General features: G+C 23.2%; 39 protein-coding genes across 39 annotated transcripts; 19 read left to right on the top strand and 20 right to left on the bottom strand. All coding sequences in view use genetic code 6, as the record gives it.

Annotated features, from left to right (window-relative positions):
- Positions 1-995: 995 nt before the first annotated feature.
- Positions 996-5,094, top strand: TTHERM_00217232 (DNA double-strand break repair rad50 ATPase, putative; the record flags this gene model as incomplete). The annotated part of the gene is made up of 4 exons (XM_001470851.2): positions 996-1,208; positions 1,367-3,142; positions 3,203-4,861; positions 4,912-5,094. Exons 1-4 carry the CDS (start codon positions 1,035-1,037, stop codon positions 5,092-5,094), a joined length of 3,792 nt encoding a protein of 1,263 aa, XP_001470901.2. The 5' UTR covers positions 996-1,034.
- A 312-nt stretch (positions 5,095-5,406) lies between these two features.
- TTHERM_00217210 (hypothetical protein) lies at positions 5,407-9,562 on the top strand (the record flags this gene model as incomplete). Its single annotated transcript, XM_001020492.2, has 3 exons — positions 5,407-6,298; positions 6,444-9,069; positions 9,121-9,562. Exons 1-3 carry the CDS (start codon positions 5,578-5,580, stop codon positions 9,560-9,562), a joined length of 3,789 nt encoding a protein of 1,262 aa, XP_001020492.2. The 5' UTR covers positions 5,407-5,577.
- A 1,733-nt stretch (positions 9,563-11,295) lies between these two features.
- On the bottom strand, positions 11,296-13,653 carry TTHERM_00217200 (zinc finger, C2H2 type family protein; the record flags this gene model as incomplete). The annotated part of the gene is made up of 5 exons (XM_001020491.3): positions 11,296-11,466; positions 11,538-11,645; positions 12,411-12,509; positions 12,964-13,103; positions 13,371-13,653. The coding sequence occupies 5 exons, from the start codon at positions 13,651-13,653 to the stop codon at positions 11,296-11,298; spliced, it is 801 nt and encodes a 266-aa protein (XP_001020491.1).
- Positions 13,654-15,974: 2,321 nt separating this feature from the next.
- TTHERM_00217190 (hypothetical protein) lies at positions 15,975-16,991 on the bottom strand (the record flags this gene model as incomplete). Its single annotated transcript, XM_001020490.2, has 1 exon — positions 15,975-16,991. The coding sequence occupies one exon, from the start codon at positions 16,989-16,991 to the stop codon at positions 15,975-15,977; it is 1,017 nt and encodes a 338-aa protein (XP_001020490.2).
- A 782-nt stretch (positions 16,992-17,773) lies between these two features.
- Positions 17,774-21,257, bottom strand: TTHERM_00217180 (kinase domain protein; the record flags this gene model as incomplete). Its single annotated transcript, XM_001020489.2, has 12 exons — positions 20,982-21,257; positions 20,782-20,873; positions 20,656-20,724; positions 20,310-20,562; positions 19,651-19,944; positions 19,419-19,598; positions 19,023-19,359; positions 18,880-18,967; positions 18,701-18,827; positions 18,493-18,633; positions 18,303-18,442; positions 17,774-18,233 (listed from the first exon to the last, which is right to left on the bottom strand). The coding sequence occupies exons 1-12, from the start codon at positions 21,066-21,068 to the stop codon at positions 17,774-17,776; spliced, it is 2,268 nt and encodes a 755-aa protein (XP_001020489.2). The 5' UTR covers positions 21,069-21,257.
- A 989-nt stretch (positions 21,258-22,246) lies between these two features.
- TTHERM_00217170 (hypothetical protein) lies at positions 22,247-25,354 on the top strand. The gene is made up of 5 exons (XM_001020488.2): positions 22,247-22,413; positions 22,468-22,643; positions 22,723-23,155; positions 23,404-24,104; positions 24,153-25,354. The coding sequence occupies exons 1-5, from the start codon at positions 22,279-22,281 to the stop codon at positions 25,327-25,329; spliced, it is 2,622 nt and encodes an 873-aa protein (XP_001020488.2). The 5' UTR covers positions 22,247-22,278; the 3' UTR covers positions 25,330-25,354.
- A 497-nt stretch (positions 25,355-25,851) lies between these two features.
- TTHERM_00216171 (plant dual-specificity MAP kinase kinase family domain protein) lies at positions 25,852-29,643 on the bottom strand (the record flags this gene model as incomplete). Its single annotated transcript, XM_001470848.2, has 8 exons — positions 25,852-25,950; positions 26,003-26,086; positions 26,141-27,459; positions 27,522-27,561; positions 27,615-27,767; positions 27,829-28,568; positions 28,642-28,782; positions 28,848-29,643. 8 exons carry the CDS (start codon positions 29,641-29,643, stop codon positions 25,852-25,854), a joined length of 3,372 nt encoding a protein of 1,123 aa, XP_001470898.2.
- Positions 29,644-31,163: 1,520 nt separating this feature from the next.
- On the bottom strand, positions 31,164-31,631 carry TTHERM_000216170 (transmembrane protein, putative; the record flags this gene model as incomplete). Its single annotated transcript, XM_012798721.1, has 1 exon — positions 31,164-31,631. The coding sequence occupies one exon, from the start codon at positions 31,629-31,631 to the stop codon at positions 31,164-31,166; it is 468 nt and encodes a 155-aa protein (XP_012654175.1).
- Positions 31,632-33,233: 1,602 nt separating this feature from the next.
- TTHERM_000216169 (transmembrane protein, putative) lies at positions 33,234-33,896 on the top strand (the record flags this gene model as incomplete). Its single annotated transcript, XM_012798720.1, has 1 exon — positions 33,234-33,896. The coding sequence occupies one exon, from the start codon at positions 33,234-33,236 to the stop codon at positions 33,894-33,896; it is 663 nt and encodes a 220-aa protein (XP_012654174.1).
- Positions 33,897-35,107: 1,211 nt separating this feature from the next.
- TTHERM_000216168 (hypothetical protein) lies at positions 35,108-35,671 on the bottom strand (the record flags this gene model as incomplete). The annotated part of the gene is made up of 1 exon (XM_012798719.1): positions 35,108-35,671. The coding sequence occupies one exon, from the start codon at positions 35,669-35,671 to the stop codon at positions 35,108-35,110; it is 564 nt and encodes a 187-aa protein (XP_012654173.1).
- A 702-nt stretch (positions 35,672-36,373) lies between these two features.
- TTHERM_00216150 (telomere stability/silencing protein) lies at positions 36,374-37,495 on the bottom strand (the record flags this gene model as incomplete). Its single annotated transcript, XM_001020485.3, has 1 exon — positions 36,374-37,495. One exon carries the CDS (start codon positions 37,493-37,495, stop codon positions 36,374-36,376), a length of 1,122 nt encoding a protein of 373 aa, XP_001020485.1.
- A 417-nt stretch (positions 37,496-37,912) lies between these two features.
- On the bottom strand, positions 37,913-41,601 carry TTHERM_00216140 (DNA topoisomerase; the record flags this gene model as incomplete). Its single annotated transcript, XM_001020484.2, has 8 exons — positions 41,119-41,601; positions 40,826-41,070; positions 40,651-40,758; positions 40,378-40,586; positions 39,888-40,319; positions 38,818-39,836; positions 38,159-38,768; positions 37,913-38,097 (listed from the first exon to the last, which is right to left on the bottom strand). Exons 1-8 carry the CDS (start codon positions 41,503-41,505, stop codon positions 37,913-37,915), a joined length of 3,195 nt encoding a protein of 1,064 aa, XP_001020484.2. The 5' UTR covers positions 41,506-41,601.
- Positions 41,602-42,735: 1,134 nt separating this feature from the next.
- On the top strand, positions 42,736-43,704 carry TTHERM_00216130 (oxidoreductase, short chain dehydrogenase/reductase family protein; the record flags this gene model as incomplete). Its single annotated transcript, XM_001020483.2, has 1 exon — positions 42,736-43,704. One exon carries the CDS (start codon positions 42,736-42,738, stop codon positions 43,702-43,704), a length of 969 nt encoding a protein of 322 aa, XP_001020483.2.
- Positions 43,705-44,034: 330 nt separating this feature from the next.
- TTHERM_00216120 (hypothetical protein) lies at positions 44,035-46,140 on the top strand. Its single transcript, XM_001020482.2, has 11 exons — positions 44,035-44,256; positions 44,321-44,392; positions 44,473-44,565; positions 44,624-44,821; positions 44,876-44,974; positions 45,026-45,136; positions 45,195-45,296; positions 45,353-45,472; positions 45,527-45,631; positions 45,686-45,799; positions 45,859-46,140. The coding sequence occupies exons 1-11, from the start codon at positions 44,078-44,080 to the stop codon at positions 46,037-46,039; spliced, it is 1,374 nt and encodes a 457-aa protein (XP_001020482.2). The 5' UTR covers positions 44,035-44,077; the 3' UTR covers positions 46,040-46,140.
- A 1,114-nt stretch (positions 46,141-47,254) lies between these two features.
- Positions 47,255-50,994, top strand: TTHERM_00216110 (ATPase, histidine kinase-, DNA gyrase B; the record flags this gene model as incomplete). Its single annotated transcript, XM_001020481.3, has 3 exons — positions 47,255-47,742; positions 47,970-49,267; positions 49,397-50,994. 3 exons carry the CDS (start codon positions 47,255-47,257, stop codon positions 50,992-50,994), a joined length of 3,384 nt encoding a protein of 1,127 aa, XP_001020481.2.
- Positions 50,995-52,004: 1,010 nt separating this feature from the next.
- Positions 52,005-54,178, bottom strand: TTHERM_00216100 (dual-specificity kinase domain protein; the record flags this gene model as incomplete). The annotated part of the gene is made up of 5 exons (XM_001020480.1): positions 52,005-52,259; positions 52,315-52,480; positions 52,616-53,103; positions 53,453-53,575; positions 53,732-54,178. 5 exons carry the CDS (start codon positions 54,176-54,178, stop codon positions 52,005-52,007), a joined length of 1,479 nt encoding a protein of 492 aa, XP_001020480.1.
- Positions 54,179-56,539: 2,361 nt separating this feature from the next.
- Positions 56,540-58,816, top strand: TTHERM_00216090 (hypothetical protein; the record flags this gene model as incomplete). Its single annotated transcript, XM_001020479.2, has 2 exons — positions 56,540-57,496; positions 57,593-58,816. Exons 1-2 carry the CDS (start codon positions 56,588-56,590, stop codon positions 58,814-58,816), a joined length of 2,133 nt encoding a protein of 710 aa, XP_001020479.2. The 5' UTR covers positions 56,540-56,587.
- A 2,188-nt stretch (positions 58,817-61,004) lies between these two features.
- TTHERM_00216080 (hypothetical protein) lies at positions 61,005-62,141 on the top strand (the record flags this gene model as incomplete). The annotated part of the gene is made up of 1 exon (XM_001020478.3): positions 61,005-62,141. The coding sequence occupies one exon, from the start codon at positions 61,005-61,007 to the stop codon at positions 62,139-62,141; it is 1,137 nt and encodes a 378-aa protein (XP_001020478.2).
- Positions 62,142-65,340: 3,199 nt separating this feature from the next.
- Positions 65,341-72,795, bottom strand: TTHERM_00216060 (BP28CT domain protein; the record flags this gene model as incomplete). The annotated part of the gene is made up of 2 exons (XM_001020476.1): positions 65,341-65,580; positions 65,818-72,795. The coding sequence occupies 2 exons, from the start codon at positions 72,793-72,795 to the stop codon at positions 65,341-65,343; spliced, it is 7,218 nt and encodes a 2,405-aa protein (XP_001020476.1).
- A 654-nt stretch (positions 72,796-73,449) lies between these two features.
- On the top strand, positions 73,450-73,815 carry TTHERM_000216059 (transmembrane protein, putative; the record flags this gene model as incomplete). The annotated part of the gene is made up of 1 exon (XM_012798718.1): positions 73,450-73,815. The coding sequence occupies one exon, from the start codon at positions 73,450-73,452 to the stop codon at positions 73,813-73,815; it is 366 nt and encodes a 121-aa protein (XP_012654172.1).
- Positions 73,816-75,422: 1,607 nt separating this feature from the next.
- On the bottom strand, positions 75,423-76,220 carry TTHERM_00216040 (high mobility group (HMG) box protein; the record flags this gene model as incomplete). Its single annotated transcript, XM_001020474.3, has 1 exon — positions 75,423-76,220. The coding sequence occupies one exon, from the start codon at positions 76,218-76,220 to the stop codon at positions 75,423-75,425; it is 798 nt and encodes a 265-aa protein (XP_001020474.3).
- Positions 76,221-76,523: 303 nt separating this feature from the next.
- Positions 76,524-81,435, top strand: TTHERM_00216030 (hypothetical protein; the record flags this gene model as incomplete). Its single annotated transcript, XM_001020473.3, has 15 exons — positions 76,524-76,677; positions 76,895-77,076; positions 77,279-77,423; positions 77,512-77,747; positions 77,847-77,988; positions 78,045-78,162; positions 78,213-78,329; positions 78,391-78,709; positions 78,767-79,220; positions 79,277-79,377; positions 79,432-79,692; positions 79,750-80,209; positions 80,480-80,650; positions 80,805-81,295; positions 81,379-81,435. 15 exons carry the CDS (start codon positions 76,524-76,526, stop codon positions 81,433-81,435), a joined length of 3,408 nt encoding a protein of 1,135 aa, XP_001020473.2.
- A 977-nt stretch (positions 81,436-82,412) lies between these two features.
- TTHERM_000216011 (hypothetical protein) lies at positions 82,413-82,663 on the bottom strand (the record flags this gene model as incomplete). Its single annotated transcript, XM_012798717.1, has 2 exons — positions 82,413-82,477; positions 82,525-82,663. 2 exons carry the CDS (start codon positions 82,661-82,663, stop codon positions 82,413-82,415), a joined length of 204 nt encoding a protein of 67 aa, XP_012654171.1.
- Positions 82,664-83,570: 907 nt separating this feature from the next.
- Positions 83,571-85,290, top strand: TTHERM_00216010 (Bmh1 14-3-3 family protein; the record flags this gene model as incomplete). The annotated part of the gene is made up of 2 exons (XM_001020471.3): positions 83,571-83,909; positions 84,895-85,290. 2 exons carry the CDS (start codon positions 83,571-83,573, stop codon positions 85,288-85,290), a joined length of 735 nt encoding a protein of 244 aa, XP_001020471.1.
- A 1,873-nt stretch (positions 85,291-87,163) lies between these two features.
- TTHERM_00216000 (amine-terminal domain guanylate-binding protein) lies at positions 87,164-91,957 on the bottom strand (the record flags this gene model as incomplete). The annotated part of the gene is made up of 6 exons (XM_001020470.2): positions 87,164-87,791; positions 87,859-89,389; positions 89,485-90,475; positions 90,668-90,873; positions 90,936-91,668; positions 91,727-91,957. The coding sequence occupies 6 exons, from the start codon at positions 91,955-91,957 to the stop codon at positions 87,164-87,166; spliced, it is 4,320 nt and encodes a 1,439-aa protein (XP_001020470.2).
- Positions 91,958-92,868: 911 nt separating this feature from the next.
- Positions 92,869-97,104, top strand: TTHERM_00215990 (transmembrane protein, putative; the record flags this gene model as incomplete). Its single annotated transcript, XM_001020469.3, has 15 exons — positions 92,869-93,141; positions 93,280-93,301; positions 93,361-93,505; positions 93,594-93,636; positions 93,720-93,832; positions 93,901-94,180; positions 94,231-94,482; positions 94,545-95,137; positions 95,202-95,307; positions 95,373-95,629; positions 95,690-95,843; positions 95,896-96,030; positions 96,093-96,340; positions 96,490-96,555; positions 96,618-97,104. The coding sequence occupies exons 1-15, from the start codon at positions 92,974-92,976 to the stop codon at positions 97,102-97,104; spliced, it is 3,069 nt and encodes a 1,022-aa protein (XP_001020469.3). The 5' UTR covers positions 92,869-92,973.
- Positions 97,105-97,535: 431 nt separating this feature from the next.
- Positions 97,536-98,379, top strand: TTHERM_00215980 (transmembrane protein, putative; the record flags this gene model as incomplete). The annotated part of the gene is made up of 3 exons (XM_001020468.2): positions 97,536-97,791; positions 97,843-98,193; positions 98,261-98,379. Exons 1-3 carry the CDS (start codon positions 97,596-97,598, stop codon positions 98,377-98,379), a joined length of 666 nt encoding a protein of 221 aa, XP_001020468.1. The 5' UTR covers positions 97,536-97,595.
- A 985-nt stretch (positions 98,380-99,364) lies between these two features.
- Positions 99,365-100,372, top strand: TTHERM_00215970 (nuclear elongation and deformation protein; the record flags this gene model as incomplete). The annotated part of the gene is made up of 1 exon (XM_001020467.1): positions 99,365-100,372. One exon carries the CDS (start codon positions 99,365-99,367, stop codon positions 100,370-100,372), a length of 1,008 nt encoding a protein of 335 aa, XP_001020467.1.
- Positions 100,373-101,384: 1,012 nt separating this feature from the next.
- On the bottom strand, positions 101,385-102,944 carry TTHERM_00215960 (ThiF family protein; the record flags this gene model as incomplete). The annotated part of the gene is made up of 1 exon (XM_001020466.3): positions 101,385-102,944. One exon carries the CDS (start codon positions 102,942-102,944, stop codon positions 101,385-101,387), a length of 1,560 nt encoding a protein of 519 aa, XP_001020466.1.
- Positions 102,945-103,702: 758 nt separating this feature from the next.
- Positions 103,703-105,128, top strand: TTHERM_00215950 (Serine/Threonine kinase domain protein; the record flags this gene model as incomplete). The annotated part of the gene is made up of 8 exons (XM_001020465.3): positions 103,703-103,769; positions 103,821-103,888; positions 103,965-104,065; positions 104,117-104,246; positions 104,306-104,442; positions 104,498-104,629; positions 104,689-104,815; positions 104,877-105,128. The coding sequence occupies 8 exons, from the start codon at positions 103,703-103,705 to the stop codon at positions 105,126-105,128; spliced, it is 1,014 nt and encodes a 337-aa protein (XP_001020465.2).
- Positions 105,129-105,541: 413 nt separating this feature from the next.
- On the bottom strand, positions 105,542-106,486 carry TTHERM_00215940 (hypothetical protein; the record flags this gene model as incomplete). Its single annotated transcript, XM_001020464.3, has 1 exon — positions 105,542-106,486. One exon carries the CDS (start codon positions 106,484-106,486, stop codon positions 105,542-105,544), a length of 945 nt encoding a protein of 314 aa, XP_001020464.1.
- Positions 106,487-108,146: 1,660 nt separating this feature from the next.
- Positions 108,147-111,436, top strand: TTHERM_00215930 (hypothetical protein; the record flags this gene model as incomplete). The annotated part of the gene is made up of 10 exons (XM_001020463.2): positions 108,147-108,556; positions 108,626-108,754; positions 108,811-109,027; positions 109,083-109,160; positions 109,224-109,619; positions 109,671-109,844; positions 109,901-110,029; positions 110,102-110,423; positions 110,496-110,578; positions 110,642-111,436. The coding sequence occupies exons 1-10, from the start codon at positions 108,246-108,248 to the stop codon at positions 111,434-111,436; spliced, it is 2,634 nt and encodes an 877-aa protein (XP_001020463.2). The 5' UTR covers positions 108,147-108,245.
- Positions 111,437-112,821: 1,385 nt separating this feature from the next.
- On the bottom strand, positions 112,822-118,044 carry TTHERM_00215920 (hypothetical protein; the record flags this gene model as incomplete). The annotated part of the gene is made up of 1 exon (XM_001020462.1): positions 112,822-118,044. One exon carries the CDS (start codon positions 118,042-118,044, stop codon positions 112,822-112,824), a length of 5,223 nt encoding a protein of 1,740 aa, XP_001020462.1.
- Positions 118,045-118,465: 421 nt separating this feature from the next.
- Positions 118,466-122,729, top strand: TTHERM_00215910 (hypothetical protein; the record flags this gene model as incomplete). The annotated part of the gene is made up of 6 exons (XM_001020461.2): positions 118,466-118,732; positions 118,792-118,879; positions 118,947-119,124; positions 119,188-119,456; positions 119,541-119,936; positions 119,989-122,729. Exons 1-6 carry the CDS (start codon positions 118,523-118,525, stop codon positions 122,727-122,729), a joined length of 3,882 nt encoding a protein of 1,293 aa, XP_001020461.1. The 5' UTR covers positions 118,466-118,522.
- A 2,389-nt stretch (positions 122,730-125,118) lies between these two features.
- TTHERM_000215893 (transmembrane protein, putative) lies at positions 125,119-125,475 on the bottom strand (the record flags this gene model as incomplete). Its single annotated transcript, XM_012798716.1, has 1 exon — positions 125,119-125,475. The coding sequence occupies one exon, from the start codon at positions 125,473-125,475 to the stop codon at positions 125,119-125,121; it is 357 nt and encodes a 118-aa protein (XP_012654170.1).
- Positions 125,476-126,233: 758 nt separating this feature from the next.
- On the top strand, positions 126,234-127,296 carry TTHERM_00215890 (hypothetical protein; the record flags this gene model as incomplete). Its single annotated transcript, XM_001020459.2, has 3 exons — positions 126,234-126,536; positions 126,602-126,760; positions 126,826-127,296. The coding sequence occupies 3 exons, from the start codon at positions 126,234-126,236 to the stop codon at positions 127,294-127,296; spliced, it is 933 nt and encodes a 310-aa protein (XP_001020459.2).
- A 186-nt stretch (positions 127,297-127,482) lies between these two features.
- TTHERM_00215884 (myosin-10 protein, putative) lies at positions 127,483-132,443 on the bottom strand (the record flags this gene model as incomplete). Its single annotated transcript, XM_001470847.2, has 7 exons — positions 127,483-127,772; positions 127,882-127,963; positions 128,035-129,929; positions 130,121-130,741; positions 130,798-131,155; positions 131,222-132,215; positions 132,358-132,443. 7 exons carry the CDS (start codon positions 132,441-132,443, stop codon positions 127,483-127,485), a joined length of 4,326 nt encoding a protein of 1,441 aa, XP_001470897.2.
- Positions 132,444-132,966: 523 nt separating this feature from the next.
- TTHERM_00215880 (transmembrane protein, putative) lies at positions 132,967-140,210 on the bottom strand (the record flags this gene model as incomplete). Its single annotated transcript, XM_001020458.3, has 22 exons — positions 132,967-133,662; positions 133,713-134,387; positions 134,450-134,671; positions 134,724-135,235; positions 135,293-135,445; positions 135,501-135,630; positions 135,721-135,961; positions 136,020-136,191; positions 136,254-136,558; positions 136,744-136,952; positions 137,004-137,187; positions 137,245-137,496; positions 137,551-137,931; positions 138,259-138,477; positions 138,536-138,768; positions 138,824-138,888; positions 138,999-139,299; positions 139,359-139,441; positions 139,500-139,688; positions 139,754-139,874; positions 139,927-140,051; positions 140,129-140,210. The coding sequence occupies 22 exons, from the start codon at positions 140,208-140,210 to the stop codon at positions 132,967-132,969; spliced, it is 5,550 nt and encodes a 1,849-aa protein (XP_001020458.3).
- A 939-nt stretch (positions 140,211-141,149) lies between these two features.
- TTHERM_000215879 (transmembrane protein, putative) lies at positions 141,150-142,214 on the bottom strand (the record flags this gene model as incomplete). The annotated part of the gene is made up of 1 exon (XM_012798715.1): positions 141,150-142,214. The coding sequence occupies one exon, from the start codon at positions 142,212-142,214 to the stop codon at positions 141,150-141,152; it is 1,065 nt and encodes a 354-aa protein (XP_012654169.1).
- Between the last annotated feature and the right edge of the window lie 603 nt (positions 142,215-142,817).

Below are 142,817 nucleotides of genomic sequence, written 5' to 3'. Positions count from 1 at the left end.
TTTGTTGCCTATTTTTTTAATTAAAGAAAATTAATTTATTTGACATTTTTATCATTTGAAGTTCCATTTTAATTTATATTTGCCATTTTTTTTGATTAAAAATTTATAATAATACATTTAACACATATTTTTAAATGATAAATGAAAAAAAGACATACTTTATTTATTTTTCTTAGATATCGAAGTTTAATTTCTTCTAATTCGAAATAAACTTTTGATCACTGTTTAAATTTCACTAAAAAGTATCCTATCTGCTTATTATCAATAAAAGTTCATTAGTTCATTTTTTCTTAATTTAATAAAATTTTATAACATTTATGTATATTGTTCGTTACTTTATCCAAAAGAAAAATTAAGAATTGCAAAACAATCAAAAAATATTTTTATCATGATTTTTTTAATAAAACAATGATATATTTTTTAAATATTTATGTTTTTGGAGTGACATTTATATAATTAAAGTTTTATTTTTTAAACTCATCATATTAAATGAAGAGATTTAATTAATTAGGTTGTTATCGTTTTTTATTTTTAAAAGCATTATATTCATAATTATTTTTCAATATAAAATGTATTAGATTATTTTTATCTTTAATCACTTTTAAGAAAAAATTTTATCTTTTACATAGATTATTGATTTTAGAGGAGAATTTAAAAATAATTAAATAATTGAAAAAAATATATTTACAAGTATTCTCATTTAAATTGAAAGTTAACAGAATAAATATTTTAATAAAATAAAATAATTTTATAATTTAACTTATTTTTTAAAAAACATCACTCAATTCTTTATGTATTAGTCTTACACCTACTTACAATTAATAATCATCAAATTATTTTGATATTTGCATTAATATAAAAATTTCTATAAAAATTAAATTATATTCTTGATTGTTTGTAGTTTTAGACTTAGTTCTTAAGTTAGTAAATATTTATAATTTTTGTTGGTGATTATTAATCATTAATTTTGCAAATTATATTTTATAAAAAATTACTAAATAAAAAATTAAATTTGTTAGCTCTAATTTATAGATATGAAGTAAAATAATATATAAATGTAGCAAAATTCTCAAAACAAAGAGCAAAATAAAACAGAGGAAAAATAAGGTAAAATGTAGAATTAATAGAATCAATAAGACTCAACTATTAATTAACAGACTCATTTAGATAGTAATAGTTAGGCTTAGTAGCAGTTTTCAAATTCATAGGTATAGATTATTGATCATTAGTACTAACTTTTTATGTGAAAATCATATTTATAAAATGATTGAATCAAAATAAAACACAAAACATAATCAGATTTATTTTAGACAAAGTATTTCTTGTATTTACTCAGTTTTATAGGCTTTTATTTTTTTAAAAATAGGAAAATTAGCAAATTATAAAGCCTTTAGATAATAGTTCCACTATTTAAAATACAAATGGTTCACCTTAGAAATAATTATAAAATATTTCAAAAGATGATAAAATAAAAATGAAAATGGAGTTAATGGAAAAACTAAAAGATTTAGAAGGAGAAATAGAATAAATGGAGTAGGAAGAAGAAAATATTTTGCAGAGTGATTAAAAAAAAGGAAAAAATAGCTAATAATCAAAAAGGAAAACCAACCCACTCTAGAGTAATGCTTCTAGTGAAGAGTATGTAAAAAGGATTAAAGAGCTTGAAAAAGAAAGAAAAACATTAAAATAAAGGAGAGAAGAGAGAATAAACTAATATGAAGCAGCCTTATAAGAATAGCTTTAGAAGCAAAAGGAAGAAGAAATTTTAAATAAACAAAGAATGAAGTAATTGAAAAAGTTGGAATCTGAAAAAAAGCTAGCTGAAATAGAATAAAGAAAAAAAGAAAGAGAGGAGAAGTAAAAGGAAGAAAAGTAAAAAATACATGATATTAAATAATAAAAGCCTTTATATGTTGATTTAGCAGAAAAATTTTCTGTATAGCAAAGCTAAGAGCTTCAAGAAAAGAAAAAATTATTAGTAAATTTGAGGGAGATTTCAAAACCCATAGATTTTAAAATAATAAAATAGCACTAAGAAGAATATGATAAGAAGAAAAAATAAAAAGAATCATCCCTTCCTCGCAATAATAACAATAATAATGAATGGTCTTATGAAAAACCTTCATATAAAGGTAAAATCTTCGAAATGTACAACAATGATGTAGAGCATAGTAAAAATAATAACGAGTTTAAACAAAAGAATGCATAACAAATCGTGGAAAGACGCAAATTGTTTAGTTTGATTATAAAAGAAAATTTTTAGCCTAAGCATGATCCTAAAAAAGAGTAAGAATTTAAAGAAATATAATCGAGAATACACACTTAACCAAGGAGTTAAAAAAATTTGGATTTAGTGAAAGCAGAAGGTAATGAATATTTAAGAAACTCAATTGAAAAAGTAAAAACTTTAAATAAGAGTAATTCTTAAACTGATAGGCTATCACTAAAAGAAATTAAAGATAAATATCTATTAAATTAAAATTAATAGTAGTCTAATATCAAGCTAAAATCAATTTAGAGTTCTATTTAACTTGAGAATCCCTCCCTATCTAACCTAAACATTTCTTAGATATCATAAAACAAATAAAGATAATTATCTTATCATAATAATAATAATTCAGGTTCTTCAAATAAATAAAATAATAATAGAGGGAATGAAGAAATAAATTATGGAAGCAATGTATTTATAAAGATACAAGAAGATGTGAATGCCAACAAGAGGAGCTTTGAAACAGTTGATGAAAAAAAAAAGTTTTTTGATTATGTTCAAAGGGAATATAGAAAAAAGCTTGGATCTAAGTACATGGAGTCTGCTCGTTACTAAAACTCTCATCCTTAAAACTTAGAAGATCATATAAAAGAAGAGGTTGATAAAAAACTTTACAAGCAGTAATATCCAATTGAGTAAAAAATATAAATAGTACAGAATATCCTTAAACCCTATGAGGAAAAAGCAGAACGTGATCACAGACTATTAGGTATTCAATAAAATGATCAATAAGCTAGAATTAGTGTTGCTGATACTTATCTTTCTTCTATAAAAGCAAAGTTAGCTTTAATCAATAAAATTCAAACCGAATCATATGAAGCCTTATAATAATAAAAGGCAAATTAAATTATCTTAAAAGTTGATAACAAGAGTGTAATTTATTTAATTATTTTATTCTATTATTATTTTTAATTATTTTTGATTTTTAAATAGAAAAGGGTAAGCAGGAAAAAAAAGAAGACCTAATATTTTGATGCTGAAAAAATTAATAACATATACGCTCCTTCTCCTAAAAGAAACGGGTCAATCAGTCCAACTTTAAGGACTAAAGTTAATTAAAACTAATAGTACGAACAGTTTTCTGAATTCTCACCATTAAAACATACACCGTAACAAACAAATAGGCAAATATCACAGAATTTATCTCCATAAAAAGTAGTTATAAATTAATAATAGATAAATAAAGATGAAAAGCAATCAGAAAAAAAAATAGAAAATTAATAGGAAGCAAATTATAATTAAAAAAATAACAATAATAATAAATAATCCCAAAATAATTCTTATAACAGCTAAAACTAAATTTCTAGTAAACAAAATTTAAATAATAATGAAAAATTTTCAAGTTAAGGTGAAATAAACAATAATATAAATAACTAAAATGTTTAAAAGTAAGAAAAATTAGAATCAAATACATTCAATAATAAAGGTCAGGAAGGATAATCACCCTTAAAAAATTAATAAAATCAGAATACTAAAAGCAACGAATTAACATTTAGCAACTAAGCCACACAGTAAAACTAAGTAGTGCTAAGTAATTAGTCATAATAACATATATAAATAGTACCTAACAATTAAGAAAAATAACAAGAACTTTAAAAATCTAAAAACTCTTAATCTTATTTATCAAAAGCAGATAGAGAATATTTGAGTAAATAACAAATGCAAAGTAATATTTAAAATAATATTTAGATTTTAGAAAAAATCTAATCTGGTTAGAGTTTAAATTCTTAATAATAAAAATAAACAAATGTTATTTAAAAATTACCAAATAATACATAGAATACTGTAGATAATGCTTAACTACAAAACCAAAATAAAATTTAAACTGACAATAATAATAATAATAATAACTAGAATATGACTTCATAGAAAGTAGTTAGCAATTAAGTTAGTTAAGATTCTAATAAAAAAGAATCTTAAAATAATATTTTAAATGAGATACCAAACAAACAAAATAATGCATATTAGACAAATAATATTTAACAACAAAATCCAAACAAATTTTAGATTAATAATAATAGTAACTAGAATATTACTCCATAAAAAGTAGTTACCAATTCAGATGTTAAAGATTCTGATAAAAAAGAATTTTAAAATACTTAACATGGTACTGGTAGTTCTAATTAAAAAAATCAATAAAATATTTAGCAAAATTAATCTAAAGTAATTCATATTTAAAAAAATAATGATTTTAATGAGTAATCAGATAATTCAAATAATAAAAAATCAATAGATATTAATGAATTTGAATAGTAAAAATAACAACAAAATTAAAATAGATAAAATGTAGATTAAAATATCTTGAAGAAATAATTCTTTTCAGTTTAAATACAACAAGTTACCAACATAAAAGAAAAAAATCCTATAACTTACCATATCTAAATTGTAGATAAAAACACAGTGATTAAAGATCTTGATGGTCTTAATATTGACATCGAGCCTTTAGATTTAATAGTACCTGAAGATGACAAAGATGTTGCCTTTATTAATGATACATTAGAAGTTAATTATGATCCTAAAAAAATGCTAAAACATTATGCAAACAGGCTGTAGGATATTTATATTGTTTTCAGAATTATACAAGAAAAGAACGTAATTTATTTTTTTTTAATATTAATTTCATCTATTTATTTATTAATAAGTAAATTGAAGAACTTATTGGATGGACAGCAAGTCCCTTATTTAAAGAAAACTAATTTAATTATGGTATTTTCAAATAGCAGTTGTACTTGCCTCCAGATATTTTCTAATTACCATTAGAAAAGTCTAAATACAAATAGTCATATATGGGTATTTAGTTCAAAATATTTGAAGGAAAATTATGAACATCTTAAAATAAAATTATTAGATTATACTTTGCTAATAGGATTTACTTTTGTTAATATATGAAGTTAGCATAGATATTTGTGTGGTTTTTGTTTATCCTAAATTTATTTTTTTACTTTTGCGAAATTTGATTTATGAAATATTTTTGTTTTACAAGAAATGAGATTGATTTTCATATTGAAGGATTTCAATTTATGGATTTATTATTTCTTTAGATGAAAAGTAAATAGATTATTACTTTATAACTTAACTTACATTTTATATCACGAAATAATTTAGAAATTTTTTTTTCATAAATAAATTTCTTGAAGTTTTGTAATAATATTAGGTAAAAAATTAAATCTGTATAATTTGTAGACTCGCATATAATTTATAAAACAAATTCAATTCAAAGTATAAACAATATATAAAATAATCAACAAAATATTTTTGGAAAAAGTTGTTAGAGCAAAAGTTTAGATTAGTTATTGAAAAATAGAAGAATGCGCAAGGATAAATTGTTAAATTTATTTTATATATTAAACATTTTGTTTAATTATGCTCAATCTTAAGGATAGTTTAGTATTAGCTATTGCTAAAGCTTAGGAATATAAAATTGTTTGATGTGTAGTCCTTCTTCTACTTAATCTGGATAGAATACATGCTATTAATGTACAGATAACTATGCATTAAATGTAAGTTAAACAGAATGTGTTTTAAATTTAGGCTAATGTGCTTAGTTAGATTAAAATAATTAATGTGTTTTATGTAAATGCTCTTATGTGTTATTTGAATATACTGACCCTAATTAAGTAGGAAATATAGTAATGAAGAAATGCGTTTCTGTAACAACACCAGGTGTATCTCATGGTTGTGCAGTCTATCTGATTTAAAATTAATAAATGAATTGTATATAGGCAAATATAAATTATGTCTTAAAAAAAAGTGTATAACCATATGTAGTAGTTCCTCATAATGGAAGTTTTTGTGCAGAAATAGCATCAGATGGAGTGACTTGTGTAAAATGCTAGCCTGGTTACTAAAATATCAAGGGTTAAAACACATGCTTTAAAGGAACAAGCCCTATTTACAATAGTTAAATGGCATACTATGATACAACTTCATAAACTATAAAACCTTTAGATCCAACTTGGTATGCTGATCCTAATGGTGTTATTCCTCCAATTGCAAATTGTCAATTTTATTCACCAATAACAAAGAATGGTAATGTCTTAATCTAATTTGTTGATTATAAATACATAAAGAAATTTTTTAAAATGTTAATAATATTACCTTATTAAATTTATTCATTATTAAGAAAATTTTTTTTACAATTAAAATTTTATTTTTTTTATTTTTATTTTAAAAGGGCCTGGTACATGCGAAAGTTGCTTTGATGGGTATACACCCTCAAAAGATAAATCATAGTGTCTTTTATATAAAGATTCTCTTTGTGCATATGCATAAATTGATTCCAGCAATAAGGTCACTTGTTCTGTTTGCTTTAATCCTTAACTTTACTATGTTGATGGTAAAACTGGTAATTGTGTTATGAGATAAAATTTTAAATCTTAAAATTGTGCTACTCTCGATCCTTATAGTGACGGATGCTTAATTTGTGCAAGCAATTAATATCAACTATTAGATGGAATATGCTTCTTATCAAATGATTAATAATTATTAGCGCATTAATAAAACGCTTGCTTACTCCAATAACAAACAATATGCTAAATTTGTAAAAATAATTATATTTTTGCATTAAAGTATAACTAATGTGTAAATTAAATTAGCAACTGCTTATTAGCAACTGATGAATATAATTGCAGTGTTTGTTTTAATCTTTACCATCTATTTTAAGATTCTAACGGCTTTTAAAAATGCACTATTAATACTACTACTTCTAATTGTATTTATTCAGATGGAAAAACAGATTCCTGCTAATTATGTGCAAATCTTTATTTTTTATAAACAAATACTTAAGGTTTATAATAGTGTAACAAAATAACAAATTATAGTAATTGTTATTCTAATGATGGAAAAACTGACAATTGTACCTTATGTCAAGTTCAATACAATTTAAAAGGTAGCCCTTAATGTGTTTTTGACTCTACAAATTGGTGCAGTAACCTACCATCTAGTAATACATGCAGTAATCCAAATACTTAATCTTATAATTAATGTTGTTATTCCAAGCCAGCCATTCCAAATTGTGCAAATCAATAAGCTGATAATAAATGTATTGAATGCAATATCGATTATTATTTAAATAGCGATTAAACTGCGTGTATTCCTGTTAATCTATTTATTAACTGTGTTCAATAAAATGGTATGATAAATCAATGTAGTTAATGTAACCCGCCTGTTTCTTCAAACTAAAATTGCATTTCTTTAACTATTTCTTAAACTGAATGTAAAATATGTTATTTACCAACATGTAAAACTATTTCATCAGCTGGATTATGCCAAAGTTGTTAATCTGGTTATTATATTGATACCAATGTTTGTAAAAAAATTTAAAACTGTTAAGATTCGGATGGTATAAACAATACTTGTACAAAATGCAATAATCTTTATTATCTCAAAAGTAACATTTGCTACTAAATTACAAATTTTACTAATTGCTAAACTTCAGATTAATAAACAGATATATGTAGTCAATGCAATAATTTATATTATATTAATAGTAACATTTGTACCTAAAATAATATTCCTAATTGTAGCACTTCAAGTGGTAAAACCTAAGACTGTATATAATGCAATCCAAGTTATTTTTATAAAGACAATACTTGCCAAATAACAATACCAAACTGTTTATTTTACTAAAGTAGCTCATTGTGCTCTCAATGTTAAAATATGTACTAATTAGCATCAGATAAAAAAAGTTGCCAAAAAATAACGAATATACCTGCAAATTGCTTTTAAACAGATGGAGTGTATTCTGCTTGCAAATAATGTGTGAATTTATATTTTTAATATAGTAATGCTTGTAAACCAGTTAATTTAAATTAATGTTCTTAATCAGATGGATTATTACAATCCTGCTTGAAATGTGGATAATCATTTTATGAAAAGTAGATTGTCCCTTCAAGTAACTAGCAAAGCTTTTTCCCTAACCCTTACATAACATGCTTACAAAAATCTCAAATAAAAAATTATATAGAGGGCTGTAAAAGATATGTAGATACTTAGACTGTTGAAAGTTGTATACTTTGTGAAGATGCATACTTTCTTACTTTTGATTAAAATAAAAATTAAATCTGTTAACTTAGAACATTTATTATAAGCTAAAATTGCAAAGTATTTAGTAATTCACTTACTAGTAATTAATCTAGTAATAATTAAGATGTATGCGATTAATGTAATAATGGTTACATTCCTTAAGGGAATTCATGCTAAGCAATAGCACCAAATAATTAAGTAGCTAATTGTTCAGTTTATTAAATTAACACTAGCTAATGTCAATAATGTGTCTAGGACAATTCTGGAATATAAAAGTTTTATCTTAATGGAAATTAATGCCAAGATATTTCATCTTTGAATTGTAAAACTTACTAAAATTAAACATGCAAAGAATGTGCTATTAACTATTAATTAATGCAAAATGGTTAATGTGTTTAAATACCTATCATAAATTGTTTGAATTTTGTATAAAATTCATAAGTCTAATGTACATTATGCAGAAATCAATACTATCTGTCAGGAAATAAACTTTCTTGCTTACCTCATGATGTGACCAGTAATCCAAATTGTGCTTAATTTTCCTAAACTGTTTAGAATTAATGTTTATAGTGCCAAAACCTTTATTATTTAAATTCTAATGGAATTTGTGTTGGTGTAACTATTCCTAACTGCCAAAATAATACGTCTAATATGAATACTTGTGATATTTGCATGAATAATTATATCTTAACTGGAAGTAAATAAAATTGTATATAGGATACAACAAATTCATACTGTCTGTAGATCTAACAAGAGAATTTAAATAGCCCTTATTGGTAAATCTTTTTTTACTTTAAAAATTAATTTATATTTTATTTATCAAACAGCATAAAATGTTAGAAAGGATATTCTATGCAACCTAGTCAATTATAGTGCCTAAATAATATAAATATGTCGATAAATTGTGCTTAAGTTGATTCTAATTTAGCATGTACAAAATGTGAAGAAGGCTATTTTTTAAATAGCCTTTAATAATGCTTGAGCTTTTAATCAATTTGCTCTATTGTTGGGTGCGATTAGTATTCATTAACATCTTACTATGATAGTTACTTTTGTTAGTAATGTAGCACCTAATAGTAATATTTTAGTAGAGGAGATGGAAAATGTTAATATAACCCTAATTCGAATGTTCCTAGGGATAAAGGAGATGGAACCTTTTTAGGTGATGGAGAAATTTATAAGATACCAAGTTAAGTTAGTGACTAAAAGTCGTAATAAGCAATAATTTTTATAAATTTATTATAAATTATTGCTATTGCTTTTTTATGAAATTAATTTATCATTTTTTGTAGTAAATTAAATGATTATTTAAAACTTAAAAATTTGACAATCAACATGTTTTTATTTTTCAAAATAATTTATTTTAATTTACTTGTATTAAAATTAAAAATTTTTGTAATACTAAATCTTATAAATTAATTTTATTAAAATAAAAATAAGGAATTTATTGCAATATGCTGATAACTTTTAATTACAGATAATAAATTAAATTTATAAATTATTTAAACAATCCTCCAATTATTATTGAAATAAATAAGTTAAATAAGATTCAATCATTAAAAATTATTTTTTATCAAAAATGTTGAGATTTTTAAATTAAAAATGTAATTACTGTTTATGATAAATGTTTATTTATAAGAAATATCATTTTAAGAAATTTAAAACTATAATTTTAAGTTCTGTTAAATTCCAAAAATAAGTTTAGAAAATAGGATGAAATATATGTTAAAAAAAGAGTTTGGTATTTTCTATGAATTTACCTAATAACTGCATAATCTATAAAATAAGCTATAAAATAGTATTGAGTACAAGACTGCTTATAAAAAACTGATTGCTGAGGATATCTAATATTATACCTAATAATATTGGTATTTATTTATATTATATATTTTTTTTCTTATAATTCTTTCCTAAAAATAAATTTTCTTTAAAAATGTCCAATACAAAAAGTAAATGAGTATGCTCACTTTTTTCTTAATTATTGAGAATTTTTGTCTTAAACTCAATTTTTTATTATTAACCTCTCAATTTAATAAATATTTTAATCTTTAAATAAGTTCAAATTTAAACTAAAATATTTTTTTACTAATTTTAATAAGAAAAGTTAAAAATCTTTAACTTAGAAAAATATATTTTTTATTGAAAAATAAAATTTTAGATTCTAAAAAAAAATTAAAATTAAAGATAAGTAATATGATCAAAATAAATAAGCTTAGAAAAGTATTAAGTTGAATAATCTTAATCCAAGAGTTACTAATTTACAAATAATGTATATATATATATACTAATTATACTTTATATTAATTGGTAGTAGTAGAAAATTCTTAGTTAAGATTATTTTTATATAAGTTAATAAATTGGTTATTTATTTATAGGGTATATAAATGGTTTAATTCTTTTATCAAATCTGGTTGTTAATATTATTTATATTAGTTATAATTGTAAGTAAAAGATTATCATTTAATTAATATTTTATATTATCTTAAATATAAGATCAATGAGTGAGTGAGTAGCAGGTAGTTGTTAACTTTATCTATAGATTAAAGTAAGGTTGATCCGATTTTAAAGCAATATAGAGTATTTAGTTTACATAAGTATCTTTCTGTCCTAACGCTTGAAGAGTAAGAAAAGTCTGGAGAAGTAGCTTTTAAACAAATAGAACTTTTCTTTTCTCTAAGCTTTAGGAAGAAGAGAGAAAGACCTAAAAGATCGAGTTTTAGTAATAAGTCGTGATTTATCTACAATAAATTTATATAATTATATAGGTATTTATTTAATTATTTATAGTTTGGTAGTATTTATGAAAGGCAGGGAGAAGGATAGATGAGTCATTGGTTAGTATATTTATATAGGATAGCACATGAGCACTATTAATTTTATATGTTAGTTAATTATTATGTTATGGAATGTTTTTTTATTTTATTAATTAATATTTTCTCTGCCTTCCTTAACAGCATCGAATCACCTCTTCGTGCATATCATGAGTTCTTGCCTATGAAAATTCATAGAGATTACTCTGCAGTAGATGTGTAGGAAATTTCACTAAATTTTCTTGATTTAAATTGCTATTCTTTAATCATTTGTTCTTCGAAGCTGGCAAGGAAACCAGGAGGAAATGCTATGTCTAGATCTGGGAGTACTTGATTACTCATCTTTGCTTCCCATACTTTTTTCTATTTCAATATTATGATGGAGATGATATTTAACTTTACTAATGTAATTGGGATTGTTAAATTTGGTTTACGGCTAGCTGTTCTCTTTCAGTTTTACTTCCACCATTGTGCTTTAACTTAATGTGGAGATTCATTGAAATATCAGAACCGTAGCTTTTTGAGCAGTTTTCATATGGGCACTATTTTAAATTAAACATTAATCAAAAATTGTTTTGTTTTTTATTACAAATTATTTTTATTAATTAGCTTTAAAACAAAAAATTAACTTATAAATTACTTTAAAATATTTATTAAAAATATTAAAATTTATTTTTTAAATATTTTTAGCACTGATTATAAGCAATTAAAATGAAAAATTGAAACTGTTTTTATTTATTAGATAGAGAAGCGATTCTAATTTTTTGTAAGCAAGACAAATTTTTCTATTGAGTATTTTTCAATTTTATAATTTTGAGTAATTAATTTATAATCAATCGATTCAAAAAATTTAAATATTCTTATATTATTTTTGAATAATCCACAACTTAAAAGGAAAAACTAATTTATTTAAATTAAACAAATTCAAAATATTGCTTGTGAAATTCTAAAAAATATAAATTAATAATTAGATCAATTTACTAATTTCATAAAATTGAATTGAATTGAATTGTAAAAATTTATTTTAAATTATTCAAATCAAATTACTATTTAATTAATGTAGGATTGATTGATTATCATTTTGATCTAATTTTTTTTTTGGTGATAAATAATTTGAAAATTATAGTAGCTCCTTTTAAAATGAAATTGTGTAGTAAAATATTCAAATAAATTAATTCTAAAGTTATATTGGCTATAAATTTAGATATTTGTTAATTAATTTGTTTGGTAAATAATAAATTTTTTTTATTTTAAAGCTATTTGAAATAGATTATTTTGGGTAAATAAATAATAAAAATAAATTATACTCTGAATTCTTTGTTAATTTCTTGTGCGCATCTTCTATTTTTTTTCTTTTGCTCCTTAGGAGACTCTTATCTTGATTTGAGCTTGTCATTCACGAGTTTCTATATAAATTTAAAGATGAGTTAATCAAAACCAACTTATTAAAATCAAAATTATACAATTTAGTTAAAAAGATTTAAATAATTAATGGATAATATGTAATAATATTTAATCAAATGACTCCGCGAAACTCTGCCAAAAAATCAAAAAATAATATATTAAGATAATTAAAAGTAAAAATTAATTAATAATGGATGTATTTGATTTTATTATAATTATTCTTTGTTATTTTTTTCAAATGAAATTGGATTGTTTATTCAGATTACAAGGTCGTTTTTCCTTCTAAAAATTTAGGGAGAAAAGGATTGAAAATGATAAAATAAGCAACAGAGCATATATGAGTTTTTACTTTTTCATAAAACTCGCTCTTAGAATCATATTTTTAGATTAATTTTAAGGGACATAGGAGACAAGGTTTATCTTTATGAAAAAAAATCGATGGTAAAAAGAAATTACCTCAAGCTCGTCGACTTTGCTTTTAAGCTCTTCTTTGTCTTGTATAAATTCGTCAATTGTTTATATGAGGAAATCGTGTTAGTTTGATATTTCTTCAAGTATTTTTTTCTGGTTTCTCTTTTACTCTTCTGCTGCTTTCTCTATCAAAATTTAGAAAAATAATGAATTAAGAATAATATTTGTAATTGATTAGAATATATCTGATGAAAATTTTCAAAGAAATTTCTTTGTTATTTAAACATTCATTTTTCAGTGGGTCAATCGAACTGCTTTTCCCGCTCTCGATACCTCTCATTGAGTCAATTAAAATTAATTATAAAATGATCTCTTGCTATGATCAGCAAGCGGTATGAGGAAGATGTTATTTATGACTTTTATAATTTTAAATAATGATGAAGTCTTTTTACCAAGATTGTAAATTAGGTTATCAATAGGTAGTTCTTATGCAAAGGTTGATTTGTAAGGATTTGGATCCACTATATAATTGGTAGAAGAGTTAGATACTTAAGAAGAAGTGGAAGAATATAATCCTTCATTGTTCAGAGAATCCATTTTAACATTTGGCTTAAGTATACTAGGCACTTGTATTTAATTGTTATTAATCTTCTACTTTAGCAATTAACTTTACTTGGCAATCATAATCGCATCGCCAAGATTCTTAAGGTTGAGAAGGAAACTTAGAGAATCCATTATTGAAAATTATTTGGAAGAAAACAGTTGACTTTATAAAATAGATTTTATTTGTTGCTCTGTATATATGCAAGTATATCTATCAATTAAGAATTTAAGGAGAGAGAGTTAATGTACCTCTTTTTAGTTTTTGTATTTGTTTTATGTTTTTGTTTTTTTTGTTAGTTTGTTTGTTTGTTTTTGATTATTTGATTTTTAGTAATTTAATTTTTGTTTGATTTTTGACTGATATTTCAGAAAAAAGAATTTTGGTTATGGAGCTAATTGGTGCGAGCAAACATATACTTTCTTTCATTATTTTTATATGTATATTTTTTGCTACTATCAAACATAAAATCAATCATTATAATATTTTTTTTATAAGCAAAACAACAAAATCATGTATGAATAAAGCAGGGCATATAATATAAAAACACAAAAGCAAGCAATTAAAAGCAAACTGTTGATAGAAGTAAAAATAGAAGAATCTATCTTTATAAGATAATTAAATAAATCAATCAATAGATTAATTAATCTATAGGTGGGGAAGAAATGAAATGTAAAATTTGCTTTATATCAAATGAAATTCTTTATATTCAAAAATAGAAGATGAATACATGAAATTAATTATTCATTCATTCATTCATACATACATACATACATACTTATTTAGTTTAGATTTCAAATAACAAACAAAAAAATTCATCTTTTAAAGAATCAGAAAATAACACTCTATTTTTTTTGAAATATTGCAATTAAAAAAAGCAAATATATTTTTTTTTTATGAAGTAGTAATTTTAAGTCATAGCCATATTTTTATCTATATTATAATTCATTTCCTATCATCTTATTATGCCCAATAGCAGTTTCAACTTACTGTCTATATGAATAAAATTTCTAATTAAATGAGTTAAATTACTGATTTATGTTTTTATTAATTAATTTTTTACATATTATTTGCTATTCTTATTTACATTCGATCTATAAGAAAATTGATGATCTCATCCAATCAATATATATATATGTAAATATACTTTTTAGATCTAGTTCATAAAATATTAACACTAAATTTTCTCTCATTCTGTCTGAAATTTTATTTTCCTTTTATTTTATGTGATATTCATTCGTATTTAATTTGATAATTGCAAATTCTCACATTCATATTTTCTTTTCATTATTTGTTCTCTTTTGAATAAGATAATATAAAAAATAAATAATTTTTACTTTAAAGCATTAGCTATCTCATCATTGAATAATGACCGACAAGATTTGTCAAAAAACTGAACTTAAAAAATAGTATTTAAATTCGTAATTAGAAATTTGTATAAAAAATATATGAAGTATCATGAATTTGAAAATTAAATAACAATTTGTAAGTGAATATTATCAAATTTATAAAAAGTAACTCATATATATATTTTGAATTATGAATTAGAATAGAAAAGCCTAAATTATAAATTTAATCATTAGTAAAAGTTTATATAAAAATTTCTCTTTTAAATGCATTAATTATTTCAGCGATCTCTCTTCTATTTCCTTCCATATTATTGATTTATTTATTATTGAATATTTTAGTACATATAAATAATTTTTAGCTTGTCTCATATTAATTTTGTTAGAAGTGATAGAGATTCAATTATTTATTAGTTAGTATTTTATTAAAAATAAAATAAAGCTGTTTTACTTTTTAGAAAATAGACAAATGTTATCAGCTTGATTGGCTGTCTTACGTTAATCAAAAGTATGTAAAGCGTAACTTATTTTTCTATTTAAAAGTATACATGAATACATTTACTTTATTTCATTTTAAAATAATTATTTCAATTTATTCCTTTTTAAAAATATGAAGTTTTATAAAATAGATCGAATTAATTTAATAAATTCTGCTGCAAATAGCAATTATGACAGCTTTTTAATCTTTTTTTTTACTAGTAATGATTTATTATTTTGAGATTCAAAAAAAATTTAGATGTTGATTTGATAAAGTAAGTTTTTATAAAATTATAGAAATCTTAATTTTCTGAGTAAAATTAAATGAGCAGCTAATTAATTTCAAAATTTTGAGATTTCTACCAAATTTTATAATAAATAAACTTTTTTGATATAAAAAATCATTTATTTTTTAAAAGATACAAAATAAATTGCAAACGTTTAACTGAATATTTCTTGTTAAACTTAAATTAAATCACTAAAAATTATATTTTTTTGTCTTACATTTAATTTTTTGACTCAAATAATATATATTTGTTGATTACATGCTTTTAAAATAAATTAAATTATTTAAAATCTAATTTAAAAATTAGACTTTAGCTAGAATATTTCCCCTATTCATTATTTTATTATCAATACTGCCTGAGATGAACATGCTAAATACTATCCTTTACTTCAAATACTTACTTTTAGTGCTTCAGTAACATTTTATTTCTTTTTACTAGCTCTATATAATCTTCTCGTAGTTTTTAATGTAAATCTATAAGCCTGGCAGTCCCATTTTCTATTTTTTTAATTTCTTTTTTATTTATTTTAAATTACTTTTGTATGGCTTTAACATCTTTCTTAAGAATAATATATTCTTTTTTTGTATCTTTCAGTTTTATACTAAATTATGTTTATATTTTAAGATGATTTTTCATTTAATCATCTTCTTCATCGTCGTCTTCTTCCTCATCATCGTCATCATCATCCTCTGAACTCAACTCTTCCTCTTCGTCTTAGTATTCACCAGGTTCTTTATTCATATTTTTTTCTTAACCTTTATCATTATTGTCAGTAAACATGTAATTCCATTACCAAAATTAAAAATATTTTGCTCTATCATTCTATCTCTCTAAAACTTCTTAATCATCTTCATCATCTGATTCTTCATCATTTTCAGTTTTTTTATTAAAACCTTCTTTTATGTCCATTCTTTCAAATTTATAAATATATTCATCAAGACACATCTCTACATCATCTAATGGAAAAAATTTCATAGAATACTATCTTCTTTTATACTCTCCTTTCAAACTTTTACTGTAAATCTTTTTCGTTACTGAATCAAAATAGCTTTTTATAGTTATTTGCACATACAAAAAAAGCAATTTTAATTTTTGCATAATGCCTAATTTAACTTCTGTTAATGGTTAGCCATTTGAAGGAACTGGCTTTATAATTTATTCATTTATCTACCTTATTGCTGTTTATTACATTTTTGAAGTTTTTTTTTTCTTGTGACTTTTTCTAATTCCCTACTTGTCATCATGAGTTTTAGAATGCTTTTTTTCTTAATTTTAAATATCTTTATCATCATTTTCATTTCTATTAATATCAATGTTTTTGCTTTCATTTTCAATCACCTAATCAGAATTTTATAGTAGCATATTTATTTAATTTAAAAATCATTTACTAGTTTAAAAATTTTTATTTTCTCTCTTAGAAAACTTTAGCTTTTTAGAATTATATTTTATAATAGTTTGTTTATTTGGATATTAATCTTACAAAAATAAATAACTTTTTAATTTAAAAATTTTAGAATTCCTTTGAAATCAATTGATTTTCATTAATTAAAAAATAACAATTTAAATTATTTATCTCAATAAATAGAATTATTTATTATGGAAATGTAAATTAAATTTTTTTACTGTTTCAAACATTTTTTATTCAAAAAAAAATGATTTTAATTTATTATCATTAAAAATATTATTTTTTTTCTTAAAAATAAACGAAATAAATCTCATAGAACTTTTCTTGAAAGCTTAAAGATTTTTTAAAAAATTTTAAAAGCACTTAAGCTTTTCAGACAAATAAGTTAATTAGTTAGTAAGGAACAAAAAGATACTGCAATTAAATATACCTCTAATTAATGTCATAAGATAAATTTGTTTAATTTATTTATAAAATAGAATTGGTTGGTTATTTTGTTGTATAAATAAATAGAATATTAATGGGAATTCTAAAAACCTATATACTGCAGACAAGTAATTTTATCCATAGCTTATTAACAAAATCAGAAAGTCTCTTCAATATTTACAATCAATTTAATGCTCGCTTTAGCGTTATCTATGTTTTATCTTTATTAATTTTTAAAAAATTGCTTGAGAGCGATATATAAGGTAAAGAGAATTATATTTTTTAATTATTTTTCTTTTATCCCTAATTCATGTCAATCTTTGAGATTCATAAACTACCAATTTGGATCTTAGTCGAGCTCATCTAGTTTAATGCCATCTCCGAATCCTATATAGCCTAAGTTAGTAAAAGATCTATCTATGAGATTTTAATCGATTTGAGGAGTGTATTTTCCAAAGAATTTATCATCCTAAAATTCGCTTTTATCATCGCTATCTATGCTAATATCGTTTTCTGATAGGTCACCGTCAAAATTATCAGAATCTTCTGCTTCATGTGACTACAAATTTAAATCTTCTTACTGAAGCAATTTCTTTTTATCTTAATATCTTATAAATTCTTAATCAGTATATTTAAATAAATAATTGGGTTTTGTATGAATCCATTTTGTTTGCAAGCATTCATGAGCACTTGCTCTGTCTAAAGGATTAGTTTTTAACATTACCTGCATAAATTCATCAAATAATTTGGCTTCTTCTTCTTTAAAGTGATATCTAAACAATTTTATTTTTTGATATTTATTACATTTTTATCACAATTACTCAAATTTATATTTTAATTACTTTTCAATTAACACGTTCAAAAGAGGCCAATAATGAAGTGAAGGAATTCTTCTAAGATTGCCTTACTTATCAAAATATTTTTTTGATTTAAAACCAGAAAGAGCAAATTTCTTAGTAAATTTATTGCAGAGTTCTTAAATCTTTTAAAAAAAAACTTAAATAAGCTAATTTAATGTCTAAAAATATTTACTTGTGCAATATGATCATCATTTTTACTAAAATTTGGACCTTTACGTGGCTCAAAAAGAAAATCTCCTGTTAGCATTTCAAATATCATACAAGCAAAAGACCACACATCAGCTGTAGTGTCATAATGGACTCCAATAATTGTCTGATATTTATGATAAATAAATTTATTTAAAATAAAAATTCTGTTGATTTGAGTAAATTTAATATACTTCAGGAGATCTGTATTATCTAGTTTAAATTTCTGTGGCGAAATGATGATGTGTCCAGCATGCATTACCTAAATCAGCTATTTTTACCCTTACATTAGTTTAGAGTCTGTCACCTCTACCATTCCAGCTTTAATTACATTTTTGTCAATTCAATTTTTTTAAAAATATATGAATTTTACTTGTCAAATTTGTAGCGAATCTCTTCAGGAATATCTTCTTCCTTAACTTCTTCTTCTATTTATTGCTTTTAACCTTCAGCTTGCTTATCTGTGTACATATAAAAAAATATAAATATAAATAGCTTTAAAGTAACACTACTTACCATTTAAATTATTTTGTTGTTTATTGCTATCTTGATCATTTGTCTATTTATTCTTTTCTTCTTTTTCTCTTTGTTTCTTTCTTTTATGAGCAGCTTTTCTTCTTTAATTCTTTTTCTACTTTTTAGTTAAATTTTTTTTGTCTCCTTAGTTATTCTGATTAGAGGCAGCTGTGGATGTTGCACCTTCTTCTTATTCGTCATCATTGTCATTATCATTATCATCCTCATCTTCATTTTACTGATCCTATTCTTATTTTGATGCTAAGTTATTTTTATCATTCTATTCTTATTTTTAAGGATTTGGATTTTAAGCTGACTAATTCTAGGAATCCGTTTTCTTTAAGTTAAAAAGAATAGGTTTAGATATCAATTTAGTTTTAATTGTATTGATTTTACTTATTGCCCATTACAATTGCTATGATTTTCTTTTTATGAATGACCATTTTGCTTTTACTCTTCTTATGGATCTAGGATAGGTACTTCATCTATCTTAATTCCATGTGCTTTCTGATAAAATTTAATTCTTTCTTAAAACTTTTTTGAATTTTCTAATTGCCCTTTCTCCACTATTTATCTCTAACAATTTAAATTATTGTTTATTATTTTACTAAGTTAAATAATTTTTTACAATCTCTTCTTAAGTGAGACAAAGTAGCACATTTTCTGGCTTTAAATCAGTGTGTATAACTCCACAATATCTATGAAGAAAATCAAGACCAATTAACACTTATTTAGCTATAATTCTAGCTAAGTGCATTGGAATACCTTTATAATTATATCTTTTAATGATTTCTAAAAGATTAACACCAAGGATTTCGAAAACCATGCAGAAGTGATTACCATAAGGACCTCTGAATACAAAAGAATTAAGCAGTTAAACTACTTAGCAATCATCCCTTGTAAACGTCTTTTTCTGCTTATCCTTAAATATAAATAAAGCAAATCAATTTTAGTTAATGTAATGTCTTAAAAATTCATCTTAAAATAACTTTTTTTCACTAAAAATCTAAATTTTCAATCAGTTTTTAACCTAATTTTAAGCAAGTTTCATGATTTTAATGAAATTAGCAACATTTGTTTTTCACATTTAAAGGTTTATTTAATTATTTAGTAATTTTTAATTTCAAATTGTAAATAATTTGCTTTTTTTATTTTTTTGTTATTAATGCAGTTGCTGCTTATTTGTAAAAACGCTTGCTTATAGCTCTATCTGAATTTTCATTTTATTTTGCTGATCGAGTTTACTTTATAAAAATATTTTTGTTTTAAAAGATATAAATGGATTACATCTTTGTAATATTCTTTTAGCTGATGAATCCATTGAGGGTTACTGGCTTATTTTGCAACTTTTTGAAGAATTTCAACTTCATCATATGCAGCTTCAAGATAGTGTGGAGCACTCTTTTGGATCTTTAGAGCAACATAGGTATCATATTTAAAATCCTTAGATAGCCAAACGGTGGAGAAATGACCCCATCCTAATTTTTGGATGATCACATAACGCTTGTTAATAACTTCACCTATATGCACTGGATGATATCTAATTTGATATAAATAATTGTGCTTTAATTACTTTTTGAAAATAACAATCGTTTAATAAATGATAAATGTATCTAAAATATTCATTTTTTACCCTCCAATTTTATAATCTTCAATGCCTTCATCTTCGCTGTCATTTTCTTCATCTATATTGTAAACTTATCTATTTTATTTGTTTAATTTTTTAAAAAGTTGGTTTTAATTATTTCATAATAAATACTTATCAGATTTTGTAGTCAGTCCTTCCATTTCAGGAACCCCTAAAAAATCATTATTTTCAAACTAGATAGGAGGAGGTTTCTAGGGATTCTCCTTTGGAAATAATTAGAATAAAAAATTATTAATTTGAGTTCAAAAAATGGTAAATAAAAAGAGAAAATTTTATTTTTGGATATATCTATTTGGCATTTTTTAAATTACATGTTGTTCTTAATGGTTTTATTAATGAGGTTTATCATTAACCAATGCCTCATCTTCGGCAAATTTTTTAGCTAAATTTGGTTTCATTAATACTTTAAAGTTGCAAATCTTGCTTATAATTGATATAAAAGTGAGTTTTAATGTAGCCTAAGTCTAAAGTACACGCTAAAATTGTATTATTAATCTATATTATTTTTTCTCTAACACAATGCTTTCTTTTGTTTTTGCTTTCAGCTTTACAAAATTTTATTATTATTAAACAGGATTTTATTTTTTCAAGATATTTTTAAAAATATATTTCATGAAGAAAAGCAAGCCACACTCATCAGATATTATTTAATTTAAATTAAAACAGTTTGATTGATTTAGAGAGTTTTCAAATATTGTTTATTCATTTATTTAACATTTTTTGATTATTTATAAAGTTAAATACTTTTTCAAACCTATTATGCAGTTAATAAAGCTAAGCAATTTTTAAAATTTAATTTTTATAAAATATTTCATCTTCTTAATATTAATAAATAGATAAATAAGTGAGTACAAATATTACTATAAAAAGTACAACAATATCTTTTTTTTAATTTATTTTTTATTTTTATTTTATAAACTAATTTAAAGTTTTTTGAATTAGAAATGTTTTAAAAAGCTTTTTTGGATATAAATCTGCTTAAAGAAAGAAATTTTTTTTTTTAAATTTATTTCATCATATTTTAATCTCTAAAAATATAATTTATAATTTTATTTATATTGTAGATTATATTACTATTTTTCAGCATAGATAATATGTAACATAAATTTATAAATACTGAATACACCATTACTATGTTTCCAATTTTTTAATATTACCATCTTGTAAGATTTTAATTCTTCAATTATGTTTATGATTTTATAATTTTATTTATATTTTATTGTTAAATGTAAATCAGTTAAAGAGAAATTGAATTTAAAAAGATCAGTAAGATATTAAATGATTTTAACATAGATTTATTCATAAATAAATTAACTAAAAAGTTATAGCAATAAAATTATAAAATTTTAATTTACAATATTTATTTTTAGTATTTATCAAAAACATTTGATTTTTACCAAAAAAAAAATAAAGTTACTCAGCAGATTTACGTACTTAAATTGAATATCTTTAGATCATTTATTTTTTTTACTTTTAGATTAAAAATCAATGCGAATTATTGAAAAATAATATTTGGTTATTAATTAATAAGAAAATTAATATTAAAATTCTTAATAAATTTATTAATCGTTAAACATAAATTAATTTCAACTAAAAATTAGAAAAAATATGGAATAATAATAAATAAGCAGCAATGATATCTAGCAAATTATAAATTACTTGAAATCAAATTTATGTGATTTTATTTTCAATTAATTGGGTCCTGACTAAAATAGTATAGTAAATTTACAAAGTTAGCTAATAGTAAAAATGCCTTTTATAAATGCTATCAATTAATGATATTTATTAAACTATTAGGAATAGAGATTATTAAATTTCAGGGAAGGCTAAAAGCAGCTGCTTAACACATTTATTAAAAAATATATCGCTCTTACAAATTGTTATACTATATCTAGGAGTCGATTCAAATAGATATTATTTTTAAATGGCAGCAGCAATCAAAACAATTTAGGTTTCGATCTACTTAAATTTGAGTAAAAAATTATATAGTTTCTTTTAAAATTTAATATTAATAGTTTATTGTTTATTTATGCTTACATTTAAATTAAATAGTCCTTAGTTAAAGCAAATTATATCCAAAATACCAAATAAGTATGGATAAATTGATAGAGAAGTTTTAGATAAGATTGATTATTATCAAACAGAATATAGTAAATAAAATCTAATGGCATTTGAAGATGATATTTAATAATCCAATTAGCAAAAGTTTAAAAAAAATATTTTTAAAAGTTAATAAGAAGATGATATGCATTAAAAACTGAATAGAAGTAGCTCTTTTATAGATTATAGAAACTCAAATAGCTTTTAAAAAGATTTCAAAAACTATGTTAAAAGTAGAAGCAAGAAAAATTCTTCTGTTTTCGAAGATTAAATATATTAAAAAGATAAAACTCCTTCCAATCAGCAGTAAAGTTAAAGATATACTCGCTCTTATAGTCAAATCAATTTACAACGCAAGAAATAAAATTCAAGTATATAACAATCGGTAATTGATTTAATTTTTAAGAATAAATTGATTTAATTTATCAAAAAAATAAATTCCAAACCAAATTTATTTTATACTAATTCAATATTTATTTTAAAAATAAAAATCTATCAAATAAATAATAAAATTTAAAGCAATCAAATCTATAAAAATTTAATAAATAATTTACTTTAGAAATTTCAAAAAAAATTCGTTGAAAAATGTATTTTATTTAAAATTATTATAAAAATTTTTGTTTAATAAATTAGGAAGAAAGTGGAAGTTAATTTAAGCATAAATTTAGCTTAATTAGTGGGGATGATTAATAAAAAAGCCCTTATTTAAAAAAACATGGTAAGTAGAATGAAGATATACAAAATCACAATATTCGCAATAACTTAAAATAAAACCATCTTCTTGAAGTTAAAACTCCTTATTTAAATCCTAAAAATAATTCATAATAAAACGATGAAAATGAAATAGTTAATTAATTACTTAGTGATTCTAGTTTTGATTTGAATGCTTAAAAAATTTTAACAGAATCTAGCTCGTAAAATCATAAGTATTTTATTTCAAAAAAAAATTAGGAAAACTAAACCAACCCATAAATGGCTCTAAGCAAAAGCAAATCTTAAAATTTATTGAATGATAATAAATAAGTAAGATTATAACAGGATAATCCAAATAAGAAAATTTACTAAAAAAATAATTTGATTAGCGAAAATGACTATGATTCATAAGAAGATATTTTAAGAAGTGTCTAAATAAGCTATAATAATTATGCAAAATATAAGGGAGATCCTTAATTATAAAAAATAAACTTGTAATCATCACCTTTAAAAGAGAGAAAATCACTTTATAATGAGAAAAAATCTAATTAGTTATCATAAAAAAACACAGAGAATTCAAATCTATAAAAATAAGCCATTAAATAAAGTTAAATAACTCCTATAGATACTTCAATTAAACAGTAAAATTTTTAAAACTAAAAATTAATTTTAAAATTATATTATTAAAGTTAAATAATTTAGCCATAAACCTATAGATATCTTGCATAAAGCAGATCTAAAGAAAAGTTAACGAAAAGTAATACACAAAACAGATATATTGATGATGATGAGCTTTATACAGATTCATCTCCAATTTACATAGTTAATTAAAATTATGAAAAAAGATAAAATTTGTAACCCTATTTCAATGAAATAATCATGACTCATTCTAGAAGACAAAATAGTACTGGTAAAAACTATGAAATATAAGTTAAGTATAGAGTTAAAAAAGATTTTATAGATTAGTGTTAATAGTAAAATGTACCCATAAAAGAAGCTTTGTAAAGAAGAATCGATTATATTTAAAAAGATGGAAGTTTAGCAGTATTTGAGAAGCCTACAGACGAAACCTGTATTTAATCTTTCAAGCATACGTAACTTAATAAAAGTTTGTCACCAAAGAAAAAGTAAGATCTAGAAAATATTTTATAAAATATAGAAAATTATGAAGAGTCCAAGAGATCATCAATAAATAATAATACATATAATAATTTTAACAAAATTGATAATAGATCTCAATATAATTTTGAAAAAAACCTCACTTTATCTCCTTTACCTGATAAAAATCTTTAGGCTCAAACAATCCAAATGAATGACTTTTTTACTATTAATTAATGTCTAAGTAACTAAGATTTAACTGAAAATAAATCATTTAGCTAATAAAGCAGTGTAACCAATAGAAGCAGTGCTTTAAATTAAATCGATAAAAATTGTTTAAGTGAGCCATAAATTGATACAAATAAAAGTAGTCCAGAACCTAAAAAGAAATCTTCTCACAAATATTTTTAAAAACATTAATCTAGGAAGAATTAGTCTTCTTCGTCTCTAAATATTCCTACTGATTTAAACATCACACAATCTCCTTAATAATCTGCCTTTGATAAATCTATTAAAAAGCTTAGCATATAAAGTAAAAGCTAATTAAATTAATATGATAAGTAAATAAAAATACAATCTTAAGAGCAGTTAATTGAAGAATTATTTTAAAAAGAAGATTTTATTGGATTAAGTGCATAAAATTCAGAAAGAAAATAACATTAAATACCCCAAATTTAAATTACAGATAATTCTTAGAATTCATTTAGAAATCCGATTTTCTATAAGCCAAGTGAGTTTTATATAAAATAATTAAATTAGTTGAAATGATTAGGTTTTAGAAGTAAATAATAAAGTAAAAATGCAAAAGTTGTATAAAATATAATTATTATATGTAAATTTATAAAAAAATAACAATTTGATTTTAAAATTTATTAAATTATTATATATTTATTATATTTTATATACGTAATAAATCATTTTTTAAAACATTTTAATAAAAAAAATTTCAATTAATTTTTGAAATTCTTAATGAAAAATTTTTAAGATTTCCATTAAAAAATAAATGAATGATATAAATTATCAAGCTTCGTAGTATATTTAAATTGAATAAATATTTATATATAAATCAATTGATAGTTTTTAACAAAACTTAAATGATAAAAATTAATATTTTAAAAATAATTTACAAAATAAATAATTTTTTTAAACGAAAAACATTTTGATTAAATAAAGATAATTAATTAATTTATTTATTCATTAATTGATTAATTACTTCTTAATTTAAATTATTTAATAATTAGCTAAAATCATGCTGGCAATAGATATATATATCTAAATAAATATATTATATCAAAGTTATTGTATATTTTCTTAAATACTTCTAACATCGGTTTTACATTTTTCTAACTCAATATCTAAATGCAAAATTTTGTAGAAATTTTGAATTACCTAATATATTTGGTAATTATAAAATTTAAATATTTAATTTAAAGTAAATTACTTGATTATTAGTAATATTTTTCATATTTTCTTGCATCATTTAATCTATTTCGTCTTGATCTTCGTCTGTTAATTCTTTTTCACACTTTTATAAATAAATATAATTAAATATAATCTAATATTTGATTGAAATTCTTACATTTAATTTATCTTTAAAGAACTGCAAAATCACATTAAACTTTTATTCACCAAGAACTTTATGGCATTCTGAAACTTTTATATCTAAAAGAGTCTAAAGTTCATTTTGTCTTTTTAGTCTTGCTTAAAGCTTTTACTAAATTTTCTGCTTAATATCTCTTTTATTTTATGAGGAAACATCTGTTGAAGTAGATTATTCGTAAGATTATTCTTCATATTCATCCTATTCATACTTGTTTTTACTATATTACTCTGCAGCTTACTATTCATATTCGTTTTCTTAGTCATCTTCATACTCATCATCTTCCTCATCTTTTTACCAATCATTTTAATCTGGAATAGATTAAATATCTTAATCGTCATCTTAGTTATTTTCACTTTAATCTTAGTCATCCTCATCATCTTCTTCTTAATAATATTAATCATCTTCTTCCTCCTTTTATTCTTCTTCTTCTTCCTCATCATAATCTTAATTATTATCATCTTCTTCATCAGCTCCACCCATATCATCAGGTAAATCCAACTAGCCACGATTAATAGTTTGGCTTTTAAAATATTCATCTCCAAGCTTATTATCATCTTCTTCTTCTTCAGAGCATTATTATTATTGTTCACTATTATCTAATTAAATTTTATTATTCCAATCTTTTAATTCTTTAGCTTTAGGGACAGGAATAAATTCGAATTATGTGTTTTCCAAATTTTATTTTTTATCTGATTTTTTAATATTTTATTTACTCTTTTTATCATCGTCTGAAGAGGAACAAAACTCCTTATCAATAAAGCTATCATTTACAATTTATTAGATATTTTATTTATTTTGTTTTTGTAACTCTTTTTCATATTTTTCCGTAATTTCTTTATCCACAAAAGGTTTATTATAGTGCAGCTTTTCTTTTAACTAACCTGTGTGAGGTCTATTTAAATCTTAATTTAAAACAGCATTTTACATATCCTTATCTTCTTATGTTTATTTTTGAAGACTGCTAGCGCTCTGTACGCTAATATGCTTATTAGGACTATCTTCAAAAGAACTATCAAAGCTTTCAACTGATGGTAATTTTCCTTATTCTGGTCTATTAAGTCTCTTTTGCTCAACGATTCTTTAGTCATTTTATGATTTTGATGTCTAGTTAGACATAACTGATCCTCTTTGAGAAGAAATTTTAGAGGTATTTTCTTCAAATCCTGAGTTTGCAATATTTCTAAGATCATTTACAGTTGGCTTGTATGGTTGTGCTGATTTAGGTGCATTTCTTTACTTGTGGACATTATCAGGTAAGTTATAAACTTCTTGTCTGTCTTAATCTTATTCATAACCTTTTAATTAATTAATTACTAAATTAGTATTTGATTTTTAGCAAAATTTTATTGTTTTATACTGAAATCTGAAGGTCTTCCATCCTTTGATTGTCTGACATCCTATTTAAAAATAATTATTTTTTTTTAAATTGTTCTTTCATAGTATATCTTACTTTATACCCATAGCTTAAAGGGTTTTTGGCAATATTTCCAAGACCAGTAGGAGCTCCTTTTCTAATTCTTTAAATATTCTTTCTATCGTCTTCTTTTGGTTTGATAGACTCTTTTCTTTCAGAAATGATTTCTTTTTTCTTTTCAACTTATTGCTATTTAATTTAAAATAGCATATAAAAAAATTATTTATTTTTACAATTTTAAAATACATACTTTTTGGTAACCAAATTGAGAAGGAAGCTGTTGTTGAACTTATTATACCTATTTATTGAAATTGTTAGGCATTTAATTTCCAAACAGCTACTTTTTGCTATCTGATTGCTTTGGTGAAGTTCTTTCAACCTTACTTACTTGCTACTATTAAGAAACTTGATTTACTCTAGGATCAAATCCATTTTATCTAATTTTAAATTCGTTTTTGATTTAGTCTTCCTTTTCTTTTACTAATTATTATTGCTGAGACAAAGCTGCTGCAGCTGCCTTTTCCTATTTCTACTTTTCGAGTTCTTTTTTTTTTCTTAACTCTTCTTCCTCTTTTTTCTTTTCAGCCTCTTTTTTCTTTTTTTCTAATAATTTTCTTTCTTCATCTTTTTTCATTTACTCTTCTCTCTTTTTTTACATCTAGAGAACTTACTCTGTATTTTTTTATCTTTCTAGTTCTTATTTTTGTAACAGTTTGAATTATTCCTCCTTTTTATATAATTCTTAGATTCTGTCTTTATACTTCTTATCATTGTTTTATATTTGTTATAAATTCTATTAAATTAGTTTTTGTTCTACTTTTTTATTTAAATCCCTTTCATCTTATTGCATTTTTTTTATTAAATCATCTTTGGCTTTTTATTATGCAGCAGCTTAAACATTATGAGAGGAAGGGCTGTGGCTTATTGGTTTATTTTGATTATTTGGATTGAGGAGAGCATTATTTTTTTCTCTTTATTTATCTATAAGATCTAAAAATAAAATTAAACATTATATAATAGCTTAATGAGAACATAAAAAGTAATCAAAATTTTTATTTCTTACTTTTATTTGATGAAGGAGTTGAAGGTACTGTAGTAGGCACGCTTACTGATCCTTCTTTTTTCTATTAATAATTTAATTCTTTTTATTTCACTTTTGTGTAGTCTAGCTCAATCCCTAATTAGCTTGCTTTTCCTAATACAACTGGTTTAATTTTTATAATACAGATATATAATTTATGCTTTTAACAAATAAAATGGAATAATTACTTTAAGTTTACAAAATATCTCTTGCGTTTGGTCTTTTCTTATAATCTTTACATAAACACATATCAACCATGCTTACTAAATCTTTCGAATAACTTGTAGGTATTGGATTATATTTGCCTCTTATGATTCTTAAAACTAAAGCTCCTTAATTCTGTGCTTCAAAAGGGTGACGATAAGTGCACAATTCATACAAAACGCATCCTAAACTCCAAATATCAGATTTTTCATTGTATGGTTTTTCTTCACACATTTCTGGTGATAAATAAAAAGGTGTTCCTACCATAGTACTGGCAAAATTTCCTTGATCAGACAATACTTTTGCAACTCCCAAATCACCAATACGTAAACTATCATCTTTATTCAAAAAAATATTCATTGCCTTTATATCACGGTGCAATATTTTTTTCCTATGAATATAATCTAGCCCCATACAAGACATAATGAAATACTTCCATATTTTCATTTCTTATAATGGCCTTCCTAGTTAGCTTTTAATAAAAGAAGATAGATCACCGCTATCGCAATATTCCATTACAATGCATAACAAATTTTTATCAACGAAGGAATCATAATATTTAACTACATATGGGTTATTCAACTTTGAGAGAATGTGAACCTCATTAATTGCATCCTGTTTCATTCTGCTATTCATTTTACTGATGTTTATTTACTTCATGACATACACATTTCCATCTACAACTCTTTTTACTTTATACACTACACCAAAACTACCCTATCCTAATTTTCCTAATGTATCAAAATCTTTTAGGGTAGAAGAAGATCCATTATTAAGCATCTTATTTGTTAAGTGAGTTTCTCAAATTAATCTGTTTATTAATATCTTCTAAGAACTTAGCAAGTTCTATGCTTAAATTGAAGAATCTCTCTATCTATCTATTTTTTTACCTATACTTGAAATATCTACAACCAATAAGTGTAAATATAATCTAAATGAATTTTTTAATTAATTAAAATTTTTTTGAATTAATAAATATTCTTTTAAACTATTACACAAATTAATTATTAAAAATAATGATGATTATATTAATAACAATAATCTTTGAATTTCATTTATTTATTTATTTTTTAAATTAAAAAATGTTTTCAAGTTACCTCAAATTAAATTTTAGAAATGATTTTCTTGCACAAAAGCTAACTAAACTAAATAAAGTTTTTATTTATTTATATTAACATTTATATGTTTTTAAGAATATTAGTTTTTTAATTGTAAACTGTAATTTCTCATTTTTAAAGACCTAAAAACTTAAGATTAATGAATGAAATTTTAAAAAATTATCATTCATATTGATCATTTTTTATCACTGGGGTCTCGTTTGGCTACATGTTATAGAGCTATATATAAAAATAATATTTAAAAATAAAGAAAATATAATATTAAAAATCTTCTTAAAATATCATAAATTATCATTATGAATTAAATTGTAAAATATTAGTTAAATTGTTGATGTAAGTTAAATAATTAAAATTTATTAGATTAAAATATGTTTTAAATTGTAAAAATAATAGATAAATTGTTGATATAAATTAAATAGTCAATATTACTTTAAATTAAAATATAAATTAAATTGTTGATATAAATTTAAATAGTTAATAATGTTTTAAATTAAAATATAAATTAAATTGTTAATAGTAATTAAGTTAAAATGTAAATTAAATTGAAATAATATTAAAATTTTAAACTCTTCCCGAAAAGAGGCTATTAAGTAAATTGTTAATAGTAATTTAAATTAAAAATATTAATTAAATTAAAATATAAATTAAATGATTGATCTACTTTATTTTAAAGATTTTACTATTATTACATAAAACCATTTACAGTTTTTATATTTTTGATATTATATATAATGCTTTAGAATATTAATACCCTTGAAAACTAAGAGCTACTTTAATAATATATGTTAGAAAATAAATAATATATAAAAAAGCTTTAAATATCTGAGAATTAAATATAAAATACTAATTATGATATTAAAGGTATGTTTAACGTTGAGTTTGTAGATAACTTTTGAAATAAAATTTTTAATATTAATTATACATTTTTAATGATTGATTATTTAAAAGAAGCTATTTATATTTATTGAACTAATGTTTTAATAAAATATTTTGTCTATTAACATAATTATATGATAACAATGAAATATATTGGAAAAAAAAGTTATAAGCGAATATTTTTAAATCATAAATTAATTAATGTGTTAATACTTGTAAATACACTAAATACAAATAATTATGACTTAAATCTAGAATGAATATATATTTGTATTTTTCTTTGAGCAAAATGAATGTTATATATCCTCACATTTTCTTCCACATGTATTGTATTATCGATGCCACAACAAACAAACAAAATATTTTCAATATGATCTTTAATCTACTCAAGAAAATATTCACTTTTGAATTTTTTCTCTATAATTCCTCACGTTCTTTTAGTATTTCTTTTGAATCCTTTATATAGTTTTATAATTCTTTAAGTCTCCATTAATATTCAATCTTAATTTCTTCATTAACCTTTATTTATTTTAATTTTTCTAAATTTTATTCATCTTTTTCAATGCTTTCCTTCATTATTTTAATATTTTCACTTGATTCAAATGGAAATATAATCTTAGGTATATTTAAATAAGGAATTTGATTCAATAAATTTTATTCTTCATTCATTTTTATTTGTCTTTTTTTCACCTTTCTTTATCTTATATTTAAATTTTATCTCTAATATAAAATTTATTTTTATATTGATTTTAGTATGGGTTATACTGATTTCATTTGAAATTTACACGACAAGTATAAATGAATTCATAGAATCTGTGATGAATTTATTTAGAGAAGAATAAATTAATTGAAGATAAAATATCATTATTTTGAAATTGTGAAGATATATAACATTCATTTTGCTCAAAGAAAAATGCAAATATATATTCATTCTAGATTTAAGTCATAATTATTTGTATTTAGTGTATTTACAAGTATTAACACATTAAATTAATGGTTGATAGTTTTTATATATATTAAATAAAATATTTTGTCATCTTTACAATTAAAATTAAATCCATGTATTTAAAGTAATATTTTATTTTACAATATTTTTTTTACCAGACTTTTAGTCTACCAATAAACATTTACAATTAAATTAAATAAATGTATTAAATAAATCAAATAAATAAATAAATTTTAGTAATATATTAAATTAAAATAATTTACTATCTTTACAATTAAGATAATATTTAGATTTAAATTAATTTATATGTTTTATTAAATTTAAGTGTTTAATTAAATAGAAAGAATTAAATAAATGTTAGTAATACATTAAATTAAAATAATTTGCTATCTTTACAATTAAGATAATATTTAGATTTAAGTTAATTTATATGTTTAATTAAATAGAAAGAATTAAATAAATAACTTAATATAAAATCATTAATTCTTTTACATTAACTTTAAAATTAATTAATTTACCTTATCATCATCATTTTATTTATATTTTAATTATAAATCTTTTACTTTTTAATCATAATTTGGTAATTTTAAATTATGATTATAATCTTTCATAGATTATTAAATCAAATCATCTAAAAATTAACTAAAACCTTATCTTTTTTATTATTCTAAATATAACATTACTTCGTTTTAAATTTATATCTTTTCTGTTAAAATATTAATTTATCTATTTAATGTTTAATCATAATCAATTTATTTATCACTCAAACTTTAATTAGAATAATATATTATAATTCAATTTAATATTTACAAAATATTTTTAGTGAGGAGACTTAAATAGCATTAAAAACTATTTGAAGGTCAAATTTTTTCTAAAATGATATTTGAAATAAGAATGGATAAATATTCCAAAAAAATTAGTTTAATTAGATTTAAAACAACAAAAAAATATTCAAATTATATTATTTTTACTTTTCTCTCAATACTCAATTAATTTATTTATTTTTTATATCTCTTAATAATCATAAGAATTTAGATCAAGATAATTTTAATCGGCTATTTATTTAAGCATGTTCAAATTAATAGTTGAATAAGGTTAAATACTTCTTCTTCTAAATCAAGGATATTATATTCTTTAGCAATTTTTTGAAGATCTAAGAGATAAGCTATTGCTTTAGCATTTTCTTAATTTAAAATACATACTTTAACCAAATTATTATATGTTTTAATTAATTATTCCAAATTAAGTTAATTGGAATAAATTAAATTTATATATATAATCTATTGATTATATAAATCAAATTATTCAATTTAATCCTAAGTTAAATTTTAATACTAATAATTACTATCTTATTCTTAATTATGTTGATAATTATTTTGAATTGAGTCTTCTTTTTAATCTTCAACTTCCATTTATTCATCTACTTTTTGATGATAATAAGCCTATTATTAATTATAAATATTTTATTAATTTTAAACATCTATTTAATTGCTTTCATGAACTTAATAATTATTATCTATTTATTATACTTAAGTTCCATTGCTCTAATATTAAATTAATTAATTATTATTAGAAATAATATCACTATTTTGTTATTATTATTAGTTTAATTAAAAAAATTAATTATAATTCTCCTTTGTTTATTATTAATTTGTCTAATTATTATTTAACATATTTTAATCTATGTTTTGATAATTATAACCTTGTTATTAATTATAATTATTTTATTAATTTTAAACATCCATTTAATTGTTTTCATGAACTTAATAATTTTAATTGACTATTTTTTAATCTTAAGTTCCATTGGTGTGTTATTAAATAAATTAATTATTATTAGAAAGAATATCATTGTTATGCTATTATTAGTGTTATTAATTCTCATATTAAAAAATGGCATTCGCTTATTATTAATTTGGCTAATTATTATTGAATACATTTTAATTATTTTAATGTTCTAATTATAAATTAGGATTCATTTGTTTGTTTTCGATTTGCTATTAAAAGTATTAATTAGGTTACTAATAATTTGCTTAATTTACAAGAAAATTATTTTATTCTTATTATTTTGGCTGTTAAAAATTGAGATTGAATGAGTTATGTCCAACCTGATTTTTCTTTGGAGAGTTTTAATTTTCTTATTAATCGAAATTATTAAATGAATTCTAAGATTAAATTTGTTATATTGTATTATTATTGTTGAATTATTTAAAATCATTATTTAAATGTATATTCACTAAGGGATCTGCTTAAATTATTTGATTTTATTGTTTTTCAGGTGAATGTTAATTCATATTGTCAAGCTATTAGTGGTTGTTAGTGTACATTTAATTTTATTGCTCTCTATTTTAAATTTAATAACTAAATGTATTTTAAGGATTCTATTCAATAGATTCTTTCTGATTTTAAGATTTTTACTCTTGATCTTAATTTGAGAGGTTTCCCTATCTAAAATTTTAGTTACTAATTTAAACCTTTTCAATATGTTTAATAGAGCTTTAGTTTTAATTAAAATTTTATTATCCTTCTTAATTTTAATTTGTATCATTATTGTTATTATTGTTGAATGTTTACTAGAAAGAATTTTATTAATTAAAAGTATTTTGTTATTAAAAATTTGGTTATTGGCATTAATTTTCTTATTATTTTGTAATTATTTATTTGTTATTCATTAATTTTTAGTTTCTTTCAGAATAATTATGTGAATTAATTTTATTTTATTATTCAAAATCCTTATTTAAAGGTATTTACACTTAGGGATTTGCTTAAATTATGTGATTTTAGTGTTTTTCAGGTGAATATTAATTCATATTGTCAAACTATTTGTTGTTGTTAGAATATATTTAATTTTATTGCTCTCTATTAAATTTATTTTAAAGTTGCTATTCAATAGATTCTTTTTGATTTTAAGATTTTTACTCTTGATCTTAATTTGAGAGGTTTCCCTATCTAAAATTTTGGTTACTAATTTAAACATTTTCAATGTGTTTAATAGAGCTTTAGTTTTAATTAAAATTTTATTATCCTTCTTAATTTTAATTTGTATCATTATTGTTATTATTGTTGAATGTTTACTAGAAAGAATTTTATTAATTAAAAGTATTTTGTTATTAAAAATTTGGTTATTGGCATTAATTTTCTTATTATTTTGTAATTATTTATTTGTTATTCATTAATTTTTAGTTTCTTTCAGAATAATTATGTGAATTAATTTTATTTTATTATTCAAAATCCTTATTTAAAGGTATTTACACTTAGGGATTTGCTTAAATTATGTGATTTTAGTGTTTTTCAGGTGAATATTAATTCATATTGTCAAACTATTTGTTGTTGTTAGAATATATTTAATTTTATTGCTCTCTATTAAATTTATTTTAAAGTTGCTATTCAATAGATTCTTTTTGATTTTAAGATTTTTACTCTTGATCTTAATTTGAGAGGTTTCCCTATCTAAAATTTTGGTTACTAATTTAAACATTTTCAATGTGTTTAATAGAGCTTTAGTTTTAATTAAAATTTTATTATCCATCTTAATTTTAGTTTACTGCTTAATCATTTTTGTAACTTTTATTTTAAAATTAGTTTGCACTATTTTATTGAATTAAATTATTAGGCAATCTAGATTCTTATTCATTTTAGCTGAATTTCTGTTCATCATTTTTATTTTCGAAGATTAAATTTTGTTATCTTATGTTTTAATTTTATTACTTTTAAATAAAATCTACAATTTAATGCTTTATCTATTCAGTATTAGATATTGTTTCAATATCATTCTTTTGTGAAAAAGAATTATATATTTTGCTTTTAACTATATCCTTTTCATATAATTAACAAAATTAATTATTAAATGCTATATGGCTATTATTATCATAATATGATAGAATATTTTAATTATTTGATTAATTTATATTTTTCAATCCGCTATACTATTATGAAGATATGTTTATTTATTAGATATTCATATTATTTTATTAGTTATTATTTTGAAATAAATTTTGATTGATGAAATTGCTGGAAGGCTATTCTTATGAATTGAGTGAGTTTTCTTCATTTAATTAAGAATTTTCCGAATTTAGGTTTTACTATTTTTAAAAATAAGGTTTTTGCTTTTCATTAATCTAACTGCTAATCCCTATTTATGAGTTAAACTTAGAATTAGCATCTTAGAGATTAGATTGTTAAATATTACTTTAATGTATTCCCATTTAATGAGAATTAAATTCAAATGTGCCAATCTTTTTGCTTTAATCATTTAAAATGTTTTATTGCTAAAATTGCTAAGCTCCTTAACTATTGTTATACATTTTTGATATATCTTATTAATTACTTCCGCTTAAATTTTAATCTATCTTTATAAACTATTTACTTTTTTTTGAAGAAATTTGTTTTATTTGTTTGTTTTTAAAATAAATTATAAATTTATTAATCTAAAAGTGAGTTATTAGAATATGTAAAAATTCTTATTTTTTATACTAATTATTTGATAGATAGGTACTTAAGTAGTAAAGAAATAAATAAATAACAAATAATATCAATTATATATATATATAATGTATTTATCTTTTAATTAAACTCATTTCTTCTTTGCAAGATATTTCGGATTAAATAAGTTTGAAGGATCTTATTTTATTGCCCATAACCTTTATGCCTTCTCTTCAAGTTTACCACCTGCTTTTATTCCTAATCTGGTTAATTCGTGCTTTAAGTGTGCATCTCCTAATTTAATTAAATCATCTGTAGATTTAATTTAATCTAATTCAATAATATCGAATTCCTTTATTTCACCAATAGCAATTAATTTATTTTTATCGATATTTGATTATTTTTATTAACTATTTTATGAATCACTTAATTTATTTTCATCTACAGAATCTAAATTCTGTGTACTGATTTCTTCTTATTTTAAATCACTCTTTGTAAATGGCAATTAATAAACTTTTTCTTCTTATTTTTCGCTTTTATTGTCTGACTCTTCAGAGTTAATAGAGTTAATGAACTCTTATTTTATTTCGCCTTCTATGGGACTTTCAGGGTTTTAATCGCTTTTCTTCAGTTTTTTTGGTATCTTAAATCCGTCTTCATCTTTTTCATATTCTTCTTATTATTCTTATGAAGGTTTATTCTTATTCTATTTTTACTTTTTTATCCCAAGTAAAACAGAACTCGATATAGATTCCTCTACTTTTTCAATTCTGTCTTTGTAATCATTGTTCATTATTTGATATCCAAAATTTTGATTTCCTTACTCTTTTTGCATATCTTTAAACTCTTTTAACTCTTTGTCAACTTATTCTTATTCTTATTTTTGCTTTTTGAAAAATTCAACTAGCTTTTTTTCATTGTTAACATCTCTCATTCTTCTTCCCTAAAGATCTCTCGATAAATCCCAATCAGTAATCTTTTTTTATGCCCTTGCATCTTTTTTCAATTACGAACCAAAACCTCCCTTACCACCTCTAATTCTCATTAGAACTCTGAGGATAGAGTTATGTTCTAAACTGCATGCTAACTAAATATTACTCTATACTTGTTTACCATTTAAAATAAATCTAAAATCATTAACAAATTAATGATTAAGTTTAAGACTCTAGGTAATAAATAGTAATATTGATTAGATGCTAACTTCTTATGAATCTTAATATCTAAATATTTGAGTTTTTTCTGTAAAAGGGTTTTCAACTAATAGTTATTTCATTTTGTGTTTTCCTATAATATAAATTTTGTTTGATATCAATAATTATATTTATAATAACAATAATCAATTATTTTTCAAATATAAATTAATTAATTAACTCTATTGTCTATTAAAAAAGTTAATGTATTGATTTATATAAATAAATATATGTGAGTTAACTTTAACACATAAATAAGGGAGTGGAAAAAAAAAGAGAGCAAAATTATTAATAACTTTTTTAAATTCAAAATGATTTTATATTAAAGAAATAAAGATTTCATTAAATAAATAATAAATATTTTATTTGAGATATTATATTAAACCCTTAAAAATAAATATAAAAATTAGTCATAAAGTGTTACTGAATTTATAAGAATACTTAATAAATATTATTTATTTTTCAATATTTTTCGTAAGACAAATTATTTATATTTTAATTCATTAGTTATTTTAATTATTTTTATTATTTTGACAGTTGCTATTCTTAGTATGGCGGAAAGCACCACACAACTCACACTATTTTTATTGTCTTTTTTATTTTTCTGCTCCTTATTAATCCTATTCTTATTTACCTAGATTATTATTAGGGATATTCTTTTATGGGCATTAGCTAGCCAAATGTCCTATTATTATATTTTTAAAAAATATTTATTTCAATAAAGATTAAGAATACCAAAATTTTACCTTATTAATCACATTTAGTGCAAGTGTAGTTATTTAAATTTTGTAATTAGCTTGTTCCTTAATTGTTTGATTACCAATTATTATTACTATTTTGGGTTGCATTAGAATTAAAGTTTTTATAATTACTGTTAAAAGTGTTGCTAGTGTTTTACTTATTAAAAGAAGTATATTACTAATTTCCACTTTTAAAGCTTGCATTTTTAGTTGGACAGTTATTGCTTGTATGACCAGGTTATTTACATGTGTAACATGTAAAATTTTATTAATAATTACTCTTGTTATTGTTATTGTTATTGTTGTTGTTTTGAAATGCAGCATTTTTAGGTGAATACTATCTATTATTATTTCGTTAATTCTAGAAATTATTTTTGTTATAGTTATTCTAGAAGCTTGTGTTGGAATTTTAGTTCTTATTAGCTTTTGACTAATTAGCTTCTTTGAAAGTAAATCCTACTTCCTTCAAACTACTATTGCATCCTGGATACACACAAATATTATCTTATCTGCAAAAAGTGTCATATTAACCCCCTTCTTCGAATTTTACCTCTACTAATAGACTTTTTCTGTTATTTTCTTTGCAAGATTAGCATTCTTAACTTGTTGGGAAAATCTATTAAAAATGAAAATTATTACAAATAAAGTTTAAAAGGGAAGTTTACTTATAAAATATCTTTTGGTAAAAATACAGACCAGTCGCAATCTGGGTATTTAGTACATCCTATAAATTGTTTTTTATCTTTTTTGGTCTCTCTTATTTAAATAGGAGAGTTGCAACATGGGCAATTGTAAAGAGAAATATTTTTGAGACCTCCAGAAAGGCTACAATTTTTATTGATGCACTTATAGCAAGGCATAGAAGTTTTTTTAAAATTAGAATCTTCAGAATTTGCATTTGAGTTCTCTATATCTTATTCATATGGAGGGTTATTGTAGCAAGAAGGGCATATATTATAACTAATTCCTTTATCAGTGGTAACTTCTAATACCTAAAAATTACATAACGGGCATCTTTCATTTCTAAAGTTTAGATTTCCATTTTTTGGTATGGAGTAGCTTTTGTTACATGGATTGCAGACCAATTATCTTTAGTAATCATTAGTTTGTAGTTCCATTATTTTTTAGCACTTTCCACATTCACTTCCAGGCTAAATATTACTATTATTGAGAGTGGAAGCACTGTTTTCTTGTTCTTTTAGCTGCTCGCCTACAGATTTGATGAAAAGTTATTTATTTTGCTCAACTGTTTTATAAATTGATTTCATCTCTTCCATAATTTATGTTATGATAGCTTCTCTTGTAGTCTTTCCTTCAGCTACATCTGACATTAATCTTTCCATCTTTGCTCTTAAGTCTGGCTTACTTAAAGTTAAGCCTAATTGATCATAGGCGTGGCATAGAGCTAATCCAAGTGGTGTGGGAGTAAACATAAGATGTTAATTCTTAACTGCATATCCTCTTTTTTAAATAGTAAGGATATGGTCGTGCATGGTAGCATCAGTTCCAATACCATTTTTATTCATCATATCAATAAGTTCTGATTCAGTAAGGGGTTTTGGAGGAGTTGTTTTTCCCTCTTATAGCAGAATCTTTTAGGGAATAATCACTTATCCAGGTTAAAGTGGAGGCACAATAGAGTCGTTCCATTTTTCATAAGTCCAAATTTCTAAATAATTTTTCTCTATAAAAAAAATAAAATTAAAACTGATTCAATAAATTAAATAAACTTTACCTTTAACAACTAAACCATCAATATTAAAACTTTCATCATTGAATTTAACTTCAACTTCTGTTTTAGCACCAACTGCGTCTTTACCGCAAGATGCTAAGAAATGTCTTGTTATAAATTCATAAACCTTCCACTCTTCAGGTTTTAATTAATTTTTATTTGCAAGCTTAATAGGATGAATAGGAGGATGTGCCTTATCATCTTATTTACCAGCACGAGGTCTCTAAAAATTTCCTTAATCTATCAGATTCGATGAATAGAATCCCCATTCGTCTGATTGTTTTTGGTTTCTAACTAAATCCATTAACTAACCATTTTAAAATGTGTCAGGATATTTATTTGTTTCAGTTCTTGGATAACTGATATAACCACTCTAATAGAGCTGTTCTGCAGTATGCATTATTTTTTCTGAAGCCATTCTCAGTATCCTACAGCCTTATAACAAAATAATTATTAAAAAAAATTAGCAATCATGAAAATAAAAAATTAAAACCCTATTTTGTTAAATCAACTGTAGTCAAAGGATAAGGTCTTATTTTAGTTGTATCTCTTTCATTTTTCTTGACAACAATACCTTTAGGATCATACTCACCATCTTCATTCTAAGTGCAATTCAAATAGAAAACAGATGCAATAGCTTAGTCAAATAATCTCCCTCTACTCCACTTTAAATCAACAGTCAAAGTTTTGTTATTATCTTTCCTTTTATAATAAATGTATAACTAGAACTATAAATTTTCAACCAAAATTAAATTTATATTTTTACCATTAATATGAAGGCTGAATATACCAAAACTTCTCATCTTAAAATTTCAAAATTTAATTGTAGCGATCTACAACAAAACCTAAAGTAGGAAATTAGCAAGGTCCATAACTTTTTTATAAAATAATTCTCTTTAGTTATTATTAATATTACAAAGTTTATAAATTATTTTTATTACCTGATAACTTCCTTTTTGTCTTTTAAGCTTTAAAAATTATTTTTTAAATTGAGTGTTTAGAACACCGTAAATGCAGAACCAATTCTTAAATCTATTTCCATTCTCGATTCTACTGCCTCTGAAAGTTCCTTTCTAGGATCTCTTAAATTATTAATTGCATTTGTAACATTTAACCTATCTAAAGAAGAAAACCATGCCCTCTTAATTAATAAATTTTTATTGATTTCTCTGCAAATATCTATGACCTATCATTTTTGAAGATTAAAAAGTGTCTTCCTTTATATTAATTTTACTTCATAAGCTATAGCTTCTCCTTCACGATCACAATCCAACCAAAGAATAAGAGTGTCAACTTATCGTGCCCATTTTATTAAATTTCTTTATATGCTGATTTTATCACTTTCCACAAATTTTAAAATTTCAGATGATTAATCCAATAGTACTGAAGGGTTAAAAGATTTCCAATTTTTGAATTTATCATCGAATTTTTATGAAATTAAGTGCCCTGTTACTGAAGTGAATAACATATTAACTTATTCTTATTTCAGTTTATATTCAAACTAAAATACAGGATTATACTTTGATTCACTATCTAAAGTTTTTTAAGATCCATTTCCTAATACTCTTGATATTTCCTTAGCTACAGAAGGCTTTTCAGCTACGTTTAAAATTTATTTCATTGATGCTTTTCTTAAATATTTTTGATATATAAATTGGTATTTATTTTCTAATCTAATTAATTGTTAGTTTCTAGTTTTTTTAAAATTATTTAGTTTAATTAGTATATTGATATATTCGTTTTGTTTGAAATATTAACCTTTTCGCGTACTTTCTTTTAAATAAAACACTGATCTTTAGTAGAATTATAATAGTAATTATATGAACATTTATTAAAAAACAACAAAAATTCTTTTTATTTATAAAAAAAAAAAAATCAATTTTTATGAAAAATATTTTATATTTATGTATATGTCAAATCAAATAAATAAATAAATTTATGTAATATGTAGCATTTTATTTTTAGTAAATTTAACAAAGCTGTCCAAAAATTTCAAAACTTTAAATATTTTGTTAAAACTAAATCTAATTTATTGAGAATTATTAAACAAAATAACCTGAAGCTTTTAATTCAGATATTATTTAATTTTCAAGAATTTAAAATAAAATAAATATAATCTCATAAATTAGTTTATTAAACAATAACTATTAAAAATTATGAAAATATTCTGAAATTTATTGAACTTCCAAAATATTTAAAATTCCACATTAAAAATACTTTTAAAGTTTATGTATAATTTTAAATAAAGAGGTATATTTGTATAATAATCATTTTAAAAAATAATTCAAACTTATATTTTGTCCAAAAAAAAATTCTAGAAATTATTTGTAATAATTTAAAATTTACAGTTTTAGAAAGAAAAAATTTATTTTGTTTATTTTAGAATGTAAATACTGAAAAAATCCACTCGCTTTTAGGAAAATTTTAATTTAAATATTAAAATTAAAGATATTTCATAATAGGGAATGTAATTATAAATATGTGATATGATGATAATAAGAATGTTTTTTAAAAATAGGATTAATATAAATAGGCTTTAACTAATTTTAAGCTTACACTTTTAAAAAAGGAATTTAATTATTTTAAAAAGTTATTTCTTACACTTAATTTTTACAATTTTTATGTGGATAATATTATTAATTATTCAAAATATAAAACTTGACTGAAATTATCTTAAATACTTTTATCAACTTGAAAATTTACATGGTTTTATCAAATTGAAATTTGTGTAATCAGATTAATATTTTTTTGTTTTAATATTAAAAATATATTTGATATAAATATTAAAGATAAATAATTCCCAAATAATTTCAATCAATTAAAAATAAGTAAAAAATTAATATTTTTAAAAATGAGTTATTTGATGCTAACATTTACACTAATAATTGCTGTCTTGCTAATTATAAGAAAGAAAATGAAAGGTGTATCTTGTTCAGTAGACAGAGATATGACTGGTGAGGTCGTAGTAATTACAGGGTCAAACACAGGAATAGGGCTAGAAACTGCAAAACATCTAGCTAAAAGAAATGCTACTATAATAATGGGATGTAGAGATATGCAAAAAGCTAAATAAGCTGTAGCTTAAATAATGTAAGAAACCTAAAATAAAGCAAAGATAGAGCTATTTTAGTTGGATTTATCAGATTTAGATAGCATAAGAACATTTGTCAAATCTGTTAAATCTAAATTTGATCAAATAACAATTTTGATTAACAATGCAGGTTTGTTTGGTTTGATTGAAAAAAGGGTTACTAAGTAGAACTTTGAGATGATTTTTGGTACAAATTATATTGGAACATTCTATCTGACAGAATAATTGTTGTCTTTATTTAAAAAAGAAAACTAGAATAGAATCTTAAATGTTGTAAGCTACATTTAAAAATTTGATAGCCCTGATTATTCTTTTTTTGATTCTAATAAAAAGTATGAACACATTAAAGCTTATTTTTAATCTAAATATTATTTAACTTTATATTCTCTTTACTTGAATGAGCAATATCAAGACAGTCTAAACCTAAAATCTGTTTCGATACATCCAGGAGTAATAGACACTGAAATAACTAGAAATCTTTGTAGTTCTATAAAAATAATAAATATATTTTTGAATTCATTTTTAAGATATATTTACACTTTCTTCATTAAAACACCAATTGAAGGTGCGCAAACTACTCTGCACACAGCTTTAATTAATTTTAACTAATTAGCAGGTGGAAAATACTATAAAGAATGTAAAGTTGAGGAATTAAAGTAAATCACTATTAAATATGCAAAAGAGACTTACAATTTCACTAATGACTTTCTTTCAAAATTGAAATATTGAATTGGCCTTTGAATATATAATATTTTAAAGCTATTTATTAGTTCAGTCTTATAGTTCATTGCTTATAAATAATCTTTAATAAAATAATTTTATAAATTAGTCCTATTAAAAAAATATTTGTTATTTTTTTTAAATTTAAATTTAGAAATAAGTAAAAAAAAAAAAATTAATAAACTTTAAATACTAAAACAAATTTGAATAGAAATATTTATTGTTGGTTTTTAGAATTTATTTCTTGAATAGTTTTATAAATATTTAAAACTTTTTTTAGAAATAAAATTTTGTTTATCTGTAAAACTGATTAAGTATGATATAACTTTTCTATACAAACAGAATTAAATATATTAAAAATTTGATAAATATCCAAATATTAATGCAATAATTAAAAATCAAATTTCAATAATAAATCAATTATATATAGTGTAAAAGCATAATAAAAATGGAAATAGAAAAGCAGCTAATTTAGTAAGATCAAGAACATAAGTTTTTAAATTTGCCACCAAATTTTGATATTTATCTCGATGATTGCTTTTTTTTGAATTTTAATAACGAGTATCATTCTACTTTAGTTATAAAGTTATTCATCTTTTTTATAATTTATATGATACTAAAATAGAAATATACTACCTGAAAATATAGATTCTGATGTCTCAAGCTACAAGAATATAATCATAAATTTTACAGAAAAGTAATAAAAATATTATCAGAATTATTTTTTATGCTTTAATTATTAATGGATCGATTTTTTAAGTTCTAAATTTTGAAAAGATCAAATCTCCTAATTGATGGGCTAGAAAAATTCATTGAAAAAATCGTGTATAAGAATAGAAAGATAGAATACTTTGAATTAAATCTAAAGAAGTAATTAATAGCTTATTACAATAAAATAAAGGGAGAGAATAATATGTCTTTTAAATAGGTTAGGAAAATGGCATAAATTAGATACATCTGAAGTTATTAGATTATGCAAAATAATACAGCAAGTTAATAAAGTTAAATATCTTTATCTCTACTTTGATAGCGTCTCTGAGGAATATAGTGATGATATTATTTGCTCAATTATCGATATCGCTTTTGTCTAAACGAATTTAGAAATGCTTCATATTGAATTATCTTCGTAATATTATATTGTTAATGTTTTAATTATTAAAATTGAATTTCAAATATTAAGTCTTGCATAAAAAGGAGCTGGCTAATTGGGATCTATAAAGTTAGCTTAAACTATTGAAGCATAAAATAAACTAAAACATCTTTCACTAAATTTGCATGGGTAAAATATTTTAAATCATACAATTAATTATAAGAGATTTGTTTCGTTTAGTTGGGGAACAGAGAATGATTAATAACATCCGAACTAATAAGACCTTTTACAGATAATACAAAAAATACCTATTAATTTAAATTTAGAGTCATTATACCTATGTTGTGGTGGGTAAAATATTTTCAAATACTTAAAACTCTGAATTTTATATGCCTATATCTTTAATTAGCTGGAAGTCTTGGGGAAATATTAGAGATATTGATATGTAGCAGTACATGAATGAATTGAAAAAACTTTAGAATTTAAAATATCTCATGTTAGATTTAAGAGGGTAATTAAATATCAATAATATTTAAATATATTTCTTAATAATAATTTTTATTATAGATGGGCCTGCACTATCTCTAATCCATGGGAGACAATATTCACAAATGAAGGAGCTACTTACCTTTAAGAGTTCCTTTCTTCATAAATAAATCTTGAGTGGTTAAATTTAAAACTACTAGGGTAAATATTCAAAAAATATTATATCCTAAAATAATAAAAAATTTAATTAAATAGATGGGGAGATAATAATCCTTCTTTTACTTCACAAGCTATTATGTCTATTGGTGAAGGATTAGGAAAACTTTAAAACCTGCAATTTCTCAACTTAGATCTAAAAAAGTAATTTAATTTATTCTATTAATAATTAATTGTTAAGTAATGTAAATAATAAAGACCTCCTTCTTCAAGGGATTTTCAGAATAAATACTCTCCATACTCGTTAGTATATTTACTCACATAAATAAGAAATTTAAAAAAGCTTACTAGAGTTAACATAGTTTTACCAAAGTAAATAAATATTTTTATTAGGTTTTATATTAAAATTTCTTGAATAATATAACTAAAAGCCATTGTATGATTCCTTAAGTAAAAAAAGTTCTCTAATATATAACAAAAGCAGTTCAAGATAGAACTCATATTATAGAAGTCTTGAAACTCATGGAAAAAGAATCAGTGGCCTAAATGTATAGAAAAGAAATAATTTAAAGAGCAATAATTGCAATATTTGGGAACTAATTAAAGTTTTGACACGCTATCTATCTATTTATCTAGCTTATTTATTATTTCTTAATTATTATTTCACTTTTATATCCTGTCTAAATTTTAAATTGTTATCAATATAATTGATCAATAAAAAAAAGATAATAAAAAATAAATGAGTAGTTTCTACAAATTTTTCAAGTCGAAAATTATTTTAACTTTTGTAAAGTGAATTAATCTTATTTTAAATTATATTTACAAAATAATTATCATAAAAATATATTTATCGAATTTAGTATTTCAATATGTTAATTTTTAATTTTTAATTTTTTGAAAGGTAATTATTTATTTAGGTATTTTAGAATTAAGAATTAAAGTAAATTCTTAAATCTTAATTGTAGATTTATTAAATTATTTTTATTTAGCTTTTCTAAAAGTTAATTGCTAATATATTGATTAGTTAATTTATTATTTGTAGTTTTGAAAATAATAAAGAATAACCATTTATGTATGGATAAAGTTTTAAGGTTTTTTTTGGTTTTTTTAAAATTAGAAAAAAAATATTAATTAGGGTTTATATTTATTTATATTATTGTATTATTATTTTACTAAACAGGTGTGATACAATATTATCTTATCTTACCTGGCCTAATTAATTTACAGAATAAAAAATAAATTTTAATGATTATTTTTTAATATTCAAAATTAATAATTATTTTTATAAAATTTGAATTGTAAATCAATATATTAAATTATGAGCGTGATTTTTTTATAATAAAAGAATCAGATAAGGTATGTGGTGGTTTAGCACGAAAGCTAGCGTTTATTATTATTTATAAAAAAATAGTAAGTAGAATTAGGTAAATACAAATTATTCATTTAATGTCCATATAAAATACTTCTATTTTATCTAATGAAATTTATAAAAATGCTGTTTTAATTAAAAGTATACAATTTTTATAAAGTATTTTAAAGCTATTAATTTGTCTGTAAAAAGTGTGGAATAGCTCCTTAATTATTTTATTATAGAAGGCTTTAATAATTTGCAAATAAATATAAGTAATATAGCAATAAACGCTAAGAAAAGAGTAATTTCCATCAAAAAGTTATATTCAGAAGGCTTTTTAAATACAAAATCTTAAAACTATTTCGAAAGGATTTTAAGGATAATTAAAATAAAATCTTAAAATATTTCATATTTGATAGTCTTAAGCTAACTATTTAAGAAAATTATTAAAGACATTATAAATTTATTAGTAGATTATGTGCTGGAAGCAAAAATCGGCACATCAAAATGAAATTTATAAAGTTTTGAGCTCTTTTCTAGATTTTAATGATACTCCAACGTAATAAGAATATGAAAATTTATGTCGATATTCTAAGTATAAATTATTTTACTCAATAGTTATTATAAATTGTATATTGTTCCTCAGTTAGATATTAAAATTGCATTTTTATAGAGAAAATATGGCATTATTGTATTCATTAATAATTGCCATAGTTATTTTGCTTGCTCTTCTTATTTGCCTTAAAAAGATTTAAAGATATACTCCATTACTAGCTCTTCTTCTTTAAATTTGTAATTTTGCTTTTATATTAGAGAATTATTTAAGTGATTAAGGCTTTTCTGAAGATATAAGTCAAATATCAGCTATCATATTTATGCATACTTTGCTTTCTATTCTACTATGCCTCTGCTTTAATAAATGGATTTTGAGATCAATATTTTTGCTTGCTAGTTGGGAATATATGTAATTTTTTTTAACTTTTATTAAACAAAAATATCAAATAAAATATTTTCATAGCCAATGCATTTTTATAAAGATAAATTTAAAATTTATTCATAATTCATTTTTTACTTAATAAAAATTTATTACCTGTTAATGAGCTAAATGAGGCAAATATTTTATAAAAATATAATAATGTACAGCTGTAAATAAAAAATATGATTGATAATGCTAATTTTTTTTAATTAAAGGATATTCAGATGCAAAATTATTGAAAGCATTGAATTGCCATTTATCCAGTTCTAAATAGTTGTGGTTTCAGCTATCTTAATTTTATACTTTTGTGAATAACATATAAAGTAATAATTTGGAGAACTGTTTTATGAAAGAGCTAACTTAAAAGAGCACAGTAGAATACTTGATGACCTTATGCCCTCTTCCCTTCTTATATTGTAGAAAGGCCCATTAGGATTTTAATGTATATTCAAAAATTAGAAATCAAAAAATGAATTTTTCAACAAGGAGAGTAAGGGTAATTTAATAGTAAATAAAATGCTTAAAGAAATGACTATTTGTAGAGAGAATTAAAGCAAAAATGAATAATCTCAAAGAGTTTTAAGTAGCAGTCCAAACAATTAACATTTTCAAAACCAAATGTCTAATCTCGTTAGCAGTGATATCGCTGCCTTTAACAGTGCTGGAATCAGTACGTCTAATCTTTTCTAAAAATAAGCTGAAGAAAATTATTTATGGATGAAACAAAATTAAATTAAAAACTTATACGATTTGCTTTCTATAAAGCACAATTTCAGAAGTGTAATAGACGAAAAGTAAGGAACTCTATTCACATACTAAGATTAATATTATGATGTGAAAATAGTGTGGAAGAATTCAAGACAAATTTTGGTACTTCTTAATAATATCAGTGAAAAAATAAATGCTGAGAAACTTTAAGAATTAGATGAATACAAAGACAAGCTATTAGCTTCTGTTTGTCATGATATAAAAACACCTGTTTGTTAATTAATTTAATTCCTTAACTTTGCTTTAGAAAAAGGGGTTAATAAGATCCCTGAAGACTCTCGCAATTTTATAGAAATCAGTTTAAAAACTACTGGCCTTCTGATGTATCTTATATCTGACATTTTAGATTACAGTTAAATGAAGAAAAAAATATTCAGATTAAGAATTGACAAATTTAATCTTAGGGATGTGCTCGAAGAAGTTATTGATTTATTTAAATTTCAAGCTGAATAAAAAGGCTTGTAACTATCACTGAATTACAAATAAGGGTGTTTTCTTGATATAAAAAATATAATAGTTTTTAATGATTCTAACAGAATAAAGCAAGTCTTAATCAATTTGATTTCAAATGCTTTAAAATTCACTTAGTAAGGTCGGATAATTATTAGTATATCAACTATTGGCGAAAATAGTAATCTTATATCTATCTCTGTATAAGATACAGGTATAGGAATGTCAGAAGAGATAAAAGCTAAATTATTTTAGCAGTACAGCACCTTCAACCAGGAGGGATTAAACAAAAATGGTAAATTACCTAATCAATTTTAGAAATTTTGAAAAAAGAAAATAAATTTATTTTGATTTTATTTTAAAATTCAATAAAAGAGAAAAAGTTAACAGATTTTAATTTAATAAATTAATTAATTAATTAAAGGTATTGGTTTAGGTCTTAATAACTGTAAAACTATAGTTGGAGAGCTAGGGCCAACAAGCTAATTTTAAGTTGAGAGCGTATAAAATGAAGGATCTATTTTTACTTTTCAAATTTATCAAAATAATAATAAATATGCTGAATAAATCAAAGAAGAGGAGTAAGAAGAAGAGGAGGAATAATAGTTATAACATCAATCAATGATGGAAAACTAACAAAACGAATAAGATAAAAATGGATATGAGAAATAGAATTACTAAGAAAGTATTCAACATTATGGAGAGGTAACACCAGCAACATTGAAGAATTTTAAAAATCATTCAGTTTCCTATCAAACATTTGATGACTTGAAATGTAGGGCATTTTCTTAAAACAATGAATTAACATCTAATATTAAGGATAAGCGTTCTACATTATAACTTCAAGAAAACTCTAACTAATCTGGAAATATTGTAATTGAAGAATATCCTCCTTACTTACTTCCTAATTAGTATGAAAGTCCAGTTAAAAAACTTCACGGTGAGTAAAGGGTGACATTAGAAAGTAGGAAAAGTCGTTTTATTACTCGTTCTTCAGCTAAATCTAACATGCACGAATCACAAGACCTTGACTCTTTCGGTTAAATGAATATTTAGGAATACTAATTTGCCAATCCTCCTCCAAATTAAGTTTATCCATCTATCCATTTCTAGACGAGCTAATTGATATCATCTGTTAAACAAATTGAATAAAAGTTAATTGAAAGATCTCTTCCATAAAATAAATAAATTACTGACTCTTAAGATAATAAAAATTCCTTTATTTAAAATTATTCTAAAAATTCTAATATAATACTGCTTTAGCCAACAACAGAAGAAGCATCATATAGTGACTAATCAAGCAACTTAACAATAAACACACAATTTAAATAGAGCTCGCCAATAAAAAATTATTAAAAAAAGCATTTGTTAAATCACCAATAATATTCATTTAGCTTAGCAAGTACACCGAAAGAGAGAACAAGCTAAGGGTCTGATGAATTTATATAAGCAAAGAGTATGCGTTTAAGCTTTGCTAACCTGAAGTTAAAGTAGTATTAAAAGCCAAATCCTTCATTTCTTCGATTTGGCAAAGAAATCGAGTACAAGTATATATAAAATAGATAAAAATCTTCAAAAAGTGAGGCCTTATAATAGACGCAAAGCCCTACTTTACCGTTTTCCTATAAAAATATAAAAGAAAATATTCCTTGTAAACCTAAACATAATATTCTAATAGTTGATGATAATCAATTTAACATCCTAGCTTTAAAATTGCTTATCTCAGAAAATGAAAATATCATTGTTTATCAAGCTGAAAATGGTGAGTAAGCAGTATAAAAAGCAAAATAAATGAATTTTAAACTAATATTCATGGATATGTAAATGCCTATTATGGATGGATAAACAGCTTCATAAATAATAAAGTAAGATTTAAAAATCGCCACTCCAATTATTAGTTTGACTGCAAACGAATACACAAATGAGGAAAAGAAGTAGCTAACAATGTTTGAAGATTTTTTAAATAAACCTATTCAAAAACAAAAAGTACATGAAATATTATAAAAATATAGGCTAATATGAGTTTACTCTTAACCTTTTCTTTCTATATTATAAAAAAACAGTAAAATAAAGAAAGAAAAAAAATTATAACGGGACTTTAAATAAAATAAAGAAACTAATTATTTATTAAAAATATAAATATATTTATTAATTTATAATTCATGAATTAAAAAAATAATCAACGAAGAACGTTACTTTGGTTGATATAAAATTAAATTAGCATATGTAAGTAAAATTCATGCACATTTCCACCATATAAAACTAATCTTGAAATAACTTCAAAGAATAAATTAATTATTAGATAAATGTAAAAATAAATGAAGAAATCAACTTAAGTAAATCTATCTAAAAATAATTTTGCTGTAAATTAAATAGAAATCAATAATTATAAAAAAATAGAATTTATTATAAATATTTTTTTAAAAATAAATCCATATTTTACTCTGATAAATTATATAATTTGCACTATTTTTCTATTTTAATTATTTGATTAACTATTCAAATAAAAATGTTAATATCAAATTTTTAAGAATTACAATGAATCTCTTTTCTATCTTTGTATACCTAGACTTAAATTAAAATGATTAGATTATAATTTTATATTATTTAATTTATGATAAAGAATCGTTTTTGAAATTGAAATTTGTTATTTATTTTAGTAAAATCATAGTTTTTAAACAAAATAAATAGCTAAGTAGATATTTTGAAGATTACATTTGATATATATTTTTTGCATTGTAAGATAAATTTATTTGTTAATTTATAAGATTATTTATTTATTAATTAGATTAGTAATTGAATAATAATAATAATAATGCATTATGCACTTTCTTCTTATTAATCATTTGAATTTATAAATGTAAGGGCATATTAATAGTTGATAACATTTTTAAGCTTGAAAAGATTTTGTCGAAAGAGATGGCAGGAAGATATTTAATATAGAGAGGTTCGAAAAGAAAAAGATTTTTTTATTTTAGAATTATAAAGATATGTTTTTAAAAATTTTAGCTCATTTATTAAGCTCATTGATGTCATATAACTATATTGTCTAAGTTTATAGATAAAATGTTTTTAAAATCTTCTATTTGAGAAGAGTGTATCTTTAAATAACGGTCGGTTCTTGATTAACATAATTCAGGAGACATTACTATATCCAAAAAAGTCTATGTAGTACTTATTCTTTACAAGCTATTTTCAAAATTTTAGTTAGATTTAAAAGTTGAATTTTTGGTTTATTATGCTGGTTTTCTATTAGATTTAAGTTGTTTTAGGGAATATAATTCAGTCTATTTATTTTATAATATAAAAATTAAATTTTATCCTCAAAAAAATAATAATTACTTAATATGGTATTTTTTGTAATAATTAGTTAGCTGAGTATCTTTTTGATGGATCAAATACTAGCATTAACTCTAAAATTTCAAGCATTTTTGGTGAAATAACTTCTTTATATTGCTATTAGAATTTCATATTTTTGATATTTTCTGTAATAGAACAAGGATTACCACTATTTTTTATAATAAGAATGAGTTAAATATTAAAAAAATAAAATTCAATTTAATTAGCTGGAATAAAAACATGTAAATTTCCAATTTCATTAAACTTTCTTAAAACTATTTTGAATTTGAAAAATGTTATTTACCTCAAGTCATCAAAAGGAAGAAAGCCTGTTAAAAGTTAGTATAAGATAACACCTACACTCCAGATATCTGATTTTGTGTTTCTCTAAGAACCTCCGAAATATTCTGGAGATTTATAGTTTAATGTCCCAATATTTGTAAGTAGTTTTTGGTTTGGGTATGATTTGCGTGAAGATGAAAAGTCGATTATTTTAATCTTTCCATTATTTTAATTATAGATTATATTATCTGGTTTAATATCGAAATGGCATATATTCCTACTATGTAAGGAGCAGAGACCTCTCAGGACTTATAGAACTATGGATAAAGCAGTGACTTCATCCATTTAGCGATTTTAACAATTTTCGGTTAGATAACTCTAAAGACTCTTACCTTAAGCAAATTCTTGCACAAGATAAGCCTTATTTGTAGATTTCTCTATAATTAACTCTTTGAATTTTATTATACTAGGATGATTGATTTGTTGCATAATTTAGCATTCCCTTTAAATCTATTTAATTAGAAGAAAGTTAATTATATAAATTTCTAAATCAAAATTTATTAAATTGTATAACTAACTATTAGATGGCTGGCTAAAATTTAAAAATGAATTAGAGCAACCAAAATAACAGTAAATTTAATTAAGATATGACGTTTTTATGTTATTTTATTAACATAAAATACAAATCAAATTTTTATTTGTAGTATATAAGGTGAAAAAGAAATATAATTATGCCCAACAAAAAATGAACTTTAAATTTTAGACTTCTACTCTAAATTTCAGAGAAAAAAGAAGAGAGTAGGTTGTTGGAATTTGGATAATTTATTTAAAACAATTTTCCACTTAAAATGTAATTTACTTCTAAAATTTGTTCTATTGAGTTAGTCTTAAATATTTTAACAGCATACAATTTTGATTAACACTTTTCTGGTTCTCCACTCTCATCTTTTTAGTAGCATGCCTTTACAACTGCATTTGCTCCCTTTTATTTTTTAAATTTCAATTAGAAATGGATTTTGAAAAATGCTTTTTACTGATTAATATTTAATATATGACTGATTTTAATTAATTAAAACCAATCTTAAAATTTGAAAATTTTAAAAATAATAAATGTAAAATAGATTTTTTTGTATCTTACCTCACCTAATTTCTTTCCAACTACGTATTTTGATGTAAATTAAATTTCTTCTTTACTAGCAGCACATTCTAATTTCTTGAAACTAGGGATTTAGAGTTGAATTCTTTATTGAAGGAAGAAGCTAGGGCGCTTAGATGTAATTGATCTAACTGATTATATTGTCTCTATATCAGAACACTTGCTTATAGTGGAACTTTTTCCTCTCATGAAAAAACCAGAATCTTCACCTTCTTGATCACTTTATTCGTCTGCGAAGGCATTTTAATTAGGGTTTTATTAGTCAGCTTCATCTACTTAATCTATGAAAGAAAAGCTGCTATAATTATCATTAAATTAAGCTGTCATAGCAAAGTTTTTATTATATACTTTTTTTGTCTTTTCAGGGCTTACGAGGAGCTCGTCTTCAACTTCAAGTATAGTTTAGTTACCATTTTTTATTATTGACATTTTTGGAGATTATGATAGGAATTTATGTGATATTAGATTTATTTGTTGTTTTTTTTTATGTAGAACTTGTTTACGTTTAATATTTTTTCTAATTATTATCTTGTTAATTAATGTTTTTAGCTTGGTATTTCTTAATTTTATTCAGGTAGGTTATTTAACTTTTTTTATTTTTACTTAACTATTAATTCATTAATTAATCTTTTAAAAAACTATTTACAAAAATGCTCTGCAACAAAAATTGAAAAATAAAAATATTTCATTTAAAAATGGAATCATCTATTTTTTAACTTCAATAATTAGATAAAAAACATTTTTAAAAGCTTTATTGTAAAAAAACTAAAAATCTAAATTATTTTTAAATAACTAAATTTTTGAAAATCAAAACCAGTTTTTAAATATTGTATAATTCAAAATTAGAAAATACACTGAGTTATACTAATTCATATCAATATCAACAACTTTTTATTCTTCTTCTTTATCTTTTAAACTATTTTTATTATTTAACTATAAAAATAGCTAAAATATAATATAATAGCTTATGATAAATAAATATATAATTCATTAAATTAGTATTTTAATTTTCTTGTTACAAAAATTTACAAGAGAGCATACTAAAATGTCAGTAAATTTGTTTGTCTTATGAATTATTAATATATCTATTCATAAAATAATAATCGATATAATAGCTTCAATTTTTCTATTCTAAACGTATTTCGTAAAGAACACTTTTATTAATGATTTTTCTTAACAATTTCTAAAATTTGGTCGGTGGTTATGATGATATAATTTATAATAAAAAAAATCTTATTTTATATTTAATGATTTATATAAGCGCTAGTTAATATTACATAATAATAACTGAAAATTAATTAATTATTCGCATGAACAGACTCAGTAAACAAACAATTCTTTAAATTTTATTTATTCTATATTATTTTTTTAACAATAGAAAAAGTTTACTATAGAAAAACATATTTTAAAATAAAATCAATAAATAAAATGCTATGAATACTCAAAAAATGTTTAAAATTAAAATAGAATAGAATAAAATTTTTAACTTTCTTAAAGTAAAGTTTTATAAAAATATAAAATAAATTTCATTTACTTTTTAACTATTTTATAGTTTTATAATTTTTTATGAATCAATAAGAGGTTACAGCTTATTTTATGATTCTGTATGGTTTAGTTGTTAAAATCAAAATTTGATAGGGCATTTTATTATATCATCAAAAAATCCAAATTTTTATAATTCAATAATAAATATATTATCATTATGATCTAAGATTAGAGTTTTTACACAACTTATACTAATTATAAATTATCCACTCATTATAAACTGTAATAAAAAGAGTTATTTATTTGTGGTAAATAAACGTTTATCTAAATTTTAAAGTTTTAAGTAATTATTATAATATCAACTTAATACTAAAAACATTTAATTATAAAATCTTATTTTTTAGAATCATATAAAAAAAATAAATAAAATAGAATTATTTATTGATTTCTTAAATTTTTAGATTCATTTTAGATCATTTTTTTACATTAATAAATAAAAAATAATTTATCAGTTGTGTGAGAATAAACTAATTAAATTAAGAAAAACTTAAATATATCTAAATTGTGAAAAAGTATTTAGCAAGACTAAAAGAAATAGTTTAAATTTAGTTGCAAATAATATAAAATTACACAAAATATGCCTTTAAATAATAAATTCTATTTTAAATTTTACTTAAATTAAATCCCAGCAGAATATTTTTGATAAAATTAGTTTAAATTAAAACAAAAATAAAACAGCAGCAGCATGATATATAATATTTGAGGTTTTGGTTAAATCTAAAAACTGTAAATTAATAGACAATTTAAATTTTTTGAATTATTTTATTATAAAAGTTTTTTCCTTTTTTAAATTTTTATTTGTATTTTCTCAAAAATTAAAAAATTTAATTTTAATAATGTTTGTAATATAAAATATTTCTATCTTAAATTTTTATCTCTAATTGAAATAAAGAATTGATTTTATCTTTAGTCGTTTGATAGTGAAAATTAAAAAACTTAATTTAAAATTTTAAATAATTTTATGATTTCTTTTTTGAATAGATTTTAATTGGCTTGATGATTGAGCTATTTTGTTTAAAATTTAAAAAAAACATTTTCTTAAGTTATATATATATATAATTAATATATAAACAAATAAGAATTTAGTTTTTGTTTAGATATTATTATATATTTGCATGATAGTAAATCGAATGGTTCTAAATTTACTAAATACTTATTTAATTGTTGGATATAACTAACTATTTATTTAAACTAATATCAAATAATTGATTTGTGATAAATTTAATATTTCATTTTTGATTGATTTTTTTTCTTAATAAATTTTAATATTTGTAGTTAGAAAAATTAAAAGTTATGAATAAGCTTAAGCTTAAACCAGCCTTACCTCGTAAGGTTTAAATTATTGAAAAATCTCCTTATGAAGTAGCTTAATCGTATCAAGATAAATGCTAACCTCTTAGGACTCACCTTTTGGCAAAAATGCAATCTTCATATAATTAAATCTAGCCATCTCAAATAAGATTTATAGCAAAAAAAGTAGATGAGAACGATTTGCTAAATAAAATACAACTAAACGAGAAAAAAGAAAATTAGTCTGAAAATATACATTCATAAATGGAGTAGTCTACAAATAAACAATAAAATGGAAATGAAGTAAAGCAGGATTTAATAGAAAGGAGTAAATAAAACGAATAAATATAATAAAATAGCAATATTTAAAATGGTATGTAAAATAAAAACTAATCTGATGACCCAAGTTCTAATTAAAAATTTAGAAAATTATCTACATCTCTTCATGAAAACTCACAAGCAAAAGTTGATAACGTAGGAAAATAAGTCAAAAATATTTTTGAGACAGCTAAAATTTACTAAAATTATAGTAAGGATGAAACTTTAGGTCCTCAATATACTAAAGAAGGAAAAATAATACCTTATTCTATTGTAGGAAAACCATAGTGGTATGTAAAAGAGTTGACAAAAGAAATATAAAAGCATAAAACTTCTCAAAATAGTGATTGCAGTGACTAAACTTAAAAATTAAATAATAATATTTTAAATGATTTAATAAAAACAAAAAATGATGAGATTCGTAAAAGAGGGAATTCTTATGCACCAATTAGTCTAAACGAAGACGCTGATGCCAAAGAAAAGATGTCTAAAACATAAATTTATCCAAAGCTATGGCATCAGCAAGAAGATAAAACATTCGTCAGTGATATTAAATTTATGAAAAGAAAAAAAAGAGATGAATTAATGAATTAAGTAAATCCTATTTATATTATTTTACTTATAAAATAAAATATTGGTTTGAGCTATACTTTTTACCAATTTTAATTTTATGTTTTTTAAAAAATGTAGAAAGACAACGATGGAAATGAATTTTACTATGAAAAAGAAATGACTTAGGAGTAAGTTATATAAAAAATTCAAGAAGAAGAAGAAAGGCTAAAATTGAATTAAAGCAGAATATAAGAAAATAATAAATGTATACTTAAATCATTAACTATTGAAGAACAACAGTAGCTGTTAAAGGAATAAAAGATTTTAGAAAAATTCGAAAATAATGAAAGAAAATTTGATGAGCTAATATTTAAGTAATCGATGTATATTCAAAGAGATCCTCAGAGATCAATTTTGTTATCTTAAGAATAGCACAGAAAAAAAATAGAAACAATTAATGCATTTGAAATTCTAAAGCCTATAGACTAGAAATATGGAGATTCGTATTGGTATAGAACTTTAAGAAGTTACAACTGTGAACCTAGTGAATAAAATTCTAAGCGTCCTGAATGGAATCCTAACGATAAAAATGAGAGAATCAAAGAAGAGCATCTAGAAATTATTCATAAAAAAAGAGCTTTATCTGCTGCAGTCAGATCATAATAAAAAAATACATTGAATGGTACTTTTCTTTCTTTTAAAAGTGGTCACTATGCTCAATAAAAACTCGACTAGACTTAGAATCAATGGAACTATGAGCAGGTAAAGCACATTTAAGAAGATAATTATGAATAATAAAAGTCTATAGAAGCTATAGGAGTAAACAAATTTAACTTAGAAAAAGATTCTATACTTAGCTACTAAAATTAATAAAGGTTAGCACAATTAACAAATTAAGCTTAAAATCAAGAAAATTCTAACAATTAATCACAATAAATTCAAAATTCATAAACTTTTGACAGATATAACTTATACAAGAGAGGTAATAGCTCTTTTGTAAGTGGTGGTAGATCTAGGATAAACAGTGAAAGTGAAGGCTTTAATGGTTAGATAACTTATAAGACAAAATTCTTAAAAAAATATACTCTGAATGATGAATATAAAAATGGAAAATTCTAATCTAATGGAAGTTTAATCTTTGGTTATCCACGTTAAGAATAACAGTAGTCTCCAAACGGTAGTTTTATTCAAATAAATTAACAGTTCCTAGACTAGTTAAAAGACGAAAATTAATAAAGTGAGTTTTTATTTGAAGAATAAAATATTATGTCAGAAGAAGTTCTTCATGCTTAGTGGTAAGATAGACAAACGCTAGCCAAAACAGGAAAATTTGTTTTCAAAAAAGTATAGCTAAAAAATTGAATTAAGCATTTAAAAAAAGTAAAAATATAAAATAATTAAGCAAGGTATATCAATAAATGTATTTCAAAAATTATTCTAAAAATACTTTATCTTAATAATAAAGCACTAAAGTATTTGAAAAATATTATCAAATTAGATCTAGAATAAGTATTACATTCTTTTAACTTTATGTATTTTTAAATAGTTTGTTTGTTTGATTGGTTATTTTTTCTTTTATTTATAATATAAATTAAGTAGCCAGCCAGTTAGTTATTTTTGGAAAATTAAAGCCACATCTTAACAGATTTTTCTATTTTAATGAAAATGAGTATTTCATCTTAAATTATTTATAAGATTTAATAAGAATCTCAATCGTTTATGTAATAAATTAGAAAGCAATTTTAAATCTTCATTTTGCCTTTTTTGTCTAAGTAAATCCAACTCTGAACCTCAAAACATAAAAATATTATAAAAATCCTACGAGTTATTCATTTATTTTAAGATATAATAAAAGTAATATCATTTGTTTCTTTTCTATTCATGAATTTTATTGTAATTATCTGAAATTAATTGTACTGTAAATTATTTATCACTGCATTTAACTAAATTTTTTTTTAAACAATAATATTTAAAAGTAATTCTTAAAATATCAGATTTTCTCATAACAGATGTAAATTTTAACATCAATATTATTGATTACTTTAACAAATTCAAGGATATAGATCTCCATTTAAATTTTGGAGTAAAAAATATGATATCCAGCACAACTTTAAACATTATAAATAATTTTACATAAATAAATAGATTTATCATGTTTTTTCTCTTTAAATTTTTCTAAATTATTAAAATATTTTTTTGAAAAATGAAAGCTTAAGTTATTTTTACTAAAGAACTAGTAATCAATATATTTACCATCAATTATTGACAAGAATTTATCTTCAAACCCACTCCTAAAATTCAAATTATTTTATATTTTATTAGTAATATAGATTTTTTCTACTTCATCATTTTTTTTGAATTATGCTATAAAGTCCTGTAAACAAAAATAAATATATTTAAATTATTTAACTCACGAGCAAACTATTGATGTTTAATAAAAAAGAGATGAGCATATTTTAAAGATAAGCTAAAATATAAAATAATTTAAGTTTATTAGTTTTAAATATTAAAAAATCATATTTGCTCTTTTAATTATTTGTTTAAAATCTTTTTAGGTTTTTAATTTAATTTTTTACATCTGCAAAAATGATTATGTATTTTAAATAAAGAACTAATTTGTGTGTAAAATTAATTATGTTATGATTAAATATGAAATTAATTATATAAGATATGAGAAAAATGCTTCACAGATTAAAAAGAAAAATTAATATGAGATTTTATTAAACATTTTAAATGCAGATTAGTTATGCCTTTCTAATTAATGAATCAAAATACATACCACAAAATAAATATTGTTTATGTTCAAAAATATTTATGAATATTAAAAATCGATTTGAGTCAGCAATTTTTCAATGATTGTAATCGATTTAAATAACTATTCTTTGATAATCTTACTTATATTTAAATAGGTTTAGTATCTTAATCATTGGAAATAAGTGCTTATCTAATCTGATTCTTTGTTTTCAGTAATTATTAATAATTGCTTTTGTAGATCTATCCAATTTTTACATAAATTATTTAAGTCTAGCACAAGGATAGTCCTCAAATTTTAGTAGCTTGAACATAACATAAAATTTTGACCAATCATTTAAAGATTATATTTTAACATACTTCAAATAATTATTTGCATATTAATAATTTAAATTTTCAATGCAACAAGATGAATGTCTACAACTAAAGCTTGAGAAATTATACAATTTTTAAAGAATTAATAAATTTTATGGTAGATTATTAAGTAAATCAGTTAGTTTTTAATACATGTTTTATGAATATAGACAAAATATTAGGTTAAGTTATTGAATGTAGTTAAATTAAGTTGAGATTTTCATGTTCATGAAATAATATTAATACTAATCATTCAACTATATTACAGAGTCCATAAGAAGTTTTTTGAGGAGGGTAGAGAATATTTATTTAAATATTTATGATTTATTAATTTCCAAACCAAATGTGATTGATTACACTAAAAAAGTAATGGGCATTAAAAAAAAGCAATATATCTGAACATTTTTGAATTTTTATTTGAGAAGTAATTTGAATGAAAAAATGAATGCAAACTAATTATGTCATGCAATAAATAGCAAATATGTAAATAGAAATTGAAATCAAATTATTAATTGTAACATTGAGATAGGGAGTAATAAAAATAGCTGAGGGGGGAAAAGTGGGGGAAAGAGAAAAAAAAAATTAAAAATAGTTTGAATTAGAAAAGTAATAATAACGTAAATTAATACTTTTAATATAATCAAATATTGCTACTGATCATAGCAGAAATAGACCATTGATTATAACAAAATAAATATAATTAATTGAATCGAAAATAAATAAATAGAAATCATAAAAATTTAGTTTCACTAAATTGAATTAAACATAAATAATTTTTATCTATTCATTAAACAAGAATAGCACCACAATCAATTTATTATTCCTTCACCCTTACTACAATATTCAAAATACATTGAAATACTTATTTGCCTTCTAATCCTACAAATATAAACAAAAAATGGGTTGCCATACATCTAAATCAAATAAACTCGAAGATAAAATTAACTAAATTATTACTATTTATTCTGAGATTTTAGATGAAATAAGAGAAAAGAGACAGTAATATCTCGGTAAATGTGGTAATTTAGAAGATGATGAAGATTTAAATAGAAGCAACAATAACAATAACCTCATAGCTGATTTTGATTTTTCTAAAAAGTAGACTTTCCAAACTCAGGTTTCAACTGGTGGATTACCAAACAACTCAATTTCTTAGAAGTCTACTACAATGTTTGCTTCTAAAAAGTCTCTTGAAAAGGCTGAATTACAAAGAAAATCTACTAGGGCAGATGTTTGGAGATTTTCAAACCGTAATAGTTTCGAGTAGCAATAGGATAATAACAACCTAAAAGGCTTACCAAACAAAAGTATATTGAAATCAGAAGACTTCACCTAATATATGTTTTTCTTGAAGAACATTAGCAACAAATTTGAAAAAATAAATTAAAAATAATTGGATTTAATTGAATCTTACTACAATTCCGATAAACAAGATATCCAAATCGAGATTAAGAGATTACACAATAAAATTGAAAATGCCTAAAAAAAGAAGACCTAGGTAGAAAATTGCCTAAACAAAGTTCTTAACAAAGAGTAATTTACTCCTCTTCCTGATGGCTATGTTGTTGCCAATCATTATTGATATGATTCAGTTCATGATTTGATGATATTTAATACTAAATTATTCCTCCATTACTAAAAATATATTCAATACCCTACTAAATATTAAAAAAAACAAATAAAATCTTTTCATACTAACAAAATATAAATTAGAACCATTAAATTAAACTACTCAAAACATTTTACTAACCTTTTTACTAAAATACACATACAAATATTCAAAAGATGCTGTAATTCAGAGCATCTATCAATCTTACTAAATAATCATTAAATATGTAAATCTATATCCATCCATCCACCTAATTTCATGAAATTTGTACTTATTTAAAAAAATTATCCATAAAATGATTTTCTCTCCTGAAAAATGCATGATAAATTTATAGTATTATTTTAATTTATAGTTTAACTTTTAATTCATTTGATTCCTAAAAGTTTGCTTTCATAATCTGATTTCAATATAAGTGTTGCTTTCCCAAGAAACAAATTTCATATAATAGTCTAATTATTAGCACAAATATTATATTTTTCAATGTATATATTATTCTCGCTAAATTAAAAAAAAATAAGGATATTCGAAGAATCTATATTTTGTTTATAAAATCTTTTATATTTTTTGTTTATTTTTGAAACATCGAAATTTACATAAATTATATAAAGGTACTGAAAATTTTTTATATAAAAATATTTTGAAATAGTACACTTCTTTAAGGTTTTTTATTTGCACCACTTAACAAAATGGTAATTACTTTTATTATTTTTTTTTCTTTTCTGCTAATTGGTTGTATTCCACACATTTGATTTCAAATAAATATAAAAGAGTATCTATAAGCAAAAGACTATAAATTAATATTTTTTTCCAACTTAAATCACAAGATTAATTATCTGCTAATTTATTAAAATGGAAAAGTACATAAAAAAGGCTGGCCCCTAATTATATAAAGTAATAAGCGACTCAATTTACATTTTAATTATTGGCTAGTTTGATCTAAGTGTGATTCTATATGATTGTGATTAGTTACTTTAAGTATAAAGGGTTTTAACAAATTTTCAAACATGTATTAGTAATCCAAACTTTATTGCCTCTATTTGGTTTCTCTATTTGAAGTAAAAATATGGCAAATATAAAAGCTAAAATATAAGCTGTAAAAAAAGAGTATTCTGTAATATTTTCTAAACTAAAATTAAATTGAAATAGATAAATAATATATATATGTTAATTATTAAATACAATATTTTTACCTACCTACCTATTCAATCATTTACTGAATAAATAAAGTTAAAACAAAAATTAATAAAATTGTACTTAATTAATTAAATTAAAGCTAAATTTAGTATTTCTCTTTTAAAGATTTTCAGTTTTCTTTAAAAAAGTTATCAGAGTTTAAAATAAAATCATATTAATGATTTAAAAATCTATTTTTAATGATTTAATCAAGAAAAATGAAATAATTTAATAGTTACAAGGAAAAGTAAATGCTATTAGATTGGAAACAAGAAGGCCTTATCACTTGAATTGAGTTACTTACCTTAAATTACTCTCTATACTAAATAAAGTAAATAAAGTTCGCGCTGGTTAAACATATTTTTACATGGATTTAGCATATTTTAGTTCTATATGTTCGATCTAATTTAATTTATTTTCAAATTATAATATTTAGCAATTATTAAAAGCAGCAATTATGTGCTGTAAAGAAAAAACTTTAATTTACTTTCATGAAATAAAAAATTGAAAGATATTTTTAATTATTAATACATAAATAACAAGACTTGTATTTTGATGGGATAAATATTCTTAAGAGATTTATTTAGTATTAAAATTTAAATTTATATTGGTCAGTGACTTCTCTGGCTGAATGCTTGAGCTTTGTAAGCTAAATTAAAATACTAAGAAAAAAAATTTGTAATAAGTGATTATTAATAAATAACCTTAATTTATAGAATAATCATACAAAAGTATTAATAATTTCCCGATTACTATTGGTTACAACCTAAACTATTAATTTGCTTACAAATATTTAGTATCGAAGTATTTTAGGGAAATAATCTGCTTATAAATTTAATTTTACTTAAAATTTTAGATATCTTTTTAGATTTATTTTAATGAGTTTAAAAATCGTAAAGTAAAAAAACTTTTAAACTTTTATTCAATAATGTTTAAGGCATACAATCATACATTTATTTCTAAACATTTCTTTATAATTAACAAAGTGATTTATTCATACAAGGTTTTTTATAATTTTGCTTATCCTATTAATATATCTAGAACTGAGCATGATGATAAATTTGAAATAAACTTTATAGGATTTCATTAACATTTCGAATAGTTAATTAGAAATTAAAATAGTATAAAACCAGCCTTTCGCAAATTTATAAATTTAATACTTGAGCCTTAAAAATGCTATATAAATTGGTACTAATATACTTAATTTGGATTTTAAGTATCCAACTCGAGAAATATTTTAAATATATAAATAGATTTAAAAATAAAGATAAATATAGATAAGACAGTCCAATTCCTATTTGATTAAATGAAATAATTAACCCAAAAACCTTTTTATTACTTTACGCTAAAATTAGCTTTGCATGTAAAAATAAATTTGGCTTTAAGTTATTTAGAAAATAAAAAAATATTATTCTAATTTACATATTAAGTATATTCCTTTAAACAATTTATTTAAAAATAAATAGAAACTATCTTACTTCTAAAAAGTGTAAGGAATTTAAAAATCCCACAAATTTATTTAAAAATTTTCAGGAAATATTATTAAAAACTTTAGTAATCAACTCAAAAATCAACCGAAAATCATGCTAGAAATAATTCAATAATTAACTCTTAAATTCTTCAATATTAATAATTAATTTTCTATTCTAGCTATAAATTAATATTTAATATTTATATTTTTTTAGTATTCTTTGATGTTTAACTTTGAATATTTGAAGTCATGTGAAATTTAATAAATATTATCAAAACTTAATGCGTTTTATGTTTTATATTAATTTTTAATTAATCAAAACAGGGAAATCAATTTTTTGTAACAAACCGGTTGAGTTTATTGGTTTATAATTCAAGGCAAGTATTTATCAAAGATTTTAAACAAAATTCATGAATTAAAACAAAAAAAAATATGTATAAATTATATATTTTTCATACAAAAATTAATTAAAATAATGTTTTTCAAAAAGCTTGAATCTAGTTTTCAAACCTTTTATATATATTTTTTTCATTTAGATTTGAAATATTCTCTAATATTCTCTCCAGATATTTCTTCTAGCTTTATTACTATCGACTTAGAAATTCTTTCTACTTCAGGATCGAGGTCATCAAGAGTTTCACTGATAAATGGTAAAATGTCATTAACTAAAATCATGTATCTTTCACCAAATGTTTCAAGAATCTTTTCAAGTGTCTTAAGAATTGCTAATCTAATTTTACTGTTTTCACTTCTGGTCTTAAGCAAAAGCTAATTTTAATTGAAAATTATTTAATATTCTTTCATATCTTTCAATTGAAAATATTCATTTATTTGCAAATCAAAATATAAAACATTCATTCTATTTTTGAAATGTTTTTAAATTTAAAAGTAGGTTTTTTTAATTTTTTTTGATTATCTAAAAATGATTGTAAAAAGTAAATTTTAAGAATAAATTCTGTTTAAAAATATTTTTATAAAGTAAAAAATAATAAGATTTTAATTTACATTATAGTTGAGTGTTTTCCATTTGTAATCTTCTTTAAGGAGTTAGAACAAGGAAATTATTGTAGGAGCTAAATGGGTATCTATGAAGGTCAAGTAATCAGAATAAGCATTAAAGTAGAATGCATCATAAATTGAAAGAAGAGGTTCTATTAGATTTTAGAACTTAGTTGTATCAATGAATTCTTCTTTGTCGTTTTAGAAGCAAGACTTTAAGGATGCCAAGTTGAGTTGGGTAAGTTTCAAGGATAATTAATGATATATGCTTGTATTTTCGTCATTATTATCTTCTCTCTTTCTCTTTTTGTTAAGAGAAGCATTTTGTTGCATTAGATCAAGAGGGTTTTGGACAGAATATATTTTTGAGAAAGAATTAAATTGATTCAATTAAGTCTCAAATATGAAGTTGAAGAATGGAGTAAACAGTGAAGTCATTGTTTCAGATAATTAGAAAACGATTTTTAATAAAACAATTTTACGATATTCTAAGAAGTGATATCCACATTCAGATTCATTGAATATACGTTCAGACCAAGTTACAATATTCATGAAGAACTTACGTAATTGAATTTCATTAGTTTTAATTACTAAGGCAGCAACTGACTTTACTTAAGCATCTTCGACTACGTCTATTGTTTCAGGGATGTATAATTCTTTATTAATAAATTGTTTTCTGGTGTAATCAAGAGATAAGAAGATTTTCTTGTATATTTCTTAGAGGAATGCATCAAGTGTATCAGAATCAATCTATTAAAATGTCTTTTCAAGTAAAAGTGTGTATAATTCAACAGCTTAGGGTGAAATCTATTAACAAGTTTCAGTATGAGGAAGCAATATGCACTCTAATAATACACGTGATTCCAATAAGGTGGATAATTTATTGATAAGCTCGGTAAGAGGTTAATGAATAGATGGTCTTGCTGAAAAACTCAAAATAGTTAATGATATGAAAGAGAGATAAGGAGAAATTAAATTTTTAAGACAAAGGATTAAGTTTTCAATAGAGCGGACAACCAAAGTAAACAAACCATCTAAGTTTTTAACAATAGAATCTTGATGTTTGAAATATTAAGGCTAACTAAAAATGTTAACTTCTAGATTTTGCTAATCAAATACTTCCTTAACAAACTCGGCCATAGAATTTCCTTAGTTTTCTTTAGATTTTGATGAAGCACTTTAACTGTTGATAATATTGATAAGAGTGTCGAAGGAGTCCTTATCATTAAAGTAAAGTAATCCGAGAGCTTGACGTAATAATTCACCAGCAATAGAATGAAGGTGAGGTAATACTCTGAATTTGTTTCCTTGAGCAGAAAGGTTAGCTATCAAAAAGATTAAAGAAGTCTTCAACATAAAAGAATAGTTTTAATTTTCAACGAAACAAATGAGGGTATCCATTAATCCAGCACTGTCAATTTATTAATTTTAAGGTTAGAATAAACCAGGTTTTCTATTAAGTGCAGTAGTAAATAGAACAATACAGCTTGACAAATACTTTTAAATACTTCTCTATTCTTAAGAGGTAGAAATTTATTTTTGCTTGGATTTCTTATTTTTCTTGGTTTTTTCGCTAGTTTTAATATCAGCCTTATCACTCTCTGTGTTATTGATGTTGTTGCTGTTGTTAAGATAAACTGTTTTTAAATTAGCAGCAATTTCTTCATGCAAAGTTTTAACAATTCTAATGATTGCAAAGTTATGTTTTTTCTTGATGGTGGGAGCAGAATCAAGCTATTAATTCATAATTTCAAGAATAGAAGAACGGATATGATATGAAATTTGATGATTGTTATCTAAGATAAGAGCACAAATAGTGAAGAAAATATCAATTTCGAAGAGACGGATGAATGAAGATGTGAGGACAGCGTATGCTTACATTATTCTTTTTAAAGGTTTAGCAAAAGGAGTCAATAAGCCTCCGTCTTTTGAAGATTTACATCTACTCATTGCATTCTTTTACAAGTTATCAAAGCGGATTAACTCATAGTAAAATGAGAAGAATGTTTTTGCAATTTTTTCTGTAGAGTTAGGTTTTTCTATCAATGATTTTAAGGTACGCAAGAAAGGTTCACTCTTAAAAAGAGTGTGGAGTAAAACAAGAGAGTTTCTAATGAAAGTTTTGCAAGCGTTAGGGCGTTTGGAAGTAATTTAAAGATACTTAGCTATTAAGAAACTCTAAGGATTCATAAGCTTGTTTAAGTTTTCGTCTGAAGGGAGAGAATGGAAAGTGGTCCACTGAACAAACACACCTTTAATAAAGTTAAGGAATGTGTTCAAAGAGTTGGAGCATACATTGTCAGAAATTTAGTTTTCATCTAAAACTTCTTCCAAAAGGGTATTTTCGGGCTTTGAAAAAAGCAATTCAGTAATGGCTAAAGGTATTTCTTTTAATATAACTTCACTCATTTTGGGGTGAGTCAGATTATTAGCAGCTTAAATAAAGAGAACTCTGAGAAGGTTTGAAGGACCACCATATATTTCAGAAAGTTAACGAATCTTTGTAAGAATTGATGTTTTTTGCTAATTGAAATAAGGTAATAAAGAAAAAACAGCTTGTAAATGTAGTAGTGAGAATTTAACTAATTTATTGCGTCTCACTTCTCCAGCGTGTTGCATTAATTTCTTAGCAACAAAACCAAAGATTTCAAACAAAAATTCTACTTTGGATTCTAATATTTAAGATTAGGTCATTTACTTCTACTCTTCGGTTTAGGCTTCCTATTATTAGTTATTTTGTTCTTCATTTTCAATTTGTTTTTGTTCAGATAAGAAGTTTTTGTACATTTACTCAAGCACATCAAATAAAATGTTTGTTATTTTTTTAAAGTTAATTGAACAAATTAAACACATTATATCAGCAGTTTCGTGAACTATTTCGAGTTGTTGCAATTCGAAGTATTATTTTTCACTTTAGTCCATCTCTTCACCTTACTATTATTCGCCATTTTGTTCTTCTTCATCAGTTGTTTTCCATTCTGAGCTCTTTGGAGTATTTTTTTGTATATGGAATTTTAAGATTTCAATAAATTTATATTCTTCATTATTTTCTCCGCCAGTTATTCTTAGTTTTATTTCGTTTAATGAGGCAGTTTCTGCTTCTGATAATTTATTTACATTTTTAACAGAAGACAGGAGTGTTTGATGCAAGTAAATGTTATAGGCTTAGCACTTTTTGATAATTCTGAAAAGTAGCACCTAAATACGAGGAGTAGCAAGAGGGACTTAAATAATATCGAATAACTTATTAAGATCTAATTCTTAAGTTACAGTATCTTCTTTTAACAAAATTAATTCTAACATATAAATAACTTGATTTTCATGCTTTTGTGAAAGTTTTTTTAATTTGAGTTGATTGTTAATTAAATTCTACAAATAATCTAAAAGAGATTAGCAAATGCCTTTAGAGAAATTGATAGAAATAAGATGCTCTGTTAAACCATCAAAAGTCATGCTATTCAAATTTTCTAAAATAAGCTTTAAGAAAGAAAGCTGATTGGATTCGTTTAAGCGTTGGAATACTTTATCATCCAAAGAAGAAATAAAAGTGCTTAAAAGAGTAGCTCTAAGCTTTCTATTTTCAATTTTAGAAATTTTTTGTAAAAGAACATCTGCATAAAGGTATTAGAAGTTTGAGTTTAATAATTCATCACTAGGTAATCTAGAATAAAACTCAACATACATAGCCATCAAATTATTATCTTTTTCTAGATATGAATTTTCACGTAATTTTTGTAACAACTCTATTAAAAGATTTTGATCAATATTATTAAGGTTAAATTAGTATTGTTATTATTATTATTATTATTGGTTAGGCTTTGCTACTTAGTGGTGATGCTTCACGATTTCAGCAAAAATTCCCATAAAAGAAACTAAAAATTCACTTTGTACTTGTGAGTAAATTTAAGACAATAAGAAATTCAATATGCTATTTAAATCTCTCTGTTGATTATTCTACTATTGCTATACTTCCTTAGCAATAATTTTACCGATAGGAGGATTATGGACAGCTAATTCTACTCTGTGCTTGCTTACTACTTCACATAAATTTAACAAAATTTTATATTTAATGTTAACTTTTTCAATGTTATTTTCTTATTCCATTTGTTGATTTTCTACTCCAACAAAGCAAGTGTTTGTGTTTAATGCATCACTCAAACGTATAGCATCAAACTCACCAGCATTTTTCTTTAGGATTTTCTTACAGTTCTCCATTATTAAGAAAAGACCTTGTTTTTCTTAAGCTATGGCACTACCAAGCTTTATAAGGGCAAGAGTGAAGAGTTAATAAGACAATTAGCTTGTTACCTTTTCAGTGTTGGCTTTAAGAGTTTAATTAATCAAGAAAAGACACTTAATATTACCTTAAAGAGTTAATCCATCACAGCTTTGAGTGTACATGAATTTTTTACCTAAAAGAAGGCAAATATCGTTGAATGGCAACTTGTCAATCAAATCTGATTTAATTAAAATTAAGTTTTCGTATTAGGGCTATTCTAAAATGAAATTAAGTAGATTAACTATGATTTCGTTAGATACTATAGAGTTGTTATAGTTCTTTACTATAAATTTACAAACCTAGCTATTAAGCAAAATGTAATCAATTTGATTGGCACTTTTGTTGTGCTTTGAATCAATAACTATATTCTAAATGATACTCAAGCAGGAATGTAATAAACTCTTTTATGAAACTGCATCCAAAGTAGTAATTAAAGCAAGTTACTCAGCATTATCAAACACATTTGCCATAAAATTAGCTATTCCTTAAATGCATAAAACATCTTTACTAAGATTTTACAAACACTAGAGGAAGTTACTGAATTCATTCTTTGCACTTAGCAACAAATCAATCATAGGGAATTGCTTTTTTTACAATTTTTCAAAAATGTTAGGAAGATAATCTTTTAAAGTTTAATAAATTTCTTTATAACTATCTGCAAGATCATCAGATTGAACAAGCACAAAGAAAGTAGAAAAAACCCATTACTTTTACAAGACATTCTCATTGTCACTTCTAAGAGTTAAGGTACGGAAAGTCTTCACTATTTCTTTTTTGAAAGTAACACCAGCTTAGTTTTTAAGATTTGAGATTAAAAAGCGATAGAAGCCTTAGATCATTTAAAGTTTAGAGTGGTTTCTACGTTGTTCATCTTCTATTTCAGATTAAGCAATTTCAATAGCAGGATGAGTTAATAATTCGAAAACTATTTTAAGAGTTTTGCTGTTGGTTTCTACATTTAATTTGAGAACAATGATATTTACCAAGTAATCCAAATAATTTGCCAACAACTCTTTTTTTTCTTCTGGGTTTTGTTCGTTATTCAACATTGTAAGAATAGCATTAAGATATTCTCTGTTTTCTTAAGCTCCCTTCTTATTTTTAGATGATGATGTTTAAATGATCAAATTTCTTTTGAGAAGAACATTTTCATGGAAAGATACACTTCCAGGGAAATTTTCATTCATAAAATGTTTTAACTTTTCTACTTTTACATTTTTTTCATTATTTTCCTTTTGATTGCTAGTTTCTTCTGCTATTTTGGAATTCAGATAATGAATTAAATCAGCCAAAAAATATTTCTTCATAAAAACAACTACCTCAGTTTAGATATCAACATTTATTTCAGTTTCACCTACTTCAGAACTAAAGAAGAATCTTTCGAAGACAATATTCTTTAGTAATTAGTCCTTTAATTCGGGATTAGAGCTTGAATAGATGGAGTCATAGGTTTATAAATTTTCAACAAGAGATTCAACAAAAGAAATACTTGACTCAAATTGCTTTAAAGATCCACTAACTAAAGCACTAAAAGTTAAAGCGAAGAAATTAAGTGTACTATATTATTGGCTCACCTTATCAAAACTAATTTTGAATATTTCATCAAATTGGTAGGCTTCACTTAACTTATTAAGTTATGCAGTAGTAATATGTTTCAAGAAATTACGCTGGCAGATGAAGAAGAGGAATTTTACTACAGTTTCTACACATTTAGTTCCTTCTGCTTAAGTCTTAGCTTGCTTTGTCAATTATTAAGAGTTAATTTTAGTAATAAGAAATGATGCAAACTCATCAATTATTTATGTATTAATATTTTTATCTCTAACTAAAAGAGAACCTAAAGCGATTAGGGCAAAGCTAATCGCTGCATGATCTCCTCTCTTGAGGAAATGATTAATAGTTTCAATTAAGCTACTGACAAAGGTCTCTGTCAAACGAGTTTTTATTGATAACAAATCAATTAAAATAGCTTGTAAAAAGCTAGTAGGATTTACTTTAAGTTTACTAGCCTTATTATCAGTACCAACCATATTGAAAACAACATCATTAGATTTTTCTTCATTAGTTTCAGATTTTTTCTTATTAGACTATGAATAATAAAGGTCTGAAACCTTTTGATTGTATTTAATTAATTAAGCTAAGATGTGACTATCATAGTTGATTTACTTGGCAATGGTTTCACGTTAAACCATTTCACCTTTTGAAATAGGAGTATTTAAAAAGCCAAAATGCTCACGAGTCTTAAGAGTTACATTCTATAATAAACGAGTGTAAAAAGGGGTTGCATGGTAATGCATAAAATATATGATAACATACTCAGCTTCATAATGATGAACATTAAAATTACGAAGAAGGTAATCAATAATTTTATGTGCATCTTCTTCTAAGAAGTGGAGTGAAACTAAACACAAAAATTCTTATAATTTTTCAGAAAGTTCTTCGTTTTCTTTCTTTAGCAAAATATTTCTGTCGACTCTTCTGTATTTTGGGCCGAAAATTGCTTCTTAAAATTTCATGAAATTTTCATCCTTAATACATAACTTCTAAAAACCAGTTACTGCTAAAGAGTAAATTTGCTCTAAATCTACAGCGCTTGCTACTTTTGCATGGAAAAGTAAGGAAGCTGCCTATACTACATCATTTTTTTTAATAACTGTCTAATCTTGCTATTTGAGCTATGACAACTGCTATGCTAAACTTGACATTTTTGAATTTGAATAGAAAATTTATTTAATTTATTTTATTATTAATAATTTAAGCTATTTGCTCTTTTATTTTATCAAGTATTTGCTTGTTAGTTTATCCTTTTTATGTCAGATTGATTTAATTTACTTTCTTATATCTAAAATAAATCTAAGATTAACTAAATCTTAATAGCTTCAAAATGCTACTTTGGCATTTTTTTACCAATTTATTTGCCTTGAAACTTTTATTCATTTTAATAAGTTCTATCATATTTTTTCTACTAAATTTAGCTTGAAAATTAATTTCGACTCATTGATTGTACATTCATCTCATCTAAATCTTAAAATTTTCAATTATCATCATAATTAAAGATATTTTTAATTATTTTAAATGTTGGTAGCAAATTAATTCTACTAATTTGGTAGACATTTAAAGCAAACTAAAAATACATTTTTACTTTAAAAAATAATCAAAAATGAAAATTAAATTGCTTTTAATATATAGGTAGGTAGGTATATTAGACATTATATTTAATAATTAAAAGGGGATTAATAAATTTGTATTTTTTAATTTTATAAACTTTTGATATTTACTGAATACAAGCAATAAATAAATAATGTTTCATAATAAAGATTTTAATGTAGGTAAAAATTTTCTCAGTTTTCCACTGAATCATGAAGAAATACTTTGAATGGCATTTCATCTTCACCTTGAGTGGTATGATTTTATCCTTTGTTTACTTTTTTATGAGAATTATTTTACATGAGTTAATTTTTTCTTTTATTATTGAGAAGGTCTATTGTGTATAAATATCCTTTTTGCTAAGATTTAGCCCATATTACTATTTAATTATATTTTGGAGAGTAGGATATATTGTTCCAAGCATAAGTTTTAAAATTCTTAATATTTCCATTAGTTATTTCATTTGTTACAACAGTTTTAGTTATATAGTTATAAATTAGCAAATTTTTCTTATAATACAAAGCAACGTGAGTATTATCATGCAAATATAAAATTTATATAGAACGTTTATCATCTGAGGGTTACTTAAGTAGATTTTTAACAAGTAACTTCTATTCAAAATTATCATTGTTCACAATTATTAAATTTAAAAAACTATCAATCATAGCAGTCTTATTATTATCAATAGGTGTACTAGAATATATCTAAGCATATTTATTAATTTCAATACCTTCTTTTTGATTTTTATACAATACTTGTTCCAAATCATAAATCATAATCGAATGATTTTTCGATAAACAAACTACAGCTTTATCTTAATTTGGAGTAATAATTATTTATAAAACTGAAGATTTTGGATAAAGGTGAATTAATTTGCCATCAACTAAGCTACCTATTTGTAATTAGCCTTTTGAATTACCAATAAGTAAAACTTTATGTTTCCTAGATTCTGCAAAAGTACTTATAGTCCCACAATTCTCAAAATGAAATTTCTCTAACCCTGTTATGTAGTCCCATACCTTAAGCCTTTTATAATCACTCACACCTATCCAGTTTATATTTGTCTATAACTCTTTAATTAGAGCTATTGAAACATATTCCTCTCTAAAATTAACTTCATCATCAAATAAATCTAAGAATAAATTTATCACACCATTTTGTTGATTGTTCATGTTATTTTGAACCATTTATAAATTCTAGTTGTTATTAACTACTTAATTTTAATGCAATTCATTAAACGAAGCAATTACTCTAAAATTAATCTATCTAATAACTTTCATCGATTTGAAGTGAAGAATCTCAACTCCTTTGCTATTCCCTAAAGCTAAAAGAGTATCATTTCTTAAAAAGCACAAAGCATTATATGTCTTAGGGAAGCGTTTAGTATTTTTTATTACCATTTTTATCTAATTATCTTGCTCTTTTGCTTCATTAAAAACATCTTAACAACTTTTCTAATTTTTTCTCTTCTTTTTTTATTGCTCCAGATTCATTACTTTTATAAATATATAGCTTGCTACTTTAATCAAATATTTCTAAAAAAAAAGATTATATTAGATTCCAGAAATTAATTAAGCTTACAATAAAAAAATAATTTTTTGAATATATTTGAAACAATCAATAATTTATTTTATTTTAAATTTTAAGCTATTTATTTTTTATAATTTAGTTTGAATTATACAAATTGCTATCTGAGAAAAAAAATGATAGTAATTCGTAAAACTATTTTTTTTTTAAATTTATCAACGAATTGAGACAAAGTAAAAAAGTGAAATGAGACAACTAAAATAAACTAAAATAGGTTATTAAAGGATTTAAGAATTTTTTTGTATAAATTACATAGTTGATTTAACTAAATTATTTAATAGAATAACAAATTTATTTTGAATTTATATTTGATAGATATATGTAATAGGTAGGTAGATAGATAGACACATGTTTAAAACTATTTTATGAATCAAAATTTAAATTTAAAAATATCAATGCTGTATTTATCTAATTGGCTACAAATAGATATTCTATTTGTAATAATTTTTACAAAATTTTTAAAAGAAGCGCTAAACCGAAACAAAATAAATCTAATACATAATAAAAATTATTGCATAAACGTTTAGAAACCAATAAAAAAGGATACAAATACTCATAAATTCACTATTTTTTTATTAAATAAATAGTAGCAATAAAATCAATTTTTAACCTTTTTAACTTTAACAGGTTCTGAATCATCAGAATCATCACTTTCATCACTACTGGAAGAAGAAGCAGGCTTAGCAACTACTTTCTTAGAAGATTTCTTTTCTTGTTCTTCTTCAGCTTTCTTAGATACGGCTACCTTCTTATCCTTTGAAGCTTTAGAGCTTTCAGTAGTAGAGGTAGCAACCTTGGCTTTAGCTACTGGTTTTACTTCTTCAGATGAATCATCGTCACTTTCATCAGAATCAGCTTTACTTGGTTTTTAAACAACAGCAGAAGCTGCTTTGGCCTTTGCTTCTTTAGCCTTCTTTTCTTATTTCTTCTTGGCCTTGCTTTTCTTTTATTCTTCACTTTATGAAGTAGAAGGAGCAGTAGATGATGATTAAGTTGAACCATTATTTTTTTTATTGAACTCAGCAAGCTTAGAATTATACTCTTTTTTGAGTTACTCTTCTTTTTTTATGTAACCTTGCTTTTTATCTTAACTCAAGTCTCTCCATTCTTAACCTACAACCTTAGAAATTTCAGAGAAAGAAAGGTCAGGGTTTTTAGCCTTAATTTCTGGTTATCTAGTTTAGCAGAATATGAGATAGGCAGACATTGGCTTTTTGGGGGCGTTTGGGTCCTTCTTTTCCTTCTTTTTCTTTTTCTTATCATCGGTGGACTTGTTATTAGAAACTGCAGGCTTAGCGTCAGCAGCTCCAGACTTGCCAAACTTTTGGAAAAGTGTAGCCAAACCACTAAGTTGGCTGCTTACTTATTAGCAGAATTAGCTAAATTCAGAACTCATTCTTTTCTTTTTTTTTTTTCTTTTATTTTCTTTGTTTTTTTCTTGATATATAAATTATTTTCTCTTTTTTGGGAATAATTAATTTTTATGCGAAGCCGCTTTTTTTTCCCTTATCTTCTCGCTGTAAATTGAGCATTTCTCTCAGCTTTTCTCCCCCTTTATTTATTTGTGTATATATTTTTATTTCTTCACTACAACTTATCAATCATTTCCAGTGACCGGCCCACTCAAAACTTTACTAACATTTTCAGCGAAAGATTATTGATAGAAAAAAAAACTATCAAACTATTTAAGAAGAAAGGTATGTCATAGTTGTACGAAGATAAAAATCCACTAGAGGATAAGCGTGATGAAAATTTCATCCAACTAAAATCTACTACATATTTTTATGAGATGTTTAAGAAGAAAAACCAAAAAAGCAGTGAAGTGATACCTCAAACAATCCTTTGGGAGTCAGGTAGACTTTGGTATTTTAGTTTAAAAGCTACAAAAGAAGCAGTTATAAAAGGAATAGTAGCAGCATAATTATTAAAATCAAGTGTATATAAATGAAGCAATTTAAAATGAAAATCGAATACTTTAATGTCGAAAATCATTCATATTATATATTTTTATAATCTATTTAAGAATTCTAAGCAGTCTCTAACCTCCTTTTGTTAAATTTTATTTAAAAGGCAATCCTAACACTTGGTTTTTCAACACTAGCAAGGGCAAAATTCCATAAATACTACATAAAAATACTGATAAGGTCAATCATTTTGAGATTTGCAAATTCTTTTTAGGTATTTCTCGCCCTGAAGAACTGCGTATCGATAACTTAACATCACTTTCAGAGTATAGCAAGAAGCTCCAGCAAGTAATCAAAAGATTTAAATTGTTGCATTAATTCCATAACTTAATATTTTAATTAAAATTCGCTTCATTCCTATAAATAAATATAATGTATCAAGAATTGAAAAACTCATTCATATATATTAAATTTTTAAATCCGCAAATTAATTCAATAAAAAGTATAACTAACTCCTATATTTTTGATAATTTTTTAAATTCATATTTAGAAAGAACCTGTTTGTTTCATCAGATATGCAGATAAAAAGACAGAAGCTCTAATAGGGCCTGATCTTGTAAAATTATTTCTTGAAGGCAAATAGACGGCTAACATTTCAATGATTTAATCTTATGTTCCAAATAATTCAAAAGCAAGTAAAACATAATTAAATTACTCTTTAAATTTAATTAGTATTCAACAAAGACTTAATATTAAAATCTCAACTTTAATTTAAATAAATAGATGAAGTATTCTACGTTGAATATAGGCATGATGAAAATACCCTTCCTTTGGGATTTAAGTTTTACAAAAAGATATTTTCTACAAAGAAGGGCTATACAACAAGCTAGGAATAACCAAATAACAATGAGAATAAAGATCAAAATATGGGAGGCTAAGGGAAAAAGGAGTCTATCATTAAAGGAAAAAAATTATTTTTTAAATGCTTTGACTAATCTCTCAACGTTAAGCTTTAAGAAGTATTATTTATTTTAAATTAATATACTTACTTTTCGTATTTTCAAAATAATTTTGTTTTTTTAATTAACTATTTTATTAATAAATAAATTTCATTTAAGAGTTCTAAAAGGTTAATTGAGTTCATAGAGAGAGCATATAAGTTGAAAGTTAGAAAATTCACTCCTAAATACATGCTTGACAGAAATGGCAATATAATATTCATGGGAATAAAACATTTATTTATAGAGCTTTTTTCTTATGGTAAAAACTATATTTTTTGTATCTAAATAAATATGTTTACTTAATTTTTAAATAAGCTCCTTACGATATTGAGCAGATAAAAGAGTAAAAGTAAATGACATTTTAGGAGTTTAGAAAACTTTATAAAAAGCAGAAAAAACACAATTTAGTAAAAGTAGGTGGAGTAGAAATGAAGTAAAATAATAAATTTTTTCAAAAAAAACTTTAAAAAAATTTTTTATTAGGCTACCCCAAGTTATTTAGCAGGACGATAAAAAATACTCTGCTACATTATATAAAAAAATGAGAGTAGAGAAGTGTGGAGGAGATTTCTGTGATTATGAGATGCTTGAAAAAAATACGTATTAATAAAAAATATTAAATCATTCTTTAAATAATAACTCAAACTACTTATAATAAAAGAGGTCCTCTTGCAATGAGAAAAAATATTTTAGAAGAATATAAAAAACATTTTGGAGTGAGAAAGGAGTAATTAGAAAATATAGCAATTAGCTTACCTTATGAAATATCAAATCAACTTATTTTAAGAACCCGTGAGTATGCTCTATAAGTAATTGAAATCCTTCGTAAAAATAAAATATTTTCTAAGGAGAGTTAAATAGTTAAATCTTAAAATTATCACTACACAAATGAGGATAATTTTGGAAATATAGATATAGAAGTAGAGTACCCTTTTATGAAAAAATCATATACTGTAGATAATTATGAAAATTAATACAAAGTAAATTTTTTAAATATCCAATTTGTATAAATATATTATTAAAAATTCAATAATCAGAGAGTTAAAATTTGCAAGTCTTGCTTCATCATTTATTCCTTAACTTCGAAGTATTTTGATGAAAAGCTGAAAGAAAAAATGAGATAAACATAAACAAGACAATATTTCACAAGATAGAGCTCTGCGAACTAATTTTAAACTATTCAGTTTAACTAAAATAATGAATAAGAAGGTTAAAATGGAGCAGGAGATACAATAAATTAAAAAAACTCTATTAAAGATGAATAAAATGCCAGAGAGTTATTAAAATCGTAAAGTTAAGTCATAATTAAGTAGAAGTCGGTAGATCCTAAACGATAAAATTAGTTTAAAATTTCAAAGTCTTCTAAAATTTCTATAAATCCTCGTGAGGATTAACAAATACAAGATTAACAGTAATACTTTGCAAAAACAACTAAAGCCAGACTCTTGCCTAATACAAGAAAAGATATTGAGGTGAATAGATTAACTCTAGGTAAACTTTAATTTTAAAAATTAGAATTATAGCTCAATTTTTTAATATTAAAAAAGGTTTCCTAAACTATGAAAAGTTAAGAGATTTGTATAAAGAGCCTGCAGATTCAAAGATCAAAAGCTAAATCCTTAATGAGACTAAAGCTTACAGAAAACCAGTAAAAATATTAGAAAATATCATACTTTTAATTTAGCTAAAAAATAATTAATAGGTTGTTAACCTCCTTGAGAAGCCAAGCAAAGATATGAAGAGAAAAGACATTAATGCCGATTCATATTTACTCTTTAAAATTGCAGAGGATAGAAAGAATTTAAGAAGAAATATTAACAGCGATTCCCAGATGCGTTAAGTTTTACTTAACAAGCTCCAAATAGCTCAGTAAGAAGGCTAAAAACCAGCATTAATATAAATAAACAGTCTCTATTATAATCATGCTAACTTTCAACATTTAAGAAAACTTCATAAGTTCAAAGTAATATTTAAAAATAATAAATTACTTTTTGACAAATTTTATTAATTTATCACAAAGATATCATCTCCGATCAATCCTTTCTTCGATGATTTAGATATTGATAAAGTCCAAGAATTAACTTTAGAAAAAGTATGTGATATAATGGGATACTAAGAACCTATAATTGATAGCTCTGATATGAAATTTTTAGTTATTGATGAGAGTACTGCAATTCCCTACTGCTTAATTGGAGGAGAGAAATCTAAGAATTAAGAAATTAAGCAAGAAGATGATATACATGAAAATAAATCAAAAAATGAATAAAATTATAATATTTCAGAGTAATTAAATGATTTAGATAGCCCATACAAAAAGTAAAGCAGAAATAGAGAAAATAGTTAGCATAACATTGAAAAAAATAATGAAATAATTGTTTTTCTTTAAGATTTCTTTGATAGCTACTTTGAATATAAATAGTTGTTTGAATCTTTATTATAACAAAATCCAAATAGGAGAGTTTTGCTGTTTAACCTGCCTGGTAAAATATTTATATAATTGTTTTTAATAAATAAATAAATAGTAAATAGTCTAATTAACCAAACAAATAAATCCAAACAAATTAATTTATCTTAGAATAAATCTACTTATAAAACAAGGGATTTAAATAAATAAATACATTTAAATTTATTAATTTGTTTAAATCAAATTTTTAATAGAAATTTTAAAAATAAATTTGAATAAGTAAGTAGAAGTTATGACTTTAAAATTTTGTTTTTGAATGTTTTATTTAAATCAAATAATCAAATAGGATAATCATATACGATATACAATTCGGAACTATTGTATCCTAATTACTATTAGATAGAAGTAATTGATAGATTGCTGTTTAAATTAGACCAAGAGAAGCTGATTAACACTAAGACTGATAAATTTAAATTTATTGGAATAGGTTATGGAGGTTTCATTTTGCAAAGTTATAGTAATTAATTAAAATATTTTGTTAAAATTTCATCATCAAATTAAATAAATAAATTCAGTAGAAATTTTAAATTTTAAATAATATTCTGAACCCTTTAATTAAAGAATTTTAAGAATTCAAAATTTCTTTAATATTTTTATCATTTTTAAAATAGTGGTTTCGGCGTATGGAAATTTGCCTCATTTAGGATCTTTGCTTTTGATAAATTCATTTATAGAAGTTGACAATATTTTGAAGGATACTCTTTTAAAGTCTCTAGAGATTTTTGAGACCTGCCCTGAAGGGATGGATGAGCTTTCATTCAATTATTTTTCAGTTATTGTAAATTCATAAGCTCTAAGTGAAGAATAATTAAGCATGAAGATGAAAATTAATCCAATTTTGAATGAGGGAAGAGCAGCTATCATTAAAGGTTGTCTGGCTTCGTAATTCATGCGCGACAGGTTTGAAAAAGTCCCTGTTTCTTGCTTGATTGTCCACACATTGAAGAATTGTGTAGTAAATATCAACTAAAGCGACTTACTAGCGAAGTACACAAAAGATGAAGTTCAAGATTTCTAAGCAAACTTAATTCTAAAAAAAATAAATGAAAAGCAAGTAAAGCGTAAGACCAAATATATAAACGGTGGCCATTCTTTACTGGAAGTAAAATATTATTTATAAAAATCTAGATATATAATTTTGATGAGAGCAATGATAAAAATTTTATTTTAATAAAATAAAAATAGGAAAATGTTGAATAATTAATAGAATTGATTAATGAATTTTTGAGAGAATAATTTTGAAATTTTAAATCCAGCAAAGCACAAACAAACAAACAAAAAATAAATAGATAGATAGATAAATAATAAAATTCTAAATGAATTTCTAACTGAATTATTTAGCATAAATAGACTACTTCATTTTTCCCTTTTATTATATGTAATTTTCTGATGATCGGTTCTCGCTCAATAAATAAATAAAAAAACAAAAAAACAAATAATTGAATTCCTTCATTAAAGATAAATTAAAATATGTTATTTTAAATAAATATTGAAATCTACGATAATATGTATTTTTTTTGTTTAATAGTATGTAATAATTTCTTCACTTTCACCAATCTTTAATTTCTTTTAAAAATCATTTTGAAATAGAAAGCATAAAAGGATGACGAAAAGTTATATTAATTTATTAATTATTAAAAACGAAGATTTATGAGAGCATTGAATTATATATTTTTATATATATAATTATATTTTTAGATTTATTGTTGTGGTAAATAATTGACTGACATTAATATTCTATCTACAACATTTTTTCTATTTAACTTATTCTTCATAACTGTTTAAATTTTTTTGGCTACTTAATGTACCCTTTTCGCAGAGATATCCTAGTTTTTAATGTGCATACCAAATCTTAAATAAATTTACAATGAATTTTTTTGCATTAATTCGTTAAGAAATGTTAGCCCATAAATAATTTACGTGACAAACATTTTTTTTAAAGCGCTAAAGAAATTTTTAATTTTGAAAAAATAAGTTTAGTTCTAAAAATATATTTGTATTTAGATATTTTAATAGTTTTTTGTTTGTTTGGCAGCAAGTTTTCAATTGAATTGCATTAAATATTTTTGAATATTTTAAAATTCATTTTCAAAAATAGATTGATCAATTTATTAAATCAAACAAATGTTAAGCAGAAAATCAGTTATGATTGATTGATCTAATGAATTAAAATGCATTAATAATTTCAAATTAAACCGAATGTGAATTATGATATCATATCATATCATATCATTTCTTTTTTAATTTCTACTCAAATCTTTTTCGCCTAGTTAATAATGACTGACTAATCAGTTATTATTTTATTATCATATTATAAATATAAATTATTACATTTATATTAATTATTAACGTTACGATGAATATCGTATTGCTGCATAATTTTATTATTATTATTATTATTATTAAGCTATTATGTATGCAAAGCGCATAATGATCCACAAGTGGAAGGAATGGCAATGTTTTGGTGCATTTAAAAAATATAATTAATAAATTAAAAGAGGGTGGGGAGAAAAACAAAAAAGAAAAAAGTATAGAAAAACAAAAGGGAAAAATCAAATGAAAATAATTAAGAATTCATTCAAATGATAAGAGTAGATTGAAAAAAGCAGGGAAAAAATATAATCAAGAACCTTCATCATCAGCACATTTAATTAATAAGGAATAATAAACCTTTATATTCATTGTTTATTTGTTTGATTATTTAATTATTTATTTGCTTTTTTCTTTGTTTGTTTGATTGATTTATTGATTTACTTATCCTTAAGATATTTATTTACTTATCTCAATTAAATTAATTGTATTAAATTTCTTCCTTCTATTTTTCTTTTTGCTTTATAATTTATGATGCTTGAGTTTTCCATTTTTATTTGAAAAAATCCATGAAAATATAAATTTTAAAGGGAATCCCAATTTCGTTATTACATATTTACTTTTGTCGAATTATGTTGTTTAGTTTTGTTTCTGCAAAGCTCAAGAGTAGATCTGGTGATTTTTAAAACAAAAGAATCTTCTTTAGCAAGGAAGGACAGACAAATTTTAAGTGGTCGGTGAAAAGAATGGAAAGAAGAAAAAGGAAAGAATAATTAATTCAAACATAAATAAAAAACCGAGATTGAATTAAAGCAGATTTTTATTGTTTATTTGATTTTTTCGTCATGTTGTGCTTGTATTTTTAATGAATAAATCAATTTTTAATTTCCTTTTGCATTCATTATTGTGAGTTTATTTGACGATTTGTCAGTATAAATATTTTTTTATTTTGAAAACTTCAAAAATAAATAAATTTCAAAAAAAATTTTTAAAATAATTAAAAATTAAAAACAAAAACCTTTAAGAAAAAAAAGCAAAACAAATAAAAATTTAATCAATACTTGAAAATGTCTTTATCTAGAGAAGAAAATATTTACATGGGTAAGATTTCGGAACAAACCGAAAGATTCGAAGATATGTTAGAATACATGAAGAAGGTTGTTCAAACTGGTTAGGAATTATCCGTTGAAGAAAGAAACCTTCTCTCTGTTGCTTACAAGAACACCGTTGGTTCTCGTAGATCTGCCTGGAGAAGTATCTCTGCCATCCAACAAAAGGAAGAATCCAAGGGATCTAAGCACCTCGACCTCCTCACCAACTATAAGAAGAAGATCGAAACTGAACTTAACCTTTACTGCGAAGATATCCTCAGACTCCTCAACGATTACCTCATCAAGAATGCCACCGTAAGCTACATTTTATTCTATTGGCTTTCTACTCATTTTTCATATATTTTTATTCACTCATCCAACCATCTTCTACACATAAGTATGTCTTCTTAACATAAGTGTTTTCATTCAAATCAGTAAAGATTGACTCCAATTTTAAGTGGAGCCCATAGTCCTTTATTTGAATTAAATAACTTATCGCTACCCTCAAATGAGAGTAAGACGTCTTTTAATTTTTTCTTCATACCTTATTTTTGAAGAACAAAATTTAAAAAGAAATTAAGAAGCAAGTAAGAAGATAAATAGGAGCTTTATAGTAAAATGGAGTTGATTTAATTGATACTACATACCCAATACTCATTAATTTATGAGATTGTTAGTATCTTCAAATAAGCTTACAATTTTACTTATGTGTGTCTGAATATGACTAACATTTTTTGTAGTAAGCGGTCAACTACATTACTCTAAGTTAGGAAAATAAATCAATAAAACAAAGAGGATTGTATCTTTTCTTTAAGATAGTAAATAATCTTAATTGAATAGAATGCCTCAAAAATACTCTCCTAACAGTTTTAAATACTTTTTTCTTTTTTTCTCTTAGCTTCATCAATTTCAAAATAAAATAAAATAAATACGAAAGAAGTCAATCAACTTACTTGACCTTTCTTTTCATAAATTATATCATCATCAAAGATGATTTAGTTACTGAGTGAGTGAGTGAGTGAATACGATTTAACCCAATATACTTCTTCTCAAAAATTATTGTTTTAATTATCTTCTACTGCTACTGTACCCTATAGCTAGATGCTTAGCCAGTCAGTAAGTCAGTTAGTTAGTGAGGAAAAATCATGTTTTTATAGCAAAAAAAGTAAAGATGCTTACATGCAAACTTTATTTAATCAAATAAAAAGAGAAGTATATTCGGCCATTAATGATTAATAAATTAGAGAAAGCACATACAATATATTATTCATCCATACTAATCTTCTTTTTAAATAAATAGAACGCTGAAGCTCAAGTTTTCTTCTTGAAGATGAAGGGTGATTACTACAGATATATTGCTGAATACGCCTAAGGTGACGACCACAAGAAGGCTGCCGATGGTGCCTTGGACTCCTACAATAAGGCTTCTGAAATCGCCAACTCTGAATTGAGCACCACTCACCCCATCAGATTAGGTTTGGCTCTTAACTTCTCCGTTTTCCACTACGAAGTCTTGAATGACCCCTCCAAAGCCTGCACCTTGGCTAAGACTGCTTTCGATGAAGCTATTGGTGATATCGAAAGAATCTAAGAAGACTAATATAAGGATGCCACCACCATTATGCAATTAATTAGAGATAACCTCACCCTCTGGACTTCTGAATTCCAAGACGATGCTGAAGAATAATAAGAATGAAGCTAATGAGATGGTGTGAAAATCAAACAAAAACAAATTAAACTTATAATTTTTATAATAATAATAAAAATAAGTTATCTTCATCTTAATATCATTTAATAAACTGAGTAGTCAATCATTTCTTAGAAGTAACTTGGCGAAAGGATCGAAATTATTCAAGATGTACCTTTGATTCAATAAGTCTTGAGTGTTTCATTTTTTTAATCTGCATTATTTTATTTGATCATTAAACTTATATACATTCTATATATACATATATACAATTATATATCTATATATTACATATTATATAAATAACCTTATAATTATATTACAATTCTATTTCCTCCCTCTCCATGTTCATCATTAAATAAGTAAATAAATAAATAAATACCTTTTTTCATTTTCTTTGATTTTCCATCTACCATTTTTCTCATAAAAGCTCTGGTTTGCTTGCTTATTCTGCAAAAGATGGATTTTATTATTTAAAGTTACTTCACAATTAATTGATAAGCACTTATATATATAATCATTACAAATATTTCAAATTTGCTCTAACCAGTGTCATTTTTATTTGTAATATCTAAATCATTTATTTCACTAGTAAAGTTTAAGGAATGCAGTTTAAAATCATTACACACATAAAAATTAAATATAATTATTATTCTACTATGAGTACATAGAAAATGTAAAACTTAAATACAAGAACACGAAGAATTTTGAATTCAATTTGGTTTTTTATACGACTTCATGAACAATTTTAAAAAGCATTTATTTTAAAATAAACGAATAAAATTGCAATAAAACTTTGAAATTTAATAAAAGTTGCCTAAATTTTTTTTGAGTTTTATTTTGATAGTTATTTATTTATTTAGTTTGCTTGATCGATTGCTTATTTTCCTCTATCTTTTAACTATTTTTTTTTACTTCAGTTTCCTTTCAAATGCTCAACACCAAATGACTACATGAATTATTTATACATATTTTAAAATTGAGAAACGCTTTCTTTTTCTTTTTTAAATTGCTATTTGGCGAAATTCATTAGCACCTAATAAAAAAATATATAAATAAATTCATGCTGAAGCTTGTTAAATTAAGTTAACAAAAATAGAAACAAAGATAGAAAGATATATCTTTCTTTTTTTCTATTTCTAAAATAATGGACTAAATTTTTATTTTTATAATTTATCATATTCACTCTATTTGAAATTTATTACTGAATAAGAAACACATACTATTTCGCAATTAAAATAATAATCTCCATTAATAAAATAAATGATATTCTAAATAGAATTACTGATATAAGCATTCTAAATAATAATTTTTTATTGCTTTTATTTGGCAAAAGTTAGAGCATTTAGAGGTAAAAAATTGATTAATATTTTTAACTTAATAATTAGGAGTAAGGGAAAAAAGATATGTTAACAATGTATCTTTTGATTATAGACACAAATTTCAATTAAGTGACGAGTTAATGAAATAAAAATAAAATATCTTTAGTCTTCAAATTATAAAAAGATATAGCCAAAGAAAAAAGAAAAATACTAATCATAATACAGTTAAGCTTCATTATATTAAATGTGATTTATTTTTTATGGAAATTTATTTAATAAAAATTCAGTCTTAAAATTAGTTTTTTCGTACTATGTAAAAATACGTCTTTATCAAGCAATTGCTTTTAGATGTTGACATGAATTAAATTTAGTGTGAAGAGATTGATTGATTGATTAGTAGATTGACAGATATTAAATTAATTAATAATATTTAATGAACAGATTTATTGACTACACATTTCTTTATTAAAACTCAACCTATATGTTTTTAATCATTACATTTGATAGAATATTTTTCTAGTTGCAAATGTACAAAATATATAAATAGTATAAATATAAACTCATAACTTTTTTAGTAATGCTCCTGTTGTCTAAACTTTGTAACTCTTTCTTATTCTTTCTTGTATTTCATTCTTTAACGATTTGTTAGTATTTTATTATAAGTTATTGTGGTTTGTTATTTCGTTGCATACTAAACCGTTGTTGTTACAATCTATAGATAAATTTCTTTAGTGATTATAAGTGGGACCATTTTATTTTACTAGATTAGGGCTTTTACTATTTTATTTACCCAATTTCTAACTTGTTGTTGGAACTTAGAATTGTCTATTTATGGCTATTTTATTTGTGCATAATTGAGGAGTTTGAATATTACCCATATTCTAACTTCTATCTCTTTTTCCTAAATTCAAAAGATTTTCTTTACCTAGCTAAGTAGAATTTAATTAAGGGGTCTTTTTGTATGTTTAGGTTTAGAAGTTTTCTTATAATAGTAATTATTACTAATTTTAGTCTCTATTTTAGTAAATATTGCTCATTGTATTTCTTTAGTACTTAGCCATAAGCAAATTATTACCATTCATTTGCTATTAAAATGATGTAATCCTGTTTCCATTTTCTTAAGGCTCATTAAGTATAGTTGATTTCTCTTTCTTAGTGGGACTTTATGATAAAGATAGCGATCTTTCACTATTTAAAATATCATTTTACATATTTAATTTAAAAATTATTATAAAAAATGTAAATAAATTATTACCTTTCTTCAATTTCGATATGATGACTAAGGTTTCCATGGTTTACGGAATTATTCTTTTCATCAAAGTTTATTGATAGGGAAAAGCTATGAGAATGCTTTTAGTTGATACTTTAATTTTATAATTTAGATTCCTGATAAGATTCTTGACTTAATTAATTTTGCAATTTATTTCCTAAAACCTAATCTCTGGAAAAATTGAAAAAACTCTAAAATATAGCTGAAATTCTGATAGATTACACTTATGAAATCATTTATAGATATTGTTAAATATTTTAAGCCCTCTTTTCGAGAATACTGCTGTTATTTTAGCTACTTACAAAAGAATTTTCGTTATCATTTTTAGAATTTTCTAAATTTAAAGAACTGAGAGCATTTACAAAAGAAACATCTGCAAATTTCATTCTATCTTGCTTAGGTACCTTATTTGATTTAGTGAAGTAAGTTTAAAGTCTTTAGTGTAACTCATGGAAGTCTTTGTATTTTTTAAACACTGTCCATTAAGCTCCTTCATTAAATAATTTAATTTATATTTCGTATAAAGAGTAAGGTTTTGAGCTGCCGTCTTAGGAAATAAGTGTTTATAGGATATCAATAGAAAAATCCTCTAATTTCAAAGATGGAAATGGAGCTTCTTCTATTTCTTAAATATCATTAATATTATTAAATTCAATACCATTTTCGATATAATCAACATATTATTTTGTATTGTTAATTTCTTCCTTTCTTAAGTCTATTTGTTTTGGAATATTTGAAATTAATTCCATTTAAAATCCTTTATTTATTTGATTTTAACTTGCCAAAGGAGTTTAGTATATATTGCTTTAAGTTAATCTTTAATGGATTGAATTTTTAGTTGAAAAATTTCCATATGATGTTTCTAACTAGTTTAGAGGACTATGCTATCTATACTTTTAATAAATCTTTTGGTCTTGCACTTAATTTACATGAATACCAGATATATCATTACAATCTTCTATAGATTATTGAGAAGTATTCGCAAGATTTACAGAAGTATTGCATTTTTGATTGTTGATACAGGAAGTTTTTAAATACGAATTTGTTAAAATTAAAGATTTGTTTAATCTAGTATCCCTGTTTTCTAATGACCTAGAATGGTTTCTTGTTTGAGATCCTCCTCTACTTACCCATTTCTTAGATGAATCTTTCTTCTTATTACTATTTTCTGCAGCATTTGAAAGTATACCAGATTTTTCAAAACTTTTATTGAGTTAGTTTTATCTTATTTAGCTTCTAATAACGTCTCCAAATGGGTTGGTTCCTATAGAACAGACATTTAGATGATTTTGGTAGTTATCAATGTCACAATAAATATTACAAAGCTTACAGCTAAATCCTGCACTTTATTTCACAATAGTTTTGAATATTTTTAGAGAATCTATTTTACTCTGCATAACCTGCATTTTACTTTCTTACTGATTAATTATCAATAAAAGTTACTTATTGCTTTCCATTAATTCTTAATAACTTTAAAATTGCATTTCTGCTTATGATACACTTTAAGTTCTTCCTACTAAAATTAAATTAATAAAATAAAAAAATTTTAAATTAAAAATTTTTCAAACAAATTAACAATAAAAAAAACAGTAAATCTAATAGTTAAATTACAATTTAGTGCTTGAATCAGCTACTCATTTATAGCCTTGCTATCTTGAAGTTATTGCTTTAAAAACAAGAGCTAACTTTCAAAAAGTTGTTTATCTCTTTCCCATTGTTCTGATTTTTTATTGATAACAACTTCATTTAATTCTTCAGCACTTTGTTAAATTTCTTTCATTTTTTTTTCAGTACCTAACTTGAGAGAACTTATCTCTATTTGATATGCTTAATTGGTTTCTTTTAACTTATCTTCTGTTTATTTAAGCTAATCATTTAAAACTTTCACTTCACTTTGTAGCTAAATAATAGTATTTGTGCACTAATTTACCTGGCTATCTTTTTCTTTATACCTTTCTTAGGTTTCTGCATACATAGTCTTTAAATTATTATTAACTTCTAGGAGTTAATTTTTCTCATTTTTTAAAAATTATATTTCTTGGACTAGCATTTCTCTTTTTTGTTGGTTTTTCGATTCCATAAACTCAAATTCTACTTTCACATCTCTCAATTCATTCTCTATTCTTACATAGTCTTAATATTCTTTCATACTATCTATTTTAGTGCTAAGTAATTTAATTTATTGATCATAAAAGTGTTATCTTTCTTCATATTCATGCTAAGATTCTTTTAATTTTTCATTTAAATCGTTAGTAAAATCTTTTTACTACTTGAGTAAGCAATCTTTCTCATTAATCTACCTCTCTAGCTACAATTTTTCTTCTTCTTTATTTTATATAATATTCTCATAGCATTTCACATATTTTTAAATATCTGTTTCATGTTACATTTACTTCTACTGAATCTGAAATTCATAAAATTACTTATAAGCAATCTGCAAAAATTTACTTTTTGTTTCAAGGATAATGCTACATATTTCTCCATATTCTGATGTTATTTCTTCTTTTATTTAGTTCCAATATGTGAGAATTTCACATTCTTCTTAGGTAAGATTGTTTTGAATGATATTTATTTTTTTTACCATAATTTCTTCACATTTAGTCTAATTTTATATAAAAATAATATCAAAAAAATGACATAATTTTATTACAATTTGAAAATAAAGTAAAATATTAAAGAAATTTATCATAATTTTATTATAATTGTAAATTCTGTCAAACATTTTCTTGAATTAACAAAAGATTATATCTAAAAATAAAAGATATTAACTAATCAAATTAAATTGATAATTTACCTAATATAATTCATTATTTTATTTCTTGTACAGTTAAGAATATTTTTCAAATTCAATTAGTATATTTTAGTTGTTAACGCCTTCTAATTCGCATATTTCTATTATTTTTTATTTTGTAGAGCATAATAATTACTCTTAAAGGCTCTGAGAAATCAGTTCAGAATTATCTTTAAGTTTCAAACTTTAAAAGATCAAATTTTTGCATTCTTTTAAAAATATTTTAATAAAATTATTATCTAATAAAAAAATAAAATAATTAATTAATTACATTGTTCAATATCCGATGTAATAAACTCTATTAATTATTCTTATATCTTTTATAAATTTGGTGTAATACCTTTATTTATTGCACTAAGATATTTTTCTATTAAAAAAATTAATTATGGCCCAGTAATATATCTATTGTTAAATGCTTTAGCTCTCATTCTTTTAACAACTTTTTTTTGAAGTTTTAATATATCTTATAAAAATTCCTAACGAAATTCTGTTTGGTTTTAAACACTTATGGATTATAGTTGAGATTCTTCTTCTAAAGGGCGCACAACAGCAACACAATCTCTTTCAGGAAAGAAGTGCTTAAAAAGCTTGCGAACCATATTCTTTTGCATAGTAGTTTCAGATAAACCCTTTTATTCTTCCAAAGAGTTCTCTAAATATTGTTTTGAATTTAATGGTTCACCCTTTTGATCTTCTAAAATTAAACTAAAATCTCTCAATACCCACATGAAAAATGGTAAATTTTAGCTAACGCTTTTATCATTAGAAACTTACAATTACAATTACTTGACTAATTTAAGAACATTATATAATTGGTTTAACGATTTTTCCTCAATCGGACCCATTGTATTAAATATAAGAACAGAACTCAATAGTAAATTCAAGAACATAATTTTATTATCACTATTTTCATTCTGGTCAATGCTTCCAAATCCCTCACTATCAATAACTATAAATTTTTAACCAGATTCTGACTCAAATAATTCAGGGCAAACCCATAAACCCTTTTTATACATAAATATATAAATAATTTAATCAAAAAAAATTGATTTTTTCTATTACCTTAGTGCATTAATTAACAGTTGGACTTGTTTTGAATTGTTTTTGTTCTTCATTTATAAATAATTTATTAATTAAGCAACTTTTTCCTGTTCTATATGGTCCAACTATACTTAAAACTCCTAATGATTTTTCTTTAAGAGAGCATAAATAATTTTTAGCTTACTAAGAAACTTCTAGTATTCCATCCTTATTTTTGTAGACAAGCTATAAAGGTTACTCTTATTTCTACATTTTTCTAATAAAATTAGGTTTTCAATTAAGTATCTTAATTAAAGCTTGTAAATTAAAAATATTAATTACTTCTGATTAATATTCAAATTTAATCAAATTTTAATTAACAATCAAATTTTTTAAGAATATTTTTACAGAATAACAGAAAAATTGATAGATTCATTACACAAACACAAAATAAATCGTTGAAAATTAAAGGTTTGATAATTTGATATCTAAATAAAGGCAATACATATTACTTGACAAAACAATTTTATATATAATTTGTATATATTATTCCAAAAAATAAAAAATTGTATTTTCTAAAATTTTAATTTTATATTTCAAATTTTACTCATTCAATAAAAGACTAAAATAGCAGTAACATAAAAATGCATTATTGAAATTTTTACACAAATTTTTTGCTTTGTTCGATTTATGAGTACATTTTACTATTATAAACTTATAAAAAATAATTTATTTATTTATTGTAAAATTAAAAATTAATTTAAGATGAAAATAGAATATAATTTAAAATGACTCATATTGGCAGATATAAAATAATTTAGTAGAATTTTTTTAAGCCACTTATTTTTAGCTTTAATAAGTAATTTAAATTTTATTAGTACTACTTGATACAAAATTAATAATCATACTTGAAATATTTGAAGCAGAATAAATATAAATTTTATAGTTAATTGATAGAGAAAGGATTTTTAAATTATCAAGTATGATTTATAGTAAACCTTCAATGATAAAATATTCATAAGAATAATTAACTAACTTGAGAAAGAATAAAATAATTCAGTAGTTATTTTAGGCTGGTAACAATTTTTAATTTTATAATTTTTCATGAAAGCTTTTAAGTATTAAATACTTTGTTTGAATTTGCTATTATGTTATTAAGGCAACAACATAAAGTATATAATTTCAGTGATTACAAACTCAATAAATAAATAATAATCTTCTAAAATTATAAAAGTTAATCCTATAAATTGCTAATTAATAGATTGAAAGAAAAATTAGTCTTGATCACTATGACTGAAGAATGGCTACCAAAAATATAATCTGGGTTTAAAAGAATAGACCTATTTGGAAAACCTATTGGATTAAATTATAAAAGTCAAGATAAATTTTAAACAGTTTTTGGTGGTATTATTACCATATTAATGATTATAGTTTTGTGCTTGTTCTTCTAAAAAAATGTAATTTTTTTAATTTGATATCTCATTGATACCATGTTTTGCAATCGCTAATACCTTAAAAATACTGATCGCCATCATTTAATTTATAATAAAATTAGTTTTTCATATAATTTATAATATTTTTTATAAACAAATTAGATTTCATAGTTCATCAATAAAGGTAAATAATCTTATATCATCTTTTTAGAAAAAAAAATGATTTGCTTAAATTTAAAAAAGAGGAGATCAAAGTATCTTATGTTCAAGACTACAATTCAAATCCTACTAATTTAGTTCTTGATTTGAACAAATTTATGTTTGCTATTTAAATAACTCAAAATAATTTTATATCTAAGCCTCTTTTCGAGGTATACTTAGAGAACAGGTAAAAAAAACTCAATTTATCAAATCACATTAGTTATTTCAAAAGTTTACATTATTCAATTTTTAATGTTTACATTTAATTATAAAAGGCATTATTAAAGATTTGATAACGGAACACAAGGCTAAAAAAGAGTAAATCATTTGCATAAATTTATTTAGGATATATGTTTTTTAATTGTTTGTTTACTTCTACATTTTAATTTTTTATTAATTAGTAATAGTTATTTATGGAGCCATGCACATTAAGTCATTGGTCTAATATAGGATCAGATTTTGATTGGAATACTACATATTAATAATTAGGGTTTTCAGACTGGCTTTGTCCAAAGTATATATATAATTATAAAAACAAATTTTTGATGAAATTTTATCAATGCTAAACCTAAATAAAAATAGGAAAAACTAAACAATAATCTTAGGTGGAGATTATACAAGCACAGATTTTTATTTTCTCAAGATATCTATTAATAAATGTGATCCTAATAAAGTATAAAATGAATTTACACCTTATTCATCTTGTGCTTCATAAGATGATATTCAAAAAGTTTTAGATCTGAGAGGAGGGACTGCAGTTTGCTCTATTTACTTTAGCAATAAAATAGTTAACCCTTAAAATTATAATCCTATCAGCAATTATCTATCAGATGAAACATTCTTTAACTTTTAGCCTACTAAAGTAATTCATTTTTAATAACAAAAAGTTTTTTATGTTGTATATAATAACAGTTGTACACAAGTGCAAATATTTTCTTTTAGCAAGTAGAAATAGATACTGATCAAAGCTTAATGCCATAATAAGACATTGAATAAAATATATTTCCATATTACTCACCTAGAGATTTTAGAGAATAAATTGAAGCTGGAAGTCCTGATTAATATGCTGTTTTTTATTTTAGAAGGAGTTCAATATCTAACACTTATAAAAGAAGCTTTTAAAAAATTGATGACCTTATTTCTTATATCGGTGGTTTCTTTCAGGTATTAATAAAAAAAAGCAATACACAAATAATTAAAATTATTTCTAAATTATTTATTTTTAGGCAATATTAATGGTCTTAGGCTTCATTGTAGGGTACTACAACGAATGGGTATTTATAGTTGATATAGCTAATAGGTTATACAACTTCAAATAAAAAGAAAAGAAAAGAAATATAATTTAGAGATAAGAAGAAATAAACAGATTGCTTGAAGAGTAAAACAAAAATTCCCTTAACAACATTGCGAGCTAGAATAAAAGTTTCTCAGAAAATGCTCAAAACTAAAGTCACTCTTAGAATATGAGAAATAATTCTAAAAAATCATCTTTAAGAGCAGAAGATATAAGAAGTATTATTAAACAAAGATCAAAAACTATTAAAATGAGTTTAAATAGTCATTTTCGATAAAGGTTATCTTAAATTTAGTAAAATCCTTAAATGAATGAAACTAATTCTAAATTATCTTAAATGTCTGAGATAAATTCTCCTTTTAAATAAGAATAACATAATTAAAACCTTCCTATTATTTAAGAATCAGACAATGATTTCGGGACATAGAAATAATTAATTAATCCTAATCCTGCAGATAAAAAATAATAGTTTGCTTTAAATAAATAAACCAACTTAAAAAACAATGAATTCAACCAAAAAACTGAGTATTAGATTTTACTTTTAAAAAGAATAATAAATTATTAATTAATTATGAAAATAAAAATTAAGTGCTTTTAAGTAAGATGATTATTCTGAAGAAAATTTAGAAATGAATCGTACCCATAAATTTTAAATCTTAAAAGATAGCAGCAATGTAAGCTTAATGAATTAATAAGTATAAAATAGAATATTTATTTATTTATTATTGAGAAATTTTAAACACTTTTAAAAATTAATTAGTAACATAGTAAACAAGATAACACTTTAGTAATAGAATTATAAAAAAATAGCTAAAAAATAGATTCGAGTAATTTATTTGATGGTAAAAATAATGAATAGAAACAGCTTAAGATTAATCATTTTGATCATACAGAACTAAAACAAAACTCTAATGAAAGCCATACTTAAATATAATTAAAAGATATAACTCCTAATTCTTTGTAAGAAGCTTAGGAATAAGAAAAAATTACTAAAGGATTCTAATTCAAATCAAGAAAGTAATATAAATAGATTAATTATTCTTTAAATTTCATTAAAATCTTTATATAATTATATAGATCTTTTTTGATGTCTTAATTTGAAGATATTCTACAAAGGTAGTAGGGTGTTATTTTGGGAGCAAGATTTTTTGTTAACAAACTGTTTTTTGGCCTTCTTTTTCAATCCGATGAAAACGAATTAATAGAAAAATCAGCATAACTTGTTTCTAAAGTATATTATTTTTTTTTAATTAGATTACAAAATATTTATATTTTATAAAAAGGATTTAGATATTTACGAGATTCTTTACAAGCTTTAAGAAATAGAAAAAATGAAAAGAATTTTATTTGATAGTTAATAACTAATCTTATTTAATTTTTTCCCTAAACCTGAAATAGGTGGTTAGGCTTAAGAGGAAGTAACTATTTACCTATTATTTATTAAAATAATAAAAAAATCTTTAAAAATAAATTTATAAAGTTTCTTAACAGAGACAGCCTTATAAATCAATATCAGAAAAAGAAAAAATAAAGTAATGTAAGCAGTATAAATCAAAATTCTTAAAATAAATCTAGTAAAGCAGTTAGCAATGCTTTAATTGCTCTTTCTAGAATGAAAAGAGGCATTAACAAAATGAGAAGGAGCTCTTTTAGCGATATAAAAGCATATAAAAGGCTTTATGAGGCTTATGAATTTATAGTTGAAGACTAAAACTTAAATAAGATTGAGTAAATATTTTTTTTATAAAAAATTTAGAGCAAAAGAATTAATTTTTATTTTTTATTTACAAAAATGATTAAACTTAAACAAAATTAATTAAAAATCAAATTAAATTAATTCATGGTTGATAAAAAATTAATATATTTTGGTATATTAGCATGAACAAAAGACTTATAAAACTGTTAGGAAAGGAAATGGAGGATATTTTCAATACATCGAAGCTGTAAAAATTATATAAATTGAAAATATTTGTTTAAATTGAGATAAAAACTAAATATAAACTAGCTTAAAATTTAATGAGGATGATTAGAGCCCTAACTTATATTAAAATCAGAGAAGAAAAGGGTTGATAGGACAAAATAAATAAAAAACATTTGTAAGAGGAAAAACTTTTGCAGATGTTATTGTAGCAAGTGATCCAGATATTTCAAATGAGGATTAACTCGAATAAGAATAAGATATCTCTGACCAATAAATAGAAGAAGGTTATAACTAAAATTTAGATGAAAATAATTTCAATAAAAATAATTCATACAACAGCTTCTAAATTAAATTTAATAACCACTCAAAGCAAGAAATTCCTATAAAAAAAGATTTTCAGCTAGAAGAATAACTTAATGATTCTGTTTAAAGAGAAGTGCCGTCTGAAGACACAGATAAAAATTAGCAACCCTAAATAAAATGCTTAAATCATGCAATATTTGATTAACACATTTTAAATAATAATTCATCTGCTAACATCAACATTAAATTAAGTGATAGCAACAAATGATCATGATTGCATTTAATTAATCAACTTTATGAAATATTTATATTATTATTTAGATTATTTATTCATATTTTTATATTTGTACATAGTTAGTTTAATTTAATTTTTATTACAAATTTTTGATTAACCACAATATTCTATTTTTAAAATATCAGTATCAATATTTAACTTTTATCATTAAATTAATGATGAAATATCTTTATAATTAATTTTCTTACAAATATTATGAAAGACCATTAAAAATTGAATAAATCTGAGTGAGTAGAATTCTTGTAGTTTAAGTTTTAAAATTTATAATAAATTTAAATAGAATTAATATTTGCTTTAAAAAAAATTCTACTAAATAAGATTTGTATAATATTTCAGAAATTTTATATTTAATTAGCTATTTTTTCTTTAATGATATTATTCTGGAAATATTTATTGAAAAATTTAATTTTGTTTACTTTTAAAAACTATATATAATTCAGTTCTAAATTACAGTATTTATTGAAATGGGTAGATTTGAAGTTAATGGTAGATAATTTGAAACTAGAGGAGCTTCGCAAGGTGCTTAGTTTGCTAAGGCTATTCATACCTTCTAAGACTATTTAAAAAAGAAGAGATATCAGAATTACAAACCTAAAATATATTTTTAAAGATAGAATTTGAAATATTTTCATTTAAAACCATATGATATGCACTCACATAGTAAATTATAAAAATATTATTTCTAATTTTTGATAAATTTATTTTTATAAGTCTTAAAACACTAGTCTTCAAGCACTTAAATATATTATATTTGTGCATTTTCTGTAAGTTGTATTACTTTTGCATATATTTCAAGATTGATATATGATTAAAATGTGAGATACCACTACTTAGTTAATTATCCTACCTAAATGAGGATCTTTGATTAATAAGTAAATAAAATCTCATCTAAATTTTGGGAGATAGGAAGAGAGTACTTTAACGATTATATAATTCCCTCAATCAGATCTGAGTAGGAGTTCTATAACTTTACTTATGGTATAAAAAACAAAATTTTCAAAATAGAAGAAAGAAAAGCAAAATCTTAATAAGAATTCTAAATACTAAAATCAAATGCAATAGGTATGTATATTTATTAGATTTTAAATTGAAATAAATTAAAATGAATTTATAAAATTTTAAACTAAAGAGTCAGATAAAGAAGTAGAAAAATTCGACGAAGCAGTACAATAGCAAGATAAAGATATAAAAAAGTTATTATGGAAATTAGAAGAAGAATAATAAAAGTAATAAGAAAACAAAAAATGATATAAATATGAAATATAAGTTGCTTTGCAAATTTTATTTAAAATTTAATAAAAAAATAATATTTTACTTTCGATTATTGATTTTATATATTTTATAATCTTGATTTTTTTAAAGTAAAAAGATCCTCAAGCTATAAAAAATATAAATAATTAAATAAATATAATAAAATATTGCTTCAAATGATAAAAAGAATTAGATTAAAAAAACTGTAAATAAGAAGAGATTTTTAAAGTATTTATTAATAACAATAATTTAAAATCTTTTTAAAACGCTTGGAAAATAAAATTTCTGTTAATACATTTTTTTATTTTTAAATTTATTAATATAAAGGTTGAAAAATATAATATAAAAATTAAAAGGAGAATTGTAAAAGTAAAAAGGATACAAATATATACAGATAAAAAATAATTAGGAGTTATTTTGCAAATATATGTATAAAAGTTTATTTTAAATAAAAAAATATATTTTATCTACAATCTTTATTTTTCAAAGTAAGAAGAGCATCAATCAAATAATTAAAAATTTAAATATAAATAAGTAAATAAAGAGAATAAAAATTAATTTCAAATGATTAAATAAATTCAATTACAAATGAAACTATTCTTGAAATGTAAATTTATTGAGAAATTTTTAAGACATTTATGAATAAAAGTAATTTAAGTGCGTTTTAAATGTGTGGAACACAAATTGCTTTAAATTATTGTAAATAAATGTTTTTGCTTATATATATATAAGCTTATATAAATATACTAAATTGTAGACTATCTTGATTAGTTTGTTAAAAAAAATTCAGTATAAGTTATTAACTTTTGATAGTGTAAATTTTGAAAATAACTATTTCATTAACAAATAAATACTTTCACTTACTTTTATTGGTGCACTTTATTCAAGTTTAATATTTTTTATAATTACAATTTTTTATTTTTTTTAATCATTTCCGCAATTTCACAAATATAAAAATAAATAACTAAACTATAGGATAAAGATGATTAACGGAATTAAAAATCTATTTAGCTATTTATTTGATTCTAAAGACTATTCAACATTTAGTGGAGTAGTAGATATTATAGTAGTTAGATAGCCAGACGATTCGCTTAAATCTATGCCTTTTCATATCAGATTTGGAACTTTAAAAGTTTTAGATAATTAAAATATTAATATATAAATCACTGTTAATGATAAGAAAATTGAAGATGTATTTATGCTCATGCTACCTGAAGGAGCATGCTACTTTCCAGAACTGAACGCTAAAAATGAAATTTAAAAGAAGCTAAGACCAAGCTCTGCAATATTAAAAAAGTTTAACCTTAAAAATGGATATAATAAGATTTAATTTATTGCTGAAAGCGATCTGCAAGGAAAATAATTAATTGAAGGTAAAATTTATCTTTACAACTATGATACAAAACTTGTTATATCTGACGTTGATGGCACTGTTACAAAATCAGATGTTAAAGGTCATATAAGCACAATAATAGGTAAAGAGTGGACTCATGATGATATAGCTGAATTATACACTAATATATAAAAAAATGGTTATAAAATGGTTTACTTATCATCTAGACCCCTTTACTTTTATAATTACACTTAAGGCTATTTAAAAGGTATAATATAAAATGGATTTACTATGCCTGATGGCCCTATCTTGCTATCTCCAGATTAGATAATTAGCTCATTAAATAGAGAAGTTGTATATAAAAAGGCAGACGAATTCAAAGGAGCACTACTGAAAGATTTAAGAAGAGTTTTTCCTGAAGAAGTTAATCCAATCTTTGCTGGGTTTGGAAATAGAGACACAGACGCTACTGCTTGCTTATACGCAGGAGTAATTATAGATAATATATTCATTATAAACGAATAGAGCTAAGTAGAAATTTTAGGAAAATAAGAAAAATCAAGCTACAAAAAAATAAATGAGAAAATTCAAGAGCTTTTCCCAAGACTACCAAAAAAAAAAGAAGAAAAACAGTAAAATAAGCAATTACCAAAATGAAAAGAGCAATTATGTAGACTAATATATAATATAAAATAATAATATGCTAATTGTACAAAATATTCTTTAATTACTTTACTTACTTACTTGATTTCATTAGTAATTATAATATCAAATATCACTAAGTATTTTTCAATATTAAAAAATTCTATCTAATTTTTTGTATTTTTTATTAATCAGTTTTTATATTTAATTCTTGAAATTATTTTCTTCAATAATAAATATTCACATTTTAAAATTTGCTCAATAAATTAACAAATAAAATTTAAAAAAAACTTATTTTTATGAATACTTTAAATTTAATTCTCAAAATGTTTTAGGATGATAGTAATAAACATAGATTATTGTTTATATTTAAAAATTATAAAAGAAACTTAAATGGTATTGTTATTGAAGTAATTCCAGACTAAAGTAAAAAAAAATTTTTTAAGTAGTTTTAATATTTTTATTTTAATCCTTAGAGAAATTTAAAATTATTCTTTTTCTATTTTGAAAAGTAATTTGTAAACTGACAAAAATAGATTTATCTTTTTAAAATTAAAGTTAATTTCTTTATTTTTTCTAATTAAAATAATTTATTAATTCTTTTAAAAATTTAAATAAACTTTCAAATAAAAAAATTTTATTTATAAAAAGAATTCATTTACTTAATTCTTCACTATTAACTATTTACTTAATTGTTTGCTTAATATACTAAAAATATTTTTATTTAAAAATAAAATTGCTTTATTTTCTTTAATTAATAATTTATTATTCTAATTATTCTTAAAAAGTTATTAGCAAGCCTTTAAATTTAAAATTCTTTTGCACAAATTTATTTGTTGTTAGCTTTTATTTATTTTTTTTATTTTTTATGCGAAAAAATATTTTATCAATAATAAATAAACGGTTTTTATTTAACTTGAAATTTAAAACTTTCAAAAATACAAGTAAAATATTTTCTAAAAATTATTTATATGAAAAATAAAATACGTAAGTTTTTTTATAAGATTATTCACTTATTTATTTATTTTCAGTATTCTAAAGTGACACCTTCACAAGTAATACCATTAAAAATGTAAGTGTTATTTAAAGGGACAAACTAGTTAGTTATAAGCTTAATAGCTTCTTGAGATGCAACTCCACCAATAATAGCAGCAATATTATGAAGACGGGAATCTTCGTATCTACAGAATTCCTAGATAATACCTTCTTCAATAGCAACATAATTAGGATATTTAGTTTCTCTTATTTAAGCTGCTATTTAAGACAACTCTGCTTAATCAGAAGGATTGGGGAATCTTCTATGCTTTTAATAGAATTAATTAACAGCTCTTTATCCAACAAACCAAAGGTGGTTTTGGTTATCATAGTTTTCTGTTTCAATTGGCTTGGTTAACTCGTTATCAATAGAGTGGAAATCGATAAATTCTAAGCAGTTAATATTATCAAGGAATACTTAAATATCCTCATTTTGATCAAAAACAAGATTTTTGGTATTTATTTAATTTAGAATTTTTACAAAAGCTTCACGGTCGGCATTGTGTTAGGTTTGATAAACCTCCTTTAATTAGATATACCATTCAGTAGTAGATTTCATATCTGGGATACGACGATCAACAGGCAGGAAGTGGTTATTTTCATCACGGAATTTCTTAAGAGCAGCTACAAGAGTCCAGAACTTTAAGTCATCAGAGCTAGAGTGATCCAAATTTTTACAATAATCATGATCAAAAAGAACTTATAAATTATCTGGAATTTAGGTAGCATCTTTATGAGCCCAGTAAATCTTGGCAAGAGCTTCTTCGAAATTTTCACGATCCTTAGCTTCAAGCCAGTGCATTTGAGTCTCGATGGTTTTTTTAAATTCATTCTTTTCTTGGATTGATGAAGGAGCATTACCATTATGAGATTGCTTCCATGCATTCATAGCCTTTACTAAAATAACTACAAAAGGTACGTGAGCTAGAGGATTCTTATCTTCATGAGTTGATAAATCCTACAAATCAAATTTATCACAAAAATCTTGAAGATGTTAGAAAGGTTGGCGGATACGAAGAGTCCAGTCATAGAAGTCTCTGTCTGGTTTGCTTTCTATAATGCAATGACGACCTGCTTAGAGACGCAACTAAGCATAAAATCCATTTGTTTAGATTGCCAGTAATTTAATATTATATTTATCACAAATAACAGATAGCTTATGAAGTTCTTCATCAAGCAACTCATTTGCTATAACGCAAGTAAACTCTTTAATAAAATCTTCCTTAGCAGCTAATTCATCTACATTTTCATTAAGCCACTTACCATGAACATCTTCAGGATTCATTTCTGTAAGATTATCACAGACACTCTTAGCACGGGGTTGACCTAAATCTTCAGGAGAGCAGAAAAAATTGTTTCCTAAATCTCTCTCAGTAATGAGTTGGTGGTCTACAATAGTAATGTGACCGCATCCTGGTAAAACTAAATTTTTAAGAGCTTCAACTCCTGCAGGTGCTGCTCCTAAGAGCAAAATCTTAGAATTGGCCAACTTTCTTTAGCCTTGAGGACCCCAAAGACGAAGCTATCTATCGTATTTATCTTTAGATGACATATTTTAAACTAAATTATAATTTTTTTGTTTGAAACTTTTGCTAAACTATCGCCTAGGCTACTCCTTATTGATATTGTAAAAGAGGTTTATACAAATAAATTGTTTTTAATTATTATAACAATTATACCAAATCTTTTTGTTCGCTAAGCTTTTCTATATTTTTTTTTAATTAAATAAAAATCTTATTTTTAATATGATTTGATCAATAATTTTAATAAATTATAAGACTCTTTACATTGTTAAGCAATTTTGCTTTATTTTCATGGTACGGTGCGACTGTATCTTTTTTTTATGATCTCCCTGTTCTATCCTTATTTAATCTTTATGGACTGTCTATCTAATAACGATAAAATTTGATTTCTCATTTCAAATTAACTTTTCATTTATTTTTTATTGAAAGCGAAGCATTAAGATTAAATCTTATAATATCTGATCAATCTGATCAAAAAAAGCATAGAGAAGCCTCTATTTATATCTTTTCTGATTTTTGCTGATTATTGGTGATTAATACTATATTAAATAATTTAATTTTTTTTTAAATAAAATTTTCTGAAAAAAAAGAAGAAAAAAAAATATTTACTTTTTTTTATTTATTGTATTAAAAATGGACTAAATTTTTATTAAAGTTTTCTTCTACTTATTATGTAGTGTTTTTTAATTTATTTCTATAAATTGATTCAATTTTAATTTCATTTAAATTCTTCTTAAATTAATTTATTTACTCCAAATATATAAAAATTGCTTTAATTCAATTAATCATGGATACAAACAACTAGGAGAAAAAAAAAATTGAAATAGATGATATATAAATAGGAGAACTGATTGGTATATTTTTTAAATTGAAACTTAACCAAATTTATTTTGTGCTAAACTAAGCTTCTACTCACGGAGAAGGTACCAAAATTTATAGAGCATACTACAATCAAAAAGAATATGCTCTAAAAGTAACTTATATTGCTTCTATCATTTTTGTTATTATTTCATTGAAACTAATTAGTCACAAATTTTATTATCCATTAGGCAGTGCTTAGAGATTCTATAGAAACTCATCTAGAGTTAGAGCATCTTATGAATGAAAGAAATGCTCTTAGAGAGTTATCTCATCCAGGAATAAATAAAATGTATTCATCCAAAAAACAAACAAATGTAAATTTATTTATATATTTAACTAGGATTGACACTATAAAAGATGACCAATACCTCTATTTTTTGTTGGAAATAGTATATGGCATACCTTTACACAAATTACTTTAAATGCATAATAAATTAGATAAAGGGTTTGTTTAGTTAATTGCAGTTTAGGTAATTTTTAAAAAATTTTATGACCATTTATCAATCTAAATTATATATATATTTTTTAGATTATCAAAATAATAGAATATATGCATTCTTAGGGTTATATATACAGAGACTTAAAAGCTTCTAACATTATTGTTGATCAATATGGAAAAGTTACTTTGATTGATCTTGGATATACTAAAAAAATTGAAAATGAACTGTATTTTAATTATTTAACTCTTTAATTTGACATAAGATAATTTGTAATGTATTAGAACCAATTCTTTTTGTGGCACTATTCATATGATTGCTCCAGAGTTATATAACGAAAGCTTAGAGGAATAGGGATACTCTTATGAGGTGGATGTTTATTCAATAGGAATATTGATATTTGAGTTGACAACAGGGTATAATTTAAACAATTGTAAGAATAATAATTATGTTTATTTTAAAAAATGTAAATAAGATCTGCACCGTTTGGTTATGATGAATAAAATTGCAAACAAAAGACATTAGCAGGAATTAACCAAGAAATTCTTAATAAAATAAAAGATGAAAAAAATCTAATAGATTTAATTACAATTTTATTGGAAGTAATTTAAAATTAAAGTTATTCAAGAAATTAAAATATTTTTTTAATTTTAAACATTAAAGAAAGATCCTAAAAAACGTCCTAAAATTAATAACATATTAAGTCATCCTTATTTTTAGAATGTAGATTTAAAAAGTGTTGATCAAATAGTTAATGGTAAAAACGAATAAATTCCTTAATAAGAGTTAAATAAATTTCACATTTTTGAATACCAAGAAGACATAAATGACTTTGGATTGTAAAAAGCCAGAGAATTAACCTAAGAAGAAAAAGAAGCTAATCAAAAATTGAATGATATTTTCTCAAATTTTTGAAGCAAAAATAAAAATCCTATTATATTTATTTCATTTGAAACTTCTAAATTAATATTTTTAAATGAAGCTTAAAAAATTTAATCAGAGTTATAAAATAAAATTTAATAGAAAAAATTGAAGAAAATATGTAAAAAATCTTAAATAATTAGTTTATTTTATTTAAATATTCTTTTATACGCGATTTGAAGTCAAACAAATATTTTATCTTGTATTTCAGCTGAATTAAAATTGCAAATTCCATTTATTATTTCATCTAAAAATCTTCTTTAGTCTTTTTGAAAAATAAATCTCTTCTTTTTTAAATAAAATGATGTGGTTTAAGAAAAATTTTAGGATTAAATATAAAATTAATACAGATATTTTTTAAATAAATATTTAAATACTATAAATTTGAGTAATAATTTATATTTATATCAGTTATCTAATGTAGATTAAGTAGTTATGTTGCTCTGTTCTTCCATCTCTCTTTATTTCTTTGATTTTCTGCTCCTTTTGGTGTTTTTAATTCCAATCTCAATAGCAAATTTAGAAGGGTCACTATCACTCAGTTCAATTTTATTAAAACTGAGTCTATTAATTTCAGATTCTTTCACTTTTCTCTCATAAAGAAGATCTATTACTTAATCAACGGCTTCTTCATAAGTCAATGAAATCTTACCTCTAGATTTGTCAAAAGCTCCAAATCCGAGGAAAGTGATAAAACCATCCCAGTTTTCTCTAAGTGTGTAAATGAGTCTATTACAAAGAATATCTTCATAGATATCAAAACTAGCAAAGAAATACTTATACTTATCGGCATCCTTACTAATAGGAGTGAATTAAGTTAGCTTTACTTCACAATCAATATCTAATTCATATAGATTAGATTCTTTATTCAAAAGCATGTTATTTTATAAGAAAAACTCTTAAAAAGTACCAGGAAACTCTAAAATATCTTCACCTTCCCATATCAATTTTTCGATTATAATATTCTTTCTGATTTTTGAAAAAATTTTTATAATTTTATCAGTGTTATCAGTGAGTTTAACATCGTTAATTGTAAGAGGGAATCCTTGAACGAAATCGTGATAGAGATTAATAGCTATTTTAGCAGAGCTTTTCTTTAAATTTTTAGCTGTTGTATTCATTCCTTTATAAACGTAATGAGTCGAGTTTTAGTCACAGTAAAGATCTAATTCGATTTTTCCGAATTTACTTTACAGATACTCATCAGAAATTACTTTGTTATTATGAATCAAAACACCAAGATTATCTATGTAGTACTCATAACCATCTTTATCATGATAGGGATATATTTTTTAAGGTTTTTCAATCAGCTAATATTTAGTATAATTGATTTTATTATTTTTTTTAATCATTTTTATTAAATTTAGTGATTGTTTATTATTTTATTTGTTTATTTCATATTTTATATTTAATTTTCATGGAGCATTTCAAACAATAATATAATATACTTTTTTAAATAAAAGTGACTATCATCTCTTAAAAATTAAAAAATATATAATTATTTTAGAGTTTTTTATTGTGTCTAAGTATAATTAATATCTAGAAACAATAGATAGTTTGTAGCAACTACCAAATAGAGCATTTTTAAATATTTAAAAATTCTAGAAATTTAATAAATAAATAACAATAATTTTCCATTTCTAACAAATAAGCTTGAATTTAAATAAAAAATAAATAATTTATCAAAACTAACAAATATTAAAAATTTTCAATAATATATAATATAAATGTTCTATTCTTAAAGATCTTTATTAACGCTATTGTAATGGTTTTCATAAAAAATAAATTTTGATTTTATAAGAAAAATTACTTTAATAATTAAGATTTATCAAAAGGGATTATAGTGTATAGTTATATTTTTTATTGGATAAATATTAAATAATCTTTGAGAATATTTAATTTTATTTTTTTAAAAACAAAAATTAGATAAATGAAATATAGTGTCTATCTAATAATCGAAAATAATATTAAAAATTTAATATTTTCATAGTTTTAATTACACTTTTTATAATTAAAAAAATCAATAAATATCTCATTTTCTAATAAAAGTAAATATTAATTTTTAAAAAAATATTATTGATAATTCCATTTAATTTAAATGTTAGTTTGAATTAATAATTCAAATATTTAGCTTTAATTATTTAAAATTTTTAAATGTTTAATGATAGCTTTAAATAAAAATATTAATTAATTGTTTAAAAGAATAAATAAAGATTTTTCTAAAATAGAAAAATTAAAATGAAAAAAGTGTCTAATTATCAAAAATTAAATTAAAAAAATATTTATAATTATCATAAATCTAATCACATATATCTTAAAAATAAATAAAAAAGATCAATTTTTAAAAACTAGTTTTCTAAAAGAATTTTGTTTTAATTAACTGTTTATTGTTTAAAAAATAAATGCAGATACTTACTCATATCTCAGTTACTTAAGTTTATTGAATTAGCAAGCAATTTTACAAGTTTGGTGAATATTTATTAAAAAATTGTAAGAACGCAAATTAATTTTGTAAAATTGTAAATAAAATAAATAATTAGAATGAATTATATTGCTGTATTAATAAAAAAAATAAATTAAAAAAATTTGAATATTTATTATAGAATTTATTCAATGTTTCTAAACAAAAAATAATAAAATATCTAATTTTTATTAAAAAATTTATTAATTATTAAATAATAGCATTCTAAATATTTCAATATAATTAGTGGTGTCTTTTGTCCTATTTATAATTTTTTAAAATAAATGGTGATACTCACTGATATCTCAAATACTTAAGTTTAATAGATAATAAGTCATTTTTATAGGTTTGATGAATAAACTAAAATATAAATGGCTTAAAAGAAGAATTTGATATTTGCCACAATTGAAAATTTACTTTAAAATATTTTAATTATTTTTTAAATATTTTTAGATGTATAATTACTTATTTAATTTTTTGTTTTAGTTAAGAAATAGCTGGTTAAATTCGTTTTTAACATATTGGTAAAAACTTACAAGTAATTAAATGAAAATTAATATTTAATTGTATTTCAAAAATAATAATTTGGATTTTAACTATAACTTAGAATAAGTAATATCAGGCAAGAATAATATATATATATAATTGAAATGTCTTTTGGAACTCCAAAAGTTTTAAACCCATATAAATATTAAAGCAGTTCCATTAAATAAAGGGAATAACAGCCATAATTAATTAATGAGGTTAGCAATAGTAGTTCTGGTAATAATTTAACTGAGATTACACAAGTGCTAGAGGATAATTATAAGTCTTTCATAAAAGTGATGTATGAAGTATATAAATATGAAAAAGATCCCGAAATTAAGAATTAAAAGTTTCAATTAATCAAAAAAATATCATCTTCAGCAGATAATGATAATGCTATTGATTTAAACAAAGATTATTTTAAGGATTTTGAAGAGTAATAAAATTTTTTACCATTTTATTTTTAGTAGAAATTTAATTAATAAGAATATTATCATTAAAATAGAGAAATAATTGCTTTCATACTTATAGCATCATTCGATGAAATCCACACATTCTTCATGAGATTCTATGGCATTTTTGATGAAGATTAAAATTTTAAATTAGAAAAGCCAGAAATAGAGAAAATTTTAAAGTAATAAAATTATTATACGAATTATAATTTTTTGAATAAAAATCAAAAACAAATAGTTATATGGCATTAGAGGAACAAATGGGTAAAGAAAAAGTTGAATATTTAATTGAATAGTTATTGGAGGGGAGCAACAATGGAACTAATACCTTATCTTTGAAAATATTACAAAAACAATAAGCTAATTAACTTTCTTAAGATCTTAAAGATGAATTTTTTAAGCTGTATGTTAGTAAGGGTTCAAAAAAGTTAGAAAATAAATCTCTTGATATGAAGGTGAATTGATTGGCTTTTTAGCAAGTATTTTAATTGTAAAAAAACTATAAAATAGAAATTTTTTGGAGTGTTGCTAGGATTTTTCTTTTAGTATACTAGAAAGAGAATTTAAAATAGAATCTTCTACTGGGATGTATGAAATAATTTTAGTGATTGAATTGAGAGTAAATTTTTATTCTTGAATTATAAAATATAGGAAATAAGAGGTATTGATAATATCAAAGGATTAAAAACACAGATTACTGGAATGATGACTCTTTCTTATGCACTAAAAAGAGTTACAGGGTTAGATTATATGAATAAATTAGACAGAAATTCAAAATAAGTATCTTATAGACATATGGAGTAAACACTATAAACTTATAAAAATGCAAATCGTGATATTTAACTTGAAACCATCTCAAGAGTGCTTTCAGATATCGAGAAATTTATGAAAGTTGATATGCAGACAAAAATAGAATTTAGAAAAGTAAAGATGTATAAGCTTGTTGATTTTGTTAGTATGAGAATAGCCTTCCACAAATGTTGTCAGAATATTGTAATAGATGCATAAAATGAAAACAAAAGTCCAGATACGTTTAATTTTAAAGAAGTAAATTAAAAATAAAATATTTATTAAACTAATTCATATATTTATTCAAAGGAAATCATATTATGGAATAGTTGCAATTCAAAGTATATACTTAAGTAAAACAAAATAGAAAGGAGTTCGCTCAAATTTTTCGAATAAAATTAGAAATAAAATGAATTAGATTTAGATTATGAATTTGTCGTTGAAGAATTTCTAAAATCTAAATTTTAAAACTTAGACAAAAGAGTAGTTTACTTATTTATTCATTATTTTAAAATCTTCTGATAACTTATATTATTTAGAGTAGGTAAAACATTACCAAAAATATAGGATCTTAAAATAACCTTTAGCAGTATTAAATTCCTACTTAAATCTTTGAAGAGTTGATGTATGAAGCTTAATATAAAATCAAATTCTACATCATGAAAATTGTATGAAAATTTCATTTTAAAAAATATTTTTCATCTAAAATAAATATCTGTTAACCTCATTTATCAAAATAGTTTTCTGGATTTGGTTTTAAAATATCTGATCAAATTAAATCAGACTTTTTAAATTCAAGAGGTGCTATTAAATGGTCTTTGCAAGATAGTAGTTAGCAAATCTTAACTTTTAAGCAAAGTAGCAATTATAAAGGATCTAAATTTCAATAATAAGCTCTACAAAAAAAAAGTAATGAGTAGTAGAATGTTGAAGAAGAGGAGGAAGAGCATGACAGTCAGGATGATGTATAAAACAGTAAAGAGCTATAAACATCCAAATTTAGATAGTAAGACAGATAAAGTAGTATTAAAATGCAGTAAATGGGTAATTTTCTTCAGTCAGGTATTTATCAATATATTTTTTAATTTGAGATTTTGAGATTAAACTAAGCAATTTTTTTTCAAATTTTAATAGATAGAAAAAGTATGTAGAATATTTAGTTCTAAAATAATTAGAATAGAGGAGGAGATATTTTAAATGCTTGCTTTATGATGGAAGTAAAAACAAGAATTAAAATTAATTATTTTTTTTGGAAAATATTTTTTTGTTTATTTTTACAGGGGTTGCTCGAAAAAGTGTAATACATGAAAAAAGATGAAATAAAAAAGCTTAAGAAGTAAGGCATTCAGAGTAAGATAAACATGAGTGATGAATAAGATTAGCTTTAAAATTAAGATTATAAAAGTTCTATTAATGTTCCTTCATCTTCTTATATTTAATAATAAGGTTTATCTAGTGGCTCTATATTACCAAAATCTAGTATTAAAAATAGAGGTTCTTAGTAGTCAATTGTTTCAAAGCTTGGTGGGAATACGTATCATAGGCAGTCTGAAGCTCCAGCTATATTGGACGATTTAAGGAGAATATAACCTGATGACTATTAAGATGATATTTTAGATTCTATTTCATTATCTCATCACGATTAAGAAAATAAATAAGAATTAATGAATAATAGTGTAATAGCTCTGATGATGATGAATAATTAAAAATATTAAAGAAGAACTGAATACCAAAATCGCTTTCCTATAGAATCAAATGGTTCTTAAGATTAAATCTTGGATGAAATGGATGATTTTTAAATAAAGAGAGCAAGTAGTTTTAAGAGATCGTTTTAATCATAAAATAGATATGGATATGACTAAAAATAAAATTTATAAACAGATTTTTCTCAACCTAAAATAAACAAAGATGTATTTGTAGAAGTAAGAAGATAGTAGGCAATAGATAGACTTTCATATTATCAGCAATTATAAAAATTATAAATAGAAAATAATCAATAGGAAATTCCAATAAATTAAAAAGAAAAAAACTCCTCAGCAACAGATCGTACTTGCTCAAATTGCAGTATTTTCTGATATCGAATGATTGGCTAAAATAAATATTTTAATACTTTTGAGTTATTTTTGTTGAGTCTAAAAACTATTTTTTTGAATTAACAAACTAAGAAATTTAAAATATTAATTAAATCATATTGAATCTTTTTTTATCTTATTATTTTGAAAAAGATTTAGTTTTTATTTAATAAAACATTTAGTTTTAATATTTTATTTTTATGTATATTTTTTCCATATTTTATGATAGCTATAATTGCAAATTAAAGATTGATTTTAAATATTTTTAGTAAACTTAAATTCAAATAATTTATTTTATTAGCTTGCCTTTAAAATTAATTTTTCTTTTTTTGTAAAATAGAAAGAAGATATTGATTGATTGATTCTTTTAAGATTTATTTTGTTTGTTTTTTTAAAAAAAAAATTGAAAATAGAATATTCTATTTTAAATATTTTTATTAAAATGAACAAACGCCATGCTTCCTAGAAATTATTTTTTATTAAGTTAACGCTTGCAAATAATTTTATTTTGTGTTGGACCCAATTAAAAAGCTTTTTAAATATTTTTATTTTCATCATACTGACAATTAATTGATAAAATTAAATGACATTTTTTTCTTCTTAAAATTTAAGTTGTACACTATAAAAATATGTAATTCAACAGCATAACACTTATTAAATGCTATGAATCGATATCAATATACAATACTTTTTACTTTATCTATTTTAAGAAGCTATTTACAGAGCCAAAAAGATAAGAAATGTCCAATTCCAACACTTAATCCAATAATAAATGGGTTAAAAAACCATAATTTCATATAGTTTAAAAATGTTGGTCTTATTTGCTAAATTTCAGAATTGTTGTCTTATCTCAATGACTTCATTTCAGTAAAAGATTCAGATTCCTATCTCATAGTTTATGCTTAAATTTTATTATAATGTAAAGTTAAATATTATTTTTCTGTATAAGTAAAGATATATTAAATTTTCTTTAAAAAATTAATATATTTATTGAAATAATTAAAGAAATTGAATTTAATATGAGTTGAATAAGTATGAATATGAGTTATTGAGTAATTAATAGAGCAAATGATAAAATAAATATATAAAATTTATATGAAAGAAAAGATGTTTACAAAAATAAAATATATTTATTTATTTATAAAGAGTTAAGGTAAATAATATATGATTTGTTTATTTATTATAAAATTAAAAAAATTTCTTATTTATAAAATAAAGATTAATTATTAATTTTTTATTTATTTAATTCAAAAATTCTTATTTATTTTTAAATAACTTCATTTCAATATTTAAATTTTGCAAACCTTTTAATCATCTTTCTATGAGGTTTTTTGTATAATTTATCCAGATACCCCCACATCACAAGTTTCTTCAAATCTTATATAAAATCATTTCTTTTTTAGTAGATCTTCTGGAACTTTTCCCACTGTAGATCTAAATTTTCTTAGCATATGAAGTTTTTTATCATTTATACTTTATGAGTTTCCTGGTTAGGAGGAAGGATTATTTTATTGCTTTGGTGTTTAATTTTTAGATAGCAAGCTGACATTAATTTAGGCATTTATAGAGGAATTAATGGTATTTTATTCTTTTTATGCATTTTTAGTTGTCTAGGCTGAGTATTTATTGTTTAATTGTTAAGGTTAGTTCATAAAAATATTAGTTTGGTTTTATGAAGATTTTGTAGATTAGCTACCTTTAAATAGGTTTATATAGTTATCTTAAAGGAAATTTGTTGGATTACTACTATTTCTGCTTGATTTTGAAGCTCCTTATGCATCTTCATTCAAGAGAGGATTGTTATTAAATTAGATTGCATGTTAATTCACTTAAATGTCTAAATTTTTCTTATTCTTTCTTTAGCCTGATTAATTTGAGCTGTTTGAGCGCTAAACATTTTCTTTAGAGTTAAGTCTCTTTCCATTGTTGTTATTGCTGTTTGTATTATTATTACTTTAAGTAAGTTGATTGATGAGTTGCTACTGTAAGAGATGAGAAGAAATATTTTAGCTGAATTAAACTTATTAATTATCTTACTAGAATTGGTTGCTCTAAGGAGATACTACTGAGTTTGTTTAGATTTACATAGATTATCCCCTATTGTGAGAAGGCTTTATTATGTTGTTTATATCGAATATCTCATTTAAGATATGATCTTATATGTAGTTATTTTTCATGGACTTTTATATTTACTTTTCATTAATTTAGCTAGTATTCTAAGGTTTTTAATTATTTGAAGCTTAATTCATTAAAGAGCTATTGTTAATAGTTGAAGATGTAGTAGCAGCAGTTGATGGATGATTACTGCTGTTTTTTGTGTGTTTAGCTGTCTTACTCACACTATTATTTCGAGTTGTTTTAGGAGCACTAGCGTTTGAAGATGAAGGTTTTCTTTTCACCTCAAATGTTTAACTTAACTATTGTATCTGCTATCTCGCCGAGGATTAATTAGTGGTTGAATTTACGGTTGCTGAATTTTTAGCACTTTATGGATAATTCATTTAATCAAGCAATACATTTACATTGTTGATAAAATGGCTGCTATTTTACAAACTCTTAATATTATTTAAAGAATTATCAATAGTTCTGTATTTTCTTTCTGCTGATAATGGCTTAGACAATATCTTTTTCAATTATTTCTATTAGCTATTTTATTAATGTTACTAAGTTTATAATTAATTCTACTGTGTTTACTAATCTAATATCATATTATTTGGCAATCTATTAAAATCTATTTTAATTTGGTTAGAATTGCTAGGAGTGTGATAGTTATTTTAGTTTAAATATGAAAAATCTAGCTATTGTTGTTAATTAAATTATTAATTATGTTGTTAAAGAAAGTTATTTTAATTTGCTTGCAGTGATTAATGAGAAAGTGATAAAGAATTTTCTTAAGCAAGAGAAAGCACTCTCTTTTTCTTTTTTTAACCAGAGCTTGATAAAGAGCCAGGTTGGTTGTTTTAAATCTAAGTAGCATTGCTAGAATTAAATAATAAGATGTTTGTATTGTTAAAAGCTTATTGATATTGTTTCTAGTTGTTTATTTAATTCTAAGTTGCTTGGGAATTAGGATTACCATTACTTTGACTTCTTTGTTTCTACTCTTAAGATTACTATCTTTTTTCATTAGTTTGATTGCGCTGTATAATCAATTATTAGTATTGCTGATAATACTTATCTTGGAGTTTTCTTTCTTGAGATTTTCTTATTTAATCATATTTTGAGTCGCCTAATCCTCCAGAGGATAAATTATTTTTTTACTATTATTGCTAATTAAAGGAAGAAGAGTTTGTATTGATTTAATTATATTGCTTATTATTTTGTAAAAATATTTAAGGATTTTAATTAATTATTTAAAATTCCTCAAAATTAAAATCATCTTGCTAAAATTATTGATTTTCTTGTTCATCATTGTTTACTTGTTTTATAAACTAAGGCTAGAAATCTGTTGTTTTAGATAACCTCTACAAATTTTAAACAATCTGAGCTGATTGTTCTAATTGTTGATGCTATTGTATTTTATGGTTTAATATCTATTATTAGTTTTAAAGCTGTACTTATTGAGAGTTAGATATTTGAGCTGGAGTTGTGCTTGAAAGTTGCTACAATATTTATTGTTATTTGTTTTATATAGAAGGGTTACTTTTTTTAATAGCAATATTACTTTGTTAAATATCATTTTAAATATCTTGAGGCCTCTTAATTTGCTGAGTTGCGAGATTTTGTGATTAGATTTTGCTTGAATTTTAATTTTATTCTTTTTACATTAACTTTTAATCTTCTTATTTCTTTAATTATTAGTTTGGTTTGAATCCTACTTAAATTTCTTCTACAGTTTACTTTTTATTAGCTTAATTTGCAATATTGTGCATATTTTAGAATTATTTTTCTTTCAATGCTTTTTGGTTTACAATTTACTATTCGAAAACCTATTGCAAGGAGTAATTTTATGATTGTGATACTTACTCAGAGGATTACTTTTATTTTTTTAAATTAGTTCTTTCTGATTAAGGTGCACTTATGCAAATTTAAGCAGATGTGCTATCACTGATTGGTTCAGGAGCTTGAGGCTAGACATTAATTTAGTATATACTATAAAGTTTAGAAATTTCTTCTTCTATTTCGTCTTTAGGATTGGGCTGCTTTGTGATTTTTGGCTTGATTTTTCTCACAAGAGGAATGAAAAAATTAGATTTAGATCCACCCGGAAGAGTTACAAGAGGTGAGGTATATTCGGAGTGATAGTAAGTATGATTTTTAACTTATGAGTTTGTTTTTTTTGATGTAGGATTAGAATAATCTTCTTCATAACTTTACTCTTACTAGAAATCTTCCTCTTGATCGTCTTCTTCATCATCGTGCTCATTCTCATCTTCTTTAATAACAATTTTATTCACATTATGAAACTTATTATGGACACTCACAATTTACCCAACAAGGGGCATATCATGAGGTAGAAATACGTAAGCTATTTCTAGACTTCTCGAGAGCCAATTTTCACTTTCAGATACTTCATAATTCAGATTCTGAAGGAATTTGGCATACTTCTACTGATTTTAAGCAGACTAATTATTTCCACTTTGCAGCTAAAGCTGAGAAATTTCCTTTTATTTATTCTTTTTCTAATCGTTGATAAATCTTGTTTCAGTAGAAATGCAATAGAAAGACACACATAGATGGGAGAGTTTGCTTAAAATAGCATCGATTGAGATTTCATGGTCTATAGAAGTTTTACAAATTTAGGTTTCTTCGAGAGCAACTGCTTTAAGCTGCAAAAGACTTAATATATTTGTTTTTAGAATCCAGTGTTAACTGCTTGTAATTGTCTTAAAGAGAAATTCCAAATCAGGTCTTTCGTATAAACTTACTTCTAATATTTAATTAACATCAATTTAATTATTATCCTCTTTTTCGAGGTGATGATTTATTTGGGCAGAAGCAGTAGGAGATTGAATCTAAGAGCTATTCTTAGATTGGTGGTTTCCATTTCTAATAACATTATTATTCATTAGATTAGAACTGTTTATTATTTTATTCATAACATCTAATATTTTCAGTTTGGATGGGTTAACATTTTAAAAGTGAAGATCTTAAGTTCTTTTCATCACCTCCTTTAAAATAGGCACAAGTTTTTCTTAGTATGATATCCTTTCTTTAAGATTAGCATTCTTAAAAAATCCTTGAGATTATGATTGCATCGGTGATTAAAGTTCCTAAACAAAATCACCATCAAAAATATTGTAATTCATATTGGTTCCACTACTTTTGCTATCTTTATGCTATTAATTAAAGTAGTGAGTGTGATGAGATGAAGATTGATGAGCAGAATTACCCCTTCTATTTACTTAAGCTTTAGAAATACCACTGCCATCATTAGAAGATATGTTTTAATCTCTTTCTTTAATTAGTTGCAAGATAATGTGATAGCAAGCAGCCAATGTGTCAATGACATAATTTAACTAAAGCTTAGCTCCTTTATTAGCAATTACAAGGGCTTCATCGTGCTTTCCTTACTCGGACAATACAATACATGTCTATAAGAGAAGATCTCCTTTGAGTTTCTTCTTTTTTAATTTTTAAGCCAAAACTTAAAGGTATTCTGCCTAATCAATACTAGGTAGATTACTATATGACCTTTTTTTATACTAATTTGAGATAATATTTTAATTACTATTAGATTTTTGAGATACACCATTTTATTTGTCGTTATTTGTGTTAGCGATGCTTGGATGCTAGCTTTAAGTATTTGTTTAGAAAACTTTTCCACTCTATTTTTTTAAATGAGCCAAACATATACAAAAATTATTAAATGCTTCTTATAAAAGTCCGATTCTGTAAAAGCAAATTCCTAAATTTGCCTTAATGAAAAGTAGAATTTCGCTCTCAATTTTGCCTTCAGCTTTATTTACAAAAGTGTTCATAAGTATTTCACTTTTTTTGAGACAAATCAAGGCCTGTTTATAGTCTTGCATTAACAATGCTTTGTATCCTTCAGAAGAAAACTTCTTAATTAGATTTGGGACATCCTATTCAAACACATTCCACTCAGCACCACTTGAGCTAATTCCAGAGCTAATGTGACTGCTGCTATTTTTTTTCTTTCCAGATACTATTTAAGCAGGTTTTAGCTCAGCCAAGCATTCAATTAATTCAGTAACATCAAAGTTAGGAGTCTTGGTTTGAAACTCAGAAGGAATATGAGGCATTATAGGAGTGTTAAACATTTATCCATATATTTTTGAGAAATCTAACGGATTATTAACTAAATTTGTATTTTAGCTGCCATTTGAGCTATTAACATTAGTTGCCTAACTATTCGCTGTTTATACTAAATTTGTATTAACTAAATGACTGGAAGTAGAAATCCCATTATTTTATTTACTAGTCTATGACTACTTTTATGAAGCCTATTTACCTTATTGGACTGATTATTCACTATTTGTAATTATTACTTTATTGCAACTATTTTAATTATTTTCTTCCTCTATTTATCGCTTTTATTACTCAACTAAGCTGCTCATTTTTTCCTAATTTAAAACACAATCTTTGAAAAAGTATTTCAGAAACTTGGGACTCTCTGCATTCCAATTCTTTTTGCTTTGGTTGAGCATTTCCTATTTATTTTTATTTTGTTTATATTTTCAATAAATGTTAGAGTTAATTTTTTGCTGGTGTTTCTGTTAATGCCAATCAAATCAAAAATATACAAATTTCTTTCTTTTCAATTAATCTAAATTGAATTGCTATTAACCAAGAGGAACTAAATCCTTTTTTTTGTTTTTTTTTTTATTATCTTATATTTTAATTAACATGATTTGAGTAAAAGGTATATCAACTTTCTAAACCACGATTACTTTTTGTTATAAATAATTAAATCATTTTTACTTCAAATATTCATACAACGATCCCTTCTTAATTAGACTAATTTATTAATTAAGTATCATATTTCAAACGATCATATCATATTTTTTAGTATTTATTATAAAATTTCCTATCTGATTATCAATAATTTAAGAAACTCAATTTCAAATAACATTATTTGAAAATAAATATCAAATTAATAAAGAAGTTAGGATATTTTTTGTAGCAATGAGTTCATTTAATTATAAAAGTAGCAAAGCCTAAAATGATAAAGTAGCTCTCCTTGAGTAAAAGGTCTAAATGCTCACCTAATAATTAGAAGAGTAACAACATATAAATGAAAATTATGAAATTTATAAAGAACAGCTCTATTCCTAAATGGAAAAATATGTTGAAATCATAGATTATACAATGAAGCTTTTGTATAAATTCAATGAGGTATTATAATTTATCAAAATAAAATTTTAAATGCCAAAGTATAAATTTTATCTTCTAAGTTTATAAAAAGCAAAAGTGATGAAGCAGTGACTTATTCTGATTCTTAAATAAAAAAAGTATCTGAAGAAGAATAACAATTTATTTAAAGTAAAAATTTATTTTTAATAGTAGGACTTTGGTAAATGTTTCTAATATCAATAATATTTATAAATAGAACTTCACGGATTGTATTCGTTAAGTGAACCTAGTTTAGAAAACTTAAAAGGTGTAGAGGAATATTAGATTGTGGGAGAAGATACTTAAGTAACTATCATATCAAAAATATAAGGAGTTGCAAAAATTGTAGTAGATAACATTAAAATTCTAGGATAAAATTGTCTCTAGCATGAAAAGTATTTATTTCATATATTTAATATGTTTTTTAAATTTAAAATATCTAACAAATAATAAAATAGATTGAAATTTTACACAGCTGAGAAAATTGTTTCGTTGAACAAATAATAGGAAAAAATTGAATAAGAACATAAATACATCACTTTGTAAATATAAAAGGAAATTTAGTAAAACACAGCAAGTTAGATAAAGGATCAAAGTATGTTAGCTCATTCTATCCCTAATATTTAGCAATAGTAGCATGTGTCTCAAAGTGATGGAACTAAGAATAATGATATGTGGGTAGAGATAGTTTCTAAGTTAGTGGAATATTGCACAACACTCTAAATAAGTAAAATTATTAATTTAATTAAATTTGAATTAATTTAAGAAGTTAAGATGTAACTGAATAATAAATATCAAATTAAATTATTAGATTAAATGTAAATCCAGAATCAACTGAATTAAGCTGTTTAAAAGTTATTTGATTAAGATTATAAAAATAGCAATACTAAAGTTAAAAGATAAGAAAATTCAAAAGAATAAGACTCTTTATAAGAAGAATTAATTAATAATTTAAACAAAGATGATGTATAGAATCTTTAATAAGAAGCTATTAATAGATCCTCAAGAAGTGGAAGCAGAGAATTAAACATTTATCATGATCAAATCGAGAATCTTTAATAACTTTAAACAATTATTGAGTCAGTTTAAAAAAAAGAAACTTAAAATGTGTCTCCAAATCAAAAATTACAAATTTAAAAGCAAATGGAAAAAATAAAACTTGAAACTTCAAACCACTTTTTAAAATAAACTTCTGATTCACTAAACAGTAATTTTATTTTTGTATCATTTTTTTTTTAACATTAAATATTTTTAAGTAGATAACATCATGTAAAACTAATCTAATAGCTTTATTTAGAACATTCCCTATTAAAGTAATGGATAGTAATTAGAAAAAAGTATTGAAAAAAAACAATTCGAAGACAATTTCTCTTTACTTTAACAATCAAGAACTAAATAAAAAGAACCTTTTTTATCTTCAAATGGAAAGTAAAAAAATAATATTGACTTGTAAAGATCTCAAGAAAGAATTCCAGCAGGGAGAGGATCTAGGAGTCCATACTTACAATAAAATACAAATTAATCTTAACTAGAAGTGAAAGTTGAGAATTTTATGTAAGATTAGTGTCAAAATTACAAATCTGTAACATAGTCTTCCTATAAAAAATGTATTAATTCATAGCCTTCTACTTGTTAATAAGCAAACGATTTCCAAAATTCCTCTAAACAAGCAGACATAAAAACCTCTTAAGATTCAGAAAGTCAAAAATAATAATTATATGAATAGGTAGAATAAGAAGATAAGAGAGTTTAAATAAACCAATTTGAGTGTGATGAATAAATTAAAACAGAAGAAAGAGTTCCTGCAGGAAGAAGTCTAGCAAGCTCGAAAATCAAATGCAGCTTTGAATAAAATAGAATAATAGATGATAATAATAATTTTTAAATGAGTTCCAAAGATGAAAAATAAATAAAATCATATTAAAGTAATTGTTCAGAAACTAACTTTTCTAATAAAAATTTGAAAGTTTAATCTTTGAAATAATAATAAATGGAATAGAATTATGAAAGTTAGCATTAATAAGAGAGCCACTCAAATTTATAAAATTAATAAATATAAATTAAAATAACCCCTCCTACCATCAATTCAGAGGTATAGAATAATTAAAAGCATTCTTCCTTTTAGTCTTAAGATCCATCTGATAAAATTTAAATAGAAGAATACCAGTATAAATACTAAACTAATAAAAGTAATGGTACAGAGTAAAATTCTGTTTAGTTAAGTAAGAGATCTCTAGAATTTCCTTAGGCCATCAACAAGATATCGATTAGTGATTAAATTTTATTAGATGTAGAAAATTAGTCTCATATGAAATAGCTAAATACTTCATACAAATCTCCAAATTTCTGTATGAATGATAAATCTAAATTTTAGTCAACAGCTTCAGAAAAGCCAGCATTGGGTTTCTAATCTATATCTTAATTCAACAGATTTTCATCATTAAATAATAACAGTAATGCACAAATAGCACAATAAGAAGACAACAGCAATAACAGTCAAGTTAATAATAATAAATTAAAGACTATTGATTCTTCTAGACACTAATTATAAATTTCTGAATTTAGCAAAAATGAAAAAGAAGAATAAATCCTCAACTTTTTTCAAGGAAAGTTTAACTTGGAAGATGAAACAAGCATCAATCCTCCTCATCTATCAAGTCTACATAATAAGTTAGAGCGTATTACTCATCAAATATTCCCTCAAAGAAACTCAAGCTCAAGTAATTCTCAACAAGATTTATAAAGCATTTATAGCTCTGAATAATAAGATTATCCTTAACAAATGAGATAATCTAAATCGAGAGAAAGAATATTTAGTTACAATAATTCTCACACATCGAGCAGATAATTACCATATAACAATAACAACCAGTCTAATGCTAGAGAATTTGCTAATAACAGAAACCATTCTACATCTAATATGAGCTATATAGATAAAAATAAATTAAATAATAATTCAAACCTTTGTGTTAATAGCTCATAGGAATGGTAATTTAGTGTGCAATAGCAGTAAAATACTTAATAAACTAATCTGTAAAATTCAATAAGCCGCATTTCTAAGACTGAAATGAGTTGGAATTCTTTTGAAAATATTCAAATTCCGCTTCGTCAATCACTTTAATAACCTTAATAATAACAGCTTTCGCTAAGAAGCTTAATGAATGTAGTTAATTAACAAAGAATTAATTCAAATAGAAGTGTGTCTAACACTAATAGAAGAAGTAATAATGACCTATCTTAGAATTAAAATGATTCTAATCTATAGCAATAAGCAATCAACATGTCGTCAAATTTATCAATAAACCCACTTGATTAGAGTTAATTGAATAGATCAAGATTATCTTAAGGAAGAAGAAAAATTTTTGAAACATATGAATCACACAGATCTTAAGATGAAGTAAGATAACAACAACTTAGCCATGATAGCTCAAGAAGATAAGTTAGCTAATATGAAACTGCTAATTTAGGAGTAAATAATAATGAAAAAACATTCTATTCAACAAACAATCACCTTGACTCTTCAAGAATATCTGCTAATTAGTAATATCAGTCAAATAACACAAATTACAGAAAACCACCATAATACCAATAAAGTAGCAGAAACGATGGATCTTTATCTGGAGGTGTGAGCTAAAGGACTGACAGAAATCCTTACAGCTACATATTAAATGAATAAAATTTAAGGGAAACATTCAAAGTATAAATAGACAATAATTATAATTCTAATCAAAATAAAGAAAACAATATTTAAGTTATGCAAAAAAGTAGTCAAAGATATCTATCTTAAGGCGTTTAAAATAATAGAAGTACCCATAATTTATCATAAGAAAGAATGAGTTAATAATCATAAAGATCAAAGGAGCCACTTTCAGAATAGTCACAAAATGTATCAATAATGAGTAATAAATCTCAAAAACAATTTTATTCGATATCAGAAATATCTAAAATGAATTAATAATAAACGAAAGAAAAAAAACCATTTAGCAAAAATTATTTATGAAAATAAAATTCAAATATTTATTAAAAACAAAATTTAAAAATGAAATAATATCTGACTGATTGAAAATTTAGTTAAAATGCATTTATTCTTCTTAAATAAACTATATTAAATTATTTGTTGTTAATTAAAAATTTTAAGATCATCACTTCATTCGTGTTGTTTCATTTAAATTATATTTAAAATGTAAAGATATTTTATAATTTTACTTTCTATTATTAGGAAATAGTTTTAATCAAAATTTAATAATAAGTCATTTTTAAAGAAATCCATCATTAAAGATAGATTCAGTTTTTATTTGAAAACTAAAAAATAATACTAAGTATAATCCTTGATAATCAAATAATACTTATTTATTTTCAAATCAAAATCAGACTATAAATTTAAACAATAAAAGTAGTTATTATGATTTTTTAGATAAAAATAAATATTTCATTTAAAATATTAGAATCATTTATATTAAATAATTAAAATAAATATTTTATTTTTTACATATTTAAACCCAATTTATTTGAAATTTAAAATAAAATGTTTGAAAAAGGATAAAAAATTAAAGAATACTATTATATTTCATATTAAAATAAAAATATCTCAAAAAAAGCAGAAAAATTTTCTATCTATTCTTAATAATTTTTTTTGTTCTATCTAAATTTAATTTAAGATAAATTTTTATTTTATGAAATTATTTTTAAACACACAAATATTTAGTATTACCAATTAGCTAGCTTTAGGTCTAATATAATCTATATTGCGTCTAACACATTTTTTATTATTTTCATAGAATACATATTCTTTAATTGCTTAGATAAAGCTATAATTTTAATATTTAAATTTTTAAATGTCTAATAAAATCTTTTACTTTACAGTTACTTAAAACTTATTAGATTATTTACCTTTATAATTAATATTTTATATGTTACAGCAAACTATTTCAAATTCAAGCTGTAAAATTATTGAGTATTTTTTTAAATAGTAAATTGTTCTTTTGCTTATTTGCTGTAATAGAAAGTAATTATGTCTACTCTAAATTAAATTATTTTCTTTTGAAATTTGTTACTCAAAATTTTTATAAATCAGGTTATTTAATATTTCTTTTTTAAAAAACGCTTACAATTTAGAAGCTTAAAGCTACAATTTTATGCCCCTATTTAAATTTTTAAACTTTAATCCATTTATATATTTCTAAAAAATATATTTTCGCTAAAACTTTGCGAATTTAAAAAAAATGCAAGGTAATAAGTTTAAAAACAATGATTTACAGTTTGTAATTAGTGATTCAGGTAAATTATATGCATTTTTAATTTATTTTTTTTTTGAAATTAATTATAATATCCAAAATATTTCTTTTGAAATCTGATCATAATTATCAATAATTTTAAAAACTCATAAAATTTATCAACATTGAGTAATAATTATTAATTCAAAAAAATAAATAATCAAATAAATTGAAATACAAAAACCGAATAATAAAATAAATAAATGGACAAACTTGAAATTGAAAATTCATAACAATAAACTACTTTACTCCAAGAAGTTAATTAAATAGTGGAATAAATTGTGAACACTAAAGGATGGTCTGATGTATATTAAAAAATACGCTAAGAGGAAACTTTTGCTCCTATTATCATTTACAAAATGCTCTATAACTCTAATGGAAGCGAAGAAAAAGTAAAAGAAAAAATCATTTACAGAAAAGCTATGCTCTAGAAAAAACTTAAGAAGCACAATTTAGAGGCTTAATACTAAGAATTAATGAAAAGAGTTGAAGTCCCTCATCCTAAAATGGGACTCCGTATCCTCAAATTCAATGGTGGAAATGTTGAATAAGCAGTCTAATTTATTCAATAAATCTAATCAATAGGATCAGAAAAGTAACAAATGGAAGATATGTTCAAAACCCAGTATCCTAATTACAAAACTTTAATTGAAGATTTACTTTTGTCAGGATACATCTTCCTCATTCCCTTCTATTTAAAGGTGATTCGTATGTTCTAAGGAGATTTGGCAAAAATAAAAGAATATCTTAAAACAGAAAATAATAAAAATGGCAAAAAATTTTGGAAGAAATAATTCAAATGCTTATTTATGGGAACAGGAATTATGCAAAAATGTGGTAATCTAAGAAAAAAAAGATGTGGTGGTAAAAAAGAAAGATCAAAATCTTCATCATCAAGCTCAGATTCTGAAACAGAATATGATGATCAGACTTTAGATAATTATGCTAAAGGAAATTAATATTTAATATAGAATGGATTTACTGATCCTAAGAAAAACCTATAAGCTTTAAAGAAATGTAAAAGTGATGCCGAGTCTGCCTTACGCTACTTGATTAAAAAATCTTTAAGTAAAGATAGAAAAAAATCAAGTAAAGGCCGTCGTCATCATAGAAAATTCAATAAAAAGGGAAAATCTCCTAGTAGTAGTGAGAGCAGTAGTAGCAGCCGTAGCCGCAATAGATCTAAAGATAGAAGAAAAAATAATAAATCTAAATCTAGCTCTAGCTCATCTAGCAGAAGTTCAAGCTCTTCTTCACCACATTCAAGAAAATATAAGCATCACCACCATCGCCGTGATCACCATCACAGACATCACCCTTTTCATCCATTCTTTAAATTTATGAAAAATTCCAATGGCGAATTTCCAGGTTAATATGATTTAAAAAATAGGATGAACTTTAACATGCCACCTCCACCCCCTCCTCATTGTGCATATCCTTAATCTAACTTCCCTATGTTTCCTTTTCATCCATTCTCAAATTTTAATATGGTTAACTCCTAATAAAATAGATAACACAATCCTCTACAAGAATAAAGTAATACTTAAAATATGCTTCTGGAACAACTCAGATAATAATACAAATATTAATAAGATTTACAATCATAATAATTAGAACTACTTCAATAAATGAATCCATTAGCACAAAGCTAAAATGATAGTAGAGTCAATAATATTTAATAATTGAGAAATTAAATGTTTTTGATGCAAAATAATCAACCTTAGGCAAACCTTAATTCATAAACACAAGGAAACTCCTAAAATAATAATAACTAAGAAGACGTTGAAATACTAATTAAAGATACTAAAGAAAAGCTCAACATTTCTGAATAAAAAAAAAATAACTGAAAAAAGCTATTTTGAATATATAAAATACTTTTTATCTAAATATAAATAAATATAATTAAATATCTAATAATATTCATTATTAAAATGTAAACTAACATTTTGTGTGATTGGTGTTTGTAACTTTTTTAATCATTTTTTTTATTTTAAACATTTTAATTATTTTTGTTAGTTACATTAAGGATCTTAAATTATGAAATATTAAATTTATTAATTTGCTTGAATTTACTTTACTGTTCATTTTCAGATTTTAAAAAAATTAATACTTTTTTTGATTGTAGCTCTAATAAAATATATGCGAAAAAGTGTTTGCACAGATACCAACCAATAAAAAGATATATAATTTTGAAACAAAAATAATATCAAATCATAAACTTTCAATTTAAAATGTCTTAACAGTAAAGTTCTGAATAATTTTCATCTCCTTAATCCGGATCTACAATAGAGTCAAAATAAAAACATAAAACTAAAATTAGGAGCATTTCTACCAATAAATAGTACAACAAAGCAGACCAATAGCCTTTAAAATTAGATAAAATAGATTTTAAAAAGCGTGAAAATTCATTTGTTCTTGATTGCTAAAAATTTAGTGCAAAAGAAACTCTAACTTACGATCCTTTGTTAGATGATAATTTAAGATTATTTTTTTACAATCCTCGCAATAAATAAAGTCTCATAAAGAATGGATTGGTAAAATAAAATATGATTTTTAAGATAGATAGATAGAAAAAATTTCATTTATATTATATTTAAAGATAAAAAGAGATGGAAGTCCTGTTGATTCTAAAATGTATAGATAATTTTTAAACTAAACGACAATAAATAGAACCAACTCAATAGAGACCTTCTATGAGAGGGAAGTAATAAAAAAACATAAGGATTAAAAGCTACCGCCCATAATAAAAATAGAACAAGTAAAATACTATTTTGTTTATGACAAATAAGTTTCATGTTAAATTTAATTTATTTACTATTAAAGATTTCGCCAAGATAAAATAGCAACGATAAAGAAAAAGAAGAAAATTTAAGCACTAAGCAGTTGACTTAAAGAAAAGTCTAAAAGCCAACATAAATTTAATTAGATAAACAGGAAAATTCATTTTCCAATAATTTTTTAACTCCTCAGACAAAGTATAATGCTGGAAGGAAAAGCCCATTTGCTAAATCTTAAAGTAGAAGAAGGATTTAAAAGATATCTTCTGTTGAAAAAGAAAGAACTGATAAAAAAGAAAAAATAATTCACACTTATGGATATACCTTATAGGAGTTAAAAGAAGATAGATAAAATACGAAAGAGTTAAAAAAAAATTAAGTAAATAGCTATTATGAAAAAAATAGAAACAGTGAAAGTCCTAACAAAGATAAACCTGTAAAAAAGGAGGATTTCGATATATTTATTCAAACTTTTAGATAAAAATACTCAAATAAAAAGCTTACAGATTAATAATGATGCTTATAAAGCTTGAAGGATTCATATACCATTTTAATTATTAATACACTTCTTTAAACATTAAATTACATTATAGTAAACTTCAATAATTTTTTTGAATAAAATATATATATAAATAATAAATAAATTAACTAAATGCACTCAAGCAAAATATAAACTAAGCCTTCTTCATATTATCAGAGATTTTCAAATTTTCTACTATGCAATCTATAAGATTTGTTGGATACTCTGTTACTCTTCTTATGTAATACTTTAATTTGGTTCATATGGATTTTATTGTTAATCAAGAATAATCTTTATGGTGTCTATTAACGAATTAAGAAGGAGCTATGATATTGAAACATTACTTTTAACAATTTAAGTTATCCAAGGAATGCATTAATCTAAGTATTATCTATTATATAGCATACCCTTAAGTTTGGTTAATAAATATTCACTATGAGTATCATCTAGTTTATTAATGCAGTCTTCCATTTCTATTTTAATATTATATCAAATTTTTAATAAAATTATTTTATGTAAATATAATCATTTATCTTTCTTTGTATGAATTTTTCAAATTAAATTTTTCTACTAAAATATTACCTGAAAGCTTAAGTACTTAAATGAGGAAATCATCATCTTACTAAGTAAGGGCTATACTTAGAGCTTCATTATATTTTTAATCCTAATTTTAGTATTTTTTAGGTAAAATATTTAGTTTTTATTTAAAATAAATATAAATGAAAAATATTTTACTTGAAGGAATTCGAAAACTTAATCTATATTCTCTATTTAATTTTATTATTGAATGTTATAATCAACTTTCTATTAAAATGTTTCTTATTTTTAATATGGATTTAGGGTTCTTTTATTTTAATTCTTAGACTACTCACTTTACTATTCCAATTTTTCTGTTTCAAATTATTTTTAGATGTTTATTTGTTGACTTTATAATTTTGTTTAGGAATCTAGTAAGATATTAATTTATGGAAATATTGATGATTCATCATATTTCTTTTCTTTACTTGCTTGATATGATTCTTCAATTTTCTATTAGCTCTCAATCTTTTCAGCAGTATTTATTTCTTTAAATACACCATTCAATAAACTTCTCTTTCTACCATTTTGTTTTTTTTCTGCAGCAAAAAATGGCTTTTCTTCGTTTTTAGTATTTTAATTAGATTAGAACTAAATAATATGATTATTGCTAACATTTATTGCCTGTTCAACCTTTTAAATAGTTTTATTTAATTATTTTAAAGATATTTCTTCTTCATTTTCATTTATCTATTTTGGAAATTCATCATTATTCTAATCTTTCCAATAATTGGAAGAAGGTACGAAAGAATTTTTAGGAGAAAATGATTACTGTATTTCATGTTTAAATGTTTATCTTTTAAAAGTTTATGAATCATTTCTTGTCATACCTTTATTTTCTTAGCTGAAGGAATCTCCTAATTATTTTTTTTGCATTTATTCAGTTAACTATTCTTGCTTTTAGAATTAATCAAAATTAAATTTATTATTTTAACAAAATTTGGCTGTTTGTTCCTGGCCATGAATATGAGCAATATTTTAATCATGTGATTCTAATCCTTAAAGTGGAGATATGCTTCTTATTTATGATTACTTATCTTAAATTTTATTTGCTCTTCTGAAATATTATGAGTGATTGAATTACTAAGGTTCATGGTTATTATGATAGACTTTTTTTATAGTGTTTGCCTCTGTTATTTAGTTTAACAGTAATATTTTCTTTTCACTTTATTAGTTTTACATTTGTAAAGTATGCTAATGAGGCGACAATTTATTCAAACTGGATGGTATTTATGTTATTTAGTAACTGGGTAAGTATAATTAATTAATACCATTCTGTATATATGAATTATTCTAATTTAAAGGTATCATATTGTTGAATTGAGTTCTTATAATATTTTACTAGTTCAAACCAAGTTAATTTATTTATGTACCTTGATCTATTTGTTGAGATAGTAATTATTCAATACGGATTTAAAGATCTTGAATTTATACATTCAACTAGTGTATAACTGATTGTAGATTATTTTCTTTCTCTAAGTGTTCTTACATTAGAGACTGCTTCTCAGTTTGTGCTTGGCTTAACTATTGTATCAAATTTTACATTTTATTATTTACTTCAATAATTTACTAATTTAACTACTTTTCAATTTATTCTTTTTAAACTTTAGTTTCATTTAACTTTATTCTCAATTTTTAATTTTCATCTTCGAGCTATCTTATTTTATCTAAGTACAAAGTAGGTTCATTGTTTAAATGCTATGAAATATTGAATTGTAAATTTGATTCAGATATTTGAGCTAATTATTAATCGAAATTATTTAATCTCTTATATGAAGCACTCCTTTGATAGCTCGGGGACTACTAAAATATGGGCTTGTACTACCTTTAAGAAGACTTTTAATAATAAGATTATATATTTAGCTGATTTTGTTAATTTGGGGATATAGATTAAGGCTTTAATAAGCTTCTCTATGCAGGAGAGTAAGTACTTGATCTTTTAACAAAATCATCTTAGATTTAAATGTCACTGTTGCTTGGTGTGGTGTTATTCACCTAATTAAATACTTTTGAGTTGTTTTACAATGTTAAACCGTTATTTATAATAGAACTCCCTTTTTTAATAAACCATATAAAAATTAATAATTTTCAAAAAATGAGTGCAAGGTTTGATAAATGCTTTCAACATTTGTAAAAAAAATTCATCTTAAGTAGTAAATTTAATAAAAATTTTTTTTAAGAAAAATAAAATTCAGCATCTTCATTAAACCTTAATTAATTATTTTCAGCATATATTATAACTTACGAGCCATAAGCTAGGCATTTGGACTAATTGGAGTATTTTCAAATATCTTTTTTCTTTTTTTATTTTAATTGTTGTTTTACATGTAATTTCTTGAAGGAGAGAAACTAGTATTTTTAGGTAAAGACTTCTCTCTTTAATCAAATTCTTCTAAGCTCTAGTTTGATCCATTTTTTGACTAATTTTTTAAATTCTAAGGTGATACTGACAATCTTTATTTGGAATCTTTATCGCCACTGCTGAGTAAATCTTAATAAACTTTTAAATCAGATTAAATTTTTTTAATATTTTCATCTATCTATTTTAAATCTTTATCTAAATTTTTGTTTTGAAACTTTTAACTATTTTGTTCTTAAACTTTTGGTTACTAAAATTCTTTGTTATCTATTAAAGAAAGAGATTAACTTTTATGCATAGCCAACTTACTTCTATTTTGGTGGTCTTCTTGATTTTATTATCCTTCGTTAAGTTTTATTTCAATCAAATTTTTCGGAGCATTTTCAAAAAAATTTTTATTTAATTTTTTTTCAATAGGATCTTTTTTCTATTTAAATTAATTTGGAGGACTAGAATTATATTTATCGAATTTCATCTCTTTTTTGACTTATAGTTACTTTTTATAATCTTTTTTAATACATAAAATATTTTAAAATTTATTTAGTAATAAATGTACTAACTACCTGGAGATAGTCTCTTTAATCCTGGAATTTTACTTTATTATTTATTATCAACCTTTAATTATTGATTTTCAAAATCTTCTTATTTTTGATTTTCTTTCTCTTTTATGTTATCATGTTATTTTTATAGATTTTATTCTTAATCCTATATTTATTTTAATTTTTCTAATGCTTATTCTATAGTCTCTTAGTCAATGTCTACAGTTTCCAATAATGGCATTGAAGAATTGCTTTAAGTTTCTTCTTTTTATTCTACCAATTCGTTAAGCTAATTTCCATTTTATTCATTTAAAATATGCTGTTCAATATGGTTTCCTTTTAAATTTTTCAGACTTTGATTTCCATATAAAGCACGTCCCTCCTATTTAAAAATTAAAATATTTTTAATAAATAATAAAAAATCAATATAAAAAAAATTAATTTTTACCCTCTTGGATGATATTAAAGATTATTCTTTAGGAGTTGATGATAAATTTTCAGAAGAGACATTTTGTACATACTTTTACTCTCTTAAAGTAGGAAGGTCTTGAAGAGATACCAAAGCTACTTAGGCTGCTTCTCTAACACTTTTTATTTTATCATATTTGAAGGAGCTAACTACTTCAACACATTGATCTTTGTAAAGTGATATATATGGAGGAGTTAGAACAGAAAGAGTATAGATGATATCAATACAAATCTTTCTCTTTTACCAATTTGAGCTAGAAGAGTTAATATTCATGTTGATAGCATTTTAAGTGATAATATTTTATTCTTTTGAAAGCTGATCAATTACAAAAGGCACACAATACTCACAACAATCTTCAAATTACTCTTCACAAGCAACTATCAGACTTAGCAGACAGTCCAGTAATTGATTTTCTGCCGCTATGTTTGTTTTCTCTATAGGCTTCATAATTTATAAACAAATATTTATTCTATCATCAATTATTAATAGTTGAGGAATACTTTGTATTGAAATAGAAAGACACATAGAAGAAGCTACTGATTTTTTTTTATCAGCTAACGAGCTATTCGGACATTAAATTAATGAAAAATATAACCCCATTAGTTGATCCCAAAATTATTTAATTTCAAATTCCTAATAATCTTAGCTACTTTAGTCAATTTAAAAAGCTTTTTAAACTAAAATCCCTACATTTTCAGCCAATGCAAGATAAGTATTTGCATCATCATCGCAAATCTTTTTTTATAATACTTTGCATATTTTATTCCATGAAATAAATACATATTTTTGATAAATCTCTCCAATAATTCCTAAAACTTTCAACAAATCTTTCTTTTATTTAGAATTGAGATTATTATTAGATTCTAAAAGCATATCACATAAAGCAGAAAGCCTTTCTTATTTTCCTATTTCTCCATAATTAGTTAAAATTTATTTCATTTCAGAAAGAGCAGCATCGACAGTAAAGTTATCGCTATATATTTTTCAAAATAATTAGCAAAAATTTTAATACCATCAAAAGTTAATATAAAAAATTCTTAAAATAAATGATCATCAAAAAAGAGATAAAAAGCTAAACAAATATGCCAACATATTAATTTAAGCAAATGGTTTACTAAATTCTGTATATAGTCTACTTAATTGCAGCTTTAAACTATTATAAATTGAAAATATTCGAATGTTATATGCACTTTTTATTCATTTAATTAAAATCACTCAATCACTCACTTGCTAATTATATCTAAAGTAACTAAAATAGCTAAAGTTTTTTAATTATTAATTTTTTTTCTAAGCTTATATTCAATCTGTCATTCAATCAAAAACTTAACTGAAAACCTTAAAAAGAAAATTTATAATAACTTTGTAAATTATTTTTTGTCAATACAAAAAAATTTAGATCGTTAAAAAATTTATTTGCGGACATAATTGAAGTTTTAAAAATAATGTATCTATCTATCAATATAACTAATTTAATTTATATTAAAATTTTGGACAGTTATTCCACTTTCTATAAAATAAAACAAACTTTATTTTTATAGTTTGATTTACAATTATTTCTAAATTATAAAAAGTTGATTGAAAGTGAAAATTTTTTAAAAAATTCATTTTAATATTTTATCATTGAGGAGAATTATACAAAATATAACTAATACTTATTATTAATTACTTGAAAGTTTACAATTTATTTCCACTAAAAGAATTATTTAATCAAATAGAAATAAAAATCAAAACATAGGTGTTTCATCATACTCATTTGATTTCTTCTTATCTTAGCCTAAGTTTAAACCTTTCAAAAGACCTTGCATTTTATTTTTCTTTTCATTAACTTTTGGGAGCTTTTTCAAAGAATTTTAAATTTATGGTGTCTATTATTATTATTAGATTTAGTTATTTCTTAAGAATCCATCACTTTGTTATAAAACTTTTAAAGAGTTAATTAAGTTTCCACTTTGTTTAATGCCTTTCATTTTCAGTTTCTTTTTGCTTTCAAAAGTGTTTATTTCAGGTTATAGTTCGGTTTTAGTATTATCTTTTAAAGATTGGTTTTAATTAATATTTTTTTGGACTTCTGTAAACTTTTAATTTGTGATTTAATACTCTAACTAACTTTCTGCACGAGGAAGTCTAAATTTAATTGAATAATTATTTCCATTATTTTTTAATCCAAAATTTCCTAAACTAGATGATTGTTGCAATATCTAACTTGATCTATCTGCTTGCATGCTGCCACTTCTTGATAGCGATCTCCTCTAATTAAGCATAAATTAAGTTAGAGGGATGTCGGAACTGTTAAATTTCTTTTTATTTCTTTCTTCTTCATCTTCGTCATCACCATCTTCGCTTTTATCTCCTTTATTTTTATTTTCACTGCTATCATCACTTTCGTCATCATCTTCATTGTCTTCATCATCTTCTTCGCTCTTTTAATTTAAAATATTTTATATTTATTAACACAAATATATCTATTTACTGAATTTTTCAAATGCTTCGGCCCTAACTCTTCTTCAACAACTTCCTCATCTTCACTACCTACATTTTCGAGAGGATTAACTACAGAATTTTAGATTAATTCATTTTTATAGCTTTTCTCGTAATCTTTCATTTATACTTTTTTCATTCTCTATTACTAGTCAGCTTAATTTTCTATCTTATTTTAGAATATTTTCTTTATCATCTTAAATATGATGGGAATATTTCTAAATAACTCTATTATGCATACTCCACAAAAAAATAGCATAAGCACTGCTATAAGAATTTCAGCAGCTATAATACTGTTAACTTAAGTGTTAGTGTTTAAAGTGAGACTATATATAAGTATACATCCTTAAATAGCAGTCATTAAAGTATATGTTATAGTTGAAACATATCTATAGAATCTTTCTTAGTATGGATTTAAAAATAGCATATAGCCTGTTTATAAGGCATTTAGAGCAAATATTCCTAACACTTAAAACTCTAATCTAATTTGTAGAAACACAATAAAAATACAGATGAAAAATTTCTTTAAAATGAGTAGCAAAAAGAAATTTCTTTTCATTTTACTTTCTTAAAAGCTTACTTAATGCCATAGGAAAGACCATTTCGAATAATAATTTTGTTTTCTATGTTTTTTCATTATATTAAGTACATAGTAGATGTAGTAAACCTATTAAATCAAAAATAAAAATAAGAATATGCAAAAAACTGAATTATTAATTATATAATTACCATAAGCAAAAAGTATATTGTCCCAACAATGCAAACACAGAAGGAGATAAAGTTAAAAAGAGTGTTGTCATTCATATTTTAGTATTGTAGCAGAGAATATAGAATAAATTCTAAAGAAGTGATTTAAAAAATAATGAATGGTAAACCAACAGTAAGTGCAGCTGAAATCTTATTTCCTACAGTAAATTTTTTTTTTTTGTTTGCAATTTAATCATCAGTTGACTTTATTAAATTTAAAAATAGATTAAATTTTGACAAAATATCATTTAATTACTTTGTAATGAACTTTTCTGTAAACATATCTACAGAATCTAAAAATTAGTGCAACTAACCAAAAGAATACAACTATTATCAAAATTGTGAAAGAATTAAACAAAAATGAAGAAGTTTTATCATTGAAATAGAATTTGTCGCTTGCTTTTTAGTCATTGAGATAAGCATTGTTGCTTTGATTTTGTTAACTAATATCTATAATTTCTTAAATCAAAGTACGCTAGCCAGACTAACTTGATTGACTTGACTAAGTGCCACCAAGATTAACCTTGCTTAGTGGATTTACAATTAAATTATTTATGTTGTATCCATAAAATTTCCTACTAAAATCATCAAAACTGTAAGGATAAGTAGTATTCATATACTGTAAATAAGACAATTATTAGCATACTTCAATAAATGAAAATAGCATAGTAGGATTTCCAAAAATTCCTACAATTCCAGAAGCGATTGTAGAAATAAAAAAGCTTAGCGTTTAACTACCATAAGCAAAATTAATTACCTAATCTTTTTCTATATTTATAATTAAAATATAAATTAAAATTAATTTTTAATCAATTAGATTCTTACAATAGCATGTTTCTTCTAACTTATCAATGTAGTTTGATTAACAAAAGCAATATCCTTATTCTGGCAGTGAACCTGTTTCCCCTCTTGTTGCTTCACATAGAGTACACTAATTTTGATTAGGGCCTTAACATGAAGAACAGCTATAATGGCAATCTAAATGTAAAGTAATATTAAAAAAATTTTTTTAACTATTTTAAAAATAAATTACTTATGCATTAAATTTATTGTTTCTTTGAATCGTAGAGTGTGTATGTTTTATTTGGGCAAGCTTCGCATATTTATTTTTCAATGTTTGGCTATAATAAATCTGGACACTTAGAAATACATGCTCCTTCATACTATATTAATAAAATTATAAATTTTTATTTCTCCATTTTTAAATTATTTTAGCTTTTAAAAATAAAAGTTATAATTTAATCATAATTTACTAAGAAATAACCAATTTAGCATTTTAGGCACACGTGGGTTTGATCTTACTAGCATTTAATACATTAATCGGAACAGGGGTCACATGTTTTAGTTTAATTATTCATCCAAAAACCATCAGGACAAGATGATACACACATATCTTAAAATCTAATAAAGCCAGTAGCACAAGTTAAACAAAATTTGAAAGTAGGACCTACACATCCATTGCATTCGGATGAACATATTTAACAAGTGTTTGAACTATTTTGATTAATTAAAAATATAAATTTTATTTTCTAAATTAAAATATTTATTTTACACGACATTTTAAAATTAATCAGAGTCACAACTGGGAACACATTTATTCAAAGAATTCTTTTACTACCCAAATAAGCTATCAGGACACTTCTAAACACATTAATTGTTAAATAAATACCTCCCTGTTCTGCAAGATGTACAATCTGTTGTTTATGGCCCTACGCATGTTTAACCTATTAATTATTTTTAAAAAAATAATTTTACCATTGCTTTAACAAAACATACAAATTATTACATGAAGAATCACAAGGACTGCATACTGGCTCAAGCACTGTCGAGGAAACCGGATTAGGCCAAGTTCCATCAACGCATGTTGATAAACAACTTGTGCCATATAAAAAAAAACTTGGTTTACAGCTATTACAATTATTGTTTCCTTAATTAAAACATACTGCACAACTATTATCGCAATTGGTGCATATACTTTTAGGATAATCTTGTCCATATAATCCTATTGGGCAAGTTTAAATACATTTGTTATTATATGCGTAAGTATTTCTTGGACAATCAGTAACACAGCTATTACTAGCTGTCAAATACCTTTTAATAAAAATAAATTTTTTTTATAAACTTAATTTTTTTTTATTTTAATATTGTTTGTTATTGTTTAATAATTTTAATATCTTTATTATACTTCTTTTTAAAGTATTTCTAAAATAATTTTTTTTTATCTGTTTGTTAAACAATTTTTTTTGGAATAAAAGATTAAATTAAAATTCAATTACTGTTTTGCTGGACACGAAGTACAATTATCAATAGCAGGTCCAAAGCATGCTTAACATTTCGTATTACAAGACTAGCATACTCTATCACCTGATGGCTATACTGTTCCGTACATACCATTCGGGCAAAAATCACACGAGCCATTTAGCAAATATAATGGGCTATAACATTTAGTACATCCAGTTTTTGTTGTATCAGAGCAATTTAAACACTAATTTATCATTTTAAATTTAATAAATATATTTCTTTAAAAATTTTTTACTGTTGAATCACATCTAGTACAAGTTGGAGAACTAGGATTAGAAGTATCCTTAAAGTAATAAGGAGGGCAAATTGCTAGACATAAAAACTGCTATGGGATAGAGTCCTAATATATTGGCCCATCAAAACGTATTAATGACAATGTACTGCAATCATCAGTACACTAACCGTAATTATCTAAGGAGCTAAATAAATAAAAAATTTTGGAAATTTATTTTTATTGATTGATTTAGAAAAATTACTTTTTAGCAAAATATTTTTTAGTTGGTTAGCATGTTATGCATTAATTATATGCTATTCCAGAACATGTCAAACAATTTGCAAAACACTTATAGCATTTCATATCAGTGTTAGAAGTGTATCTATCAGGAGGACAGCTTGCTACACAAGTATTGTCATTCAAATACAAAGAATTATTACATGAGGTACAGTTAGAATCAGAAGTTATACATGTTTTGCAATTAGTTAAATTACAGCTTTTACATATATTTGAGCTAAAATAATTAAATAAAAATATTAAGATAATTAATTCTTTATAAAATATTTACTCTCCGTAAAATCCATCTGGACAAGTTATCACGCAAGTATTTTAATTTGTTAAGTTATTCATTCCTGTACATGTTTTACATTAATTTAATAAATTACCAGTACATTCTCCGCATGTAGTATGGCATTACTAACATATAGAGTTACTATCATGATAATAATGGCTATCACATTATATAACGCATTTTCCTGTAGGCCCAGATATAGGAATGTATTGCAAGTAATTGCTAGGAGGACAAGATAAGCAATTAGTAGGGCCAGATGTGGAACATGTTAAACAAGATCCGTCGCACAGAGAACATACAGGATTTGCAGGTGTAGAATTATCTTTATAAGTACCAGGTTTGCAAGTTTAAACACAAGTTTTTCCATCCTATAGATAACTTTTTTATTAAAATAAGATTAATTTAGAATAAAGCTTAAACTTTTATATTCATAAAATACAGTAAAATCTTTTTATTTTTATGGCATTTTTATTAAATTATTTTATGTTTGTTTTTAAGAAGTTAATTTAAAAGATTATTTATAATTAAAAAAATAAAGTGTTTGTTTATTAATAAATTGTGAAGACTAAAATTATTTTTGTCCTACTTTTAAAAGATTTCCCAAGATAAATTTTCTTAAAGATTATAAAAATTATTTCTAATTTTAAAACTGAATTAAATAAATAGAGACTTTCAAGTATTTATTCTACTTAAGTCATTTTTTACTTATTCTTTGAAATGTCACATTAAGTGCACTAATCAATTAATGATCCACTACAGTTATAGCAAGAAGGATGGCATGGTTTACAAGTAAACGAAACATTGTCTGCAAAAGTTGAAGTATTACATTATGCTGCTTAAACACATACATTCCCTTGCAAATATTATTGATTATTAACTACAGTTGGGCCACAAGAGGTACAGTTTGTAGGACTGTTAACACAACTAAATAATAAGAAATAATTTATGAATTTTGTTTTTAAAAATTTAAAATGAGTATTACTTTCCGCAATGTTAGTCGCAATTATTGCATTATTAGTTAGCAGTGTTGGCGTAAAATTAATCTGGGCAAATTTTAACACATGTTTTTGATGCGATCAAATAAAAATAAGGGTTTTTACAATCTGTACAACTTGTAGGTGAACCACTATCGCATTAATAACAAGTTGAATCACAGTTAATACACTTTAATTAACCATCGTCTGGATATTTTCCAATTGGGCAAGTATTTACACACTATTAAATGAAATATAAATCAGATATTTATTTTGTTTACAAACATTTAATTTACTTAATCTACATCCAAATATACTTTGCCACTCGCTGGTTAAGTACAGCTTTGGCATTATTGATTTCCTTTTTAAATGTTTTTTATAAGAGTAATTAAATTTATAAGTTACAATTATTGTAATTTATAATATCAAGATAGATCATTTAAAATTGAATAATTTATTTTAATTATTTACCAGGCCCAGTGCAAGTTGCACAACCAGGAAAACAGTCGCCACATATTTTATTTAATTCGTCTTAATATGTTCCTGGTTAACATTAAATAAAGCATTAGTTGTTGTAAAAATATTTATCTGGAGAGCAAGAAAGACAGCCTTGAGTACCAGATTGAAAGCAGGTAAGACAGTTAGCATGACAAGGAGCGCATGAAGAACAAGGTATAGATGTACATGGATTGTTGATAATCATGTAAGATGATGAGCTACATAAGCACATACCAGATTATAATGAAAACGAATTAGAATAACAACTTAAACACTATATTTTTATTTCATAATTGATCAATATAATTTATTCCTTTATTATATTTGTCTTACATTATTTATTAAGCTTCCATTACAAGATGCACAAGAGGGATGACAAACATTTATTTTAAGTACAAACCTTCTGAATGAAAATACTATTATTATTTATTTTATTTTTTACTTTTAACTATTTCTTCATTTTTAATTCTTTACATTGATTATTTACAACAGAAGCATCAGAAGAATAGCCTGAACCTGTAATTAAGATTTCTACATGATCTGCTGTATGAGGATAAGTTTGTGCAGTATTTATGTTGAAAGCTTAGTCATTACCATTAACAGATGTTAAACTAAAATTTTGAACGGTAGAATCTGTGGTAACAAATAAATTAATAGTAAAGGCTTAATTTTAATTTAAATAAAAACCATAAATGAATTTAATTTATCTAGTATGAAAAAGGATTTACGAACTCCTGAGGCTTAGTACAAAAAAGTTATTGATAGTTAAGTATGAGGAATAATATTATTCACTCTGAGCATGGCAGAGTTTGATACTTTAAGCTGTCCTAGATAGAGATAAACTCCATTCTATTTATATGTTTTAATTATATTTTGTTATAAATCAAATTCTTTTAAATACATCTGGAAAACCTGAAACTTATTTGCCATAATCTCCTGTCTACTCCCAATTAGCTCTATCACTGTCAAAAGAAGCTTAATCTGCCTTAGGGATATCATAAAAATACTAAGAAATAGTTTACCAAACTATATTTTAAAAGAATATTATTAATTTTATCTTAAAAATGAACAATTTTGCTTTATTATAAAATTAATTTATTAACCTTATCCTCTACATAAACACAATAATTGTGTTGCTAGAAATAGTTAAAACAAAATTCTCCAAAAATACTTGTTTACTTTCATTAAAAATCCTTTATTAAAAATGAAAATGGCAAGTAAATTAAGTCTACTTAGAAGCTATTTCTAAACTTATTTATTTATTGATTTCTTATAAAAATAATCAAAATATTATGATTAGATAGATAATTACCTTTAATTTATAAAAATAACCACAATATCCAATTTTTTGAAGAGATTTCAAATTAAAATACCTCATTTAATTAAAAAATGCATGTATATCATAGTTTGAATCAAAATTTATATTACATAACCAAAGAAATATTTAGTATCAATTGTATCATACTCTCTCCATTTACTATTATTTGCTTTCACAAAAATCTTTTTATTATTTTTTTAGTTTATTAAGTTAAAATGTTTACAAGTAATTTAATATCGACTACTCTTAAAATTTTCAAATATTTGCAATCTTATATAATGTAACTAATGAAATCTTCATATATTTTTTTAATGAAAAAGAATAAATTTAATTTTACTTGTAATAAATTCTAATAATTTAAATTTAATTTAAAAGTATAAGCAAACTTGATAATCAAAAGTAAACATTTAAAATATATATTAAATAAAATAATGTTAATATATGAATTTGGATATAAACAAAACGCATGACTAACAATAGTAAAAAATAACTTGATGATTAAGGGAAGAGTATATAAAAGAGAAAAATATACAAGTTAAAATTATAAGTATATGAAGGATATAAATACTAAGAAATGAATATTTAAATTAAAATTTGTCTCAAATTGAAGGAAAGGATCTTTTATTTATTTATTATTTATTTTATAATTTTTTAGTTATTATTAGGATGTAAATAATTTCATATTATTGTTTTTTGTTTTTGATACTATAATATTTTAATATTTTAGCTATTAAGAAGGGCTTTTATTTTTATATTTATTTAGTAATTAAAACATCAGTAAAGAAAGATATTTATTTTTACATCAGTCAGTCAGTCAATTTTTTTTTCAAAATTTTTTTTAAGGCAATGTAAATACTAATAGCACCAGCAGAAAGTAAAACCATTGATAGCAATTTCTTATTTTTTTAAAAAAACTCTTGAGCTAACTACTAAATTTTTTTATTCTTTTTATTGTTTTGTGAAATTATTACTCCTTTTTGTAATGAAGACGAATTTGCTTATATCTTTTTGTTGTTAACAGCTTCTTGGACAGATTAATTTTGATTTTGTTTTTATCTTTCAATCTATAGTTTTGTGATCTGTCTTTATTTAAAACTAGTTCGAGTCAATTCATAAAAAGTTATTGTTTTATCATCTATAGTTTCGATTTTGTAGTTGTTTCTTACTACAAAGTGCTGGAATAAGGCTACCTTTGATATGTAAAACAAATTCATCACTAAACGTACTTTTACTTTATTTATTTCTACTAATTTTTCTCCTAGTTAATACTAATCTGGATACTGATCGAAATCAAAATTGATATCGCCATTATAAAATATTGTCATATGAACCAATTAATTTTCTTTAAATAGAACCTTTTCATTTTTAACTGCTTTCTAGAGTAGCTCTATTCCTGCTTCAGGTAACTTTTTCAACTTAGAGTTTGTAATTTTAATGCTACAAATAATAAATACTTAATCTCCTTACTACACTAAATGGTCTTATCCAAAGCATTCAATGATCAATTAATTTTAAGAAACATTTGAATTTTTTTTTAATTCTGCCCTCAATTACTCAATAAAGGTATATAATTGGAAATTATTGGCTACTTAAAAAATAGATTGATGCAAATCATATTTATTATTATTTTATTAATATTTTTCTAAATTATACTCAAACACATCTGGAATGAAATCGTCAATCACTATATATTTAAGATATTTTTCGAGAAAGTTGCTTTCTATTTTATTATAATGGTCTGCTACACTTCTTTCGCAAAGTCCTGTAATTGATCCTCTATTATTCTAATAATTTTGCTATCTACTATTTTGAATCGCATTATTATTATTGTTATTATTAATCTAGTTATTTGTATTTCTAATTTCCATCATTATCTTAAAATTCTTTACTATTGAAATTAATCCTTTCTTCCTTGAATTAATTATTTCTTTTAAAAATCTAATAATTAGTCAATTTTTACATCAATTAAAAAATTAATAAACAAATAATTACTATCAATATTTCCCTAGATATAAAATAAAAATGTTAAATTTTAGTCATAGATATTTGAAAAATCTAGAATATCTTCATAAAAAAGTTATATAGACTTTAAAAAGTATTTAATCACTAATGAAAAATTTTATCCATCTTTTAATTAAAAATAAGTAATTAAAATATTACCTTTCTATTGAATAATCATAAAAGTATAAAAAACGAAAACTTCATTACTGGTATTTCACAATAAATTTAAAATACATTTTTAACTTCTTAAAATTATTTAAATATAAAATTAAATGGGGTTGGGGTTGGGGTTGGGGTTGGGGTTGGGGTTGGGGTTGGGGTTGGGGTTGGGGTTGGGGTTGGGGGTTGGGGTTGGGGTTGGGGTTGGGGTTGGGGTTGGGGTTGGGGTTGGGGTTGGGGTTGGGGTTGGGGGTTGGGGTTGGGGTTGGGGTTGGGGTTGGGGTTGGGGTTGGGGTTGGGGTTGGGGTTGGGGT

This window comes from Tetrahymena thermophila, assembly GCF_000189635.1.
Source record: "Tetrahymena thermophila SB210 genomic scaffold scf_8254564, whole genome shotgun sequence".
NCBI classification, from domain to species: domain Eukaryota; phylum Ciliophora; class Oligohymenophorea; order Hymenostomatida; family Tetrahymenidae; genus Tetrahymena; species Tetrahymena thermophila.
This window is presented reverse-complemented; position numbering and strand designations above follow the sequence as displayed.